This window comes from Sorex fumeus, unplaced genomic scaffold (assembly GCF_029834395.1).
Source record: "Sorex fumeus unplaced genomic scaffold, SorFum_2.1 ptg000072l, whole genome shotgun sequence".
NCBI lineage: Eukaryota > Metazoa > Chordata > Mammalia > Eulipotyphla > Soricidae > Sorex > Sorex fumeus.
In genome coordinates, this window is record NW_026606129.1 from 20,343,661 (window position 1) to 20,487,839 (window position 144,179).

At 38.7% G+C, this 144,179-nt stretch overlaps 1 protein-coding gene and 1 non-coding gene across 4 annotated transcripts; both read right to left on the minus strand.

The window, feature by feature from the left end:
• Positions 1–943: 943 nt before the first annotated feature.
• LOC130037961 (small nucleolar RNA SNORA70) lies at positions 944–1,081 on the minus strand. The gene has a single exon (XR_008794540.1). It is a non-coding gene; the product is annotated as a small nucleolar RNA SNORA70 (small nucleolar RNA).
• Positions 1,082–5,179: 4,098 nt separating this feature from the next.
• SATB1 (SATB homeobox 1) lies at positions 5,180–110,231 on the minus strand. Of its 3 annotated transcripts, none has more exons than XM_056129391.1 (11): positions 109,949–110,231; positions 84,728–84,962; positions 80,849–81,025; positions 79,965–80,091; positions 79,068–79,191; positions 59,971–60,082; positions 56,278–56,732; positions 47,759–47,971; positions 39,802–39,957; positions 9,645–9,848; positions 5,180–6,929 (listed from the first exon to the last, which is right to left on the minus strand). In XM_056129391.1, exons 2-11 carry the CDS (start codon positions 84,936–84,938, stop codon positions 6,429–6,431), a joined length of 2,280 nt encoding a protein of 759 aa, XP_055985366.1. In that variant the 5' UTR covers positions 84,939–84,962; positions 109,949–110,231; the 3' UTR covers positions 5,180–6,428. The 3 variants fall into 3 exon arrangements, with proteins under 3 accessions (XP_055985366.1, XP_055985367.1, XP_055985365.1); XM_056129392.1 differs by lacking the exon at positions 109,949–110,231 and adding an exon at positions 87,627–87,881 and having other exon boundaries at positions 5,180–6,926; XM_056129390.1 differs by lacking the exon at positions 109,949–110,231 and adding an exon at positions 87,627–87,880.
• Positions 110,232–144,179: the final 33,948 nt, after the last annotated feature.

The following is a 144,179-nucleotide window of genomic DNA, read 5'->3' on the forward strand; positions in this document are numbered from 1 at the left end:
AATGAGTGACAAAGTATTTATTAGCTGGAAAATAGTACATTGTTGGATCAGGTGATACATACATTCTTTGTTAGTTCTTTATACTACTTTCTACTTTTTCATGTATTAGAAACCTCCACTATTAAGGGCTGGAAAGCTAGTACAGAGAACAAAACACCTCTCTTGCATGCTGCTGGCTGAAGTTCAATTCCTAGCACCATATATAGTCCCCTGAGCACTTACTTCTAGGAGTGAGCCCCTAGCACAAAGTAAGGAATAATCCCTGAGTACTGCTATATGTCTCCTCTCCCCTTCCAAAAAAAGAAAATCCCTATGTCAAAATATTCTTTTGATCAGGCCACATACCCAATGAATAGTGCTTGGAAGCTTTTACTGGGGCTGTGCTTGGGGGTTGCTTTCAGTCATACTCCAGGAACTATGAGGTGCTGGAAATAGAGCCCAGAGCTCCAGAGTACAGAGCAAGGGTTCCAGACCTCTGAGCCATGTCCCCAATCCTCAGGTGCACTTAAAAAAATATTGGTGAAGAAGCAGGATTTATTGTGGTGGGTTGGAATGGGGTTGAATGCTGGGGTGGTGAGCAGGAGCTTGGGGTTGTGGACAGTTCCTAGACTCTCAGTTGAACCATTCCCACTATTTGTCCAGAGGCCCATGACTAGGAATCCGACTCCATAGCCATCTAGTTTGAGTTGCTTTTCAGTCACTATGACTTTAGATTCTTACACATTAAATTTGGTAAAGCCCCACTTCTTGGAGATGTGGCTCTACTGGTGTTCAGGGAACTTGAACTTGGCCCTACGCAGAGTCTCAATGACATGCTCCTTGTTCGACGCTTGGGTAGAGAGACATGATGAATTGGCTGATGTGGAGAACGGCCACTGAGCCCTGGGGCTTTCTAAAGGGTCCCCAATATAGCTGCTTGAAGCCTGAGACTGGGGAAAGCAAGGGCTGTCTCCAAGGTCCCTTCAAACAGCCCATAGAAGCTACAGGTTGGGGACACTACCAAAGAGGCTGCTTGCTGGTTGCAGCCATTGCACACCAAGACCCATCGAGGAGAGACGGTGGTCAGTTTAATTGACTACAGGTTCTTAAAAGAACAAATTTTTTTATTTCATGGATAGTATAGCAGAAGTTTAGGGTAATTACCTCGTACACTTTGTTTACTTAATGATGGCATTTTTTTCAAATTAACAATGATATGTTACATGATATTTTTGAAAATTCTGAATTCTTCCCCTCCCCTACATTTGAGTCTTATGTGTTGGTGGTGTTTGATTGTCACTGTTGTGTGGTGCTAGGAATCATATTCAGACTCACACACTAAGGTGGTATTTTACCCAGTCTTATCACTGGTCCTTGAAAAGGCTTTAAATTAAGCCTTAAAATGCTGGGACAAAAAGGTGGAAGAAACTTGTAGACAACTTGAGTTTGAGAACAAGAGGGTCACAAAACAATTGAACCTATCATTACCATAGTTGTTTTTCCTTCCCTTGTTGGTGAGGTGGGAATTTCAAGGCTGGTCCTGGGTTTCTCCATTGAGCGGAGAGTTTTGAACCATTGTGGTGCATGGCAGTGTTTTAGGAAATGAAGTATCTATGAATGTGGTTGGTATCTTTGTACCAACGAGTTTGGTTAACATATAGTTGGATGTTAAAATTGGAGACAGGAATAGTGAAACTTGTCCCCACATTAAGATGCTGTCAGAAAGGTGTGTGCTCTGGAAAATGCTCATTTTACACATTATCAGACTTTGATGAATGGATGCACCCATTTAAATGTTTGACCCACCTCACACTGCCTATTTAGCAGGCTCTACTGGTTGAGTGGAAAATCACTGCAGCATGTGGGGGGGGGGGGGGAGTGTTTGGGTGGGGAAAGTGACTATATATATTAAAGAGTACTAAATGGTCTTTAGAATTTACAGAAATCAATTTGAATACCACAGAAAGCAGATATTTAATTAATACTATATAATGTTGGACATTAACATTGTGAAAATGCTTCATTTGGGAGTTTGTTTTTTTTTTTTTGTATTTCCTTTGCAAGGCAAGAAAAGTAATACACCACAACTACTGCAATTCCTATTAATCGCTATCAGAGAAGTGACCAACTCAGGGCTTTTAATCATATCATTAGCAGTTGAAATACAGTTGCCAGGTCTTTAAGCACAACTTTGGTATAAGGCAAGGCGCCAAGAAGGAAATTTTGTGTAATCATTTTTATAAAATTAATTTTAGAAATGTGTATGATGCACATAAACAGTATTGCAAGAAAGGCTTAAAAATGTTGCTCATGTTTTAAACATTAATTTCAAACTATCTTTTATTTCAACATTTGATAATACTAAACAGGTATAAAATACTGGACATACACCTTCCACATTTCTTTAATAAGTGTAATTTATATTTTATCAAAACTGTGCAGGTTAATAGATTAAGGTGTCTCCTTTGCCAAACATGCAAATATCTACTATTTATTTACATTGAAAGGATTGTTTCAGAACACGGAATCCACACCCCTTAAAAAATAAAAATATTATTTTGTAAGGTAGACTAATATTGGTATCTCCTGATATGTTAGATTAGTATTTTGGATGTTAATTTCCACACTATCATGCAAATTTCTGGTTTGCTTTAAATTACAAGTATTAATTCCATTAGGTACCTAATAGGGTATATACAGTTTAATTGTTCTTTATTTTTTTTAAATATCACCAGGCAGTTCAGAATACCTCATTTATTGATAATACTGTGACAGTCAAGGACCTTAATATCAGCCAATAACAATAGGGAATATTGTGAATTTAATAATGGAATGTATTGGATTGTCACTTTTACTCAATCTTGAATTATCTGAAAGGATTTTCTAGGCAAGCTATGTTTTAGATAAGCACAGTTAAGTATAGATATTACTACTTGGGGAAAAACACTTTCTAATCTCAGAACTCCTTAGGACTAAATATTGATACACATTTTATACATATTATGTACAGTTTGTAACCAAGTGCCACACAACTAGGGCACATAAAATAGTTACCTTGGATTTCAAAGGTTGTGTCAACTCTGCATATTATGTGCCAAGGAGATACGATCAACATTGTTTTTTGCATAATGTGCAAGTATTATATGGCCACAGAGTATATTACAAATTAGTGGCAAAGTGCTGAGGGAAGAAACCTATGACAGATTCAGATGTGCAGGATTGAATATTACCTGTAAACTGCCTGACTCTGCTAAGGTCTTAACAGCACAAAGTGCTCTGTCATGCACAGCTTTTAAAAGTCTCTGAAATACTTGGGACACAATGAAGCTTGTTCAGAGAATTTTACCAGTCATTGGCAACAACATCGAAGCAGGAGTAAGAAAGGAAATGGTGGTCACACGGGAGTGAATAGTGAAATGCTCAGAGAAATCCTTTCCAAATGTGCCATCTTCCCTGAAAACAACTTTGCTTGCTCAGTCATGGCCATCACTTACCACTGACCAGAGCTTTTGTTTAAAAATATCAAATTAGCTAAATTATACTAACAGATCTACTAATTTTATGTTAATTTCTTACACACCAAGTCCTTGAGAATGTTACTTTGAAAGAAGTTACAAGGCTAGCCCCAACTCCCCCCCCACACACACACACAAACAGGGAAATTAAACCAGCAGACCAATTTCTTCCAGAGAATTACTAAATTTCATACCTGACATTGTGTATTAAGCATTGGACTGATTCAAAAAGGTCTCTGCTCTCTCTTCTAGTCTTTCCCCACCAAATTCAGAGAAAATAAAGAGGAAAGTTGTTTAAATTTCGTGACATATTAACTTTTACTTTATACTTTCTATTATTAAATAGAATCTATTATTAAAATTTCTTTTGCTCAAATGATTATCTGAATTCTAATAAGCAAGCTTAAAAGATTGCCAAATAATTACTGAAAAACATTTTCAAGGGGCTAGAGCGATAGTACAGAGGGTAGGGCGTTTGCCTTGCAGGCGGCTGACCTGGGTTCAATTCCCAGCATCCCATAATGTCCCCCCAAGCACTTCCAGGAGTAATTCCTGAGTGCAAAGCCAGGAGTAACCCTTGTGCATTGCTGAGTGTGACCCAAAAAGAAAAAAAAAAATTTTCAATACTGCGGCTGGGATGGGATTGATCTGTGGCAACCTATATGGTCTTCCAAGCCAAGTTAGGTGTGATCCCTGAGCACAGTGCCATAAGTTAAGCACTGGGCACCTCTGGATGTGGCCCCAACCACCCCCTCCCAAAGTTTCAATACATTTTTCAGTATGCAGCAAACCAGTTGCCTTCAGTGGTACTTCAAAAGTACAAGCAGATCTTACAATGATCTCAATCCAGTTTCTTATGGAAAATTTCAACAAGGAAGCATCCTCTTTGTTGACTGCTGCTGAATGGCCCGAGGAAATGACCGGAAGAAAGAGAATGGGTGATTTCAGTCCCATGTATCAAGGATCCCAGCTACCCCTCTTACCTAGAAAACCTTAAAAGGGGAAGCAAAAGAAAAAAATATAAAATATAATATCCAAAGACTCCAACATTGTTCTCAAGCCTTCCTATGACCAGTTAGCACACCGCCTTTTGTATGTTGAAGTTTATTGCATTTTACGTTGCAAGAATTTCGAAGATTGTGTTTGAATTCCAGGATTAGTCTTATTTCCTTCCATGCAGTTCTTAAGAATTATGACATACATGAACAACCAAATGAGCTCAGAAATACTAACTTCTGCTCCATTCATAACTTAAAAAATACACTGCTTAATAAGTTTTTATACAGAGGATTCATTTCCCCTTGTTTTGTGTTACTAATGGCCATTAAAACTACACATCAGCTTAAAGAAAGGTGTGACCTTTATCGAAGTTATGGTGAAATAAATGTGGATGATTCCAGCCCAAGCACGTAACTACTAAAGATTGGGCTTAGACTTTTGTTCACAAATGTTAGGGAACCATCAGCAAAATTGTTAATCAAAACAGGCTATCACTTTCACTATTAAACTTAAAAAAAAATAAGCATGTGTCTGAGATTCAAATATACAGTGTTTCAAGTGACTTTTCAATTGCTCTTTTAAAAAATCAGTAAATTATCAAGAAAGCATGAATGAGCATGTACCTGAGGGCCATCCTTTGAGTCTTCTTTAAGGTTACTTCACATAAGCAGACAAACCCTACCATGTCATACCATACAAACAATTTTAATTGTGTAGTTACAGTCAATAACCACTCCTAATCAGAACATTTCGGCATAAAGAAAATTGTGATACACTTATAAAAACAGCCAGCTGTAACAAAATAGCTGGTGTTTTCATAGCCATGAACTCATTAAAAAAAAAAAGAAATACACCTTTATACAGAAATTTTATACAGATGTAGCTTTAAAATTGATTGTAAACCAAAGGAAGACACATTGCAAACATCAATTATTTTCACATTAATTGCATAATTTTCTAAGGTGATCTATTAGTTTTATTTACCTAAGCTTATTTGCATGATAGTAAAAATTGCATACAACAATAAGAGTGAAGCTTATAGTATGAATTGCTTGGATAACATAGAGCACTTTTTATAGGCAACTGTGTAAAGCACATTTTCTCTATTTAAAACTTTTAAGACACTTTGTTTTACTGCCCATCAAAATACATTTATAAATAGAAAAAGAATCAGTATGGTAACAAGAGAAGCAATATTACATTTAACGGAAACTTCCAAAAAATTAATTACAACATGATACTGCAGGATCTACAAATAAATAATGAAGACTAAATTGTGTTTCACATTTTCTTTTCATTTTTTTAAAAAATCATGTAACAATGAGAATGAAAAAAATTACAGTGAACTTTTATTTCCAAAATAAAAAGAAATTTGAATTACGGCAGTGCCATATAATACAAGGCATTTGTTGGCATATGTCATCTTTAAACTGCATTCCACAGTCTATAGTTCTTCTGTAACATACAATAGAGTAACAAACTCTTTTTTTTTTCTTTTTTAAAATAAGGGGCGAGTTTCCAAAGATCAGTGTGGAGTGTTACAGAAATAATTAAAGGAAGGAAATAATAATCACAGAAGTTGTAATGCTTGTTTGAGGCTCCAGAATAATAATTAAAAAAAAAAATCACTGGTATCATGCTTCCGGGTGACAGACCTCTGCTGTCCCGTGAACACAAATTTGAATTTTGAATACCAAACAATCCTTGATGCTTCACCTGGGGCTGCCACGCAGTTTGTAAAAGAGTAAATAAAACATTTAGTGCAGTCTGGACGATCCTTTCCCAACTTTCCTGTTTGTGCAAGTTTCTGAAGACTTCGTTGGCCAAACAATGAACAACAAAGGTTTTGCTGAGCAAAGACTAGGTGGACCTTTCCTTGTGTTCGTAAATATACCAGTGGCACTGTTGAGTGACAAGAATGAATGGACTTCCATCTCAGTCTTTCAAGTCCGCGTTAATGTCTGTGTTTCCCTCCACCGCGAGCTCCTCCTCCAGTTTCACCGAGAAGAGGGTGTTCACGCTCTTCTCCTGGACACTCTCTTCCAGATCCTTCAGCAGCTCCTCCTCCTTGTACTCGGCCACGTCCACCTCCAGGCCGGAGTTGTCCTTCAGCTTGCCGTGGTGCTTGAGATAATACCGCTGGTTCTGGAAGAACTTGATGATGGTGTACTTGGGTAGGTCCAGCTGGGCCGACAGAGTCTGGATCGCCTCTTCGTCGGGATACAGGCCCACGTCCTGGATGAAGCTCTGCAGGATGCCCAGCGCTTCCACCGAGATCTTGGTGCGCGGCCGGCTCTTCTGCCGGTTCTCGTCCTCCGCCTCGGCGGGCGAGGCCACAGGGGGCTGCCGCGGGGGGAGCCGGGGCACGGCGGGCTGCGGTGTGGGTGGCTGGGTGGGTGGCGGCACGGGCTGCGGCTGCGGCTGTGGCGGGGGCTGCTGCGGTGGGGGGAGGAAGAGCAGAGGGTCAGAGCCGAGGACATACTTGCTAAGGGACCCTGGCCACAGGGGGATGCTCGGGGCGGTGGATGGGGCAGGCCTGGAGGGCAGGACTGCACACCGGGCTGGGTGGGACTCCAAAGGCTTTGCAAAGTGGGGAGTGGGCTGCGAGGTTCCCCTAATCTCACCTCCCCCAATTTTTAGTGGGGCTCAAGGAAGTGCAAACGCTCCCAAAAGCGCAAGCCATAAACTTTCCCACCAGGATAAGCATCAAAGGTGGAGAAGACCGCAGAACAAATGAGGATGTAAATAATTAACAAAGATTTTAAACGAAGATTGCGGAAGTTAGGATTTCAAAGGCATTTTACGGAGGTGAGCTGCAGGTCTCAAGGAGAAAAAGGAAATGGACTTTTTTTTTTTCTTTTTCCCTGGTTCCATGAAATGGTGAAAACACGGAGGAGCAAGAATAGTCAAGTCTCATTTACATTCCAAGTGAAAGGGGCCATGAGCCTGTTCTTCATCATTACCCCTTAGGAGACCGGGATATTTCTGAGAGTCTGGCGTTTGTGAATTCCTACCAGACAGTTCCAATTAAATATACACATAATTTCTTACCAAACTGCACTAGGCTGACATTGCAGGTTTTTTTCTTACTGAAAAAAGGAGGTTCAATCCACCGCACATCGGCTAGCGAATTGTTTTGTCTATAATAAACTCCGATATGATTAGGATTTAAATTCAGTGTATACAGACACTTTTTCATAATTAGTATCTGTATATGTACTATAATTTCCATACACAATTATACATAATAAATGTATGACACATGCACACGGTATCTGCTATATCTATAATTCTTATCCACGGAGCAAATCAACCTGAGTATGCAGCAAAATATTAGATCGTTTATACTGTGTCTGAGTTTTTTTCTTTTATCCCCCTAAGAAGCAATTTTATTAAAAACAATTTACATTTTCAAACAAGTACTATTTTTATTATTAACATATATCTTTCTCTTTTTTTGTTTTTGCTAAACAGTTAAGTTTTTCAGGCTTCACGATTATTTTAGTGCTTGATATCCTAAGGGATTCTGTTTTTCAATTTGTTTTCTCTTTAATACACACTCAAGGATTTTTTTTCCTAGTGGATGGATAACCCTATTATTGTTTTCAGCTGTATTTATATGGATAAAAGTTGGTTTTTTTTTTCCCCCACAGCAGTACCAAAGAAATAATGCAGCTGATTCAATGGAGAATATTTCAGGAGTCTGGAAGACAATGAATGACATTTTCCCTTAAGGGAAAAAACTGAAACATCCCCTAGATTTAACAGAAATAGGTTACGCAGCTTGAGTTCAATTACAACACAATTCCTATGTAACTGAGGCCATAAGAGCATCAGTGAATGACTTGATCTCTGAACCTTCCCATCTAAATTCACAGGGGTAAAGCAACCCAGTGGGCAGATCAAGAAAAAACCCAAGAAGTGACAAGCTAAGTAGACTGTGCTGGCCGAGTGGTCTTGGACCAGCATATGGCTATCAGGTCCTCGACATTTCTGAAAGTCCTGACTGAGATAGCAGCCTTCAGCCACCCTGTCTGCCTCCTTCTCTTGCTGGCATAGAGGATATGGCCCATTCATCTAAGGAGCAGCACCAAGGCAGGCCTGGTAACAAAAGTCTGGTGGGGCTAGAGAGACAGTAGGGCTCTTGCCTTGCATGCAGCTGACCTGGGGTCCCCCGCACTGCCAAAAGTAAGTCCTCAGTGTAGTCTGAAATACCCCCAAGCACTGCCAGCTGTGGCCCAAAAACAAACCAAAAAAAAAAAAGAGAGAGAGAGAGAGAGAGAGAAGAAAGAAGGAGGAGAAGAAGGAGGATGAGGAGGAAGGAGAGGAGGAAGAGGAGAAAGAAGAAGAGAGGAGGAAGGAGGAGGAAGAGAAGGAATAAGAGGAGAAAGAGGAGGAGGAGAAAGGAGGAGGAGGAGGAAGAGAAGGAGGAGGGTGAGAATGAGAGGAAGGAAGAGGAGGAACAAGAGGAGAATGGGCAGGAGAAGAGGAAGATGAAGAGGAAGTGGAGGAGGTGGTGATGGAGGAGGAGAATTAGCAGAAGAGAAAATGCCTAGAAACTCTCCTTCCTCAAAGGTGGTGGGAGAGGGGCACTAAAGGAAACCTCCTCTGCTCTATGCGGGTGTGGGGGAGACAGCTGCCAGGGGCTGGGGAGTCAGACTGAGATTCCATTAGGTCCCTCCCCTCTTCACTTTGGACAGAATCCAAAGTACAAAACTGTGATTCCACAAACTTCTTCAACAAAGAAACAGTAATCATTCCTTGGGGGGTAGTACAGTATTCTGTATTTTTTTTTAATAGGTGTAAAAATTCTGATTACAAAAAAAAAAAAAAAAGAAAGAAAGAAATCCAAACCCTCAAATTCTCACATACTAAAACAACCCAACTCTAAAAAACCTTGCCAAACAAGAAGTGTGAAAGGGGGTTCCTGCCACTCTAGGGGATGAGAAGAGGAAAGGAAACAATACACATGTTGGGGGAAAGTGTGTTAATTTCCCTTTTATTTCCCTTAGCAAGATGGCAGTGTATTGTTATCTCTTGCTAAAAAGCCTATGTTTAGACTGGCTGGAAGAAGAGAAACGCTAATTTCCCTGCTAAGTTTAAAGCCCTTGTTTACTCTGTGTTACACTGAACCGGCCAAGGTACACGAACCTGAATCTGATCCGCTGGAACATGGATGATGTGGGGCGGCCTGTCGCCATGGTGATGCACCGCATTGCTTTCTTGCTCATAAATGGCATCGCGTTCTGGCTGGGGAAGACTGAGGAACCTTCTGATCATGGAGAGGTTCTCCCACAGGGTTCTGTTCTCAGGTGAAGGATCTTCTTTCCAGCGTAGCAACTCACACAACCATCCCTTTGAGATAAGGGCAAAATTGGTCAGTCAGTGCAGGCCTCTGCAGGACTGAGCTCCTCAAAAGGGAAGATGTTGTAAAGTGAACTTTATTTTTTTAATCTGTCACTATCACAGTCCTCCCATTGTTCATCTATTTGCTTGAGTGGGCCCAGTAACGTCTCCACTGTAAGACTTGTTGTTACTGTGTTTGGCATATCGAATATGTCACGGGTAGCTTGCCAGGCTTTGTTGTGTGGACAAGATACTCTCGGTAGCTTGCCGGGCTCTCCGAGAGGGGTGGAGGAATTGAACCCAGGTTGGTCGGGTTGGCCGCATGCAAGGCAAATGCCCTACCATGGTGCTATCTCAAAAATGCTTCTAGCTGCTTTAAGACTTTTAAAACCTGCTGAGAGAGTAGCCGTGGCTCTGGAGGAAGCACATTCCATTCCTAATAAATGTCCAGATTTGCTATTAGTTTTCAGACCCCAAGGGCAGGCCCCATTTTCCATGGACTTTGCAACAGGAGAAAAAAACCAAAGCTGTTTTGCTTCAAGTCTAGGCCCGCCCTGTCTGTCTGGTGAGCCACCTTCTGAGCATTCTATAGCAGATTGCTAGAATATTTTTTCCTAAAGGAATCCCCTATTTATAAAGGAAATGCAAGAATATTTATATGTGTGTGTGTGGTTCTGTTTATGAAAGAGAGAGAAAGAATAAGTGAAATATGAGCAGGTGGTTTTTAAGAAAGAACACTGTCCATTAGGTTAGGCACGATGATTAGAATTCTCCCAGAAAAGAATCTCTGGACCTTGGTGTCCTGTTTTTCTACCTGCAGTACTATACATGATTTGTTAGCAAGAATTTAACAGAAGAGCAGAAAAGAGCCAATGACTGTCAAAGCCTGAACCCCGTTGATACTGGGTAAGGCCCAGTTTGTGAGTCTCAGCCTATCTGTCAAGTGCACTGTCTGGCATGTTCCAGCATCACGTTGGCTCTGACTACCAAGTCGGTTACACTAAGAATGGGATAGAGAGGAAGAGGAAGGATGTCCCATCTGACCTCTACCAGCCAAGATGACCAGCTACTGTGCTCCCCATCAACAACTCATGGTCAGATTCTTGTTTGATTAATTGACTAGGAGTTATCTCATCTGGAGATAGGTGAAGGATCTTCTTTTCAGGCCTTCGCTGACCCGCTGCCCTGGGATAGCCAAGGATAAGCTAATTCAGTGCTACAAAGCATCTGCCCTCTTACCCTAAAGTGACAGCTCACTGGAACCCTTTAATTCACTAAGGACAGTCTTCCATCCTTTTTGCTTCCTTTCCTCTACCGATACTTTATATGGCACCACGTTCTGACTGGGCTCCCTACTCTTCCCTCCTTCCCTATCCCTTCCAGGTCTCCAACTAAATCATTCTCCATCTCAGATTAGGTTCCTTAAAAATAGAGATTAACGGGGCTGGAGCAATAGCACAGTGGGTAGGGCATTTGCCTTGCACGCGGCCAACCCAGGTTCGATTCCCAGCATCCCATATGGTCCCCTGAGCACCACCAGGGTTGATACTTGAGTGCAGAGCCAGGAGTAAACCCTGTGCATCGCCAGGTGTGACCCAAAAAGCAAAAAAAAAAAAAAAAAAAAAAGAGATTAACAAGAAGGGTTCTCTGAGAAATTCTATTAAATTGATTGAGTGGGAAACAATATCATTTCTTCATCTAAATTTTACAACTAGCCCAGATCAGTGTTTTGATTTGTTTTTCAAATGAAACCTTTGAGGTGAAAACAGAATGGTATGGCTTTCCTTCTCTTCAGAAACATCAGAAAGAACATTATCTTTCCATCTACAATATAAACTGGGTAACAAAGTCCAAAATGGCTTGTTTGAGAGATTTTACAAGGAAAGATGGAGAACTGATACATTCACTCCCCAAGTCCCACCTGCCAAGCAGCCAACAATTACTGCTCCTAAACCTTATGAGATCTACTAATTTTTCTGAGAGAGCTTTGATTTTCTACTCAACAGGCTTTTTAATTACACAAATATGTACTTAGGGATAGTCAAGCACTCACACTCAATGCCACTGAGTGCATAATTCATGACTAAGAGAGCATGCACCAGACTGAAGATTCACCTGAAAGATTATTAGCTAAGTTTATAAAACCTAATTGTGGTGACAACGTCATCAACTATGCTTCTTGTCTTATTGCGACAATTTCCAGAATATGATCATATTCACATTTTAACTCTATTTGTTATGACCTGTATTATTAAGCACAAGTTATATTTGAGTATTAGAAAGATGTGATACGTACTTACACATGGTACCCTGAAGACATCCAGTTCCTACCTTAATCCAGGTAGCAAATAAGTATTTATCTGCTATCTGGATTAAGTCACAGAAATCTTTGTTATTTTCCAACATAAAAGTTACTTCTTGATACTTCACCTTGAGTTTTTGATGCTGTGCAGATTTTAGATACATATCTTTTGTAGACTTGCATATTAACTATGGTTAAGAACATTTCTGTCCCTACCCCACTTATCCACATCTTTAGCTGTGGCAAATGATGGTCCTCAATGACTGAACACAGTAAATGAGTACAATTTTATTTTCCTTTCAAGACCTACTAGAAGGTTCACAAAAATTCTAATAGAAATGCTTAAAAAATATTTTGGAGGGTTTTTGAGCCATACCCAGCTGTGCCCAAGGGCATGACTGCTTAAGATCAAACCCAGAACTGTGCATATAAAACAAGAATCCAGTCATCTCCCTGGCCCCCAACTTAATATTTTTTAACACAGCTAGTATTTCAATAAGTGTTATTAACATTCAGCACCAAGGATTTTTTTTTAGAAATAAATTCTTGTAACTAAAAATTGCTAAAAGTTAAATTAAGAATGATTCATGTAAGCAAAGCTTCCTCAAGAGATAAAAAACTCCAGTAATTTTTCAAATCCTTTAAAAACTTTTAAAAGTAATTTAGAGATCAGTTAGCACTTGGATATATGTGAAAAAAACATGTGGATCACAGATGTTCTTTGGAAAAGAAAATCATTAGTTCTTTTAAAATGGTTAATAATGATAGCTAATTCCTAAACAATCACATTCATGCTGGTTGAACAAATATTTCAGAAAAAGAGCCTTGACTCATTCAACAAATATTTTGCTCATATTGTCACTTCTGTGTCTCTATACTTATGAGATGGATCTTTATTTTTATTAATTGCCCATGACTAACATAACATTTCCAGTAGTCTGCTATTAACCTCTGCCCTTAAATAATACTTCTAATTCCTTATCTAAAAATAATTTGATGAATTATAACTTCGAAGCATGTTTCTGATAGCCTTTTAAGAGACATGATGGTTTTAAAGACTGAAATCAGATGCTTCTTAGGAAAATATTTAACGGTGCAGCTGGGAACTGTTAGTTCTACAAGGATATTCCAAAAAAACAAGAAGGCGGGAAGTGCTTTCCTTGATGTATATATCTCTTAAAAAAAAAATAATGGGAAACAGACATTTTGACACGCTACTTCTTTTGTCATCAGAGAAATAAACTGTGCTGGTAAATATAAGATTAATTCTATTACTATTTTAAAATCTTGGAAAATTCTGCCTACCTCAAATTCTATTCGTTGTACTGAGACTGCCAATGATGACAACAATCTGATGTTTTCTTCAGAAAGTGACTAAAGAAGCCAAATACATCTAATTCCCCAATACCTTTTCAGAGGTCATTTTTCCATAAGTGATGGTGACAGAGCAAGTATGTCAGAATATTTGTAATACTTGACAAATAAAAATGATTCCCGAGTACCGCAGTTTTTAAAATTAACAGTAAATGTATATAGATTTACTTGAAAAAGAAAAGGAAATGACATGCTGCATTTGGTCTCAAAATATGAACAAGACTACCTTTTAAGAGCACTCTTTCGGACTTAAAGCCCTGTAAGGCTATCGGTGGAAACAGGGGGGCTACTCTCTAAATTAGATCACAAATATTCTGAACACTAAGAAGTATAGGAGGAAAATAGTCTCAAAATAATGAGACCGATCCATTCTCAAAAAACTAAAATGGCACAAGAACAACCTAAACTTTAAATGTAGTAAATTTGCCAAGCAACATTACACTGCATATAAAGAGGGCAAAATATAAACAGTAGCCACATGTAAATAAATTAGTAAAACTTTCAGGATGTTACTACTTTTCAAACTGACAAAGTTTAATTTGACACCTTCTGTTCTAAACCCTTTGTTTCTATTCAAAATCACGCCTTGAGCTGTTGCTATCAATCACAGCGCTCCCCCTATTACTTAAAAAAACTGGCATGGACCCTGAATAAGCTGAAAATGCCATGCAGATGAATTCTGAGATAATATGTTCAAACCTGTTATATACAACACAAATCCTGTAAAGTTATGTATTGTAAACCTACATTTATTGAGAACTAAAAGTCTTAAATCCATCTGCCACAAAGGAAATACTGTTATGTACTTTATAGTAACCAAGAACCATCTGCAAATGTCTTGCTAACGTAAGCAAGAAAATGGTGCAAAAGATGCTAAACCTAAGACTGCATGAAATAAATGATATTCTTTTGACTGGTTCCGGTTAGGGATCTATAAAAGAAACATTAAGATTGGGGGAGAAAAGGAAAGGAGAAAATGTGGAATGACTGCCAAACCAGTACTGGAAAAAAACAACAACAACCAAAACAAACTCAGTGACAACACAATAGCAATTTATTATGGTCCATGAAACACATGACTGTATGCTCATTTTAAAGGAAAAATTAGCAGTTCTAAACTCAATATTCTAATGATGTGCTTTACTGACAGAATCTTGTTGTACCACATTTAAATAAAAATCCTGGCACCTTCATCTCTCAGCTGCTAATTTCCAACCAAACTCAATCTCTGATTTCCACTCCACTCTTTTTAGAACAGCAAATTCGAGTCAGCTCACTTCTAACACTTTTATGGATGTGGGGTACACAATGATTTTAATTGAGTCAGAAAAGTAAACTTCTTTCATGAATGAATTTATTGTACCTATAAATTCATATAAATACCTATACATAAAGAGAGAAACTTCCTAGGACTGGTCTCTGACAAAGTATGAGAACAGAACACACACAGTTTTATAGGAGAAAAGAGAAGTTGGCATTCTCTGCAAGAAAAAGTCATTTACTACAATATAAGAGATGCACGTATATATACATATATACACACACATTTTAAAACCAAGAGCTATAAAAAAGAGAGAAAATGACATATAATTCATGCTGCAACTAAGAAGGAAAATACATTTTAAAAAATATAATGGTAATTTGAGTTCTAAAAAGCAAAACATTTTATAGTATGTATTTATTCCCCCTCACCCTCTTCTTTTATGTGTTATTTGCAGGAGTATTTTGTTCCAATCTCTGGGGCATATAGTATAATAATATATGATATTAAAAGAAATAAATCTAAATAGGGAGGTATTTGATACAAACATTTTAGTGGAAAGCATGAATTACATTTTAGCAAGGAGTAAGAATAAGGATTAAGTACATAATCCATTAAATAGTACTTCTAACAAAAAATTCAGCACTGTAGACTAAACTACACCAGGCATTTTGAATGAGTACATTTTCAACAACAACGAACTATAAAGCTAGCAATTTATCATTCAGCAAATAATTTTCTACTTTTAAAAGAATCTGTAAGTGTTACTTATGCTAATGAAGACAGTTTTTAATCTGCCCACAAACATGCTAATAGAGGGCAATTTTTTTTTTATTTACAAAGCTGTCTGCACTCAAGGGTAATTTCATATCAATGTTCTATAAGCTGGGGGGAGGGGGTTTCAATGTCAGAGCTACTGAAATCTCCACCTTTACCATTAACGTTTAAAGATAACACAAAAGCTGCGAAATGACTAATGATTTTTAAGTCATTCAGGGGTGAAGGTTCCCTTTTCTACTTTTTATTAAAAGCTTTATATATACACTACTTAAACGTATTACTTCCTTGGGGTTCCAAAGCACAGGCACATCTGGGGGTGGCAGGGGATGGAGCGGGGGAGACAACTCCTGGGCTGGGTAAGAGGCCTGAATGTTTCACACAACTTCTAGCATATTTTAGAGAACAACCATGACACTTTGAACAGTGAGAAAACAAAGCAGTGGCAAAGCAATACTGAAAGCATTTTAAATTATTTACTAGGTTAAAAGGGTGAAATGATACTTTAAACACATCAAATTTCATTGTCTAGGCCATTTTTTGGTGGCAAAGTAGTATTGATCTTTCCAAATGCTTAAAATTAACTATTTTCCAGAAGGTCATTATTTGATTAAAGGCATTCAAGTTGAAGGCAAGAAGTGATGTACTTTTTCTTCTTCCCATTCAAATCATCATGTAATTTAATAAAAGCCATCCTATCATGTCCTGTAATAAAAAAGCTTATCTTACGATACTGTTCTCCACCTAACATATTAACCTTTAAATTTATGAAGTTCTTTAGAAGAAAAACCTTTGCTGAAGTAGATTATTCTATAACATAATGAGAGGCCCCCACTATTAACATAAAGATACATGTTCTCCGTGGAATTAGTAGGAAATACATTAATCTTTCTCCTCAGTTTAATAACACCCACTACGTGAAAAGTGACAAGAATCTCAGTAGGGGCTCTAACTTTTCCTGCTAAGTTAACATTGATTTTATTTTAGAAAACATGGGAAATAAAATTGTGCAGAAACACCAGCAGTATACACATTTTCTATTCTAAAAGTAGTCCTATTGTATTAAAAAATGGGTTTCAAAAAAGATAAGGGTGTGACTGTGTGTGCACGCACATATGCTTATGTACCTGAATACATTTACTTTTTAATTAATTAATTTATTTATTTTGCTTTTTGGGTCGGTCACACTCGGCGATGCACAGGGGTTATTCCTGGCTCTGCACTCAGGAGTTACTCTCGGCAGTGCTCAGGGGACCATATGGGATGCTGGGAATCGAACCTGGGTCGGCTGCGTGCAAGGCAAACGCCCTACCCGCTGTGCTATCTTTCCAGTCCCTGAATACATTTACTTTTAAGATGGTTTCAAATCTCATATTTTCTAAAAAGATCATGATATTTTAATTATTACCATTAAAATTTTTCCAACCTGTTTTTAAATGCTCTCTAGACATTGTTTATTTTCTGAAAAATTAAAATAGTTTCGAGCGGGCCCAGTAACGTCTCCATTGGAGACTTTGTTGTTACTGTGTCTGGCATATCAAATACTCTCGGTAGCTTGCCGGGCTCTCCGAGAGGGGCGGAGGAATCGAACTCGGGTCGGCCATGTTGGCCGCTTGTAAGGCGAACGCCCTACCCGCTGTGCTATCGCTCCAGCCCTTTTTTACTTTTTTTTAAAATAGTTTCAAGTTAAATTCAGATTGACTATGCCTACCACACTTCTACTATAACTCTTTATCATACTTTCTTGAAAATAAAACAGATTATTATAACCTCATCTCCTCTACAATGTACTTCTAAAATCTGTTAAGAAAGCCTGGGTTTTGATTTGAATTATAATTTCACTAGCTCTAGAACTTTGGTTATGTTACTAAAATTTTTTAGACCTCAATATTTTTCTCTACAAAATGGGGGTAATTTATCACCACTTATAAGATTGTAGGAATAAAGTCAGAACTATGATGTATGTCATCAAATACTGTTTTTATTATTGTGATTATTACAAAGACGGTCAACCCAAAGGGATCTGAATATATAAAGAGTTAATGAGAAATAATTCAGCTGCCACAACCTAATCTGAACCTAATCACAAACCAGGTTCTCCTCACATGCAATTAAATTTACTGAATAGCATCATAACCTACTCAGTCACCAAAGCTAAAAAACTGAACATTTTAATGGACTACACAGAAAGAACTGTTGAAAGTAGAAATGTTTAGCAACACTTTTATAACATAAATACCTTTTTTGTTTGTTTGTTTTAGAGTCACACTCAGTGGTGCTCAGAGTTTATTCCTGCTCTGCACTCAGGAATCACCCCTGACAGGCTTGGGAGACCCATATGGGGTGCCAGAGATTAAACCTGGGTCAGCTATGTGAAGGCAAATGCCTTACCTACTTATCCTTTTCTTCTGGCCCCAACATAAATATCTTTTTAAATCTTTTATTTCTGAGAATTTACCTGAGGAAATGACAGAGGAACATGCAAATATTTTACTATAGTAATTTAACTACATTACTGTAGTTAAATATTTATGATTTTTATAATAAAAGGATAATTATTTTATAATAAAAGTTCAACATAACTTAAACATACCTCATAATATTATTAAAAGATACGTATAACACATGAATAAATGTATTAACATCTATGCCGATAAACATATTTACATATTAGTATAGCTATATACTGTATATAAATAAGGCTCTTTTGGGGTAATTAGGATTATGGATATTTTTATGATCTCTATGCTTGAATTTTTTGTTTTTTTTTTTAATGGCAGCTATGTATTTTTTTTTTTTTTATGCCTCAGAGACCTGGACCCTACGAAAACAGGATGAGAACGCTATTCGGGTCTCTCAAAGAGGAATCGAAAGAACTATGCTTGGAATATCACGATTCACTCAAATGAGAGATAGAATCCGGAGTTCTGATCTTCGTCAACGCTCAAGAATCAGGGACGGTGTCTCATTTGCCAAGACATCAAAAATCAGATGGGCTGGACACGTAATGAGCTTTACAGACAACCGCTGGACCAGAGCCATTACTGATTGGATTCCACGGGACATCAAAAGATCACGTGGACGTCCACCTACAAGATGGTCAGACTTCTTCGTCAAGACCCTGAATGATCGGTTTGAGGCTCTGCATGTTCCTAGAACGAACAGATACCATTGGGCTACGCTAGCACGCAACCGGGATGAATGGAGACGTTACCGGCACCTGCTCGAGTAAATCGATGAATAACGGGGATTAAGTGATTAAGTGTTAAGTGAAAGCTATGTATTGCTTTTTTATGAAAAAAAAATTGGGGGGCTGGAGAGATAGTATAGTAGGTATGGTGCTTGTCTTGCACATGGCTGACTCAGGTTTGATTCTGAGACCACGCGTGGTCTCCTAAGCCTGCCAGAAGAGACTCCCGAGTTCAGAGCCAGGAGTAAGCCCTGAGCACTGCTCGGTGAGCCCTCAAAAAAACCAAAACCAAAAATAATAAGAGCTTCAATTAAAAACTTGATTCTTTCTAGTCCTTCAAAAAGTAAGCAATCATGAAATCCTGCCATGTCTATCCTCTTAAAAGGCCTCTTAAATTTGATCCTTCTCATCCTACTGTTCAAGTTTAGACTCAGTATTTCTTTCATGAACTAATGCTGATAGTTTCTTTATTTCACTCCATTCCCTCTGCTGAGTTTCACTGATCATAGATATATGTGTACACAAATAGCCCTTTGGATAGCACTCTCCTCACTTTCCCTCACCCAAAGGGACTAGAGATGCCCCAAGGCTCATTTCAATGTGTGAGTGGACAAATACATGGAACAAAATATTCTCTGCAACACACTGAATTGGTAGTTAAGTTGGTGAAACAGAAATAAAAATGGCTCAATTTTGGGTCACTTAGAGGCAAGTGGCCATACACGCCTCTGTAATTTCTATAAGCATCATGCCTTATCAGAAAATTCCACAAATTACATTCAGAGTGATGCACCATTTCAAAGAAGTAAGGTTAAAATTGAGGTCAGCTCTAGCAATAGTACATACAGGAGATAGGTACTTTCCTTGCATATGGTTTGATCTTAGCATAGGATGTGGTTCCGGAGCACTACCAGGAATGATCCCTGAGCACAGAGTCAAGAGTAATCCATGAACACAGCTGATGTGGGTAAACGCCCCCCCTCCAATTTTGAGGTCAGTTTACTATGCTTTCTTTAGGAGACAGAAAGTATCACAAGAGGCTTCTGTCAGAGGCAAATACATTTTTCCATTTAGAGAACCAAAATGGGAAACTTCACTCTCCCCAAACCTTTCAACTAAACACATTTCTTATACTGTAATTTTATAAAGCAAACTTAAGTTGCCTTCTAAGGTCATATTTACAGCACACTTTTCAACTAAAAAATTATGACAACTGCTTAAAAAAAAAGTCGAATACCAATGTTACATGTACAAAAAGGCCCGAAACATAGAAATACAAATTTTCAAAACAAATTTTTAGGTAGCAATTTACCTGATAGAGTGACTTGTTTGTTTACAGAAAAAAACATGTTATTTTACACTTTTTTGCCACTGCATTTTCTACTGATTTATATAAAACTTTTAAACAGTGCTGATAGCTCCAAAAAATGAGCTATATTCCCCATTATGCATATTTAGGGCTGAGAATTAAAAATTTAAATCTTCCCTCTGTGATATCCTAGGAGAGATAACAAAGAATGTTTAAAACCAGGGAAAGGCAATTCAGGATTGTGAAAATTATGGGAATCATATCCTAAGAGGAACAATCAAGCGGGCAGGGTCATTATGAGTTCCCAAGTTGCTTATGATTTCACTGATAAAGTAACACCCATTTTGTGGCCAAAACCCACATCATTTTATCCATTATGCAAACCTACTAATCAGAAGTTGACTTAATTGAGAGACTCCACTCTTGCAATTCGCAAGTAGGCATTAAAAAGAGAAAGCACATATATTTCTAAAAGACTCATGCAGGTTGCAGTGACCATGGTCAAGCTGGGAGCACTATTTGCTTCCTGGGAAAGCAGGCTCAGGAAGGGCACCTGGAGGGAGAAGGCAGAGATTGTGGGGTGAAGGGAGAATGAGGGGGCAGGAGGAAGGGAAAGACAGAGAATGAATTTGAGGACCTACTTTTATTTTTCCAAGCACAGGATTCCCAAGCCTCCTGCCTAAACTCCCTGAAGAATCTGCTGAGTTTTAGGAGAAAAGAATATAAGCAAACTAAATTTGCTTCTAAATTATTCCATCATTCCTTAAATAATCCGTAAGTGCCAGTTATGCATAGATTAAAAGAAGATGAAGGTGCAGATAATAAGGTGGTTCTTCTGTCCAAAAAAAAAAGCTTCTGGTGTTAGCTTTGGTTTGTTTTGGGGGGCCACAACTGGTGATGCTGCACTCAGGAAGAACTGCTGGCAGTTCTTAGGGGATTTTATGGAATGCCAGGGATTGAACTTGGGTCCATCACATAAAGGCAAAATGCCTTACTAGCCCTACTAGCCATACTATCACTCCACCTCCACCCCTTTGTTTTTATTTATTTTAAGATTCTGATACAGAAGACTAACACCCAAGAATGGCCGAGATTAGTACCAGGAATTTTGCTCCATGGCTTGGAGACCAGCTACACATGCTAGGGGAAAAGGGAGCTCAGATAGAGAAGGGAGCACCAAATAAAGGGTGTTGGGAGGATCCTCCCAGGATGGAAGAAGCATGCTGAAAGTAGACTACAAACCAAACATGATTGCCACTCATTGCCTCTTTTGCAAACCACAACACCCAAAAGGAGAGAGAGAACAGAGGGGAATGCCCTGCCACAGAGGCAGGTTGGGATGGGAGGGATGAGAGGTGGGAGGGATACTGGGATCTGTGGTGGTGGAGAATGGGCACTGGTGGAGGGATGGGTATTCGATTATTGTATAACTGAAACCCAAGCACAAAAATTTGTAAGTCTAAAACTGTACCTCATGGTGTCTCACTAATAAAAATTTTTAAAAAATTCTGATACAAACTGACAATAGAGGTGTTAGTTCAAGGGGTCAGAAAAACAGCACAAATGGTATTAGACTGTTCAAATGGTGCATGTTTAGCATGTTTCAGGTATTGAGTCTGATTTCAGTACCACTGGAGGTGATTTTTTTTAATGTAGTTTAACTAGCAAAAGTTTCTAGTCTAGAACAAAGATGCTCCTAACAAAATCCTGCATTTATGTGGCATCAAAATGCTGGAGAAAAGGTTGCCTTTAATACAAGTTTTTGTTGTTACTTTAAATGTTACTGTAATGATCATAAACCTTGCTGAAAAAGGCTAGGGTAAATGTTACTTGAAAAATAAGCATACTAAAATATAATAATCAGAAAACAAGGAATGTTCTCAAAAAATTTAGAAATTCTTGAGCTCATATGTTAATATTTGTATTCTTATTAAAGTTTTCTCTATACACAACATTAGTCTAATTATTCATCTCAGTTCATTTGAGCCATGAATCCTTCTGGCAGTCTGGCGAAGGTCATGGCTGATGCCCTTTGAGAAAACTGTTTTGGTATGCCTAAAATAATGTATGTAAGATTATGAAGAAAACCAATTATAATGAAAGGCAGTTTCCCCCAAATTTGTGACACAGTAGTGTGTTCTTTGTGAACACACTAAATAAGATCTAGCAAGAGATCTAGTAACTAGTGTTTAGTGATGAGCAAAAACAGAATTATGAAAGAGTTGCAATAACTTAATGTGATATACATTCAAGTATACTGAAAACTCAATAAAACGTCCAGTTTAATTAAGATATTAGTGAAAATCAAATTTATTTTTATTTTTTGCTTTTTGAGTTGCACCCAGCAATGCTCAGGGGTTACTCCTGGCTCTGTACTCAGGAATTACTACTGGCAGTGCTTGGTGGGATCATATGGGGTGTCGGGGATGGAACCCAGTTCAGCAGTGTGCAAGGCAAACACCCTACCCACTGCACTGTCGCTCTGGCCCTGAAAATCAAAATTCTTTTCCCATCTAGGTCCAAGGACCACTAGGGGAATGTGGGGTATAGATATAATAGATATGAGTGTGTCTGTATGAAAACATTTCCAATGTTCTTCTAGGATGTATATAAACTTCTAGTAGAACAGAAAGAGCGTGTTATTCATGGCTTCATGAAACAAATTTCTTGATCATGCTTTTTATCATAAAAGCAGCAAGTCTCCAAGAGATGGGTTGGACAGAGTTACTCACAAGTGTAATGGTTCCTGAGAAGACCCGAGTTTCACACAGAGGTGATTCAGCAGAGTCCAGTTCGTATAGATGTAAGGTAGAGAGTTGATGATAAGCACCACCCCCATCCAATTCTCAAGTCAATCAAAATAGGCAAGACATGGAACTGGCATATATTTCAGTTCTGGATGGTTTTCCCCCCATAAATAGTAATTCTACAGCTATATTTTTTTGATGGCAATAAAACCTGTATATGCACCTTACTGTTTTATCCTGGTCCTGTTACAAACACAAAAAAATGATTTATAAGCTCCGAATAAAGCATTCACATTAACTTAGTTAACTGCAAACCATCCAAGTAACTATAAAGGTAAATAAGATTAGCACAATATCCTTTGAGATATGGACCAAGAGAGAAATATGAAGCACATTTTTAAAGAGACACAAAATTTCCCCACTAGAAGGAGGCGAGGCAGCAGAGTAGATGCAGGATGGAAGTAGGAACAAGGATGGAATCAAGATGTGGGGATGTCATCTGGATAGGGGTAATGTAGTGGCAAGGAAGAAGGAGAAAATAGCAGAATCAAGCAAATGTTCTTATTCTCAAAATACTTTCCTAAGAGCAAATGGTTACAAAACATTTGTGTGTGTGTGTGTGTGTGTGTGTATAGATAGATAGATAGATATATTTAAATGCAACACTGAAGAAAGTTGTTCAAAGATTTTTAAAAAGAAAAAAGCTATGGTGATAGTACACTGTGTAAGGTATTTGTCTTGCACATGGCTGACCAGGGTTTGATCCCTGGCACCATGTATGGTCCCTGAGTCCCACAATAAGTGATCCCTGAGCACAGACTGGGAAAAAAAATTAAAAAGAAAATGAATAGAAAAGATGGCAAAGCAAGAGGGGAGGCAGAAAATTGCTGAGCATATATCATACCATCACTGTATTTCAATTCTTTCTTTTCGGGGGGAGAGGGAGTTAGAGGACTCCCAAGCAGGGATAGGGATAGTCAGTTCCAGTGATACTCAGCCAAACAGGCTAGATGGTTCAACTGTAGCTCAACTCTAAATTTATCCAAAAATATAAAAGTGATTTTCTCTGTAGGAATTAAACTCAATGTATAAGGCTTTAGTACTTATGGTTATCCAAGGTCTAAGTTATTTAGTCTTTTTTAATCAAAGTACTAAAGTGAAATCATTACCCACTAAGCCATTACCCTTCCCCCAGTCTCTAAACATACAAGCAAAAATTAACTGCTAGCCAGGAAGAAAGAAGGCAATTTAGACAGTAACAGCTTGGCATGGACTGAGCTAGATTTTCTAATAGCATTTGTCTGTTTGTGAATGTATATTTTACTTACAGTCTTCACTCCCTTGACCTTACTGAAAGTAATTTATTTTTACCTTATCTGCATTTCATTTAAACCACGAACACTCCATCAATGGACAAGCCAAATGGCACCCCTGACAAGCATGACTCTCATATTGGTATGGTTTGTAAGATGGATAAACATTTAAAGGGGACATCTGGGGAAGGACATGCCTGAGTAGCTATTAATGCTACAGGTACTGATTTATGAACTTGCAAACATGAGCTTCAAGATAGTCCCTCAAATCGAGATGTCATTTCTGCCACCTTCTTCTTGTTAACTCTCTAATTCACTAACCACACATCCTGTAATTGTTGTATAGACTCCATCTATTTGTACCTTTTCACATGAGTCATTTTTTCCAGAACATAATATCAATCCCCAATCACCATCATCTGTCAATGGACATTTTCAAACAGAATACCAAGAAAGAAGGAAAGTCTTTAGTAACCTAAAGTCAACCACACTAGCAACCACCAACTCTCACGCCAAATCTACTCTACCGACTGCCAGTCTGGAAGGAGAGAGGTCATACAACTTAGCTAATAACGACTCACAGATTGATTATCTGAATCACAATATAATGGAGTTCACATACTGGATTTCAAATAGTCATCTCTGACTATGAGCCATTCATAAATAATCAGGTTGGCTACAGAAACCCCCTCCCCCAAAGCACATTGTCCCCTAAACTAAGTTCTCCCATCACTCAGAACTGCATGTCTGTGCTTCCTTCCCTAACACACCTGTATGCAAGCACCTTTAATCAAAGTGCCATCTTATTTTTCCTATTATGCACCTGTTTCAACAATAAGCTCACAGATCCTAGATCTTCAAGGGGCGTAACCTAACCCAAGCTACTTTACCCGCTAAAGGGGAAGTTAAAAGTCTCCAAGGAGACTTAACATTGTCAAAATGGCAATACTACCGAAAGCATTGTATAAATTCAATGCAATCCCTATAAGGATACCCATGACATTCTTCAAAGAAATGGAGCAAACACTCCTGAAATTTATATGGAACAATAAGCCCCCACGAATAGCTAAAGCAATTCTTGGGAAAAAGAAAATGGGAGGAATCAACCTCCCGAACTTCAAACTCTACTACAAAGCAGTAATAATTAAAACAGCATGGTACTGGAACAAAGGCAGAACTGCAGACCAATGGAACAGGGTTGAATACACTGACATCTCCCCTCAATCATATGCTCATCTAATCTTTGATAAAGGTGCAAGTAATGTGAAGTGGAGTAAGGAAAGCCTCTTTAATAAATTGTGTTGGCATCACTGGATGGCTACATGCAAAAAAATAGGCTCAGAACTCTGCCTAACACCATGTACAAAAGTAAGATCAAAATGGATTAAAGACCTCAACATCAGACCAGAAACCATAAGGTACATTGAAGATAAAGTTGGCAAAACCCTCCATGACATTGAAGCTAATGGTATCTTCAAAGATGCCACGCCACTGTCTGAGCAAGTGAAAACAGAGATAGATAAATGGGACTATCTTAAACTAAGAAGCTTCTGCACCTCCAAAGAAACAGTGACCAAAATACAAAGACAGTCTACAGAATGGGAAAGGATATTCACCAAATACACATCTGACAAGGGGTTGATATCCAGGATATACAAAATACTGGTTAAACTCCACAAGAAGAAAACATCCAACCCCATCCAAAAATGGGGCAATGAAATGAACAGAAACTTTCTCAAAGAAGAAATCCGAATGGCAAAAAAGCACATGAGAAAATGCTCTACATCATTAATCATCAGGGAGATGCAGATCAAAACCACAATGAGATACCATCTCACACCTCAGAGACTGGCCCACATTCAAAACAACAAAAGCAACCGATGCTGGCGCGGATGTGGCGAGAAAGGGACACTCCTTCACTGTTGGTGGGAATGTCGACTGGTTCAGCCCTTCTGGAAAACAGTATGGACGATTCTCAAAAAATTAGAAATTGAGCTCCCATTTGACCCAGCAATACCACTCCTGGGAATATATCCCAGAGAGGCAAAAATGTATAGTCGAAGTGACATTTGCACTTGTTTGTTCATTGCAGCACTCTTTACAATAGCCAGAAACTGGAAGAAACCTGAATGCCCACGAACAGATGACAGGTTAAAGAAACTTTGGTACATCTACACAATGGAGTACTATGTAGCTGTTAGAAAAGATGAAGTTATGAAATTTACATACAAGTGGTACAATATGGAAAGTATCATGCTAAGCGAAATGAGTCAGAAAGAGAGGGATAGACATAGAAAGATTGCATTCATCTGGGGGATATAAAGTAACAAAGTATGAGATTAATACCCAAGAATAGCTGAGATCAGCACCAGGAGGATTACTCCATAACTTAGAGGTCAGCCGGGTATCCTAGAGGAAAGGGCAGTTCAGAGAAGGGAGCACCAAATAAAGGATGTTTGGAGGATCCTCCCAGGAGGGAAGATGCATGTCGAAAGTAGACTATGGACTGAACATGTTTGCCACTCAATGCCTCTTTTGCAGACCACAACACCCAAAAGGAGAGAGAGAACACAGGGGATTGCCCTGCCACAGAGACAGGGGGGATGGGGGGATGGGGGTGGGAGGGATATTATCCATGGTGGTGGAAAATGGGCACTGGTGGAGGGATGGGTGTCTGATCATTGTATAATTGAAACCCAAGCACAAAAAATTGTAAATCTACAACTGTAAAAAAAATAAAATAAAATAAAGGGAAAAAAAATTCAAAAAAAAAAAAGTCTCCAAGGAAAACACCTTTTAAGGAGCTAGGCAATCCAGTAGTATTGAAATGAGAACCACTACTCTTCACAATTCTGGATGCTTTCTCTGAAAGATGAAGTTTATGGACAAGTTGTTATGTAAACCATCTGTGAGTTTGCAAATTAGCTGCCATTACCCTATTTCTATGGGACGCAGATAATCACAGATAATCAGGAGTCATATCTCCCTCCTATTCCTTTTAGTTCCAAATAAAGAACTGAAAGGAATAGTGAAAATGGTGACTTCAATAATGAAAAATGCAGATGTCCAGAAGAATATTAAGAGTATTAAAAAGGAATCATTTTTCTTTCCCATACATTTTTGGAAGGACCAGAGAACACTGGACATGAACAACTGTAAAGTGGCTGGAAAAAAAAATCACTGGACCCAAAAGACATAAAAAAGTTTGCAAACTACTTTTCTACTAAAATCTTCACCTGCGACTTGTTTGTTAATAGAGGAAACACTGCTTTTTATTAGAAAGGAACCTGACAGGATACATCAAGAAAATTATGAACAATTTCTTTGAACAAAAATTGTGTGGTCTAATTAAATTTAATGGAAAAATATGCTCTTTCCTCATACTCAAACTAAGAATAATCTAAAATGCCTTTCAGACCACAGTACTTCTAAATGGCAAACTTCTTTGCCTTTTCTTATTTTCTTTTATGTGAACACACATAAAGGCACAGAGAATCTTCCCACGTGCAATTCCAGTTTGCAAACAGGCAAAAGTAGGGATTGAGTTTTTAGGTTGGAAATGAAATCTTTCATTTTCCCAAGAATTATCAAAATTCCTCCACACTGTGAGATCTCAACGGCATGCTGGCTTAGCAACAGACTCCGAAGTAGTTGTGCTTTAAGCAAGTCTGAATTATTAAAGCAATGGTCGTAACAACAAACACACAAGCTGTAAGAGTTTACCCTCATTTTTATTATTTCTTAGATTGAAATTAGGTAACGACACTGCTAATCAAACTTTAATACCACAAACACAGGTGATTGCAGCAATGGTGGACTGATACCGATTAAAGGTTCTGCCACTGTGTTAAGAACTCTGTGGTGATAACTGGACTCAACAGGGAAACAGTGGTTGTGACAGATCAGTGACGTGGAGGGTCAAATCTACCTTGCTAAATATATCTTGCAAGATGACTACAAAGGTAAGGTAGATAAGACTGAGGAAAAAAAATGACCTAGTGATTTGGCATTATTCATGTCACTTGTTAGTAGCAGAGATAGAAGAAAGGTTCTAACACAAAGGCAAATGCTTATTTTTCCTTGAAAATAATATTCAGGTTAGAAGAAAGCATAAATAGGCAAAAAAAATGATCTGGTTTTAGGTTGGCGATACCATGAAGCAAATATGGAAGACTACATAAAGAAGCAAACGAGAAGAAAGTTCCGATGAAAAGGTGAGAAATGAAAAAAGAATTTAAAAAGAGGAAAAATGAAGTAAGAAACATGGGAGGGAAAACCATGATTCTAGGGAAAAAGATCCCTCCTACCAGTCTGGTACCGGAAATCATTACAGAATTCTAGGAAGCATCTCAATAAGGCACATAACTCAAGTAGTTTTTTTTTTTTAAAAAAAAAGATGTATATTTTATTTGACATTAAGATACAGTGAGCTAGGGTAGGTTACACTGAGGTTTTGATCTGTCTCTGAAGCAGGTGGTCTGAGACTTCTCTAGAGGTACAAGTCTAAATAAACGTTAATCTTATTTTTCCCTCGTTTCTTAATTTTATTTTCCAATAGTTTCTTTTCCTTCTTCTGGCATTATTATTTTTTTTAATGGCTGAAATATTTGGAGACCACTGAAAACCTGGATCTTCTGTGTGTGTACTTATGCCAGGTTATCACCAGTATCTCTATCGAGGTCTGGGAGACCGCTTAGAGGTCTGGCGCACCTGCTTTGGGTGTTGGCATCCCAGGTTCGATCCCCAGCATCACCTGACTCCCAATAGCACTTCCAGAAGTGATTTCCCCAAGCTCTAGATTGGGAACAGTCTGAGCACTGCCACGTGTGGCCCCCAAAGAAACAAAACCAAAATCATACAGAAGCTCTATAGAAATAGAATTCACCAGTTTTTACCTCTACCTTTTATAATGATTCTTGTCTGCTCCCAAGTCTGTGTTCTGTCTTGAACAAGTATCTCTCTCTCTTTGCTGCTTTTTCTACTCTGGAGAAAACCTGTTTCTCCAGAGAAAACCTCTGTTTCTCCAGAGTAGACATAGATGTCTTTTCAACTCCCCTCACATTTCCCTAAATCTCTTTCAGTAAAACTGCTTTGCTTCACAAGAATAAAATAAAACTATTTTCGAAGACAGCAAACATCACTACCATACCTCCTCCATACACATTTTCTGACTCGGTCCATTTGTGTTTAGATTATCTCAGATTATCTCAGACAGTCTAAAGTAATGAGTGAAGAGGGACATTTTTAACAAATGACCTAAGCCTGGCTATAGAATTTTTCACATTTATATTCAGATAAAAAAACTAATATTTGGGCCTCAGAGATAGCACAGCAGGTAAGGTCCTTGGGGCCAACCTGGCTCAATTTCTGCATCATATATGGTCCCCTAAGCATAGCCAGGAGTAAGCTGGGCATGGCCCACCACCACCACCACTACCTTTCCATCACCCAAAAAAGATTTACTCTGAAAAAAACAAAAGACAAAGTGTAGACTGAAGGGATAGCTAGTATACTTCCCGAATAATCATCTTATAGAAAAAGGATTAGAAGCCCAATTGAAATGCAATCTTTTATCCATCTGAGTTTTGGTGAAAAATAGAGAGAATGGGATTTGATGAAGGAGAATGGGATTTGATGAAGATAAAACAATCTAGAAAAAAAAACTAGGAAAAAAACCAAGCAAGTTTTCAACTTTTCTAGACATATCACTTCTTTTGATTTCACTTTATTTTTATTTACACACATCTCCATCATGCACACATATACCCCCAACTTTAAAAAAAATGGGGGGGGGATGAAATTTTAGTTACACCGCATGTGGTTTTCATTTGTGAAAAATGAACAAGCTGTTTGTGGTTAAACTGTCTAATCGCCTGTTATCAATCTAGCGCTGCATTCAAGATTTACAGGATACATCAGCTTCTGTGCCACATTAGCTGTAGAGGAGGGGGGTGGGTGGGAGGAAAAAGGAGGAGGAGAGAGTTTATCCTGAGGAATAATATTTCCAATGCAGCCACACTCGCACTACATCTGGTTGTGCTGGTAGCGGCAGTTAAATTGAAATATTTCACAGCGTGTGTCAGAAACATGCAGAATGGTAATTATGACAGATCTGATTAAGCCCGAGTGCCACAAGCTCCCTGGCCAGCGCCGGTTGTGCAGGTGTGACCTTGTGCGTGCCTGCGTGTGTAAATAAAATTAATTACAAGCGAGAGGGTGAAGGCTTCAGTGACATCACAAAGCGGAGAAACTCCCAAGGGGGAGACCTAATGGAATATTTTCCCTCAGTCTAATAATACAGTTCATATTGACTTGAGGTAATTAGTGGGATCATTAAAGCAGTTTTCCCGGCGTATTTGGCTGCCTGATCAGATTAGTGAAAATGTTCTTCAGAACAAGCCCTGTGTGGTCTGCCAGAGAGGAGGAAATAGAAAGCAACAAAGCATATTTTGGAATGATAAGCAGTGCTGGACTTTTACTCCAGCACAAAAATCTCGACTTCTCTCTGGAGCTTACAGATCTAGCTACACTGTCCATTTTAATTCTCAGGATCTGCTTGCATGTTCCTATACACATTCCCAACTCTTTCTTTCCCTTCTCCTTTCTCTCTGTTAAACTGCTTTATCACCACGATCTCACCCAACTCTCCAACAAATCTCTTTCAAACAAGGCAATTTTAAAACCGGGGGGGGGGGGGGGGGGGGGAAGGAGGTATTTCAATGACTGCATGACTGTTAGATGACGATATGGGATGATTGGAAGAGGCAAAAAAATATAGAAGAAAGAAAAAATTAAAGAAAAAAGAAAAGGGGAGAAGAAATGCCACTTAAAATTCACCTGCTAAACAAAAGATTTATCTCTTATGTGACACGTATCAGAGATTTAAATATTTCTTCAGATTTAGATCTCAAAATGGATTTTGCAGTGGGCAAAGTTGGGGCCAACATTCTTCCAGTTGAGCAGAACACAGAGAAAAGGGCCATTTGTTTGAAAATACTCTATTGAGCATGCTCTACCTTGCCACCGGAATATGCCAAGCGCTGTCACAGATGGCAAACTCTGACAGTTCCCATCCGTAGCGTCGATACTCGACAGTTCAGCACAAGATCAGTGACATTCTGTCTCATTAGAACCACGCTAATTATCACAGCTAGTTTCAGGGGAAACCATGTGTTGCAATGGTCAATTTGAAGGAGTCTGTGCATCAACAAACTGGTAATAAGGATCAGACACCTTATTATATGACAGCATGCTGCCTATGATCTGATTTACGGAATCAGAGGCACTGAGGCGGCCGAGGAGGCTGGTGGTTTATGAAACAGTGTGTTTAAACCCAATTCTTGAAGCATATTGTTGGAAAGGGAATTGTCACACACACACACGCACGCGCGCGCGCACGCACACACACACACACACACACAGAGGCAACTGGAATTGTTGAATCAAGAACCAAAAGGAGAATAGATTTTCTAGGAACATACAATGGAGGTGGATTAAGACAGAAAAAAAAGACAACTTTGTTCATTTAACAATCGAATGGGCATTCTATAGCAGTTTGGAGCTTATATTTATTAAAAGTATTTAATGTAAAGAATAGAATGGCTGTATTTCTATTCATCTCTCAAGCATACATTGATTTTTAAAAGGATAATCTATGAGTTAATTGCATCATTTTGTTAGGGAAATGCATTACATGTGGAAAGTATAAAAATTTACTTCCAACCATGAATATCTCAAAGGTTACTTTTTAAGACATGGAAGGTATTCTTTTGGCAAGGTAGAAAGAAATTGACATCAGACTCCTATTAAGTTCCTCCATCTCTCTCTTAGCACCTTTCATTTGATGTGAAATTTTAATGGTGCAGTTTCTTCCAGACCTATTTTTCTATTGTCATTTTGCATAAATGCATTTTCATAGCTCATTCATTTCACAGGGCCTTTATTTTCATTTCTCATATGAGGAAAAAAGATTAAACTAAAATAAAACCCACCTTTACTACCAAAAACATAAAAGACAACTGTTGAAACCTGATAAAATACTTTATCTTTTAACTTGGTGGTTTGTTAAAAGATCAATCAGTGTTAATGGTTCGGTGCTAAATTCACTGGAATGACATCCACTTTTAAGATGAATTCCTCTTAAGAGTTAAGCTTACTGGTTTGCTCTCTTCCCTATCCCACTTTCTGATCCTATCTCAAACACTCAACTTTCAAAGGTGACTGACTATAAAAGAGCTTCTCCAAAGAGGAACTGTCACAGAATATTCTTAGTCCACACTTTTCAACTCATACTAATATTTCAGGACAATAGGAGCTTTGGGTTAAAGTTCATTTTGCAAATACATAATTACTACTATTCATGTTTTAGAATACATGAACAGGTGCCAGAGAGCATGTGCTTACCACAGGATCCGCTATACCACAGGGCCTCTGAACATCTGGAGGATGAGGCCCTGAGGCACCCTCAGATTAGCCCTGGGGCCCTGGGCACTGCAAGCCCTGAGGGACACTTGGGTCTGATGTTCAACTCTCTGGCCTGGTTGGCCAAAAATCTCAGGTAGTGGCCCTGGTTGAGAATCATTTCTCCTCCCCCGACCCTAAATTAAATACATACCAACTGCTTGAAAGTGTCTACTTTTGGTGGTGACCTCTCAATTCCCTCCTATAAGATTCTTAAAAAGTTGGCCCAATATTTACAAGTTGATTCTTTTTCAAATCTTGTTTAAAATTTTCTCAAGATGCAGAAATTTCATTTAATGAGCTCTAACCATTATTTGTATCAGTTAACTAAGTGGGTTAATATAAGAAATGTATTTACATACTTTAGTTAATTAAAGGTTAGGGGAAAAGATAGGAACTTTAAAATTATTTGGAAGTAGCAACAAGATGACTGAAAAAGTGTGGTCATTTTGTTCTGTCAGTTATGTTTTGGGAGAGGGAAGATTGGGAGATATTCTTTTACATGCCCCTTTAACAAAAAATAAAATCAGGTCAGAGAGAAAGAACACGGGTCAAAGTACCTGCCTTGTATGCAGTTGACACTGATTCCATTTCTGGAAAGACATATGGTCTCCTGAGCATTGCCGGGAGTGATGCTGGAGTACAGTCACATATGGCCCCCGATTCCAAAATAAATTTAAAAAACTCATGAATAATTATTCTACTAAAAACAAAAACTATGAATTAAACCCTGAAACCCAAGTTTCATTAGAACGTTTGTCTATGTATTTTGGACATGTAGAAAATGCTCAGATCTACAAATTTAACTATTGCTTAATAGCAACATATAGTACACAATAATTTGATTTACCTTTAAACTGCTATTGTTAAACAACAATATTTATGTGTTCAAGGCCTTTAATTTCAATAACCTTATTTGTTATAGCGACCTACCACAAATATAAAGATGGGTTTATATTTTGGAAAAACAAAATCCATCTGAATTACCAATATTTAGAAAAAAGATTATTATTATTTTTTTATACATCTTAGGCACAGTGATTTACAACATGGTTAATGGTAAGGCTTCATGCATAAAAAATTCTAGTAACATACACTCCCCTAGAGTGTCCACTTCCCTTTACCATTGTCCCAATATTCCCACAAAAGAGATTTTTAAAGGTGGCTATGAGCAGAGTGTACCTTAAAAACGGGAGACCCAAAGAATTCCACACCCTTCTTGCTTACAAGCACAGGGGACTCCCAGGGTGTATTTCAAAGTAGACATGAACAGGTTGCTGAAATGGTTACACATTGGATTATCAAACTTTTCTCCTCACTCTCTTCTCTAATGTTCCTCTTCTTCACTTCTTCTTTCAGGAAAACAAAACCAGGAAAACCTTAGCTATATATGCCCCAGGGTCTCATCTAGCCACTCTTTAAAAAAAGAAAACAAGTAAAATGAAATAAAGAGCCAAATGGAGAAAGAGGAGGAAAAAGGAGATCTCTTTCTTTAGACTCTAGCTGAAGAAAACTACCTGCCTGAGAGAATGGACTTTGAGGATACAAAGGGTCTTCCCACATCAGGTAGAAAAGAATGTGGCACCAGAAATAACAGAAACTGCAATTTTCAAGTCTACAGAGTCTTCCTATGTCTCTCACATAGATGGCAACATAGGTGAAACTGTGCTGCAGCTAAGTCTGTTAGATGAACATTCCAAAAGAATGAATCAGCACAGAGCTTCAACACGTAGTTTCCGTGAAGTGTAATTCTTTATTCTAACAAAATAAAGATGCCTTCACAAATGGACTAGAAGACAGAATGCAATCATTGCCCTGTGATTCTTCCCTTGGATTTCATCACTATAGGCTCCTATTCCGAGCACTTAAAATAACATTTTCACCTGACAACTGGTCTATAGAACTAAGCTGACTGTGTGTGTGTGTGTGTGTGTGTGTGTGTTGGGGAAGGAGGGAGGTGTCCCCTGTAGGGCAAGATGAGTTTACGGGGAACAGGTTGGTAGAGAGTGTGGTTTTGGAATGTAGTATGCATGAATCCTTATCATTTACAGTACTGTAAATCAGTATCATAAATTGCAACTAAAATGAAAACTTTTAACTTTATTTGCTTCTATTACTAGTTCCACATCATGTCTTGCTTCTGTTAGGCATTCCCAACAATACTCTCGTATTTCCCAACCTTTGGGAAACCTCAAAACGATGCTTATAAACAACCAACAACTTATGAACTCAAAATGCACGAATGTGTTCTTTTCTTTCTTCTGTCCTCTTTTTTGTCTTAGAGGTCTATAATCTCAGTGACTAAAGTGACAGATGCCAGAAAGCGAAGGGCTTTAAATTATTTGACTTTCACTATTTGTGATATCTTCACAGAGGCAGAAATCCTCTCTTTTAAGGATTAAAACTGTGTACCTGTAAACCATTCGAGGTGTAGTAGCCATAACTCCACAGGTTTGGGTTGGAGGGTTGGGGCAAAGACTGTGAAAAGATTATACTGGAAGCATGTTCAGTCAAACAAAATTTTCACCTTCTAGCTACTTTACCTGCAAGAAATACCCTTTTCAATAAAGCACTAGAGAGAAATCATTTTCTAAACACAAGTGGCAATACAATGCTACTCTGGAAAAGCCCTTAACTTCTGCTGCATTATTATACCTGGAAGCTCCACCTCTGCAAACATGAAAATCGATGTAACAATCTGATGTTCAAGGCAAGGCCTACAGTGCTGCTAATGTCCCCTTGCTGGACATACACCTTAAGTCTCAGAGCTCTCAAGAGGTTTGCCGTGGAATAAAATTAGACTCCAACATCTGCCACCATTAAGGAAAAAATTCCATTTTCATCTCCCATATGAAAACACTATAACCAATGAACAGTAACTGAACCTTGATACCGTAATGGTTATTACCGAAATCAACTATTTTTTTTTAAAACAGTAAAATTAGCAAATTCTGTTCTCATAATTATTTAAATGTTATCAGTCTAAATGTCTGATAAAATTCCAGTATGATTCACTTGGAAAAACTGCTGCTTATGTGACTATTCAGAACATAAAATGTATCCGTTTGTAGCTATTCACATTATGTTTAAAGCATATCATCTTTTGAAAGTTTGCATTAGCCTGCTTTCCTAGCGAAGCACAAAAAGTAACCTACCTTTACTTTTCACTTGCATATTTTATTCAGACATTTCTATTAGAGTTAAAAACATTTTCATTTCTATTACTCATCTAAGAGATGAGATAATATAATACATGTGAATTGGTGGAATCTACAGAGTTGGTTTCTTTTACTGAAAATGCTTTGTGCATTAGTCACTACACAGCACAAATATCATGTGTCTGGTTCCATAACATTCTGGGACTATGGGAACTTTAAAATAATTATGTGCCTGCCATTCAGAGTATCTGCCTAAAGCTTTACCTTTTAAAATGAAAGGTATTTTGAGATATACACGCAGATAAGTAAATGACACTCTATGGCCATCTGAGTCCTATGCTTAGCACATTATAAGACGTGATCCATTTGTACTGTATAATTTTCAGCTCTTCTGCAAACATTAGAGCATTTGACCTCCTCCCATGCTAAAGGAATCTTGGGCTCAAACAGGTTAATTTTCCATATTTGAGCTCCAGTGATATCACTGATTCATAGCTTCCTTTGAGCCTACGCTCTTGTATTCGAAATCCCCACAGCCTGCCCTTCATCAGATACACAAAATCAAAAAGCAAAACAAACAAACATCCAAACAAAAAGACCCTAACGGATCCCAAAGACAGGTAGGCAAGAATCTGTAGTCAATGAACATATTAATAAAGAGAAGCCTGCACTTTGTTCACTGTTATTCTAGTATTCCTAGTAAATTTCTCCTAGAGTGTATTATATACATAATATCAATGCATCTTAGAACCTAGAGAGATATTAAAATAAATGAAGTAGGGACTGGAGAGGGAGGAGGGCAGATAGGGCTCAATCCCTGGTCTCCTACATACCACTGATGTGGCCCCCAAAGTATAAAATAAACAAATAAAAGGAGTAATACAAGATTGGGGGTTGACACTACTCTTTATTAAGTGACACTAGCAACCCTCTTATTAGGATGAGGCATTCTCAAACTCACAGGACTACACAGACATATCTACGCATAGTTAGTAAAATACAATGGGTTTCAACACAAAAACGATGAATGCCAAGTCAACGCAGACAATGAAGCCAAACGGATACAAGCAGAGAAAAAAGTGACTCCAATGCTGCCCTCTTAACACATGCTTCATTGCAAGGGCTCCTGCCTCAATCGGACAAGCCCTGGCATGTAAATAATTCTTTTCAAAGCTAAGAAATTAGACCATTAAGAAAACATCAGTTTGTTTCGAAGAAGTTAGGTTTTTTTTTTCCCCTTAACCCCAATTTCCTGGCTCTTTTTCTAGTTTCTTTCATAAAAATCATGTCAATGGAGTACAACTTAAGTAAATGACTATCTGCCTTCTTAAGTCAGATTTCCTTACAATGATAAGGAAAAGCTGCACCTTAAAATTTTTTAATCATAGGGGCTGGAGCAATAGCACAGCAGGTAGGGCGTTTGCCTTGCATGCGGCCGACCCGGGTTCGATTCCCAGAATCCCATATGGTCCCCCGAGCACCGCCAGGAGTGATTCCTGAGTGCAAAGCCAGGAGTAACCCCTGAGCATCACCAGGTATGACCCAAAAAGCAAAAAAAAAAAAAAAAAAAAAAAAAAAAAAAATTTTTTTTTTAATCATATAACATTGTCATAAGGAGGTGAGGCTTCGATCTAAGACAACATCTAAGAGAAAAACACACAAAAAAATGCTGTTAGGAACTTGTAGTAAATTCGACAAGCTGAAGGAACGAAAGTCAGAGGCTCGTGTGACACCATAATTGAGAGGTTGGCCCCTTGGACTCTCCTTCCACCCTACCTTAAAAACCAACGAACCACTCCGAGGGAGTAAACCCAGTGCTTCAATGCATGCAGAGCAAGTTCTTTACCACTGAGTCATATCCCCAGTTCTCCTGAGATTTTCTCCAAACTAGGAGTGAGGGGATGAAGTAACATCTTTGACAGTTCTAGGAAACACACACATAGATGTGCCTGATCAACATAGTTAAAGGGAATCAATGGGGACCTTGACAGAATAGCAGATCAAAGAACAAGAGGTTTAAGCCCTCCAGAATATCACTACTATATTATCAGTCAATTCTTGCTATCATCCGAATAGTTCCAAAATCAATAACTCAGAGTGGGGAAAGAATAAAGGAAAGAAAGAGTGGCTAAAAACCACGAGAAGCTCATCCAGCTAGAGAATGGAAGGAACTGGGGACACCAGACCTGGAGTTCATCTCTTAAATGAGAGATGACAAATAAGTAATAGCGAAAAAGTTTTAACAAGTTATTATTTGGTTGGTTAGTTTAAGGCTAACCCTTATCACAAAAATACATGTCTAGCTTCTGTTTATCTTCTTGGAGATGTGGGGAAAGTTTCTGGTCCTTTTGTAGTCTGCTATAATGTAACTAGACAGGTCAGAAAAGATGTAGGATCATAAAGAAAGACTAGATAATATGTGTTTAAATATGAGATCTTCATCATAATTGGACTAAGTAGTCCAAACAAGAATGTGTGGGGTGGGTGGGTGAGGGGTAAAGTGAGAACAGGACATTTCTCCTTAATGCATAGTCTTGGCATGTAAATGAAGGCATCTGAAGAAGCACACAGGTTTGAAGCGGCTCTAACATTCTATCATAATTAGAAACATTTCAAGAGCCCTGTAATTTCCAATCAAAATTACAGTAATTTCCGATATACAAGCCATGATTCATGACAGAATTTTACATTCCATGAGAGATTACGGTGGCCTGATGTATGACACGCTGAGTACAGCACTAACATAAACAATTCAGTTTAATGTTTAAACAGCACTTGATGTTTAGAATCTCACAATAAAAGAAACATATTATTGTAGAAATTATCACTTTGACAGTGATTGAAGAGTAGGCAGGCATGTGGCCTATAAAGCTATAATTTTTACAGTCCACAGCTTGAGTTTAATCTTTTTTATATAACATTTCCAAGATATCCCCCTTAAGTATTTCATCTAGTCTATAACTTAAACAAGAACAATCTTTCTAAAGCAAAACTCCCATTCACTTCCACTCTTATTGTGTTTAAAGAAAAATTTTAAGAAAGTCTAATTAAAAAGTACCAAACTGAAAATATTCTCAGAACTGCATTATTATTTTTTACCAAAAGTTTTCAGGAATCTTTTATAAAAGATTTATAAAGAAAGGTTCATCAATGATAATGAAAAATTACTTGTATTAAATGTCCTTTAAAAGTTATATGAGCCTTCGCCGCCTATTTATCTCACTTTGATAGTGATATCAAATCTTTTGTAAGAGAAACAGTTTAGTATTCTGAACTATTAGTTCTTTACAAAGCATTCCTGGTTTTAAGCAGGGTTTAAAATTTATTGTGAGGTTTTACATGTGGATGAGCCTACTACTGATGAACATAAATTATCTCTATATGACAATTATATTGAAAACAACTATAGCTTATATACTAAGGATTTGTAACTTTTCCAACTCTATTCATTTATAATTTATTGGACCTGGTGACTTTTCTAACTTAATGTAACTGTTTAACTATAGCTCTGCACCTTTCCATACATAATATATATATGTATACATAAGTACAAGTTCATAAGATAATTATATACAAATTAAATTACACTTAAAATATATATTACATCATACCTACACATCCCTCTATACTAAAATCATTAACATGCAAAACATATGTGGGCAAGTCCGTCTGTTTATGAACACACTGGATATGTTTATAGTAGTTTAAGATGAAAAGCAAGGTCATCTAAAGTAATAATGAAACAATAGCAATTCACCTGATTCGTTCCACCACAATACACCAGACTGAAAAACTTCTGATCTGTTATGACAGTCTTCTGAAAACAACTATTAACTGACTCAGGTATTTAGGAAGGAATTCATGGCCTGGAGAGTGGGCGCTTCAGGAAATAAAACCCAGTGCCTTTTACCTGAACCGGAACATTTCATTTCACCCTGGGGCTCTGTGGATCATCCTAGAGAGGGAGGGTTCTCAAGAGATGTGACTGCATGTTGGAAATAGGCATCCCTTTAATGAAATCTTCCCCAGCATCGCAGAGAAACAGCCTCATGGCCTCACAGAAGCCCTTACCTGGCTTTTGGTTGCCGCAACCTTCGCAAACAGTGCTTGGGACACTTTAGCACGCTTCATTTCCTGCTGAATCTCATCATAAATGGAAGCATTAATGTTCATGGTATTGTTCTCTGGTTTCCCATTCCTCTCAGTGGCAATAGTAGCTGTTTTCACCTACAAAACGTTGTGAACATGACTGTCATTTTTCATTGGCCAAATTGTTTTGAAATGTCTCAGGCTCAGCATCCAAACTGGACAATGTTGTTCCTTTTATGATCAAGGTGATCAACAGTGCAGTCATTCAACATTAGTTATTACCCTGAGATCAGATTGCTTAAGTTAAGTAAGTCACATTGACACAGGTGATTGCTTCTGTAATATGACAGCGACTGCCAGCTGACAACCAGGAATTATAATGTCATCAAGTAAGTTTTCTGGAAAACGGAATAGTTTCAAAGACTTGAAAACCCTAAACTAATTGTTTCCCAATTATCTTTCACTGCAATTCTAACAAAGGAAATTCACAATTAAAATCATAATGCAGAGTGCTGTATCTTCACTGGGTGCCCGGTGCCTAATAGACAATTGCATCACTAATAGCTATTACATACTATGGCCTTTTTAATTTTAGTCTCTTTTTTATGCCTTTTCCTTTTCTGTTTCATTTAAAACATCTTCCATAACAAAGCCATTTGCAGAGCTGCATATTTAAATCTTCTATCCATCCATGAAACAGGTACAGTACCCTGCGTAATTATCATAAAGGCTGGTTGCATTTTACACGTGCATGTCCAAGCTGTTCTGTATAATTATTTCATCTTTTTCTGGCACCCCTGTATAATAATAACTATCTCTTTTTGACTTGTGGAACCAGACCATAGAAGATGCTTCATCATATCTTTACTGTAAGTTATCCAAAGCAGACTGCCAGGAACTTCAAAAATATATTAAAAATATGTAATTTTGAGTGAAAAATTCCTTTCAATACCTTCAGAAGTAAGCAGATACTGGTCAAAAAATGTTATATTTTGGGAGAATTAAATTTTAACTTTGAAATTTTGCAATTATACTCATCTTTGAAACTACAAATTATGATAGTTATAAACCTACGATTACTATGAACTTTAGATTATTTTTTAACACTGGGAAATTTAAAAAAATGAATATAAATAATCACAAATGAAGGACCATGTTTTGCTTAGCAAAATTATTCATTGAGGAGCATTTTTCTCAGAGGACTTTGTAGAATCTAGATTTCTGTTCCTTAAATATTTACCATCTTAAATTATTTGTGTTGACAATGAATAGAAAATAAAGCACATTTTAGGATAAATCAATGTTGTTTCTTATTAAATTATATACACCTTCCTGATCGTACTCTTAAAAGTCATCTCATCCAGTTTTATTTTACCATGACACAAATTTTTTGCTATCAAAAGAGGGCAGAGGTTATCCTAAGTGATTCAATTCTCTGCACTTGAGAGTAAAGCAGCTTCTGTTAAAACCTGCTTACTAAATCCTCGAAACATCTAGCAAAATAACTTCTTGTCTACCTTAAGAGGCAGGTAGATCTACCTCGATATAACACTTTCTAAGTACCTGAGGATGATGCTGTGGAATGGTGGCACAACAAGTTGGAAGTGAGGCTTCAGAAGGAGCCAAAGAGTCAACTGGGTCCCACTTGCCACTCCTGAATTATTGATCAAAATAGGTGGAGAGGTAGCAAGAGGGAGGAGGTAGGTTAGCTTTCCGGAGTGGAGTTCCCCTTCCATTTCCATGACTCGAGTTAGCAAGGGCATTCTTGGAGGCATATTAACGACTGGAGGCCATGAAGAATGTGCACAGGGCTTTGAAGCAATAATCTGCTAAACACCACTTTAGGAGCCAGAAGAGTTAACGCATTACCATAAATTGCCTACAAAGTTGCTTTGGTGAGATTCACAACTTTGCTCTGGGGTGGTCTTGCTTTGAGGCAGAAGGGTAGATTTGATCACCCCATGGGGTCTGCTTTAATGCCTATTTTTCCCACTGCTTAAATGAAAGAGAAAAGAAAAGCCATTTCAATCGCCTTGAAAATTGAATGTTATGGAAATGGGGGCATGAAGTCCACTGCATTGGAAGAAATAGTTCCTTGGTAGCAATCTGCTTAGCAGTGAAAAGAACAGGCTTTGGAAACTTGATATTTCAGCGTGTTTACAAAAATAATTTTCATTATTTTGTAAAAATTATGCTAAGAATTTATCTTTGAGGCAGGCTCTAATCATTTATTTCAACCCTCTGATTTTGTTTCTAAACCTTTTTTTGGCTTAACTGTTTTAAACAATTAAAGCTATTACAACTTGAAGGAAAAAAAATTTAAATCATTAAAATTATTTAAATAACTGCTCCCTAAGCAGCACACATACAGCAAGGTAGAATATGGATATTTAAAAAGAAAGAGCGACAACTTTTAAAAAACATAAAGAAACTATTACTCATTTAAAAAGTATTTAGAAAAGCTCCTCTTTATCATCCTGTTGGCTCAGATATACATCTTACCACAGATAAGCTACCAGAATTCTGGAATCACATTTTTTCCTAAACACAAGCTATCGCTTAAGGGGAACTGACTTGGACAGCTTTTCAAAAATATGAAAGCTGAATTTTTCCCCAGGTAAAAATGGAAACAAAAATCTTTTATACCTCACTCTACTAAGTACTATTTTAGCTTAGTACAAAAAAAATCTTCTTTAATCCTGGTTTAGCTTTTAATATTATATCATACATTAAAATTCATAAAGTAGTTCATTCCAGGCAAAACAAACTACTCTTCAGCTCTTCTCCGCAAATAGCACAGGAGGTAAAATAAATGCAGTTGCTTTCTGAATAGCTTTTATCAAGGTAGGGCGTACTACTCCATCATTACCGTGGCGCCGGGGAAGTAGTTAAGAATTGGAGCTTCTACTATTTACCCTCCAATGTGGGTATAGGGTGAAACCTTGAACGTCTTTTATTTCACTAAAGCTGTGCAGGATAACACAAAACATTCTAGAAGAATTCTACATTACTTCCTCATGGATTGCCATCCTGCTTTTGGTAGCAAACCATCCTACCAAATGCTCTCCATCTTACAGATTCTCATTTACAGAGATTAAATCAGATCGACACTGCTCTGGTCCGGATCGGCAGGGATGCAATTTCTTACTATTGGAGCCACTGAGGGCAAGCACATCCTGCATCCACACACACTATTAGAGTCTGATGTAGTTTTATTAAAATTATGAGAATAAAGGCTGGCATTTATTAGGTGTTTATTATGTGCTGGGCATCATCTTAACATGTATTAACTTTAACATGCACAGAAGTCCTGAAGTGGGTATTATTATCACCCCATTTCAAAATTGAGAAAACGCTCTTAAAATCCAGAGGTTAAGAATTTTGTCCATGGGGCATGACTGAGATCTAAACTTACATCCCTGTGATACTAACAGTCATTTAAAAAAAAATCAGCAATATTCAAAGAGCGTCATGTTAAATGGAATGTCTTCATTTTGGAAAAATTTGGGTTTTTTTTTTTGAAAGATATGCTGGACCTGCTTTTGGGGGACCCTTTAGTAGGGAACAGTTTTATCATGAATTTTAAAAAGCCAGTTGAATTTATTTCTCAAACACATCAACTACAAATTGTTAGTGAAATTATGGCTGAAATGTGATGCTCCGAGGTAACCAATAACCATCCTCAATCTCAAATTTTTATATTCTAATACTATATTACAATAGAATCCTTTTATGATTTTCCTTTTGAAGTATTTTTTCCAAAGCGTTTTTATAAAGTCCTCAATCTAAAACATTATTATTAATGGGAAACATTTTGTATGCACATAAAATGTAAAAATAATGCTGGTCAAAGGATTCAGAGCATAGAAAACTTATCAAGCGTTAATACCTTGTCCATCTATTTTTCATTGCCTTATAGAAGAATCTGTTGCAAGTGACCAGAGGGTGTGGCCGCCAGATTAATTACATAAACTTTATACATTTTTAAAAAATGTAAAGCTTATGTAGTTTTCTAAAACTTTATACATTTTTCTATAACACTGCTAAAAAAATGATACTCCGTACTTTGAAACTAAAGAATTACATAAAGATAAATATATATAAAAGAAATAATCATAAAATTCAAATAAAGGTTAGAACTTGATAATTATAGGCTTTCAAACAATTCTTATGAAATCAGAAATTGCTAATTTAACTCCCAAAAGTCACACATTTTTAAATGCACAAATAAAATCAGAACAAGCATACACTTAAAGTAGAAATCAACTTAAACTCGATCTGTTCCCTGGAACAGAGAATTCCCAGAAAATAATCATTAATTGATCTTAGTAAAATTCCTCTTCCATTGCATCTAGAAAGTCTGGCAAGCAGTTGGAAATGAAAACCTTAATTTTGGTGGGGAGAGGGAAGGGTCGGACCACTGTTGGCAATGCTCAGAAGACTGTTTGTGGTGCTTGGGATTAAATTAGGTTGGCCACTTATAAGGCAAGTGCCCACCTGCTGTCCTATCTTCTCTCCAGTCCAGAAAAAAAAATCTTTAAGAGCAGGAAGCTTTAAAGTAATTGGATCTCCCAGATACTTTAATATAGTCAAAGACAAGCTTATTTTCTCTACAATCTCAGAAATGTTCAAATTCCTCCAAAGTGGATGCTTTGTCAAACATTTAGTGTATTCTTCTAGGACTGTGTTCCTCTTCCTAACTTGGTAATAAAACTCCCAGACTCTTATGACCAATAGAAAAAGTTCCTACTCCTCATTTTTCTCCTTTCTTAAGTACTTGCTGATGCTCTGAGGTGGTCTGGAGAAAGATAAAGAGCATCAAACTGAAAAGCTTTTTCTTTTTTTTTGCTTTTTGGGTCATTCCCGGCGATGCTCAGGGGTTACTCCTGGCTCATGCACTCAGGAATTGCTCCTGGCGGTGCTCGGGGGACCATATGGGATGCTGGGAATCGAACCTGTGTCGGCCATGTTGGCTGCGTGCAAGACAAACGCCCTACCCACTGTGCTATAGCTCCAGCCCCGGGCCTGAAAGTTTTGATTACATCTTAGAGCTAGTTTCCTCAATTTTTCCCCTCTTATGAAAAGGTTGGCATAAGGAATTAATGAATTAATGCACATGAGGTGCTTAGAAAACTGTGAACCATTATCAAGTCATTCTTATTTCTTAAATCAGAGTGTGAAAATACACTTTCAGCAAACAGGTACAGGCCAGAGCTTACTGTCCCAACTGGAAGACAAAGTTTGTGGCAAGGTATTTCCTCTGGAAACATTTGGGAAGGGATTCCCTATATGGGTAGCCAAGAGGACTGGTGATGTCTGAGGCTTGCCCAAGTCTCCCAAGGAAGGCTACAAATCAGCCTTGTCCAAGATATGACTCAAAAAAAAAAAAAACAAGAAATTTCAAATCTTTTCATTTGAGGAAAAATGAATGAAATGTGGTTACTTCACACAGCTTCATCCCTTTCATCCCTGTCAAAATATAATATTAAAAAAGACAAAGTTTTTGCAGACTGTTTCTGTTTCCGTGGCTTTATCTTTTTTCTTCATTCTATTCCAGTGATTTGTAATAAGCATATTAAAACCTTACATATGATGTACTGGATCTAGCTTAAACATCTGATTTCAACTGCTTCAAAAAGTTCAATTTAACTGCTATGTAACATGTTTTTTTCAAATCCGAAGTTCTCATTTAACACTAATAATAGTTTTCATAAATAAAAAGTCCTAAAACTTAACTCACTGATCATAATAAGCAACATAAAAAGTGAACAAATGCAAAAGGGATTCTTAGAGAAGCAATTAAGATAACTTAAATAGTTCTATTGCTGAAGTAAAATCTTACACACATACCAGATAGTCAGTTTTTACTAGGTGGTCATTATTGTTAAATAAAAACTTTTTTACCTGAAGAATTTTACTTAGAATCTATAGTATCTTCAGCTCAGAAAATTACTATGCCAAAGTAGATAATTTTTTCTACAATTTACATATAGTCTATATATGTATATAAAAACTACCAAAAAAAAAAAGAAAGAAAACTACCAAGACTGTCTTAATATTATAAGAATTATTTAAGAATTAAAGTAACTGTGGCCAGAGTGATAGTACAGCGGGTAGGGCGTTTGCCTTGCACATGGCCAACCTGTGTTCGATCTCTGACATCCCACATAGTCCCCCCAGCCCCCAAAGCACTACCAGGAGTAACCCCTGAGCATTGCTGGGTGTGACCCAAAAAGCAAAAAAAAAAAAAGAATTAAAATAACTGGCTTAAGAAAAAACTTGAACAGTAGAATCTTAACCGAATAATAAATATATGTATTAGAAGGAAAAATTAAGAGAACTGCAAGGGGTGAGAGGAAGGAGGATATGCCATATTAAGAAACCACTAACTGAGCATTTGAATAGATTTTTAAAAGTAGAAGCTCATATACTTGTTTTAAGTAAGACATTCTTTTTTGTTAGTTTTGCAGATGAAGTGATTAGTGAAGTAATTCTCTGTCCAACCGTTTTTAGGTGATAAACTACAGTGGCAAAGTTAATTCATGAGGTGTGTATATTAACCCTAAACATTATAAAATAAGTGTTAAACCTAGATCAAAGTACAACATTTTTTAATTACTCCTACAAAAATTTTACATGTAGTACATGTGTTCTTCATTCTTTTCTTTAAATGTTATTTAGAAGACCTGACAGATCAAATTTGGAAACTATGTTTACAATAGTATAGATAAGTATTATGTAGATATCATCTTTTTTTTCTGTTAAGAAACATAACTTATTACAGAGTAAGGATTCCCTTTGAGTCTGCTCCCACACAAAATTGATTTTCACTAGGTAAATGGTGAAACTGAATTCCTAGATGTTTTTAAAAATAATAACTTTACAACATAATAATGCACAATTTAAGATCTTCAACACATGTCTGAGTATCCTATCTATTCCTTAATTATAGAATATCCAGCACTTTCATTTTAGTGTTGTTTTCTCTACTTCTACACTTGCAGAGGAATGATTACTCTTTTACTATTGATAAATAATATTAAGAAAAAATTTCATCATAACAAATCCACTTTACATAAAAACTTTAAATATATATTTAATTTTTGTTTATTTTTGGCTGACCTTATTTTTAAGAGATGCCCACACCACAAATGAGTTGTGTAAGAAAATATATATTTGCTTATGGAGTTTGAACCTAACCCATGTTCAAGTTTTTATGTAATAATTTTACAGAAAATTAACTTACTGATATAATATACCAGACTATTTAACTTGGTTTTTAAAAAATTGCAAATGAACAGACACAAAGTTATCGAATGATAACTTACTTCCTAAAGACAGTAAAAACATGGGAAATATAAAATGTGCCCATTTCTGGGAATATAGATGGAATTCCTTATCAGTTCCATTCAAAGCTGCCTTCAAGGATTGTATTAAACTTAATTATGAAAGATTACAAACGAGATGAAGTGTAATTGGTACCAGCTGCAGTTTGTATTGGAAAGCATAAATACAAATAGAATTATTTATTTATTTTATTTACTATTCAAATGATAGCTCTAAAACTCATTGGGATAAAGATGTGCATCATTTTCCTTTTCCTGTTGCATTTAAAATACTTCTTTACTTCGTGGCAGTACTGAAATGTACATCCCGCTTACAGATTACTTTTTAACCCCCAAGAATTCCATGAAATGGAGTAATGCAAGGCTATTTTCTCTCTTCTACTTAGTAGTAGCGTATTGTTTTTTCATATCAGAATAAGTGCTTTGGGACCAAATTCTTAAGCAACGCTAAAAATGAAGTATTATTGAAAAAAAACCTATATCCATCTGACTATATCCATTTTGATTCTCATTTACTTATTTTAATCTTAAGATTCTTCCTCAACACTTAAAAAATAGAACCCGAGTCAGAATCAGGAGGAAAGAAGCCTCACCTGCGGGGAGCGGCTGGGTGGTGTGCTTATCAGGGGGGCAGGACCCATAGCTGAGGCAGCATTCAAGCTCCTTTCCCTTTCATCCTGGTAAATGCGATCTCTTTCAGCTTCAGGTAACTGCAAGAAATTCTGCATAGCCCGAAGGTTTACCAGCAAAGACTGGGATGCAGTCTTGGGGTCCTCTTCCTTTCGGAGAATTTCTGAAAGCAAGCCCTGCAGAGAAGAAAAGGCATCAGGTTGAGTGACTTGGCTCCAAGGCTCTCTGCCCAGTTACAGGTGGTCCTTCCCTTTACTCTGCCACTTGGTTCAGAAAATGATCAGTCAGAAGCATTAAATCTATACAGGAATATATTAGTTACAACTGAAGTGGTAAAGAAGAGAGCCTCAATTGTCTTCTTAATTTTATTAAGCACCTGCTTTACATGTAACATAAACTGAAACTGCCTAATTGGTCTCTTTCCTTTGAGTGGCTTAACTTGCCATGAAATCTTTCACAGAGAGATGATGGAGGGAAGTTTAGGATAAATGAAATGCTCTTAATACAACAGCACTGAACTGTATAGTTCTCAAACTGCTTAGACAAAAGCAGTAGGATGCCAACAGCCCAATATGTAAATATATAAAGCCATCTCAAGAAGTAGAACTTTCAAGAAAATACTAGGAAAGGAACTGTATTAGAAAAAAGCTTATTAAACGGGGGCTGGAGTGATAGCACAGCAGGTAGGGTGTTTGCCTTGCACGCGGCCCAACCCAGGTTTGATTCCCAGCATCCCATATGGTCCCCCGAGCACAGCCAGGAGTAACCTCTGAGTGCAAGAACCAGGAGTAACCCCTGTGCATCGCTGGGTGTGACCCAAAAAGAAAAAAAAAAGCATATTACTAACACATCGTCTAGACTTAACACTAATTTCACAACCAGTATTATTCTTTAATTTCTAAATAATTGGAATCAATGACGCCAAGCAAGCGACCTTTTCCTTTTACCATCCCAGATAATTATAAATATCATCTTGTTAGACTATAGCTCTGGGTAACAGGTTCAAATTTTGAATCTCAGAACTGTCATTTAATGTGAAATATGAAATTTTTCCATATTGCAAAAATCCATAAGATGCCACAGAGAAGAAGAGTATTTTCCAAAATTACAATTAAATTACAATTATCAAATTTCTTAAGAAATACAGAATCTTCCTCCCCTCAAAAGTGAACACTGAAAATCACTTCTAATTTTAAACTTTTTATTTTTTTTTATTATTTTTCTTTTTTGCTTTTTGGGTCACACCCAGCGATGCTCAGAGGTTACTCCTGGCTCATGCACTCAGGAATTGCTCCTGGCGGTGCTCGGGGTACCATATGGGATGCTGGGAATCGAACCTGTGTCGGCCATGTTGGCTGTGTGCAAGGCAAATGCCTTACCTGCTGTGCTATTGCTCCAGCCCCTAATTTTAAACTTTTTAAAGGAACACTTTGAAAATGGTTGTTTTCCCCCCAGGCTTGTCTGAATGACAGTATGAAGTAGAAGTATTACAAATATTTTCAATTCATTTGATAAGGGCTAAACAGCCCTTGTCTCTTCAGTTATGTACATAAAATGCTTACAATATCAAAATATTTGTTTTTGGACTGGAAAGATAGTATAGTAGGTAAGGCACTTGCCTTGAACACAGCTGACCCAGTTTGATCATATGGTATGCCCTGAACAGCACCAGGAGTGATTCCTGAGCACAGAGCCTGGAGAAAGCCCTGAACACAGCTGGGGGTGGCCCAAAACCACAAAAAAAAAAAAAAAAGATTTGTTTTCAACATTTGGCTAAAATATCAATTTATCATGATATAGGCTTGAATAAAAATTTATCAAGATCATAAAATTTGCAGATTCAGTTTTCAATAACCCAGAAGAAACAGCTAAAGAGAACATTTGGGGAGAGGTAGATAGTGTCCTATAAAAATAGCCAAACCTCAGAATTATAGTTATAATATTTGGACTTTATTCAGTTTCCTGGTAGTGCAAATCAGGTTTTCAGATTCCTTAGAGATAATGTAATGCCTTGCTGAAACATACAGGTGCAAATGATAGAAAAGGAACTATCCATTTAAAAATTATCTAAAGCCTTTAAAAGAACCTCCAACAGGCTCAGGAGGTATAAGAGTAAATTTCAGAGTTTCTCACAACCAAAATCTTCAAAACAGGACCTAACTTTTGGCTTTACCAAAAGTGACTAAGGGATTAAATGCTTGTGTCCTTTCATTCATAATACTGACAAGTAATGTCACAAGCGGTGTTTATGCCAGAGCAGAACATCCAGTCAATTTAACTAAAATTCACTCAAACAGGCAGTCAATCATCCAGCTATTTAATTTGCACAAGGCCAACAATTAAATTGACTGTTTTTGATGGGTCACATTGAAAACAAAAAATACTGGTCTCAAAAATGTGTTTCAAAATAGTTTTAAAAAATAGATCTTGCTCTCTACTTCTCCCCATCAAATGTTACAATTAAAAGGTACACTTAGCAACATATATTAATTAGATAAAAATATAGAGAAAAAAATTTACAAAAATCAACGTCATACATATTCCTGGGGTAGCTAATATTCATTCCTATCATCCTAGCAACAATGCTTATCATAAAGATAAGTAATAAATGTTACAGATTGTTTGCATATACAAATAAATGTACATATACACACATATACACAGATAACAAAAAGAATAATTGCAAATAAGCAATATAAACTTAAGAATAAGATATATTATCCACATGTAAATTCTAATGGCCATTATTTTTTTTTCTAATAGCCGTTATTAATACTCAGGTTGAGTCTTCAAACAGTTATGTGGAACTCTGTAGGACATTTATCTATGCTAACTAATCAATCATTAAAAAAAATAGGTGTGGGTCAAAAAGCACCTACAAATATTCAAGATATCATATTTGGGATATCTGAAATTAGACATCTAGGAATGTTAAATAATAAAATATCATCTTTCTACTAAAAATATTTCCTGAGACAGCAGAACTAATGTGAGAAAAGCAATTACTTGAACCAATCCATAAAAATATTCTCATCAAGTCTTGCTAATAATCAGACTGTCATGCCTGCAGAGCATTATGTATAAAATAGACGGTCAACTGGGAGAGAATTTAGGAATTTCTCTGTCCATATTTTGATGGTGGCATGACTTGCCTTTTGAGTATACAAAATATTTTAGGGGCAAAGCATTTTATTCCCATTTAATCATTCTATTGAATCTAGTGAAATTTTCCACATAGAATTATGCTAACAGTCTAAAGCAGTTATTTCGAATCTTGGCACACCCAAAGAACCCTAAAGCAGCCAGTGTAGACAGTCTCAGGTGTTTAAGAAGTCTTCAGGGTTATTTATTATTATTTTTTTTTCTTGGCCCAGCCTTTCAATGAGGGGAGTGCCCCCTGGTGGAAATGCTTGAAAATATTGTTAGAAAATGTTTTGATTAGAATGTGTTAACAAGAGAAAAAAAAAAATCATGAGAATAATTCTGGATGCAAAATGACTGCTATTAGAATCCAGATATGGGAATGCATGATTTGGCCCTTTTCAGATTGTTGATGCTTGAGTCGCTGCATTTATAGATTCAAGATATATATGGCCCCTGATTCCCACTTCCTGTAGTTGAAAATATAGTTTGGACTTAAGTTAGGACAAGGGCATGTGTATTAATACCCTGTGATGGATAAGAGATGAAGCTCTTTCCAAAAAGTCGCCTTCATGCTAAAAAGTAGTATGTTAAGATCCACAAGGATCCTTTCTTGCTACCTCTGGGAATATATTTAAGCAGTGGGACCGAAACAGAGCAGTATGTTTCAGGTAGCATGGATGCTCATTAAATTTGTTACAGAAAAGGAGTCATTTGTATTTAGAAAATAAATTGTGACTTTATATAATATGTAGTAAGTTACCAGTCCCTCATGAATTTTAATTACACTGGAAATAAGAAGTTGCTTTTCCATTGAATTTCACATCTTAAAATAATTTTATATAAGCTAAGTGAAAACATAAAATTATTCTGGATTGGATTTAGTGGTTAAGTGAGAATTCTCATTTTTTTCAATTATAGAATGAACTACTGATGAATTCTTAAACTTTTTTTCTTTACATCCCAAAGAGTTTATTAGTCAGTACAAGTAAAATTCATTAGTAATTGTGTTAAAGGGAAAAAAATCTTCAAAAATATTATCAGCATTTCCAAAAGCTAATTATGAATTCTTTAAAACAGCAGATAAGTGAAAGAGATTGCCAATCGGAACAAAAAGCCTGTCTGGCCTCCTGTTTGTCTCCTCTTTGAACATAATCACTGATTCAAATAGATATTATCAGCTTTGTAAAACTTCAAAGCCCTCAGAAAGAAAATATAATTTGATGAAACCCCTCCTAAAAAGAAAATAAGTAGAATATTATTCAAGGTTACCTGCCTCTATTGTGTGGTGAATTTTTAATCATATATCCAGGTGAAAGACTATTTTCAAACTCCACCTACTACTACCTTGGACTCATGCCAAATAACTTATAAGAAGACACATTTATCTCTGTCCTTTGGGAGCTTAGAAGAGGGCTGTCATGGTGGGGTAATAGCACCTTTTTACCTTTTATTCAATAGAGATATGGATAGTGGACTTTTCTTAAATTGCACTGTGAAGAATTATAGGACCACACTAGCAATTTCTGTTATCCTTAAGCAGGCAAATTTCTCTCCACCACATAATTTACAGAACTCAAATTCAATAAAACATTACATGATGGTCCATTACTGTTATCAGTTTTGAATAATCCATCTTCATTCTTTATTTTACTGGAAAATGAAGTATGCTGAAGACAAGAGTGGGGGGATAAAAAAATGAAAAGAGCCACAGAATGGGATCAGAGTTAAAAATCTAGGACTTATTTTTTTTTTGAAAGGCACTAAAGTTATTTTTTCTTCTAACCAAACCTTTAAGTAGCAATCACAAAGAGAAGAATATAAATCTAGATGCTTCAGCAATTATTTTTAGCCATAGGTTTTCCATTAAAAAGACATCAAGTAGGCATAACTGAATGAATGACATATGCTAAAAGCTGGTATCTTCAGTATCAATTAAAGAACATATGTCCATCAATTCAGAAGGGGGATAAGTCCCTAAAACGAGTAATTATATCAATTCCATCATTAATTTTTGGAAAAGGTAGACGATTTTTTCAGTTGTCATGTATGAAAGTCTTATGAGAAGGTATGTTTTAATTTAAGAGACCCAATTAAGATGAGAAAAAAATTCTCCAATTGAGAGTTAAAACATGAAATCTAAAGATTTTTAACTTAACAGAGCTGACAATGACTAATATTCTCAACTCATAATAGCATTATCTATTATATTAATTTTAACATGCTGCTACAGGGTTCCAAGCCTTAATCTGATCATAGAATTTTGCATTTATACGTATATATTTTACATTGATTTTTTTAACCTAGAGTTGGAATTGCACATCGTAATAAGTGCACACCAATGTGTGATGTGCGATTTAACTCTGCAGAGCTCCTTGTCTATACATATGCATTAGCATGTGTATTTTCGTACTCCACACTCACACCATACACTCTCACTCTGCACCTGCTTTTATTGAAATGCATACACTTTGAAATAAACACACTACATGCATTCATATGAATGTATAATCATTAGAATAAATGCAGCTGTGTGTGTACGCGTGCGTGTATGTGGTTTCAAAGTATGACCACCAAAAATACATGCATGCTTGCATGTTCAAACGCTAGTTCCCCCAAAATACATCGAAAATGACTCTTCTTTAAATCACACAGTTCCATATATGGTCCAACATCCACTTTGACTAAAATACCAATTACCAACACAAATGTATAAAACCAAATCCTTCTATTAGCCAAGGCTTAAAAAAATTTTTTGGCAATGACTTTTTTTCATTGGGAATTATTTATACCAGTAACAAGTTGTATGAACAAATGTTTTCATTCTCCTTTCACTCTCAGAAGAAATTAGTCAAATATTAACTCAACAGATGACATTAAAAATATACATATATACATAAGTGTATATATACATAAGTGTATATATACATAAGTGTATATATGTGTTTATACATATATGTGTATAATGTCATCTGTTTTTTAAATTTTTTTTATGTCATATATATACTGGGTGGGAATTCTGCGCTTTCCCTCCCAGTAACAAATCCTATAGAAATTCATGGAATTTGCCAGAGACGTAATTAAGACAAATGGTTCACCTCTTCAGCCGATGGCTGACATCATAATCCAAGAGAATAAACTCTGTGATACCAGTGAGTCTACCTGTTATCTACTTCAGCAGGACTGCATCATTCTTCACCATGTAAACATACTTGCTTACGCTTAAAAAAAGCAACTTGCTCTATTTTTAAAACTTAACAGTAAATCTGTATGTCATTTGAGTCTATGTCAATGTGTCTTCATAAGCTTTTAATTCCATTTAAGAAGCATTATACTGAATATTTATGTAGAATTCCTTCCCAGTACTGTGAACTATTATAAGTAGTTTACACTATACATATATAACATACTAATGCCTACTTTCAAAAAAAATAGCAGTAACTACTTCCAGAAACAAGCGACTATAAAAGGTGGACTTTTGACTCATTCATTTTATTTTTAAAATTAATTACCATTGTTTAAATAAAAAGGTAAAGGTAAAGGCCCTCCCGTTGATCGTCGATTTGCTGGAGCGGGCCCAGTAACGTCTCCATTGGAGACTTTGTTGTTACTGTGTCTGGCATATCGAATACTCTCGGTAGCTTGCCGGGCTCTCCGAATTGTTTAAATATAGGTGCCATATTAAAATGACCAGTTGACACATTTTTTAAGTTGTAAAATATAGTACCACATAAAGCCATACAACTTTAAACTGTGACTTAACCATTTCCAACTGTCCTTTTAAAAAATAAGTAAATGATGTACAAAAAAAAGCAGATAAAGAAACTGAAAATAAACACTGAGTTAAAGGCTTTGTCAGACCTTCTAACTTTCAATCCAGTTAAGGCAAGCCAAAAATAAGTCACAGCTGGGATTCTCCTAGGTATGGAAATTCTGCCAACAAGGAATTAATACTAGATTATTTTTGTACCAGAAGTTTATTCTTCTAATCACGTAATAAACAAAATAACTTAAACATGAAAGGAAAGTATGAGTCAAGCCAAAAAAATATTTGACCAAAAAAAAAAAAAAAGAAGAAGAAACAAAGAAAAAACCCAAGGTGGAAAAAAGTTGAAAGGACATAATATCCTTACTCAAATCGGCTACATTTTTTTTTAAATGTGCCTGAGCCAAAAATAAACAACTTATATATACTAGTTTCCAAAAAAGAAAGGGAAAAAAAGGGCTCTGTAATCATTTCTAGAATTAATTTATTTAGAATTTTTCTTTTTTTTTTTCCTGGTTACACCTGGCTACTGGCTCAGGGCTTGGGGTGGGGGTCACTCCTGGAAAATGAACAGGCCAACTGCAAGCAAAGCATATGCCCAGCCTGTGGGCTGTCTAAGCTATCTCTTAGGCCCATTATTAAGATTTTTCAAATATCTTTATCTTGGGCCATTTCATATCATATATCACCCTTTCTCCTATTCCTTCTAAATATCTCCCAAGCTGATAGTATCTTCACAGGAATTTGCCCAGGAGGACAAAGGTGTGAACACAGAGGTAGAGTAGATTTCAGTGACAAGTCTGCAAACTAAGACCTGCAGGCCAAACCCACCCCCAGTACCTGTTTTATAAATAGTTAAATCTCAACACCACCACCTCAACACACCAGTATCTATTCAGTATTGTCTGACAGCTTAAGCCTCTATACTATAACAAAGGCATTAAGTATCTAAGATCTGGCCTATTACAGGAAGGGTTTCCTGATCCCTGGCTAGAGAATGAGGCTGGAGAACTTTAACAATACTCTTGGGGGGGGGGGGGGGGGGTGGAAAGAAGAGGGGCAGAGAACAAAGCCAAGGGAAAGTCTGTTAAGTCATATTTTGTAATGGCTTCTCAGAATTAATTGCTACTGAATCCTTTAAGTTGTGGACTGACTTAAATAGGTCACATCTGATCGAGGCAGGGCATGGAAAGGCGAGAAGACTGCCTGATGTCCCACCAATGTTTCTAGACCATACCATGAAATGCTTCACAACCTGCGATCACTGACCATCCTATGGTTTCATTATTTAAAAGCACAAGTAATGGCAGTTGGAAATATTTTTCTGTATTTGGTGGTGTACTCCGTCATGGCCCCTGAATCAAGATCAAAGCAGACATGGATTTCTCGCTGTGTATCGTAGAGAAAGAAGTGATCAAATTTAATCACCACTAGGAATAGACAATTTGATCACATCAACATTAGCAAGGAATAAAAGAATTAACGCTGAGTATAGATGGGATTAAAGAAAGAGGGAAAGAAGAATCATTTAAAAGGAAAAAAGGAAAAAAAAAAAGAAAGAAAAACAAAACTGACCTGAGTTCTGTTAAAAGCCACACGTGCAAAAACTGCCTGGGAGATTCCTGCTCGTTTCAGTTCATCACGTACCCACTGGTAGATTTCGGAAGACACCTCTGTGTTCGTTGAAACCTGTTGCTCCAAAGGCTTATTCATAGATCTACTCACAGGGGGAGGATGGTTCAAGTATTGTTGGTTTAAGGACTGCTGGGCTAAAAGTCTGTTCACGGCATACTGTTGGTTGAGCAACTGAGCCATCACCAGTTGCTGGTTGACCAACTGAGGACTGATGGGCGTTGACACAAGCCCGGGGTGCAGGTTCGGAAGAGGGGTCCGGACAGACGGCTGGCTGCCATGTGAGAGCTGCGCGGGGGACGGAGGCTGCTCAGCTGTGTTCCCTGGGACCGGCTGCTGGCCGAAGTTGACATGGTTGGCACCTTGCTGGGATAGCTCCGAGAGACTATCCATCTCAACTACAGCAGGCACAAAGTAAAAGCGTGTTAAGTCGACAATTATCAGCAGTGCAAAAAAAATTTTTTTCATTGTTTTCTAAATAGAGACAATAGGCACAGGCTCCATCAAAGATTCAATTCAATGAAGAAAACTTCAAGATAGAATTCAATGAGCTGTTCTCACATTCCTCTTCTGTATAATCTCAAAGTGGGGTGGAAACTTTGAAAGTGGGGCAACACTTCTCATCTATTTTGTTTGTTTGGGGGCCACCCCTGGCTGTGCTCAGGGCTTATTCCTGGCTCTACACTCAAGGACCATTCCTGGCAGAGCTCAGGGGACCATATGAGATGCGGGAGATCAAAGCCAGGTCAGTTGCATGCAAGGTAAATGTCCTACTCATTGTGCAATCTTTCTAGCCCCATCATTTAATAACATGATTTAGATTTAAGGCATAAATGCAATTATTTTTCAAATTCTATATCATTAGTTTGGGGATAAAATGATTATTTACTCTCAGTATTATCACCCTTAGAAGGTTCATAAGTAGTATTTACTTTTTAAAAAATGGCTTTTTAGGACAGGAGAGATAATACAATGGGTATGGCACAAGCCTTCAATCCCGGTTTCCATCCCTGGCATCCCATATGCCCAATCCTGCCCCACCCAAACCCCTACCCCCTGCCCTCTAAATGCAGCATTTTGGGCCAGGGGCCTATCTCAAAGGACTGAAATGCAAGAGTTACATGAGAAGCTGAGGTTCAATCCTGGGCACTCCATGAATTAGCAGGAGTGACCCTTATCATTAAGCCCAAGCCAGGAGAAGTTCCCTGAGCTAGGGAATGTGGCCCCCAACCAAAAAATAAATAAAACTTTCAGAACAATGCCACTTGCATAATGGTACCCAGAAAGAGTTGCACTGAGACATAATATTTAATGAAAAGTTTATACAAGTATTTTTCTCATTATATAACATCCTAGACAAGAGGTTTTAAAGAAAAAAAAAGTTATTACCTAGCTCTGAATCTAAAGTAAATTAATATAATGAATATTGAAAGTGATGATAATAACTGGGTACATATTGAACAATGTGCTAAGTGTCTCATACAGTCTATTTTAGTTCACTCTAGTCATCAGAAGCAGCAGGTATGGCTGAAAACACTTCTAAGAATGAAATAAAATGATTTACTGTATCAAAGACAGCATCCCCAGCATTACTAAGATCCAAGTATGTCTTGAAGAAGCCAATGGTTGTGACCAGAGGCTAACAGTATTTTAAGGAAGACACAGAAAGTTTTTCCTATATAATGGTGATACTGTCATGACTTTATAGTTTGTCACTCTTTCCTAAGATGAATGCTGCTTGTCCCTTGGTTAGATCCTTCATGTGAATTGGCTAAAGGTACACTATAACTATGTCATGTGCTTTACTGTGGCAAAAGACTAGCTCTGTGCTCCTTTCCATATGCTCACAGGTGAGTCTTTCTAAACAGCACACCATACTTGCCAGGTATAGACATGGGCTCCTATATCACCACCATCTCTCTTTTCATTAAATATATTTAGAGGAACTTGCATGACTATAATCATTGATAAATGCAAAATACAACTAAGAATTGAGGGGGGGAAAGCCTTCCATTTCTACAAGTGATGTCAGCCCAAGTGGGCCATTCATAGAGAATAGTAATTCAAGCAATTATTCCAAACATGATGCATTGTCTTCATTACAGCTCTAAGCTATAAAAGGCAAAGAATCTGTTTAGTAGATGGATAGTTTTTCTTGAAATATTAAAAACTAAAACATGCTCAAAATTCAGGTTCTGTTGCCTCTTAAAATCTTTAGGAAAAGTTATTGTTGTTACTATGAGTGTAATGGAAGTAAATAGAAATAGATTTATTGGGGGAGGGAGAGGGGTAATAATCAGGAGACCCAGAAGACTCTCCTGGCAAGCTTTAGCCAAACAGACCTTCAGTTCAGTGCTCAAGGGCCTAAGAATGTATTGCAATTTCTGTCCTGCAGTGATAGGAATTGCTCAAGGGACCACAAGGGTCACAACTAGTGGTGCTGACAGTGGAGGATGGGGTAATGATTTCTTGACTACAACCTAGGTTGCATAGTGATGTCAGGGATCCATGTGATGTCAGGGATCACACTGTGGTTGGATACTTGAAAGTTAGCACCTTAACCCCTTTTCTATTACTTTAGCCTTTAGAAATGAATTTAAAATGGAACCTCAGAGCAAGAGCAATAATACAGTGGAAAGGGTGTTTGCCTTGCAAGTGGCCAACCTGGAACTGATTCCCAGCATCCCATGTGGTCCCCCCCCTGAGCACCACCCGGAGTGATACCTGAGTACAGAGCTAAGAGTAACCCTTGAACTTTACCAAGTTGACATAAAAAATAAAAAATTAGAATTAAAATGGGACATAATGCTTTGCATATTAAATATCACATTCCTATTTAAGAAAATATGATTTGACATATTATATATATATATATATATATACATGGAAAAATAGATAAGAGGTTAAAACATTAAAACATTAACCTTAATCAAAGTGTTTGCTTTCGGTACAGTAACAAACTCAGAGAGAAAGTATCATAACCTAAGTACTTGGGTACAATAAACAACTGCTATCTGCTCTTTTATACTGTTGACAATTTTAATGTGTTTCATGCATAATAATTATTGGTGTAAAGTTACATGTTCAGACAGAATGCTATATAAGAATTAAAAATTTAGAAAGGATACACCAGTTTTTCTAATATTGGTAATAAATTTGGTCATCCCTGAGCCTATCTAGGAAGCTTAGGATTCAAGTTATAAAATTCATACTTGATCTCAGTTGTGAAAACTATAATATCCTTAAAAACTTGGGGTACAAATACATACTTTTTTCTCTTGAACAAAAACCCAAACCATAAAAGCATGATTTATCTCTGGGAATAATCACAGCTAATATTAGTTATTCAAGGCCTGGTTAGGTCTTCACTGAGATGTTAAAAAAATGACAGCTCCCCTCCTCACGCCTCGATTTCCTGCATGTCTGACAACCAAGTCAGTTTGGCTGATTTAAACACAAACATTTATTGAATTTAATTATCTCATTATACTCATACCCACTCCCCACCCTCAAAGAAACAGTCTAAATTGATCTCTAATTGGGCAATCAAAAGACCTGGCTTTAGATGTGACTTTGATAAACCCCCAAATGACATGTAATGGTATGTAGCCACTGCTGCAATGATTTTTTGCTTACCCATCATGTCTTTTGTCTTCTTGAAATGTTTGTACCACCTTCCAAATTCTTGACATTTTGCTGCTGAGACATTTGCATAGTAAGTGCTGTTCACAATGGAAGAAATCATACTCTGCATGAAGAGGCGGGGGAGGGGGGATATTTGTAATACATCGTGGCACAAGATGGAACACAGACATGATTTCAATTGTGGAAACTTGTTTTTTTTTTAAATTTTAATCAACTATCAATACATTTTTGTTTCATACTTTAGCCTAAAGTCTTGACTTCCTGAAAGTCATTAGTTATCAAATGCCTATTGAAGTAGAAACAACAATGGCTCACTGAGACCAGTATGAAGCTATCAAACCCACACTTTGTTCTAGTATCTGTGGAATCTCCACCAATGACAACTATTCTTAGGCTGACAAATCTTCACTGATGCTAAAAAATTCAAACACAAGAAGATGACATTATGATTGGGATTCATAATAAATGCTACTTTGAGGTTGAGCAACCACTCTACATTCTGGCTGTTCAGAATAGGGACTAGAAATATTGTCACCTCCTGGAAGTTTATTAGACATGGACACCCTTGGGCCCTCCCCCAGATCTAATTAATCAACACCTGCCTATCACCAAATTCACCAAAGATATTGAGTGCACCTTTAAGTTTGGAAAATTCCACTTGCCTTTTCCATTCATATACTGAGGTTTCAAATGGAGATGTATCAACCCTGCTCAAATGTTCACTGACAACATTTAAAGAGATGAACTATATCAGAGATCTTCAAACATAATAAAAACATCTTACAGTATTACTGCTAACTTTAGAATAAAGCTTGAGTTCATTTCAAACCAACCGAACAATTTGAAGCATCTATCTTTAATGCTCAGTAATTTCTTAAGGATACCGCAAAGAAGAAAAGGACCTGCCTCATCATGTAGCTTCATCTGGACTATAGTCAATAATTTCGTATATAAAAATAAAGACCTTCATTTTTAAGCTCTACTACCACTAGACCTTTGGTTGTATGACTCGGAGTCTCAAGTTTTATTTTGTTTGGGGGCCACACCTGGCGGTGCTCTGAGCCTATTCCTGGATCTGTGCTCAGGGCACTTCTGATGGTGCCTGGGGATCACATGTAGTGCTAGGGAGAGCCAGGGTCAGCTGCAGGCAAGGCAAAAACTTTAACACCTGCATTGTCTTTCCAGCTTAGACTTCAACAACAACAACAACAACAAAACAACAACAACAACAAAACACTAACTTCAACAATTGCTTTAAGAAAATTTTGGCCATGTTAGTTTCAGTAACTTAATTTGTAGTTACTTTTAGTCATCCATATTCTCTAGTAATGGCTAAAATTAATTTCTTATTGAGTCAGGAATAATTAAACTCTGTAGTACCAATCCTCCCCCACTCCTATGTGTAGAAATATGAGAACTTACATTTCAGACTTCAGTTAATGCACGGTCAAATAGTTTACAGAAGGCAGCATTGTCTGGGAGGCAGTGAGCAACCAGAAAAGCCAGTTTGGGGACCAAAGTATTTTTATATCATTATCTTCTTTAGGCTACTTCTAAGTGAAAGCTCTTTGGGTTACGACTGATTCTCCTGACATCTATTATCTACGTTAACTTGGTAACATGCAGACATTCCAGGAATATGCAAATTGTGGAAATCTTTGAAGCACTTCCTATGAAGGAATAGCCAGATCTGTATTATTGATGTAAAACATGGCTATCTTTCCTGAGAGGCACTGATATCTTTTTTTTCCTTTGACACTTTCTACTTATAGTCATTTTCACATTTTATTTCTCTAGAAAGACATGCTTAATGTGCTCATGCTACTCTGCCATTAATCCAGTAACTCTCAATTTTACTAAGAGCCTCCCTCAGTTCAGAGTACAAAAAGATACTTAGCGCAGTTGCCAAAACCAGAGCCAGAAGATTACCTGATCCAGTTAACCATCAGCTTCAATCACACTCACTCTATTGTAATAATGGATCAATAAATTCAGACACTAATAAAACTATTAAGACCACTGATGGATAATGGTGATTCTGCAAATGGATGACAGCTGATGATCTTTCGCTTCGGCCCAATTTTTTAAAAATTATTACTTTTATACCAAGACATTCCAGCAGTATCTTAAATATTAATTGAGCAGCACATATATATTTTGTGTAGTTTTCTGAAAAGCTCAACTTTCAGAAATGAATGGAATCTCAATGTTCATTACAGTTTCAAAACACGTCTGGATGACTCTGATTTACCAGGAAGTTTTCTGTATAAAATTTGCTGTTGTTGTATATCTACTATGTACCTAGTCGGGAGAAAGGATACAAAAGGCAAACAAACCAGACTCTCCCTTCAAGAAGTTTACTATTAAGAAGGTAGATGCTTAAACAGATTATTTTTCAATTGAAAATAATTCAGTATCCTCAAAGTGAAAAATACATATATGGGGAAAGGAAAGAATACATAGCGTGTGAAAAAAAAAGTCTGAAATATTTTTATAAAACTAGAGCCCATATGTAATAGTGCTATGTAGTTCATTATTATCCATATGTGGGAAATAATATCCATATGTGCATGATCATCAAAGCTTTCCCCTGCCCCTGTTTAACCCTAAACTGATAGGCTCTGTCCCGAAGTGACTTTCTGGATAGATTCTACTCTGTCAACTGGTCTGTAGGTAGGGATCTCAATTAAAGTAAATATTAGCTTAAGCAAAACAAAACAAAAGTCTAATAATCTATAGGTTATAATCAAAGCAACTGTTTTTCTGTGTAGATTTTGTTTTAATTTGGGAGACATTTCATACTTCAGGAAAAATGGGGTCACCTCTATTTTTATTAGAATGTGCAATAATTTATAAACTTGAATTGTTCATGTGCCTGATGCATGAGGTGTTTTTTTTCTTTTTTCTTTTTGATGGCTGGGGGAGCCTCCCAAAATCTACTCAGGAAGTCCGGGGTGCCACTGGCTATTCTTGGCCAAACAGGCCATCGGTTTAGCGTAAGAGTATGCTGCTTAGACTATGCAGTGCTGGGAATCTCTGGGCCACACTGAGACTGCTGGGAGATTTCAGGGCTGCACCAGTGATACTCAGGGGGCCACGTGGTGTCAGAAACTGAACCTGTGTCCAAGAGCTTGCCAGGCATATGCTCTAACCTTTGTACTATAGCCTGGCTTTGCAGGAAGATTTAATCTTATGGTGAAATTCCTATCAAAAGTTTAGGCACGATGTTTGACTGACTAGTGAATTTCAAGGGCAGGGAAGAGCACAGTTCAGAATCCTGTGAGACACATAGCATTTGGAAGGTCATATTCAGAACCACGAGCCTAGAGTTTGGAAACAGAGAAATAGCTTTTGTTTTGACACTACAAATAACAAGGAGTCAAGATTGCTCATATTTTCCTAAAGGAGTAGGGATAGTCAGGGGTAGGTAGATCAAGATGTACAGTTCCTGTCGACCCAAACAAGGCTAAGTTGTGAGTGCACGCAGATCTGCAAGTGTGGGGTTATGCATTATTTCCACCCCCAAAGCCTGGCATATATACACAAAAGTTCATTTGATGAGCTAACTAAACTGCATTCAAGGCTAAGTTATGTTCCACAATTATAGTGTGTTCTTGGTCAAATATGTTCACCACCTGTCATGATTCCCCACACTGACTGGGAATGAGAGCCGAAATCACCTCATAGAGATCTGAGTATTGGCCAGTTTTATTTATCTGGCACATATTTAGTGAACACCCATAATATGCCAAGCGCCAGGGACACCACCTTAAGCAATATTGATTTGAAGAGATAATAAATAAATAATACAATGTGATGCAATTGCATAGAGCTGAATAATACACACAAAGCATGGGCATAAAGAGATGTTAAGGGGATGGAGTGGCAGTACAGGAGGCAGGTCATTTGCCTTCCATGAGGCCAGCTGGGTTCAATCCAGCACCCCTTATGGTCCCCGGAACCCCACTAGGAATGATCTCTGAGACGAGAGTAAGCTCTGAACACTACTGGGTTTGGCCCCAAACCAAAACCAAAACCAAAACCAAAGCCAAATTAAGAGAGAGAGAGAGACAGAGAGACGGGAGAAAGAGAGAGAGCGAGAGATGTTAATACTATAAAACCCTCTACTGTCTTCTTACTTGGCTTTTATTATATGATCACGTTTCAGATCAGTCAAAAGACTTAATTTTGAATGACAGGAGAGAGTATCAGGTAAGACTTTCAAATTATCACTTTTTAAAAGTTAAATAAATATTCTGATAAAGACTGAAGAGTATTAATCAAGCTATGAGGTTCAAGTCAGGTCAATGGATAACAACCGCCGAAAAAGTAAAAGTACTTGTCTTCACTCAGGTGGTATCTCCTGCATCAGGCCTGCATCTGGTGGCTCTCATCCAGAAGATGCACAGGGCTCCTGATGTGAAGTTCCACTCCACCACCCTTTCCAATCTCCAGCTACAGCAGCTCCTCTTTCCATATACATTCCAGATATCTCTGTGAGCCTCATCCTAACTTCCCATGCCTCCAGCACACGGCACCATTAAAGTACTATCCTGCAGTTTCTTTTCTATGGCAATATGAGCCTTGGGTCTTACCTTGACAGGACCTGGATTCATCAAAGTGCTAAGCAAGATTAGGTGATCAGTAAATAAGGTCACTGAAATAAACCACGGCTGCAAACTACAAAACAAAATCAACCCTTCCTTCTACCCCTTTAAAGGGCAAAGGTAGTGGCAGCTTGTCACGTGACGCTCTCCAATGCATCACTTTTAGCTGTGATCCCTGAACTTATAGTCTAAAGAACCTTTGTTCTTCAATTTGCAAGAAATCCCTTCCCAGGTTTTTCAAATACATCCACACAGATGTCTCGGAAGTTGCAGAGCTCAGTGGTTATGTTATTCCAATTCTCTCTCCGTGTCTATTTATATGAGCTCTCCCAAGCACTTTGAAAAAAGCATAACTCATATCACAAGTTGTTTGATTCAGTGGCCGGTGTGTGTAAAACATTAATGCTCAAGGAATAAAATAATCAGACTGACAACACATTTTTTTTAGATCCCAAATTCAAATGCTATGCTGTACACACACCAATGAACAGGCCACAGCTTCCAGTGTTGGAAAATACAATTTGAAAGGCGGCAGAAATTGGCTGTGGGTCTTATAACCTCGGTATGACACAATATTCTCATCCTAGGAGCCAAGTTGTAAGCTTTTCTAAGATCCATAAAGCACATGTCTACTCCCTATGAAGAGCTTCGGTTCTTTCTGAGAGTCTGCTGAAGTTCCGATCTGAAAGAATGCCATCTTCACAGAAACCCCAGCACTCTAGAATGATACCATCTGCCACAGGCTGAGCTTCCTTTTCAGCCAAATACATTATTTATAACCTTTCTAATTGTGAAAAGGTAAGGGTGGAATTTTTCTAAAGGCTGACATAGATATAGTTAGAACATGCTGAACCTTTGCTCTAAAATACCGCAGGTCTCTAAATTTGAAAATCAAAACTAAACAAATGAAATCCACATGGAATTGGTTGAGGTTACATAATTTTTCAAAATATTATATTCTTTCAAACTCCTCCTAGAAAATGACACACATGATAGGAAACGCGACACATTCAGGAACTGAAGGGAGAATTTTATTTTTCTCCTTGGTCAACTTAGTAGCCAAGAAAGAGATTTTGAGAGAAAGGCCTTTTGGGGAAAAAAAAGGTTTATCCAACTGGGGAAAGGCAGTGATCTGATTTACCCTTAAAATTGCTTTGTTGTGCCTTTAACAACAACAAAAAACCCACCCCCAAACAATGCTAATCAGGTTATTCAATCATTTAAACCAAAACTGTTCATGCTTTTCTGCCAAATCAACCAACCACAGCAAAATCTGTTATCTCTGATTGCTCAGCTTCCAGTCAAAAAAAACCAGTTAACCCCCACTATACCAAAAGTTTTCTAAAATACCCTCAAAGCTTTGCAAGTGCAAGGAGAATAAAGAGAAAGCCATGTCATTTTTAGAGGGTAATTGGAGTGCCGTACTGCATTTGCATATTACAATATACTCTAATAAACTAAACAGCCTGTACTGGAAGCCAGAACTCCCTAACATTTCATATAATCTCCATACTGGTTTTTTTTTAATGCATTTTTTTTTAAAGCAGGACTATGATACCAGGATCAAAACTTAGTAAAGACTTGCTGATGATTTAACTAAGGTGGGAAGAGGTAACCAGAACATGTACAAAATGGTGGTTCACCCATATTTAAAGCTTTCAGGCTGCATCAGCAGAGAGGGCAAAGGCTACAACATCTTATTTACACAATTATCTAAATACGATTAAACAGCTGATGGACAAATATTAAACTGGAAAATGTATAGTCATTTCAGCTTAATGTAATCCTCTTTCTGTAAACACCCAAGATGATTTTTTTCAACCAGAACAGTCCTGACATCTCATAAGCCTAAGGGTGAATAGCAAGAGATTGTTTTTGATAGTTATAAATATTCAAAAGACATGCAGACCATCTGCTTTCATAATACAGGTAAAGCAAGACTGAAATGGTGACTGCTGTATAAAAATGATTCTTTTAACAAAGTCTTCCTCTCCTCGAAAACTATAAAGACAGATGTCAAAAACTGTTTACACAGAGCAATCAGGAGCGTGCAAAATGTAATATTCCTTTTACACACAGTGCTTGCTAAAGAGATTTTTTTTTCTTTTTCTTCCCATCTGTGTGTTGCAACACATTTCTACAAGTTAAAAACATTTTTTTCAAACAGAGATCTCATGAATACCCAAAAACATGCTATCTGGTTTCTGAATGCTAATTAATTTCAACTAAAGAATCTGAATATCTTTTTCTGTAGGAAGAAATGTATGTTTTGAATTGGAATACTCTGGAGAGACTCTAAGGGAAATAGTCTCACACAGGTTTAATTCTATATCTAAGACGATTTTCATGGTTCTACCTTGCCTGTAATATGTATCAGCTACTGCCATGTTTTAAAAGAAAGCACATCACTGCTAATGTTTTAGGTAGAAAGTTTGTAATAACTGTTTTCTGAAATAAAGGTATGCACATGTAAAATGTATATAAAGAAACTCTTGACTTCTCAGTCAATACAGAGTGATGCATAAAGCCCTACAAGTTAATTTTCAGGACCACAATACTAATCTTGACAATAACCTTTTTATGCATTGTATTAATGGCACAGAGGCATCAAGTACCTTTTCATAATTTTTAATAAAATGAGCATTTACTGAGCAATCTGTCAAACTGCTGGCTCTCTATTCTGCATTTTTTATATTTGAGAACGCAACTTTGTCCACTCTGAGGTCCTGCATTTTCACAGCAGCCCCTCACATGTGTGCAGAGAGGTCAAAGGCCAAACTTTAACTGCAGATCAGATGGAATCAACTCTACACTCAAATATAATTTTAATAGGGGTTCTGAGTAAACGGGGTCTTTGTTTCATTCCCAAAGCATATCAATTAAACTCACAGGTATTACAGGAGATGGTGATACAGAATAAATTTGTTCAAAACTAACAGGTAGTTCCCATCTGGTATTTGGATGTAGGAAGGAAGGGAAATGGGCATCAATTTATGAGAAGCAAATGGCAAAATTTCTAAATGTGCTATTCTGTTTGTGTATGTTATTCCCCAAATCTTTTCCTTCAGATTCTCTATTGCTTTCTAAGCTATTCTCTTGGGAAATACAACTGGGGCATATTATGAATCTCAATATGTTGTGGAGACGAATCACTTCTAAATTTTACTTAAACTTTAGTTGTCATAGTTATGACTCCTGCCATCCTGATCACTCCCAATCCCTGACTATGGCATTTTCACACAGAGTAACCTTGTACTGCATTAAAAAGAGAGACTCAGGACAAAGTTCCAAAGGAATACAAAAGAAAACATAAAGAGAACACATACCAATTATTTTTTTTAAGAAAATTGTACTAGATTTCCTAAGGATGAAAGTATGATCCTTTCAAAAGAAATTTTTTGTGTTTAATACTCAAGGAAAATGTTGGTTCAGTTTAAATAGCATTTTCATAAAACATAATTTTATGTTAAGTCCCACAAAACATTTTTTGAACAGATTCTCTATTTTGTCCTTTCACATAATAATGCAGCTAGATCTTTCTTACTATACTGAAGTCTTCTTGGTTAAATGCATTGGATTTAGTAAAGACCTTAAAATAGAAAACATTTGTTTAAAAAAGGTATATTACTAAATACTTTAAATTAATTGTATATAGAATCTTATGCTTGTTCATCTGCAACATGAAGAGAACAAAACTAGATCATTTCCAAGTCCCTTCGAGCAACTTTAAGATTCTATTGAATTTATGATTCTTCTTAAACAGAGGTACCACAGGGTCTTCTTGTGACTAAAGAAGATTCAATAGTAACACGCATTATCTACTCACAGGCACTCATAGTGAAAATGTCCCTAACTATGGTTTTATTTTGAGAAAGAGACCCCTAGTACCTTGCTTTCATATGATAATTTAAATATACTCATCATTATTAAGTTAAAAACAGTTAATCCAAATAGCATTTTCACATGTTTTTAGAGAACTCTAAATCCAATGAGTTTTATGGAAAAAATATTTTCTACAATTCTTACTCTCAGGTACATCTACCAACTTATATACTTGAGAATGATAGACTATTCTTTCTCCGATGACCCTTGCGTGGTTCAATCTCCCATGCTCATTAGAGCTTAAATTTTCTAGTATCTGTGCTTAGAAGCAGCAGCATAATAGATGCCGAATTTATGTTATGTTCCAGAGATCCTAAATAGAACGTTCTGAACAAAATGAAACCTCACAGTGAAAAGAACTAAAATAGTTTCAACAATCCATTTTAACAAATGTAAATACCAGAATTAAGCTTTGTGACTCTTCAGAGATTTTATTTTCTCTCAAGAGCATTCCTTCTTTATATGAACATTTAGGTTGGTGACACTGTTTAAGAACTATGGGGGAAAGACAATGCAGTTTTTAAATTTTTACAGGGTTACAAAACTACCTGAGAATCTCTTGAAGCTTACCTGATTACTCCCAGAAGTCGCTTATAACTTCAGGGTGTAAACAAAACCTTGGAAGTCCATTGAGGAGTACAAATACCTTGCTCAAATCTGATGCAAGATTTCACAGGACACATGGGCTAAATCACGTATCGATCTCTGGATTTTATAGGGCATTTTGAACTGCTAGCCAAGACTTCCCACGTCTACCTGATATAAGCCCGGTTGTCACCTCTGGATTACGTCAGAGAGAAAAATTACAGGAATCTTGTTTATCTCTACCAAGACTATAAAACTGCTCCATAGTTTAGGAGAATGACATGATCACCCTTAAGAGTTACGTTGAATGTTAAAAATGTGCCAGATGGGTTGTTTATTTTATCATGAAATGATAAGCCCCATCCATCAGGAAGATAGATGTATATTCCAGGCTGAGCTGGTACTCATGCAAAGGGTGGACAAATCAAGTCCCTAAGGGCCATTTTGGAAGGGATAAGCAGTTATCTACACTTGCAGCTCTCCTCTAAATTTGGGTGATTCTAGACCTTTACAGAGCTGACTTATATACATTATATGCTGATAGCTCTAAATGGTATCCCCAATGCCAAATGTGAACTTCATAACATCGACTGAGGAATTGACACTGGGAGTTAGCATGGGGTGCTGCTGGCTGCTAGCATTTCTGTGTTGGCAGCATCAGCATCTTTGTCCATACATCATTTGATTCTGCTATTGAGTTTTCCCCTCTTTATTCTCAAATATGCAAAAAAAGGTAAATGAAATTAACATTAAGAAAAAAGGTATTTCAAATATACCTTAGATGAGACAAAATAAAAAGTACTAGCCAAGCTAGAATGTATGATCAATTGTGGAAGAAAAGTATATGCATAAAAATTATTTTTTGAGTGTCCTCTGTTAAATCCTCCCACACACAGGCATCCATCCTCTCCTCACAGGCACCAGCTCAGGACATTGAGGTCTCTCTCCCACTACTCTTAGACAAGCAGTCCAGAATTCCTATGTATCTGCCAGAACCATGATGGTGTTCCTCTTCAAGTCAATTATGGCTGTACACAGACTAGTTAGTCCACAGACCATTTCAGAGCACTTTAGAAAGTGCTATCATGAGTCCAGAGAACGCATGGATGCCTGAGTGTGGGAGGAGTTAACACAGGACACTAGAAAAAACTCAAAACTTGAGGATGCCTCATCTTTGATCACTCCGACATTACCTAAGGCATAAATTGTCTTCAATTGCAAATGGGCTTATTCAAAGTGTAAGTTTTGAGTCTTCCCCATTTCTAATTTTAAAATACATCAGAACTTTAGAACGCTTGAAAGGGCACCGTTTTCAGTGACCTTGAAAGCTGTAGATCGGGAGGCTGAAGATAGTACAGGGGGGTAAGGTGCCCACTTGCAAGTGGTTGACCCATGTTTCAGGCTGAGTGAGAGCGAGGGGAGTAACCCTTAAGTACGGCTGTGTGTAGCCCAAAAACCAGAAAGAAAAATAGAGAAAAGAAAAGAGAAAGCAAACAAGCTGTAGATGAATTAAACCTTAGTCCTTTAATTTTTTTCATAAATTAGTACTCTGTTTTTAGTTATTCCAAAAAAGTAAAGTTTGCATCAAAATCTTCTTCAAGAAAATTCAAAGTTTCTTAGATGATAAAGGGCCCACAAATAAGAGTTCAAACTTTGAATTCCTATTGCAAAGGCAAAAAAAATTTTAAAAATGAGCTACTATACACTGTAGAATTAAGTGCCCTTCTAAACGCTTTTTGTGGGCTGGGCTGGGGGTAGAGGGGGCACACCCAGTTGTGCTCAGGCCTTACTCCTGGCTCTGTGCTCATATTCCACTGCTGGCGGAGATCCGGGATACTATGGGATTCCAGAAATAAATCTGGGTTGGGAGCTTACAGGAGCGAACTGTATTATCTCTCTGGCTCTATTTTAAATGTTAAAATATTACCTCATGTAATTCTCACAACAATCCAGAAAAATTCTCTTACTTTATACAAGACAGAACTGAAACAGGATCACTGACCCGAGCGCAAGGGCGTGCTAAAGCCAGAACTCATATTCGTATCTCCTACACTGAGTGATAGTACTAATTAAAGAGATAGCGAAGAGCAGCAACACAAAGATTTATATAAAAGTGAGAGTGAAAATACTAAAGAAACATACGTGAAGAGGGGGATAGGGAGTCAGAAAGAAACAACATTAAAATATTTAAAATTGGACAGTGGGTAGAGTACTTGTCAGAGGGGGTTTGATCCCAGGCACACAGAGCCAGGAGTAAGACCAGAGAACCACTGGGTGTGGCCCAAAAACTAACAAATTAAAATAAATACTTCAAGAAAAAAAAAATGAAATCAAACTGCCCAATGTTAAAATAACACAGGAACTAAGACACTATGTGGTGTCTTAAAGAATACCTATCATGGTGTTTGATAAAGTTAATGTTTCTTTTGGTTAAAGCCACATTTTTTTAATCATCTTGAAAAAAAAAATGCTGATTAACAGTAAAACAGGGAAGCCTGGGACAGTCACCAGTACCAAAACCAAGTGCCCCTGGGTTGTTATTGAGATAAGAATGAAATCTCAAATGCTGCTAACAAAATTTTAATTTTTTTAACTTTGTATCTTTTCTGGATATACTTATATATGTTTTATATCTTTAACCCCTTTGAGTAAACTAAGTTAGATTAACATTTTTATGAGGAAGTTTTGTGATTCAGAATAATCGGTATTTTCTTACTAAGAAGAAAATAAGGAAAAAGATAATGATTAAAGAGGACTAAGTTTTATCATAAGAACAAGAGAAAGGAAAAAAATGACAAAAGAAGTCCGTAACCTCGACAATGAAGAACTCTGCAACCTTATAAATTGCCCATGATGAAACTCTGGCACCCATAATAATGCCGCATATTAGAACAAAATACAATCTCACATTTCTGTAGCGCCCTTCATACAAGCATCCCAGGGTGCTTTACAATCATTATGAGTTAAAATTAAAACTGAAGCACATACAATTCCTAATAGAATCATTTTAAAAATGCTAAACAGAACAAATAACTTTTAAGTCTAGATTTAAAAGTCCCCACAGTCAGAGCGTTCCTTCCTTCAATTGGCAATGAGCTGCAGAGCCCGGCTGAGGCGCTCTCCAGTTATGTTAAAGGCTCTCTAATGTTTTTTATCCTCAGAGCATGTTATGATCAAGTAGTTTCCAATGAAAGGGAGGGGGGTGTAGCTGCTTGTTTAGATTTTCCAAACTTGAGGGTCTGTTTGTTTCTGAATCTGTCTGAGACCTGAATCTGACATTAAATAAAGCAGGTTTTAAAAGCAATTCCATATAGAGCCCAACTTGAAATTTAAGTAGGAATACTGGTTGGTTGTTGGAGTAAAAAGATACTCAACAAACACTCTAGAACTAACTCTGTTTTAGTAAGAATATCAGATTGGTTAGCCCAATTTGGTTAACTTCAAAAACCAATAGCATCTAATGGGCGCTCAAAAGCCACGTCTACTCATACACCTTTGGTAGTACTTACTATTGTACAACTGCCTCTTTCCCTCCCCAAAATGTGGAAGTGCTCTCATAATATGGTAATCTTCCTTGCATTAGAGATTCTGCAATCAAAGGAAACCTATTCAGATCTAGAACAAAGAACGGTTTAGATCTAGAACAAAGCACACTTAAAAAAAACTATTAAGTGAAACTGAAGTACTTCCACATTGTTAAGCACTATGTAAATTGGCATGGCTTAAATTCTTTTACTTAATGTTTTATTAAATTGGACTTTTTTTTGAGTGATATACCTGAAAGATTACAAAGAGCTAGCATCAAACTACAGTTAAATTCTTAGGGGACTAAACTGGCTGAAAATGTTCTAGGTGGGGCTGGAGAGATAGTACAGCAGATAGGGCATTTGCCTTACACACAGCCAACCCATGCTTGTTCCCCAGCATCCCATATAATCTCTTCAGAGTCACTCCTATCGAGGAGTAATTCCCTAGTGCAGAGCCAGGAGTAATCCCTGAGCATTGCCACGTGTGGCTCAAAAAGTAAACAACAAAAAATATTCCAGGTATGAGACTCAAAAAGGAAACCTTGCATTTTGGGGAACACTTCTATTATCTATTCCATATTATATTAACTGGAATGATCGATCAGCAGGAAGGGGGTTTGCCTTGCACGCGGCCGAGCCGGGTGCAATTCCTCCGTCCCTCTCAGAGAGCCTGGCAAGCTACTGAGAGTATCCCGCCCGCTATCCTGCCCACACGGCAGAGCCTGGCAAGCTCCCCATGACATATTCAATATGCCAAAAACAGTAACAACAAGTCTCACAATGTTACTGGTGCCCACTCAAGCAAATCGATGAACAACGGGAAGACAGTGCTACAGTGCATGTTATATTAATGAAGAGCAGATATTGCACTGTCCATGCAAAAGAGGAACCAGAATGGAGTAAGATTCTGTTCAAAAAGGAGACAGAAAAACTTATTTGGTGTAAATGTAATCTATTCGACAATCACCGTTTAAGGCTATATGTAAGGTTACTTTATCATTTCCTTTATGTATTGGTGCTAATATAACTCCTGGAAGTGATAAAAATATCCAATTAGTATCAAGTACTTTAGTACCCAGCAGAGCAGATATTTATAACATCAGGTTCCCACGGTCAGTAGGGCAGGGCAAACTGGGGAAAGGTCTTGTTTTGTTTCCTTTTTTATTAAAGGAAAGGCAAGCTCCTATATGGAGCTCTTCTTTAACATACATGGTATTTTAAAACAAGATTGATACTTTCTACTTGGAAAAAGAAAAGTACAAAATCCTACAAGTACATTTCAACATTTCAAACAGGAAACTTTCTATTTTTAAACAGAGCTGCCAGTTACACCCTCATCCATCATATCAGGCCGGAGGATGACTAAGGTCTATACTTTCAAATAGAGGAATTGAACTGCCCACTGTTTTCAGTAAAAATGCCAGACACTGTGTTGAGGTTCAAAACAAAGGACTTTTAGCTCAATTACACCTAATAATCCAGATGAATCTGGAAAAAACAGAAAGGGGGAGGTGGAGAAGGAGGGAGAAAAAGATACTGCTACCAGGCAGTTTTCAAGCATTCAGGAACCCCCCAATACCAGATTATCCAAGAAGTCAGATTCAGAGGCCTAAAATCACCCTCTGTAAATCTCTAAATTACAGGACATGAAATAGTGTTACTTTTACATCAAGTCCATAAACAACAAAACCAAATATTTTGTCAGAACTAAAGCCCCAACACATTACAGAGAGAAAAAAAAAAGGCAATTGGAAAAGGTATTTACTGTCAAAACATTCTTCAGAGAAATCTTATGAAAAACAAACAAAACAAACCCCATCAAATTAAATTTAGAAAGGTGACCAGAAGGCTGGATGGTGCAGCACAAGGGCCTGTGGCGCTGAAATGCCAGGTCTCTCTACCTCACCTGCTACAAAATCCAGCGCATCAATACCCTATGCCTCCCTCAGCTTCCAAAATTGAAAAACAAACTAGAAACTACCTCACAGAGTGACAGAAGCCATTGTGATGATTCAAAAGCATTAAACTGAAAATAAACTAGTATTATTTCAACTATTAAGATGTGTCACCCTTCTTGCTACATAGCAAAGAGGATGCTTGTCATTCTGCAGACTGTCAATACATATTTTTGAATGAATAAATATATGACTGTTTCAGAGATAAGATTCTCGTATGAAATACAACATAGCAAAGCTGATGGTGGTATTAAAAAGTCTTTCAAAAATATCATCTTAGGAAAATAAAAAAGAAAGGAAAAAAAACCCAAGGTGTCATTTAAAGAAATAGATCTGTAACATAATCAATCCACTGATGCCCCAGTGTTTTGTTTATTTCAGACTGAAAATCAACTGTACACAGGTTGTATGAATTGTCTGTGGACATGATTTTCAAGTTAGAGAGAGTCATCATGGTTAAACTTCAGAGGGCAGGGCTGAAGTTTCTTTTCATCTCTTCTGCCACTACCTAATAAAAGTCATATATCATATTATGGATCCTCATATGCTACCAGGAAAAGAACACCCTCCCCCAATTTTTTTTCTTAGTATTTCTTTCATGGAATACTGAAATTTAAATTTGTGTATTTTTTGCTATTTGAAAATAAAAACAACAATTGTAGTTTTATACAGGACTATATTGAGTCTACTTCTCCTCAGGTGAGACAATGAAATTAAAAAAAAAACAATGATTTAAAAAGTGAAAATTGTGTGTAGTTGTGGTAGAGATAAATGCATATCAAACTGAAATCTTTCAGAAAAATTTACCTAAATATTCTTGGAAGTAAGGTTTTAGGCTAGTAGAATAACTGAATTTTACTTATGGTAGTTTTAACACAATGAATCTATTCTTGTGTCAAAATATATTTTTTTACCCGGTGTTTTGGTTTAATTTTTAAAACCTGAGAGAAAACTAGAATCAAATTAAAATATTTACTGTAAATCAAAATGTTTCCTTTTGAAAATTCCTAATATACCTCCCAAATCCCTACTCCCAAAGTTCTCAGAACCAGGGGCTTTCCTGTCACAAAGCTAGATTTTAATGTTCCTCACTTATTTACCAAACCACAGCCACCAAGAAGAAATAAAAGTGATCACAAAATACACAACAACTCAGATCTATGATGAACTAAATTTCTTAAGTCTTAGAACATTTAACAAAAATACACAGGCTCGAAAACACTTAATAAGGGGCTGGAGAGACAGTACAACAATCTTTAATAAGGCAATATGGGTTTGAACCCCGGCATCCCTAAGCACTGCCAAAAGTCATTCCTGAGTGCAGAGCCAGAAGTAATCCCTGAGCATCACCAGGTATGGCCCAAAAATAGAAACAAAAAAGTAGAAAAAAGAAACAATAAATAAATGATGAATGTCAATCTAGTGGAACAGGTTTATGATAGGAAAGCAGTAACAGAAATAAAGGTGAATTATAAACCAAATCATCTGCACACACATGGAATTTCTGCAGCTACAGCAAGCTCTACAAATGCTATCAAAGAAAACACTCTTGCACCAAAAAATAAGTATTCATTTTTAAATCAACATTTATTTAAAAATATATCATGGGGAAAGGCTTTTGGGTCAATAGTCCATCTCTGACCTCTGAAGACTTACTGGTTCTTCCTCTTTCAAATTCTGAGACAACGCCTTGGAAGAAAATACCTTCTAGTTCCAAGTTCCAACTAGGCATCCACTTAGCAAGAATGGGAGATTCCTCCTCAAGACAGTCAGACACCTCAGGCAAATTCTTAGGGACTGTGTTCCTCATCCCTCTTGGCTTCTAAAGGGAATCTACCTATTAAGAGCATCTAGAGCCATACTCACTTCTGGGGTATTTATAATATTAGGGAAAATGAAACAGAGCAAAATATGTAGACCAAATTATATACTAAGAAGATCCTGTGGGACAAAATCAAAACACAATGGGGTAGGAGGAAAGTCTTAGTTAGCATTTCTTTGTGTTAGGTCCCATTTTGTATACAACTAAGGCAGTATTTATCTGCTAAACACTTTTCTCATGCTAGACTCTTCAACACCAAATCTCAATCATAGGGAAAAAGGAGTAGTTTTCTCTAACTCAGCATAGATTTAGGGCCTAGGCCTTCGAGGGCCTGCGATTCCTTTAATAGCTTCAGACAAAAAAGAAACAAATGAAAAATAATTCATGATTAAAACATTCTTAATTATTAGATTCATAGATTCATTCTAAAGAATGAAGCAGAAGATGATGCAGAATATAAAAGACCTCCTTCAACTTGGCAAACAAGCTGCATTTTCCTCAGAATATTAAATATTAAATTATTTCAAGTATTTGCTGCTACTTATAAACGAGGCACAATTTTTGCAAAAGCTCATGACTGGAAAGAACAGGAGACTGGGATTACATCTAAGGTTTGGGTTAAAGCCTATACCCTGCTGAGATTACTGCAGGGTGTTCAGCAACAGCAGGCCAGCAGACCTTCCAAGGGATTCTACAAAAATCCACTAGGGTCATACATTACAAAACCAAACCCCGGATTTCACTGTGTCATGTGTTTTAATGTTGTTACAGCCAGTATTCATTTCATTTCCCGTGATAACATCAAATAAATTCACAATTATAAGATACAGAGGAGTCAAAATTTATTGGCTAAATGTTGATGCTACCTAACAATTAGTTTTTACTATGAAATATTCCTCAGATCTTCTTTTTCAACTCAAAGTAAAAGTCCTATAATACTGTCTTAAATTACTTCCAAAACTTAATGGGACGTTTAGTAATAGGAATACACATGAGATTTCATATTTGGTGTTAAAATATATTTTAAGCACGCCTTAAAAACGTGTGTTTCTAGGGCATATCAAATTTCTAAATGCTAATAAACAAGACACATAATACCAGAGTTGTCTCCCAAACAAAATTCCAAAGAGTTAGGAGTTACCTGTTTTGTCCTATTACCCTACTGATTTAACTGTGCTTCATTAATTGACTTTCATTCACTGGTTACCAAATCAGATCCTCTCCATGACCAGGGTAAAAGAAGGACAGGAGAGAAGCTAAAATGATGGGGGAAAAAAAATCTTGCTCTGAATTCCAACTGACCACTTAATACAGAGATTATTTTACCTGTGGATTACTGTAAAGGGCTATAGAAAGATACATCGTTTTCTATATGCATATACACGTTTGGGGAGTGGTACTAGGGAAAAAATCCAGTACCTCATACTTTGTCCTAAGAGATATGCTCTAACACTGAATCAGATTCCCAACTCTGAGAAACCATCATTAATTATAAATTTATTTCATTCCTATAACAACTAATAAGTATCAAAGTAAAGCCGATAGACCACGAAGCTGCAGGCCTAAAAAATGCATGGAGTTTCCATGAAATCACAGCACAAAACTTCCTTTCTGAAGTAGCTGGTATCTTAGCCAGCATCACAATAGAAATACATATTGAGAATGATTCAACTGCAGAAATATTTACAGCGGGGGCATATGGTTCATCAGGTTCAAGTAACAGGCAGATTAACCTTCATAATAAAATTTAAAACGTGAATTTAAACTTGAATTAAAAGAAAAAACAGCAAAAATCTACTTAGGCCCATATGTCATTGATACTTACTTCGTCATGAAATGACCTCACAATGTCTTTGGACAGGCACATTAATACATTTATGTGAGTGAACACAAGAGCAGCCAATTAAGAGTTGATTCGTAGACCCTCTTTTTAAAAATGAAATCAGCTAAGTATTGTAAAATATGTGTGGCTGTAAATTTAAGAAAAGGGCCGATCTTTATCAAGTTTTAATTCATTATAAAAAAAAAATCATGTGCCACCATAATAAAGGTCTGTGTCATTTCAAAATTCCCCGATGACAGTAGGGGAATCTCAGAGGGGAAAAGCATTCAACTTTTATTTAAAGAGAAAAAATTAAGTATGCCAAAAACACAAAACATGACAGCGCCATAACCAACAATAGATATTTAACCTTCAGGTAGAAGCAGATGTCCATTCCTATTTTGAAAATCATTTTTACTAAATGTTGATTTTTTTATTTTTGTTTTTGTAATGAACAAATATTCGAAAGCTGTACTTTTATTTTATTCCGGTTGCATGGCCAAGTTTTGCTTGTGAACATTTACACTGCCATTACCATCCACCAAAGGATCATGGAAATTATTCTACCTTCTCTCTACAATAAGAGGAACTCGGGGGAATAAGAGGAACTCAGGAGTGCTTCCCAGGCGGAAAGTACTCAGAAGAGGAATCTAAATACAAACCAGTGTGGAGTTCTGCTGAGCTGTCTTTCTCTTTTACCCGAGGGAGAAGATGTGTGAAGAAAGATCTTTCAGAATGAATCCAGCAGTTTTAAAAGTCACCAGTGGTCATGTCACTGTGCCCTTTTGGCAGATTCTGACTTCAGATACCAGTTGCTTCATACATATTATGGAGCCCCATCAAACCTCCCATCAGGTCTGTCCAAGATTCTTTTTGCATGCTAAGTACCTGTGAAAGAGGGCACTCCTTGGCCAGCGAACTCTGATTCATATCTTTCAGTAAGTCCTTCAGAGCATTCCTTACTGTGGTGTGCGACCACTGTTCAGGAGGCAAGTCTTCTAGTTTGGGGCAACTATTTGAAACATAGATTAGAAAGGGGATTATTACAAGATTGCATCCCGCTGCAGAACATTCCTTTAAGACAGACAGATTTCATTTTGCGCATCAAACAGATGCATCTGGAGATTGCTCTCGGTCTCCTGATTGTTCCGATTAGTTAATTACTTTATACAACACATCTGCTGTATCGATGCATGAATTATACATCAGCTGCCTGTGGTGGCTATTTTTTCATGTTACTTCTACCTTCCTGCTCTGATGCGCTTGGGAAGACAATTTAAGGTGTACTGCTTTCTCATGAGCCATCGTGAAAAGCATTAACGTATTAACCGTTTTCCTTTCCTGTCTCTCTTCATACGAATTAAAATGATTAAAATATATATAAATAAATAAGATCACGGCAATAGTGTATAAGGCATTCTTTCACAAAATGTACACAGATGGCACTGTTCATGATATGCAAAAATATTTTTCTCTTAAGTAAACTTTATGTAAAATGCCTTCTTGTAATGCATCATTTAATTGACTAAATATAAAAGCCTTGTCTTTTGATAACCAGCACAATCTAGAAACGGGGACGTGGGAGTGGGGGCTGGGTAGGGGTCGCCTTCAAAATTATACACTGAAGTTAGGAAAATAAGGCAGAAAGGGTAAGGCAACCAAATCAAACTGGATTAACCTTTCTGAAATACACAGCAATAAAAACTGAATGTTTGCCAGAGATGCTTTATTTCACAAGACCAGGTGAGTGGAATGTTTTGCCCTAAAACTGCTGTCCTGACTCACCTGTGTAACTGAATTTTCAATGTGACCACATGATAAACGTCTTGAAGCATATCTGCTACCGTAGCATCCGGGGCATCTGTCACGTACGAGAGTGGAACTGGATTCCACTTTCCAACTTGGATGAGCCCTATTCCAGGGGAAAAAAAAAAAAAGAATATGTCACATAATCTATCTCATAGAAGGTTTTGGGGTGGTTTTTTTTTTTTCTTCTCATTGTTCCCACCACAAGCAATATTGTTATTTCTGTTTGAATGAGTCCCTTCCCACTAAGAGGCAGGTCAATGAAAATATTCACAGCTTAGCTTTCCAAATTGTGAAATTATGTAAATGACTATTGGGCTGTTTATTATTTTGGAAATAAAACCCCATCAATAAAACCTATGCAGAGGCCACATTTTCCTAACTTACAGGAAGTTCTAATAAGACATAGCTGAACCAGTTCTAAATGGCTTTACGATTTAGATAAGATTCTCTATAGCAATGGGAATCAGCATTGAAAAATACTTTACAGCCCATAAAACCATCAGAAACAGAATAAAAGAAACAGAACTAGATATTCAGTCATAAATGCAAATTGACTCTCAACAGTCCATCTGCTCAAATACGCTCCTCACTTCCTTGTGGGTCCTCAGTGGAGCAGATTATTAAGGTCAATAAGCATACTAATGATTCAGCTGAAGTAATTTTAAAAAAAATCTACCTCGACATTCCACATGAGCAAAATGTGTGTTAACTAAACCAACCTAAATTAAGCCAATTTTTTAAAGCCACAGTCTATAAGGAACCAGGCGACAGTTCTTTGAATCAAATTATTCAGAGCTTTCTCTGCAAGGTAAACAAAGGACGTCAAGCAATTTTTCCAACCTCACATATGCATTATTTACCTTTGGCCTGGGCAGCAGAGCTATGAGAATATCCCAGAGATAGTAATGCCATTTCTATCAGCTGGTTGAAAAGCATATCCTTCCTCACCAACACAAACTCCGCATGCTCCTCCTTGCAATCATATTCAATGGCATTTTCATAATGTTCCACCACACAGAAAACTGGTAACATGGTTCCTATCAGAAACACAGAGAAAAAGAGACACAAACTAACAATCTTCAGGAATACAAACTGGTGGTTGGGGGGAGCAAAATTAAGCCAGGAAAAGAAATCTTCACCACAGTAACAAAAGGGAGATGGTTTCCAAGGCAGACAAGGTATAGAAAGACAGGCAGGCACACACCAATATATACATTGAAAAAAAATTTTTTTTAAGTTTGAAATAGATACTTGAATAGGAGGTGAACTTAATCCTAAGGTTAAAATAGAGGCTGTTTTCATTTTATTAATGCACTTTCCAGAATCAATTAATGCAAAATTACCTTCTTGATCAAATAATAATGTTGACGATAGAGAAGTGTCTTGTCTGATTTGCTGAGTGGCATGCAGTGTGCAGAAGGAGCTGCTACAGTTGTCTTCAGACCAACTAACGTTCATGCTTCCTACACACTCTTGTTAATATTAAACTTTTCCCATTTGTACTCAAACAAATTATCCTGGGCTCTAAAATTATTAGCATTTTCTTCTTTCCTTAAATATATTTACTTTAAAGGGTGCATGAAAGAAACATAAAACTTCATCAAATTCATGCCCAAAATATATTTCAGTACGTGCATAATGTAGATAAATAAGATTTATTTTTACGACTACTCATTTAATCTACCTGCCTAAAGAATTACACAGTAAACATATGTCCTCCAAATGAGCAATCTTTGTTGCAGTAAAGAAAATAAAAAAGAGAAAGGAAAAAGAGAAACTCAGGACACATTAGGATAAAGGAATATGCCTAGATTTCATGCGTTCTTTATTTACTTCAATCCAATGTAATAACTCAGTAGCCAGATGATTAACAAGCCCAGCTCACACCACTGTTAGAAAAAAAGGCTTCTAGAAACTGAAATCACGCTGTAGTAGTCAAGGTGTTTGTTCAGGGCACTGTTACACTTTCAGGGAAAGTGGAAAAGGGTTAAAAGCAGATGCATCTGAACTGTACTGTGGCACGCTGCCAGGAGGGTATCATCTTTAGCATAACTGATGACAAGGGTTACTTTAACAGGGCACCCAGGATCCCCAATTAGTCCTAGAACATGAATGCCTCTCTAAGCTCTGCCCTCTAGACTCGAATCCTAACAACTTCGGAAAACGTCGAGTGTATACCAACCACTGCTAAAAACCAGGATTTCCTACGCGACACCAGAGATGCCCTTTAAAAATGCTTTATTCACTTGGTTTTTGCTAAACAAAAGCCAGCAGTGAAACAGTGACATTTTCAATAGATGCATCTTCACCAAAGCTTTAGTGGACTATTCACAAGAGATGCTACCTCTGACAAAAACCCCTCTAGGTTTACTTAGAAAAGCTCACTAACTCATTCGGAGGTACCCAACAGGCTAGGCATGAAAAACAAGCCGCAGAGCTTGCCAATATATTTTTGTCATTCACTCAGCTGTTTTATACCAGAGAGAGAACGAGTCAGGGATCAGACGATAACTTTGGGAGACCACAAGAAAAACAGCATGTGCAAAGGGGTGATTTCTTCCTTGGCTTGAACGTACTTTGGCAAAATCTCCTAAGCAAATAAACAAAAGCATCCAACTCCTTCTACTTCCCTGCTTCCTCATCTCAAGTCAGTTTTTACCCAGCACCTGTCAAGCAGAAACCATGCACATGAAATATATAGATAAAAACATCACAACGAAGTCTTTGGTAATTTTGTTCTTTGAAGTAATCAGAGAACATTCTACAATTAAACTACATTTTAAAAATGTCAATGTGAATGCAATGTTCTTTTATTTAAAAAAAAAAAAAGCATGTGAACAGGAAGTGAAGTTACTGTAGTTTGGTTTCTCCTCCCACTATTTTGAGGTCTTCAAGAGGTGAGTTAGTTATAACAAAACATACACATCTATTTCCACCCCCCCCCCACTCATGTATAGGATACAAACATGTTGTATATGCTGCTTCTTAAACTGAGAAAACTACTGTGTAGGCTTTTCAAAGAATTGAAATACAATTGGGGATTTATTTTAGACTTTTAAATTTGATTAAAGATACCCTGTAGATAAAGTTGGGTATTGAGAAGGTGACAGAATAATGCTTTAGTTACATATCTTGCTATAAATCTTCTGGAAAACTTGAAGCAGCCTCCTGACCCGAGAGTAATGCAGAACAGGAACCTTCTCTGAACTCTGATTGTGATAATGTTTGGTGAGACTTCTAACTACAGCAACTTCATAACCTTTCAACATTAAAAGGGGACTGCACTGGTCACTGCTGAATGCTAAAAATACCACATGATTTAAACCTGGAGGCAGTCTTAGAAGCTTTTGCTGAAGGTTTATGAGCCTGTGTAAACAGCACGTCTGCCATAAGGAGCAGAGAAGTCTGTAGAATCCTTGTCTAAAACTGTCCTGGCATTAAAGTTTGCTGTGCAAATATCACATAATACCAGAGACAGCTGAAATCTCCTATTTAGGAATTTATGGAACTTATATGTTTGCAGGCGTCAGAAAGTCTTTTTTATAGAGCCCCAGCGCTTCACAGTACAATATTAATGCACTCTGTTTGAAAAGCCGTAATAAATTATATTTTTAATGCTCTTATCCTGGCTTTCTTAAGATGCATACATTCTTGGCAAACAATCAATAAATAGGGTAATCATGAGTAGAGGCCAAAGAATTTGCTGAAGTGCTGTTTTTCCATTTTTAATAGATAAAGATCTAACAATACGGTCTGCTGTGTCTGTTCATTTCAGGATCAATATATTCTTTGTTTTCGCCAAACCAAGGAAAAAATAAATGATTGTATGATAAATGTTATGCATCAAACACAATGAAATTCCTCTCCCTTCTAACTTTATCTACTTAATATTCTTGGTGGCTAAAAAAAATGGCATTTTTATCCTTTCTTAGCAAATGTTAAGGGGAATGTGTAGCTATACACAGTTATTTGGAGACAAAATAAAAACTGCTTTGAGGCATACACATTTTACACAATATAGTCATGGCTTTATACATACACACAAATACACACACACACAATATCACTAAACACAAAGTTGTTCAACTTCATCAATTTAATATAAAATTGGCAAGGAGTTATGATTCTTTTCTTAAACCTGCCTAAATCTATTCTTCCTTGATCAATGATATTCAATTACAGCAAAAATCAGGTTTTCCACTCTAAATAATGAACATACTTTTAATAAACCACAAAAAATTATATCACAAACTTTTCCCATATACCACCTAAGACTTCCATTTCTTTCACACTGCTTTAGAATCAGTAACCCTCTGAAAAAGAAAGAACTATTCTTGAATTGTCAACCAGTCTTATTCCTAATCAGGGTTAGTGCCAGCAACAGCAATCCACACATTCTCCACTACAGTAACACCTTATCAGTGGAAGCCTGTGTAATATTTAATTCAGTGCTTATTATCTAAACATCTAATGATTTCAGTTGTAGAGTCCAATGCTCTACTCAAGCATGGTATCTGCACTTTCAAATCGGTATATCCATCAATCTATATACAGGTATATATAGATATATAGACAGACACTGTACTAAACCCAGGAATATATCAAATACTACATTAGAAGGAGAATCAAGGGAAAGGAAACACAAAGACAAGTTTCTGCCTCTCCACCCCCAAAGTGGTACAGGGCAGACACCAGGGCTCACAGCTTTCCAGGATTTCGGTCAAAAGTATTGTATTTACCTTTCCTAAGGTTGGTTTTCATCAGATGGCCCGAATGTTTTAAAGGCACTCCCTGCATTTTTGCACCTGTACTCCCAAGCCTTCCTCTTCCTAGCGGGCTCCCGTTCTGCTCCAGGCGGGCAATCTTGGCGGGTGGACCCTTCGGATCGCTCACATTGTTAGACATTTCTGAATGTTCTTTCCCCTGAGTTGCCTCGTTCAAATGATCCATACTCAGTTACCCTCTAAAGATCACCTGCCAGAATTAAAAAAGAAAAGACATGTTATAATTGGTGGGTCGGTCTGTCTGTCTCTGTCTCTGTCTCTCTCTCAACACACACACACACACACACACACACACACACACACACGCACACGAGTTTTACACCTTAGATATGTATCCCTGCAAAAATAAAACATATTTGTAAGTTCGCTTGAACTAGACATCTAACAAAATGCAGATGTTGCTAGTTACTCTAGTTCCAAACAACAAGCTCACATTTCCATTCAAACACACACAAAAATTTGTGCAAACTGTATCTATACACATGAATTTGAAAGGACAGTTGTCACCTACCAACAAATCTAAGTGGTAGAAAACAAAAATACTATCAGAAGAACTACAATACAGGTAAAGACAGAGTAAATTAAATCTATGTATGGAGTGCCATATTTTTAAAATGTTGGAAACTCATTACAGCAAACAATGAAAATGCTTTTACGATAGTAAGATGATCAATGTCAAAAATATTAGCTAAGTCCAGTGTATAGATTCACATTTTTACAGGTTTGGATCTTTATGAAGGGGATAAATAAGCACCAGCTCTAAAGAAGGCAGTAAACCTCAGTCTTTTAAACGCCATGCTGACGTTACAAATTAATTGGTAGGAAAAAAAAGTTTTCTACAATCAAAGTTTCAAGATCTGACCTGTTAAAGATCTAGTACAGTCTTGGTTCAAACAAGTGATTGGGTCATTTCATCCCTAAGTAGACAGAACAGGTATTCCTCAAATAACCCAGGTTCTGAAGATATTTGGCTGAATCATGTGGCTGAGTTTTTATTATAACAGGCCCATTACTAATATAATGCTGTTAACAAATAGCATACAACTTAAAAACATTTCATAGTTTGTGACACACACATTTGACAGAAGTACCAAGTTTGCTTTAACGAAAAAAAAGAACTTGATTTTTCCTGATCATCAATATGCAAAATTACCTAAGTATGCAATAGTCAAGATCTTCAGAAAAAAATGTTTTTAATTATAAACCAAACATCAGTTTTTAATTTCTAATAGAGCAATTGATACAATACTAACATAACTTCAGAAATAGTTTTAGCTAGGATTGGTAAGAGCAGGTGAATAAAATTATTTCGTGAACTTTCACAGCACTTAAAATATTGAACTTCTCAATATTAAGAGGAATGGAATGATACTGATGAAAAGCAAAGAGAATACAGTTACAACTTTCTTCTAGTTGCTCTGGTAATTCAACATTATCTTGTACTTAAAATTTTACCAAAAAAGCTAGATAGGTCTGAGTCAGCTTGTATTACTAGGATGGATTTTCTGTAAAACAGTTTTTTCCTTAAACCATAGATTACCTTGTCCCACATAATCAAGAAGAGGTGATTGGGAAGGGGGGAGCAAAGCGAATGCATAGGTTTAAAGGCAACCTTAGGAATGCCACGGAAGAACTATAAACTTTGAGAAATAATGGCTATTTATCCTTGTACTTGAGGATGGCACGCTGAGAACTAAAGGTTTACCATTGATTCGAGGTCCCATCTGTTTTTGGTTATGAGGTTCATTAACAATAAATGTGCCTCTTTTAACCACTTTTTATCAAGATCACTCTTTTCCATTATATTAAACTGCAGTCTAAAGCCAAAATTAGAGAGTGATGATTATTAACTTATTCAAAACACTCTTTATAATGTTTCATGTGGATGACAATATAGAGCTGCTTTTTCTAAAATTGGGTTGCCTTACCCTAGAGCAGAAGATGAATTTGAAAACATGATTTGAAAAGAAAATAGTTAACCCGTGGGGCAAAGTGGGGGGGGAGGGGGAGGAGACTACAGCATCAAAGTTAATGCTACAAAACATATTAAGTAGTCATAAGGCTTAATGGCACTATAAACTGTACAGTTAATGAAAGTGATAGATTACAATTTAATGTATTGACAAGCAAAACATCATATAGGTCATGCAAAATCGTATTTAGAATAGCCACCTATAAGCATGAATTAAACATTCAATCATGCAGTAGAAAGCTTTATATTATAAAGCAAAATCACATGCACATAAAACACCCAATTTACTCATTTAAACTCTGTGCTCAGGGCTAAAGTTCATCTAACCTCCGTTTGAAATTGCAAGGCATAGGCTCCACGAGGCCTTCTGGACTGACAGCCTGGGAACTAACTATGGTCTCAACAGATGCCAAGCTGAAGAGTTTCTTTTGAGTTACACATTTAAAAACCCATTTTGGTGGAACGTCTGGTTGGTACACGGAAAGCAGAATAGGTTGTCAAAATCCCATTCCCCAGCCCATAAACGAGGTCCATCTATGATGATGACTGAATAAAACAGTAAACTCAGATGCAATTCTTTCCTTCAGAAAGAAAAAAAAGAAAAAGAAAAAGCAAAGCCCGAAATTCCGGTTTCCAGAAGCTAGTTTTTGCAGTGTGGGAGCTTTTTCAATGAGTTGCTCGCTGGCTGCCCTCCCTCGCCCCCACAGAACCCCATAATCACATTTTAAGAGATTGTGCCCTTATCCATTCCATATGGCCGGCACGATCCAGGCCAAGCTTTCATTGTGACCTTTTAAAGAGACAAAGAAGCAAAGTACTATCTAGAAACAGAAACACTGCAGTTTTACTGAGTGAAATTAGCAAAACCGACCTGAAACTCACCACTTCAAAACTTGACAGCATATAAATAACAAAAACAAAGGAGATTTCCTTTGCAGCCCGGGTTCTTGAAGAGAAGTTCAAGACTGATGTTTTCTATGTCTCTTTTTTTTTTGTTGTAATTAAAAAAAAAAAAAAAGCAGCAGACCTGAAGGCGACTTCCCCTGAAATTGTATTATTTTCTCTTCCCCTACCCCCGCCCCCCTAAGCGGGGGAAGGGCAGAAATAAACGTCTAGAAGAGGAGCCATGGATGGAAGAGGGGGTTATTGAAAAAAAATTCTTTTTTTAAAAATCACAAATCGAAAAGCAACATAGATGGTTTGTAAAACGTCTAACCTCAGAGAACGGGGTTTAAGATGGGGAGGAGGGGAGAGTGGGAGTAGGGAGGAGGGAGAAGATAAAATTGATCTGACAAGTGATTCGTGGGGGGGGGGGGGAATCGTAAAAACAAAGCAAAAACCCGTTATGAGCTGTGCACTGTGGGGGTGCTGGGGAGGCGAGGTGGTGACTGAGGATTCTCTCCAAAAGGGAAAAAAAAAAACCAAAAAACAGCAGATCACAGCAGACCCAGGTCTCCAGAAAAAAAAGAAAAGAAGAAAAAGCAAAGCAAAGAGAAAAAAAGAAAGAAAGAGGTGCCCTGGCTGCCCTCCCGCCCGCTCGCCCGGGTGCTCGGGCGCGGGGACCGAAAGTCTACTTCTGCCTGTCACTTGCGATCTTCTTCTCCTCCGGGAAGCCGGGAGGAGGCGGCACGGGCCAGGCCCCCCTCGCCGCCCTGCGGTCGCCTCCCGCGCCCCCCTCCCAGCCCCCCGCGTCCCCGACGCCGGCGACAGCGAGGAAACCAACCTTCAAAAACTTTCTTCCCACCACCACTGCCTCGCGCCCCCACCGCGGGGGGCATCGACCGGGGGGCCGGCGCGGGTGGGGGGGCGCGAGGGGGCGGAAAGCGCGCCGCCCGGGCGCTGCCAGGCCACTTTGGAGGGGGCCCTCGCTGACGACAGCCCGCAGGACCCTCTCCCAGCCCATGGACGCGAGGCTGGGAGCGCCGGGGGAGAGCCGCCCGCCGGAGTGCAAAGGGGGGGTGGGTGGGGGCGGGGAGGGGGGAGGGGAGGGAATCAGCAGGCACCCCCCGCCACCTCCGCCGCCGCCGAGACCAACTCCCCGCCCCCTCCCCCCCAAAAAAAGTCGCCCGGCTTCTCACTCAGCCCGAGTCCGAGGTAAACAAGGAGCGCCACAATGGCACTACTAGGACTTGGGGAGCAGGGCGCGCGGGGGTGGGGGCGGGAGGGGGGAGCGCCCCAGGAACCCGCGCCAACTGCTGCCAGGAGTTTCCCCGAAGGCGGCGAGCGGGGTGGGGGCGGGGGGCGCCGCGGCGTCCTCCTCCTCCTCCGGAGTGGCCCCGGCGGGCGAGGAGGACGGCTGTAGTGGCGGTGGTGGCGGTGACGAGGCCGGGGGTGGCGGGGTGGCACGGGGAGAGGTGTGCGTGTGCGCGCGTGTCGGGGTGTGTGTGCGTGCGTGTGAGCGCGAGTCCCCGGACGGGGCTGCTGCTGCTGCTGCTCCTGCTGCTGTTCCTGTTCCTGCTGCTGCTGCTGCTGCTGCTGACTCGCTCGCTTGCCCTCGCTCGCTCTGCCCCTCGCTCCCGTCTCTGCCCCCATTAAATTATGAGTTGACTCATCCCGGCCGCTGTCGCCGCCGCCGCCGCCGCCGTGCCCGGCTGGGCTCCGCGCGTCCGCCCGGGCTGCAGCCTTCGCTGCTGCTGCCGCCGCCGCCGCCGCTCCTGTCGCTGCCGCTGCCGCTGCTGCTGCTGCCGCTGCCGCTGTTGCTGCTGCCGCTGCCGCTGCTGCTGCTGCCGCCGCTGTGGCTGCCTCTTCTTCCTCCTCCTCATTTTAATACAGAATCACCCCGCTCCCGGGCCCCAGCCCCGAGCACGCAGCCTCCTCCCGGCCGCCCGCCGCCGCCGCCGCCGCCGCCGCCGCCGCGAGCCCTTCCCCAGCGGGGCCGGGAGCGGGAGCGAGCGAGAAAGTGGCGGCGGCGGCGGCGGCGGCGGCGGCGGGGAGGAGGGGGAGGGGGAGGAGGAGGAGGAGGAGGAAGGGGGTGCGCCGCGGAGGAGGAAGGCGGCGGGGTGTGTATGTGAGTGTGTGTGTGTGTGTCTGTGAGCGTGCGGGGGGGGGGGGGCAGGGTGCCTGGGGAAGGCGGAAAAGGGATGGGGATTAAAACCCGGGCTGGAGGGCCGGGATTGGGGGAGGGGGCGGGGGCGGCGAGTGGGGAAAGAAAAAAAAAGCCGAAAGACAAGTAACTAGTGAATGAGTGCGGGGGGGGTGCGGGCGGCGTGGTGAGAGTGCGGGGTGTGGGGGGGGCGGGGGGAGAGCGCACGATTTCCGGCCCCGGGCGCGCAAGAATTTGTAATGAGCTTGATTAGAGTGAGGCGGCCCGACATTTATTACACACAATACCCAGAATAACAGGGCGCAGCGCGAGGGCCAGCCCCGGCCGCCCGCCGCCAGGCGCGCCGGGGAGGGCGCGGGGGGCGGAGGCGCGGGGGCTGCCCTGGCGCGCGGCGCGCGGGCGGGCGGCAGGGGCAGGTGTGCGAGCGGCGGCGGTGGCGGCTGGAGGGGGCGAGGGACGGGCGCGGGGCGGCCGGGGGAGGGCGGGGAGGGGCGAAGAAGTGGCTGCAAGGGACGGCGCGGACGGGGCAGGAGGCCAGGGCTGGTGCAGACGCTCCCGAGAATATGCGCTCCCCCCCACCCCTGCCTCCAGCCCCCCGGGGGGGAGGGGCTGGCATCCCAAACTAGTGCCGGGGGGCTGGCATCCCAAACTAGTGGGAGCCAACGTGGAAAAACCGGAGTCCGAGAAGAGCTCTCGCCCCCCGCCCCCCCCGGTAGAGGAAGGGAGTCCCCTTCTTTGGACCCCCACACCGCTCAGCCCTGGGACACGCAGGAGCCAAAGCGGCGTGGCCCAGAGTGGCCGAGTTAGCACAGAATTTGGGTCACTTGAAAGAAACCTGACTTGTCGCTACAAAGCTAAGGATGCCACCAACCTGGCACGGACTGACAACCGAGCCAGAGGCAAGAAAGTTTGGGTGGGTGAGCTACCTCCGCTGTGGCTCTTAAATGCTTCAGCTGTGATGTCTAAGGTTAAGCCACCCACTTAGATAAATGGTCATTAGCACATAAATGCGGTCTTATTTAGATAATCTATTAAGTATAGTTTATATAGAAATGAAAAACATTACAATCTCCCCGAAATAAAGATGCAGCATTTTATCGCTTCGGTTTTCGTGCTCACATCTTGCCACCCTGAAGGCAGTTAATCATTAAACAAAAACAAAAGTGTTTATAGGAATTATTTTTCAGAATACACGAGTAGTGCAAAGAGAAAAATCCATCAGATAAACATTTTGTTACACATGGAAAAAAAAAAGCAACAAGTTCGCACACGTACTGAGATAAGAGGGAATATGCAAATGAGGTTCTTTAACGCTACCAATACTCTCTTGGAGACACTGTTTACATTAGAAATCTAAGAAAAGCAGAAGGGAAAGCAAAAGATAAAGTGTAGGAAATAATGGCCTCCTGTGGAGAACAAGTTTAGGAGAAGCACAATGAAAACATATCATCCTAATGGCACCCAAGTTTCACCCACAAACCGGAAAGGTTAGTCAAAATCAAGGAAGGCAACCGTGAATCTTGGCACACAGAAACCCAAGCCTTGAGCCAAAGAAAGAACATATGCTAATAAAACAGAACCCAGACTCAAAAAACAAGAAAATAAATATCAGGCAATCTTCGCTGAAAAGCTCAAAGGATACTACATTTTAAAAGCACAAGAATGAAAAGAAATAAGGATATTTTAAGTGTAAGGAGATATTTTAAGTGTTAGGAGACAGACGAGGCAAAAACCTAACATGGGTGTCAACTGGTGGAAATATTAAGACTTTTAAAAGAAAAAAATAATTTTACATTGACAATTAAACATTGTAAGCGAGAGGCTAAATTAGAAGTTTCCAGATGGGCTATTTTAGAGTTGCTCTAAAGCTTTTTGAGTTTAAACAGCCAATGCCTGACATGATTTCCAGAAAACCTGCCTGCCTTTCAGTAGGGGTAATGTATTCCAGCATCACACTGTACAGATTTACAAATAATAGCAAAGCTTAAAAAATAAAAATGACAGTAAACTACCCCCAAAAAAGTCATGTATCTCAAGTCAAACGCCAAAGCCCAAATTTAAAAAATTTAAAATTGTTGACAAACACAAAACTTGAGCAGAGAGAAAAGACTGCAAAATGGCTACTGAGAATACAAAAATTAAGACACATGGGAATAAAATAATGTAAATGTACTTATCCCATCATTTACACAAGTATACAAGACAAAAAGCTTCCAAGTTCTTAGACAACTCTTGTGATGTGGGAGTTAAAGAAGTAATCTTTAGATTTGAATTAACACCTTTTATTCAGGAAATATAAACCAATTCATAAACATAAACTCTAAGTATATATATATAACAAGGGTGGGCATGGCCTTAGAAAATGATAAACAGAATAAATGAGAATAGAGATCTAATAATGACTTTATTATAAAGATGATATAGTGCAATTATGACTATTAATCACAGTCATACTAATTTTCCCTCAAGCACAATTCTTTATTTCAGAACTATATGATTATAAGAAATGACATAAATACAACAGCACACAGAGGGAGAGGTGGGGGAAAAAAATGGCACAGAGAGGTTTATGCTCTCTCTCCAAGTAATACAGTGCATCGGTGAACATAATTACTACATGGTACTGACCCCTTCCATTTAGAATATTCTTTGTAGTCACTGAGCATTGGCCAATGTAAACCCAGATTAAAATAAAGGGGGGGGGGGGCGGAAGATGACTGGGAAAGTGCCACCTTCCTACAGCATATGTGAGGATAAAAAAATCAAAGTCAAGGCGGGGGGAGATATTTATTTTACACAAGCACCCTATATTTTGGAAATAAAGATGCAAGCAAGTGTTCAAAGAAGTGAGAACAAAATAAACTTTCTCAATCTTGCTATCAAAATAGAAAACCTCAGGAACATGGAATACTGCAAGTCAAAGCATGAACTATTTAATATGTGGATACACAGTTAAAAAGAGTGCATCAGTTTTTTATCACATGAGAAGGCATTCAAACTGGCTACCTACAAGTAGCAGGAGAAAATATTCTAAGAGATATACAAGATTTCTTTGACTTTATAACGAAAGGACAACTGCGTATTTCAGATGGCACCGTATTAAGATAAATATGCAGGCAGATATCCGAAAGCATTAAAGCACATTCAGAGTTCTGAATAGCACATACATTTGTAATAAACATAGAAAGCATTTAGAATTTGAACGCTTTTAAGATATGGCAACTACACCAGTGACTGTGTTAGCAAAGCAAAGCTTACCACCATAGCACTTTCTAAGGACATGTTTTTATTTCCCTTTCATCTTTTTAAATTCAAATACAGTTGGCTATCTCTCTCTACTCTTAAAGCAGCACAATTGCATAGCATATTGCTCTTTTTATTGTGTGAACTCTTTGTTTTTTGGCTTTAGTTGCAGGTGGTGTTTTCCATACAAGAATTTCTGGGAATATGGTCTCCCTTGGCCATATAAGGGTATCTCATTGAGCCATATGTTTTGTTGTCAAGTGTCTCATTTTGTCTGTCTGGGATGTCAGGCCTGATTTCCACATCATTTCTTGAATGGACCAAAGACACATTTGTAGAAGCAGGGAGGAAAACGCTGGGGCTGGAGCCCACACAACTCTGTCAAAACATATATTTGAAAGGAAATGCAATATCCTGTAAACATTTGCACTCTTCTTTTCACATCTTATCTGTGACTGACATCATCACCCTGCTTACAATTGAGGAGAATCAACTTGAACAGTTCTGAAATTTGCTCTGTGTGTGTGTGTTGTGTGTGTGTGTATGTGTGTGTGTCTGCATACAGCTTAATCAGCCAGACCCCAATTTTTAGAGGTCATGGTTTGGCACACCAGACTCCTGCAACCAGCCCTACCAAGTCTTGAACTTGGGGAAAGGAAGCCGCCTCATCCTTTCCTTAATTAGTAAATAAAGGGAATCTGTCTAAGCTCTCTGGCTGATGTAACAAGATGCTATGCTTCTTCAACCTTTTTTTTCTGTTTGGATTGGCTTGGAGGCCATACCCGGCAGTGATGAGGGTGGGGACCACTTCTGGCAGTGCTCAGGGGACCTGGTGATGCTAGGGATTCAGTTGGGCTGCAAGCAAGGCAAACACTATGGGCCCTATTTTGTACTCTCATAGCTTCTTGCGTTTCTCTGTTGTAACAATCATCATAGTCTTTATCAACGAACACTTTTGCTAGTTATTGGCCTAACATTTGGCTCCTATAGAAAACATCACCCTATAAGAGCACAGACTCCGCAGGGTTCCCTGCCATATTCACGAGGATGGCATCCTTGCAGTATTTACAATACAAATGACTCAATGGGAGCATCTAGTGAACAGTGTCACATGCAACCAACTTCCACTGCTAACTGCAACTAAAATCAGTGTTCTGAGACTGCAGAAGTGAAAAGGAGTGAATAGGCTGTATGTGGTGTTATTGTTTAAGTTTAAATGAAATGAAATGAAACAAAACTTACAATCTAGCTCCTCAGTCACATTTCAGGTACACAACAGCAACTACTGGCTAGTGACTATCACCGGTTGGCGGTGGAGAACCATTCCCACCATTGCAGGAAGTTCTATGGGACGACACTAACTTAGAGTAAGGTCTGCAAAAGATGGCTACAGAAATCTAGGATCTAACCAGGAGTCATCTCGAGTTGCTGAGTGGTTTTCAGCCATTCTAATGATACTGAAATTGAAACCACTTTCCATTTTAGAATCAGCCTATGGGGTCTGAAAAGCTGTGCAGAGTAAGACTCCTATGTCACTGAACACAAATTCGAGTCAACTTTCTAGACATGTCTGTACTTGAAATGGTCCTCTAGTACATTTGGAGTAATATGCATTTAACCCCAAATGCTGCTCTCCACGGGCATTTAAAGAGTTCATGGGTGAAGTTAAAAATCACAGTGTGATTCCCCACCCTTACTCGTACTCTTACATTAAATGAGCAGAGTTGCCATTATGAATGGCTCTTTTGGATGCTTTCATGTAGATACCTACTTAAACTGGGAGGGCATCCAGATACCAAACAAACACTGGTTCCCTGCAAAACACAGCAAAAGGCTTGAATTGTTTTAGGAGAGATAAAGGAGAAATGATAATGAAGTCTAAACATAGGGCTTATGGGTTTTGCTTTTATTTTTTTTTTCCCTAATAAGTGGGGTTTCAGTTATAGACAGACTGATAGTGATCAGGAGTTGTTTCCTAATTAGTTTGGGTTGGATGTAAGTACACACTGCTAATTTGTGATATGGTTTTAATAGGCAAAAGTCATTATTAAACTTGAGCAAAGAAAGGCTCATGTTTATGCTACACTGGCAGATTGGATAAGGAAAATGAAGGTTCTACTGTAGTTGTTTTCTAGAACCTGAGAGAATAGCTAGGCCTTTTACTCAAAAAACAAAAAAACTAGCCTTTTAAAGCAAATATTCAGCACAAATTTTAAAAGCTCCCTTTTGTACCTTGTGTACCTTTGTGTACCTTGACAAGACACAATGGTGATAATTTCATCAAAATTGTCATCTCTATCTCCAGACCGCTATCCAAAACTGAATAGGGGAAGGATTTCTCCGATTGGTGTTGAATCCTCCAGTATAGACATCAACACCAAATACTCAGTTTCAGGTTGTTTCTCTTTTTCCACCCTGACTCCCAGAGTCCCCTTTCGGTCCCCTTCTTCTCTGGGACTTTCCATCTCCTTTTCTTTGTGCTTAATGGCATCTCTTCTAGCCAAAGGAGTCATTTCTTTTGTTATCCAAGCTTTTCTTTTTTTTCTTTCAATTTGGAGAGAGGCTTTGGGACACACCCAGCGGTGCTCAGGTGTCACTCTGGGCAGTGCTCAAGGAATCAAATGTGGTGCCAGAGATTAGGACTGGGACCAGCCGTGTGGAAGGCAAATGACTTTACTCCTTTACTATCTCTCTGACCTATTCTTTACACAATCCATCAGCCCACCACAATTTTCTATTTGGCATTGCATATTTACATACCTACCTCTCCCAATTGCAAATCTGTAAGCGTGTTGAGATTATGCTTATGTCTCGGGGCCAGAGCGATAGCACAGTGGGTAGGGCGTTTGCCTTGCACACGGCCGACCTGGGTTCGATCCCCGGCATCCCATATGGCCCCCCAAGCACCACCAGGAGTAATTCCTGAGTACAGAGCCAGGAATAACCCCTGAGCATCGCTGGGTGTGATCCAAAAGGCAAAAAAATAAAATAAAAATAAAAAAAAAGAGATTATGCTTATGTCTGTATTCCTGGATTTTCTCACAGTAGTTCACACATACACACACACACACACACACACACACACACACAGGAATATAAGAACTAACCTGCTAAGTGAGTTCTTGGAAGAACACTAATTGACAATCTTTGAAAGTAAAGCCAGGTGCTCAGTAGCTCCCCAATTTGCTGCACCTAAGAGCTCTTTCAACAATCCAGACCTGGGCCAGAGTGACAGTACACAGGCAAGTTGCTTGCCTTGCCAACCTGGGTGTGCAGCACAACTGGTTGGATCCCCAGCACAATTGGTCTCCCCCAAGCCCACCAGAAGAGATCTCTGACTGCAGACCTCAGACAACTGCTGGGTGTGCATCCCCCCCCCGAAAAAAAAAAAAAGGAAAACGAAACAATTTAGAGATTCATGATAAACACTCACCCCTTGGGCTGGAGCGATAGCACAGCAGGTAAGGCCTTGCATGTGGCGGACCCGGGTTTGATTCCCAGTATCCCCTATGGTCCCCCAAGCACCACCAGGAGTAATTCCTGAGTGCATGAGCCAGGAGTAACTCCTGTGCATTGCCGGATGTGACCAAAAAAAAAAAAAAAAGACACCACTCACCCTTACGTCAATTAAATCACAGTGGTCCAGAGTGGGAGCCAGGCATTTGAATTTTCAGAGCTCTGACAGTGATTCAAAAGTACGGACAGCTTTGACATCTACTGGGTTAGGTAATGTTTTGGAGATACAGAATCAAATACCTCAGAGGATAGCCAAGGGCAAAGCTTTTAACCCAATCCTGGATCTCTTGGAAAAGCAAAGACTGTTCTTGCAAACAGTAGCAGGCCAAAATTTCAGGAATGTGTGCTCAGGCAAACCACTTGTTTCAAACAAACAAAGAGAGATGAGGAAGAAGCTATTAGATCATTGATTTGGTGACTAAAGGTATGCTATTTGAGGAACCATGATAAATTAGCATTTGGGCCCTAGCTTGAGATTTACTGGGGTGCCAGAAATCCTGTGCAGGTATATGATTTATCATCACAGACATAAGCAACTAACCACAAAATTACACATGGAAGTACAGTTCTAAAGCCAGTCTATTATTTACTGGAGCCAGAACCATCCGGGTTTCCTCTAATTTTTCTCAACATAGTTAAGCATGATTTTATTCCCAGAAAACTTCAACTTTGAGTGGGGTTCTAATGGTTCAAGTTATTTCCAGACTAAATCACTGCACTGAAGTACGCATGTTCATCTACGTCTGAGCCAGCGGCAGGACAGAGTTCTCTCTCTGCTCTGCAATCCCTTAGGAAATTCAGGAAAGTTCATTTTCTTTTTTAAATTTGATTCTGCAGTGCTGGGTATTGAACCCAGAGCTCCACACATTCAAGTGCTTCACCACTAGCTACATTCAGAGCCACTCAGGGGTTCTTTAATTCCATTGAAATCAAATAGTGTGTTCCGAATCAACCTGTAGCCAAGACGGGTCAACCAAACTGTCTTAGAAATACCAATCTTATTGCTCATTTCTCTGGCCTTAACTCAAACGGGTTAAAGTTACAAAGGACCTGAATCTTAGTCCAGATCCTTGGGCGGGGGGGGAGAATATCAGTTAAAGTCAGTATCTGATAAAGCATCACTGTGCCCAATGCTTGTCACAAGGCCTAGACAAAGACTGCCCATCAAGAGGGAAAACGACCACCAGAAACATCTGCATCACATCTGGACAGTGATTAAATAATACAGCTATAATGCTTGAAATTTGTTGAAGCAAAGAAGTTTAATTCAAGACTGAAGCACATTCTATTTGGGATGATGGAAAGATTTGGAAGCTGATTATGGTGACGCTTGTACAACAGTGTGAATGTAATTAATGCCTCTGAATTGGACACTAAAAACTGTCCAAATGGCATATTTTTTTGTTCTGTAAGGAAAACCAGAGAAAAAAAATATCTTTCACCTATTGCTCAGATCGGCACATACATATTGTCATGAAAATACCATGTCAAGCAGAAAAACAATGACATAAATACAACAGATAATCCTAGCCTCACCACCAGGCTTCTACTCTTTGTTGTGAGCTACCAGTAGTCACAGTCCACTCTATGTTAGATAATTAATTCATATGATGAATACCTGACCCAAGGATAATTAACATGGACTGGTAATTAGAGACTGAGATCCCACCCAAAGTAGGTAATTTGAAGACCTCTGATGCAAGAAAATGGTTCTTTTTTTTTTTAACTTTGTTCATATGGACAAAAAACAAAGTACAAGACGTCAAATACGTAATTTTTGAATATTTTTCAAATGAGTAAAAATTAACTTCACTCATCAGATAGTAAACTTTCCCAATTAACTAGTACCTAGAAGGTAGCGCACAGGCAAGCAGTACAATAATAAATAGATAATCATAGACTGGATAAATGTAATCCATGTAATGATTTAGAAACTGTTTCAGTATAAAACTTTAGATTCTATTTCTTAATAAAAAGAATGTAAGTTTTATAGAAGTCTAAAAAGCTTGAAATTGTTATCACTGAAGAGGAATTAAAATTATTTACTTCTGCATACATACCGAAATGTATAAGCCCCTTTTCTATAACATGTTTTCCTATAGTCTGTCTCTTGTCATCTATTTCTCCTCCTATTACCTATTCTATGCATCCTATATTAGGAATGTTTTTAAGTTACTATGGAATTTAAATGAATTGGAAATTCCAGTATAAATTAAATCATACTGAACTTCATACTATATATTTGTGGCTTTCTAAAGCATAATTAAGGAATATGAATAAAAAGGCAAATTGAAATCATATCATTTGTCATAGGTAAAAGCATCCATACAAATACTAAAGCCTAGTTTCACAATATATCTGTAGCTGGAGTAGATCCTTGCGCCGGTGCCTTTTTCTGTATTAGTACTTATTGTAGAATGTAATTCATCAGAAAACTAACATGAACTATAAATATACATGCAAATTTCCAGCTGATACGAAGCAAAAAGTTGATAAATATTGCTGCACTATAACTTTAACTTTAAAAACAGAACTAGTGAGCCTTGAGGCTATTTTTTAATCATTTATTTTTATTTATCCTGCAAAGACTATTTTCACTCATATTGTTTTTTATATATATAAATATACTTAGGAAAGAAACAAACAGCATGTTTATTTAAAAAAAATGTGATGGGGACCAGCTTATAACTGTTTTAAGACAGCACCGCTTTACAGATGGACAATGCTTGTTATAGTACTTGTACAACTGTAAATAAAACATTACAAATTGACATTCTAGTTAATAAAAATTAAATTTCTTATCTCTCCTTGAGCTAACACACCTCTTAATAAATAAGGGTTTAATTGGGAGGGGGAGGTCTTTCTTTTAAGTTCACTTTTCACAAAGGGGTCTGTTGCCCAGGATTACAACACTACAAGCAAGTGCAAAGGTATTTTTGCAGCTGGCGTATGCTGCTGTTTAGGATAAAAACCAAATCTGGGGGATTCACAACAGATTTGGGAAATCCAATTTTTTGGCTAATATCCAAGTATGAATGCACTTTATATGAGACATAACTTGGTGCATGCCTACAGATAGTATATGCATGCCACCCAAGAGTTTTATACAATTTGAAATTACTATAGGTCTCATTAGAATTCTTTCAAACCCAGAGTTGGTATACCATCTCTATTACTATGCATTTTTCAAAAAAAGAGAAGAATAAGTAACATGATGAGGAAATTAGTGGATAAGGGATAGGGAAATGATATTTGGGTCTTCTTTATTTACTATTGAGCTGACATTTCTAAGTGAAGCAAGATCAGGTTCCGTATCTATAAAAGAATGAAAGAGAATCTGATCATTTAGAAGACCACATAAAAAGTTCACTGCCCTTAAATTTTATTTATAAAACCAAGTTCACTTGATAAAGAGAACATATAGATATGAGAAAATTTTGTACTTGCTGGATTAAATGTTTATCTATATCTAAGAGACAGGTGTCAAACAAACAAATGAAAAGGAAAAAAAAAATCCACCACAGCAAAGAGAAACTTTAACTCACCAGATTCCATCTGTTACATTTGAATTCATGCATAATTGATTATCCATGACTGGTAAGTTCTTTTTTCACTAGCCGGCCACAGTTTTCTAAACATTATGTATGTATTAAATCACTACTAAAGTAGACTACATTTCAGAAACAGCAAGGGCAGAATAGGAATATTTTAAATGAAAAATTACATGCCAGTTAATAATAATACAGCTGACCTATGTTTAAAGGAGGGAAATTTTAATCATGTGCATATTAAATATTAATAACCTATTCTGTTATTGTTATAATAAGGTTAAGTAGGCTTCTCCATGCTTAAGGAAGAGGGGGAAGTAGGAATGCATAATGGTGCAAAAAGATACAGAGATGGGAGACAGACATAAGGAAAATGTGTCAACAATAAACAAGAGGAAATGAGAAAGAAGAAAAAGATGAAGGTGGAAACTAATCTCTATGTGTCATTATGACTGCCAGAGTACTGGCAAAGAAGCAGCATCCTTTTATTTCAATTTTAATCATTTCTGAATTTTAATACCCAGCTCCTTTTGTAATTCTCCTGGCATTCCCCATATGCCTCCATCCCAGCCAAAACACCAGTGTAAATTAAATGGCAGGCAACCACACCACTGATGTAGCCTCCCCAAAGAACCTACCAGGTGACCAAAAGCAAAATAAGGTATGTCTACCTTACATCCCTGTGGGCCTCTAGCCAATTAACTGGCTGAATGTTCTCTACTTTCTTTAATTTTGAAAAGAAGGATAGTGGTAGGTAATCTACAGATAGAGAATCATTAAAAAAAATAAAACAAGCCAGTAGTAATACAATAATCAGTGACCATCAGGGCCTGGATAAATGAGTTTGCTCTCACTGGCACTAAGGAGCATCACATGATTATTTAATTACAGCTCTAATTTTTGTCTCGTGGATGGCAACATATCAACAATTAATAGGGCAAATAGAGGAGACTGTTTTTAAAGAGACAGAGTATTCACAATAATGCAATAGGTCACACAGCAGTGTACCACTTGGAGTACTTTTCTTTGTGAAACTAAATAGGCCTGCTTTGCAAATGGCCCTTTGCATGCTTTTGAAAGAAAATAAAAACTTTAAAGGAAATGTTTATTTTGAGGTAACTTTCATAGAATGCCCTAGAACCTTTCTGAAGGTTTTAGATGCAGCTTAACAACACTATTGAAACCTGAGTTTCTCATTTTAAGGATTCTTCATGAATACAAGTATGCTAAATCTGCAACCATTTTTTATAAAGCTACCAAGCCCCCCTATATATACATATACATATACATATACATATAACAATAATTTTGACTGGTATTTCTTCAATGGGATCCCCAAATAAAAGACATGTAGGAAAGGACAGGTGAAGGTCAATCAGTCTCGGACCCCAAGTCCACAGTATTTTGGTAATCAGACTATCAGATAGATCATTATTATGTCATAGCCTAACTGCAAGGGACTCAGGAGGGCAGTCAATGTTGATTCCATTTTCACAGCCAAATGCCAAAGGACCAAGACCCTCAATTGAGATGCTTCACCTAATCCTGGAGGTCAGACAGTGAGGGGAGAACAGAACCCAGGCTACTATCAAAAAATTAGAGCGCATACAGTTAGAAAAGAAAAACATTCAATTATCCAGAAAACATAACTGGGGCCTGTATAGATTAAGTGTTCAGATAACCCCAGTAAAAATGGAAAATTAGAAAGAAGACTCTCTTTTCCCATTAAATCATGATCAGCTCAAGCTAAACTCTGTTTTATGATTAATTTAGCAAATCTTTAACTAACGGTCCCGATGCACAGCACAGAATGCTGAGAAGTTGCTCCCATTTTATACAACACAGATGTATACCTTACAGAAGTTTTTTGTGTGTGGTTTAAGATCTGATTGAAAACAGCTCCATCTACGAACTCCTACAGTGGGAATACGAACAAATTTATTTTACAAACTATTATTGCACCCTTATACACAGTCTACATATTGAAGTCAACGAAGGGAATTCAAATAGTTAAATTGTCTAGGTAAGACCTAGTCTGGCTTTCAACCCCTCTACAGTCCCCCAGTGTTCTGTCATGGAACAAGTCAAAGTGAAAACACAAGTCTGAGATTTGGAAAAATGACAGAATCTTAGAACAACACTCTGATGAACTGCTGAGATGTGTCTTAAATGATCAGATTATGGAGGATTGTAAGAAAACAACTTGGCTAGAGAAACAGTGACTACAATGATTCCATAAAAAGAAGTATAAGAGGTGCTAAATCAACTCAATAAGCTTTTAATGACTTATCTTGGCCAAAAGAAAATGAGAAAATATAGGCATCTCAAAATATTATATGGGAAAGTGAAAACTGCTGAGGGGCAATAATTTCAAATGGCACTGGCAAAAGTGATAAAAGCCAATACTAATTACAAAGAAAGGAAAATTACAGGAAGAAATTTCATATTCTAGTGAAAAGTCTTCAAATTAACTTTTTTCCAGCACAAAACATTTTTTTGATGATTCTGGCCCAAAAGTCTGACCCTGCACATGCTAAGCAAGTAATTTTAACAGAGTCTAGCAAGCAGCAGCTTGTATGTAACCGTCTACATCATTCTTTTTTAACATGACTGTTAATATACAGTTAACATGTCTCAGAAAAGGCTGTAATTAACTGTCTACTGCTCTAATAACACTAATAAGGATACAGTATTATTAAGATACAATGACTCCATACAAACTAAGGCTGTCATTTTTTAACTTTTAAGATAATGTTCTAAATTGGTTTTGAGTCCCCTTAAACCACCTAAAAGGAAGCCCACCTCTAAGAAATTATTTAAAGCGTAGTTATTAAAATATTGTTCTTTCCTTCCAGAGCCTGGAGAAGTCTGTCGAGGACTACCCATAACATCTGAACACCATGTCAACTGGTAAAAATACAATGAAAAATACCACTTGGATTCTTTCATCAATTCCATAAATTCTTCTAAGATTCAAAACTACAAGCATCTGAATTTAGTTCCTCAGTCAGTGACAAAATAGTTTCTAAGGGAAAGAAAGATTTGCTATATCAAGAATCACACAGCCTGTTGTTAATCCCCAATGATTTCCATTGTCTGGTTCACTGGAACAGGAAAACTTAATTGCATTCAACATCAAACAGCTAATTATGGATAGGCTATATTCAAGACTATCTCCATTTCAAAAGATATCTGCATACGCTGGGTCCTATTTTATTTATAATTATTATTACAATAAAATATTTATAACATAAAACCTCTTTTACCATAAAGTCCTTAACATTGTAAACATCAAAAGGCCAAATTGTCATTTATGTGCTTTTAATGGCATTTGAGAAACCCTTGAGTCCGACTAGAAAGGAATCTCTAGCAATCAACTCAACTATACGCCTCGCTTCTGGAAAACTGCAAAACTGCATCTACAGATTTTCTCCTTCACACGTGAATTACTACCTTTTCTTTCTTTAAGATTCTCAAGAAAGGAGGGTTTAATCATTTCTCCTGGGATCTTCTGACCATATTTCATGCCCCAAAGAAGAATGCCCGCGTAAGAATTTTTTGTTGGTTCTGGTCCCAAATCACCGATAGCTGGAAAAGAAAAGCAACACCGACATCTCACCAGGTCACTCAATGCCAGTGTGTCCATGTGTTTGCAGCCCTGGTTCCCCATAAAAAACAAAACAAAAAAAACAAAACAAAACAAAAAAAAAACCACCTACTAAGAACTTTTCTAGCACTTACCCTCCAAATAGCCGAGGCTGTCCTCTAAATCTAGTCTAGAGGAGAGCGCTCCCAAAGTAGTCCTTGATGAGGTTACAATGATGAAGTCTTCCCTGGCTCTGCTAGCAAAGCAGGAGCATCCCCAAATGAGGTGGTTACCAGTTGCCTGAAGCAGCTGGACCATTACTGCAGTTCTGAGGGTGCGTCACAAATCAGGTCAGAGCTCTGGGTAGAGTCCACCCACTTCACCCAGTGCAACGCCCTCTGCTTCCTGCACACCTGGGGGGCGGGGTGGTGGGGAGGGAGGATGCTGGAGAGGTAGGTGCATCGTACAGGTCCACGGACATCCTAGGAAGGCTCAACCAGGTGCACTGGTATGGGCTTCCTTTGCAAGTAATTCAGCTTGGTTTGGGTGAACCTACACCCCAAGGTACTAAAAATTTGTGCAGCTCGACTCTAAAATGAGCGATGACTATAATCAAAGTTTGCCCAGTTAATTTTTTTTTCAGTCAGCAACATTTTTCCTCTGCTGGACATCAAACCAACTTTCCTGTTATTTTTAAATTGCAAGACATTTCACTACCAAATGTCAACTTTCAGTCGTAACTAAGAAATAAATGTTGGGGTATATGTTAACTAATTTTTAATCTCTGATCGCTAAAACTAGACCACTGCATTAACTGAATTATATCCTTGAACGTCCATTGAAAGAAGTGATTAGAATTTCTCTTACAAATCTTCAGACAGCAGCAATTGTGGAAGTGATGGAGAATAACTTGAAAGAATAAAAATAGGCCAATATGCTGGAGAAAATGCTACACTACTAAATCTACCCTGCATATATATACACACAATCTGTATCTATTTACTCTGAAATGGAATATCTGATCTTAAAAAAGACTTAAAAAAATAAACAGCAAAAGGTACTGTTGGCATAAGTTCAAAAGTACTAAATAATGTGTGCTAATGTGTTGATCACACTCTTTGAAGACGCAAAGTTTAAATAGACTTACCATTGAGAATAGCACTTAGGAACGATATATAAATTACCCCAGTAGACACTTTCTTTAGTATAGTGAAGAAGAGCCTGTGTAACAGATTTGATTTATATGCTGTATTAAGACCACATTCTGCCCTAATGTCAATGGAATATGTGATTAGTGCTTGACAACTGTGTAGAAGGTAAATGTAAGAACTACAGAACATAACTGAAGATAAACATTTTCTGAAGTTAATCATAAGTTTTGAAATTCAACTTGAACAGTATTCTGATGTTTCCAGAGGTCTTTAAGACTAAAAGCAGGGGCTTTTAATCTTAAAGGAAAACAAATGCACCTGTAATTATAAAACCTTGAAATCTGCCTTATATTTAGGCGGGCAGATTAACAAGAAGACGAATAAAGGTCTTCAAGACAAATAAAGGGGAGAATATTTTCAGAGGAAAGCCCAACAGTAGCAATCAATCAATGAGCCCTCACTTTGTGCTCATATTTGCAGATCTTCACTAAAACCTGAAGCATTCCATCTACGACTTGGAAGGAAAGCTACTCAATCGAAGTTATTATCTAAGTAATCAAGTAGCCTAAGTAATCTATTTAGAACTCTGTAGAAAGTTAATTTAGCGAACACACACTTGACTGCATTTGAACGCATTTGTCCCGAGGTTGTGCTAAGATGACTATTTTAAGTGGTATGCATGTTCTTTGGGAGTTTTGATGTTAAGAGTTGAGGTATTTAAAAGTGCATAACATACCTTTCAACTCGTTCTCACATGACAGAAATGGGAAGATGATAATCTTCTTCAAAGTTTTGCCACTGGGAAATGATAAGGAAAAACTCTCGACCCCTAGCCCCAAACCAGGAAGAGGCAGAAGCCCCGGATTATGTACAGGTAGATATTAAAATGGAGACAGAGCCGTTATTTTGTGGTGACAGGAATATAAATACGTGCACTAACCTATAAACTGGTATTTACTTCAGGAAGGTAAGTAATATTTTTCCTCTGATTGCTGAGCTGTCAGTTTAATGCAGCGTAAATAAACAGTAGGTGCCTGCTAGCTCAAAGTAGGAAGTGTTCATTCCACACGAGGAACAGATTACTGAAGCCTGATGCTCATCACACTGAAACATAACTTTCATTTTACCAGAAAATACACCCTGCTGTGGATGATTTTTCGTGCCTGATCTATTAATTAACTTAACTCCGTTCTGTCAAAATGTAAACTAATTTGTTAAAATCATCCCCGAGTTTCTGAGTTTGAAACCAAATCAATTTGAAAAGCAAGAGTAATGACTGTTCTGTAATCTGATCATAAATGCTAAAAATGAATACCTAATATAATAAGCATAAACTCTCCAAAACTCAAAAAAAGACAAAATAAGGTATTTAAATATAGAAATTTAATAATCTTACTTGTCACATGTGCTCCAAACCCTCCTCCTTTGCTAATTAAAAGCAACTGGCACCTTTACTAATATTCTTCAACCTTTGTGGTGCTAAGGTCCATTCGGTATATATGCATATTCTGCTCTATAAAATATCTAAAGGTAAGCCACTCATAAAACTCTAATTATACTCCTTATTTCTGCCAGAAACGTCACTAAAATCCCCTGAGCAAAGTGGCAAGTTTGCGGATCAAATGATACTCTTCAGAACAGCATTCAGGTAAAATGTGGCTTTATTCCCTTTTAAGATGTACCACAAAACTATGATGGTATGAAGCAACTGATTTTCCCCTCATAGACAAGCACCGAGCAAAATACTTCATGGCATCATTTAAAACACGAACGCATCTAAAAAGTATAAAAGGCAAGTTGAGGAGGTTTCTATTTAAATCACAAACAAATTCTGATAATCAATGCCTTCCAAAAGAAAATAGGAGTTAAAACAGTATTCTTGCATTTAGCTGTATGTCTAGACATAGTCTGAAGACTGATTCAGTCATGCTCATTCATTTTATATACTCCACCAATTCCATGCACTAACATAAGAATCAACCAAGGCAACACTGAAGAAGTGATGTATCTGAATAAAAGGCATATCTACGTATGGCCCTTTTGGAAATGTACACAGCAGATGAAAACCCACTACAGTGCTTTATAGGGTCCCTGCTGTATATCCATGTTGTGTTTAGCTTAATAGTGTTTATAACCAAGATTTTTACAATAATGAGGAACAGGTGCCTGTCACCTGACCTTTTAGGCCTAATTTACAATCCACAACCTGTCACAGGAAAAAAGTAATTGAAAATCTCCTCTAGATATTTGTCTTTGCTAATTTAATGTAGTCTTTCTCAGGCATCAGTCAGATTAACACATCTCATTCCACTGTAGGTTCATATAGCTGGCAACAGACTTCTTTGCAAAAATAAACCAATATTCGTTTTGTTGCTGCTCTTGTTTAAGATGCTGGGAGACAAAAGAACTACTTTTGTAGATTATCAACCAAAGAATATATTAATTTTATTATAATAACTAGACAAAAGGCATTCCTTTTGAATACTTTTATATACAAAGAACTATTATTTATTACATATTTCAGCTTGTGGGAAAATGAGGAATGCATTGATTCTGGAAATAACTATTCAGACTTTTGGAAGTTCTTTAAGTCTTCATTCTCGATCCCCCCCACCCTCTTCCTCCCCCTCCAAATCCTCAATCCCCATAGACATTTTAAGCCATGAGTACTTTAGGAGGGAAATCCCTATTTTTCTTAATCTATCATTTGTATTCATTATTCAGAAAGAAACAAAATTGAGTTGTGATTTTTATTCCTCTAGTATAATCTTGTTATCATGTAGCCATACTCAAATTTAACAATGCTCCGTACTTTATAGCTACTGTTTACATATTATGTATTACATATGACTAAACAACTCTACATTTAAAATATTGTTTCCATTAGAAAAATATGAAGTAATAAGTGTCAAATGGAGATGAAGAATAAACATGCTTGGTATATTTATAAAATGCATAGTCATTTAAAATGTGCACAAATAGGATACATATTTTGCTGCTGTTACATTTTACATAGACTACACATTGTCTAAAGTGTATTTAATACTGTGCCTAACCAAGTTAATTAAAGTATTTATGGTGGTGTTTGTGTTAAACACTTGGAGAGGTAGTGAAAGATTCAGCCAGTTACTTCTGCTAAGTAAAGTTGAAATTATGCACTTATTATAACCTTTTCTAACAATGTGAGAAAAACAGAGTAAATATATTAAATTTGTTTCACAACAGATGCTTAGGTTGTTAATATTTAAGATGCCTATTCATGCTATTCCTGTCTGCACATTTGTCAAAAATGTAAGCTTGAATGCTAATGTTTGCCAGCAGACTGGAGCAGCCAGTATATGAATGTACTACTGTTCTACTAACATAATATGCAATAGAAATAAAAGGAAAGCTGCTAAATCATAGCACTAGTAACATACAGCAGATTAAAGGATTTTTAGAGCAAACACCTCAACCTTGCTTTCTCTACTTTTTTTTTGGTGGCCACCTCTATGGAATAAATCTCACATTCCTGACACTTTAGGGGGGGAAAATCCACTTTAGGTAGGGTGTACCTTTCAATAAAGTTTCAAGGAGATGAGTTATTCCATCAGCAGCACAAATGCTAGATTTCACAGACGCCTCTGGGACAAAACCTGACACAAGCGTTTTTTTTTTTAATTTTTTTTTTTTACTCTTCCCCCCACCCCCACTCTGTCCTCTAGGGAGAGTCAGGTCTCCTGGCCTCCAAGGATGCAAGCAAGGAATCCCAGCCACCGGGGCAGAAAGCTGCTCCGTGGAGGGCAGTATGTCTTGCTGTTTCCCCTGTCTGTTCTACCACAGTGTGGAATCCAAGTCAGAATACTTGCCTGGAAATCCGGACTGCCGCTGAGAAAGTTGGCCAAGGAAGGGCGCAGAGGTCAAAGTTGCCAAACAAGGCACTTTGAGAGGCGATCCTGTGGTTGACACTTGTAAGTGAAATCTGCAACGCCCTCCTGGAGGTCCGGGCCAAAACCTCCAGCAAAAACCCCTAAGCCTCACCCCGTCTTCTGAGGTCACCCCTGGCGTCCTGCTCAGTACATTTTCCCCGGCACGCGCATGTCACTGCCTCGAGCCTGCTCACCTGCCTGCTTCGTGTCCCCTTGCGTGATCGCCAAAACCCAGGCTCCCAAACCCACGGGAGCCTTGGCGGCGGGGCGCTCGGGAGGAAAGGCCGCCACGCTCGGGTCCGGGAGCGCAGGAGCGAGACCCGGTGCAGACCCGCAGGCGGCACCTGTGCCGAGAGAGCGGCGCCTCTCCGGGATTCTCGTCCCACTCCAAGCCCTCTACCCCCACCACGGTGGCTCTCAGGAGCCCCTCCGGGACGCACCGCACCGACAGCCGGCGAAGGATCGAAACGCGCAGCGCCGCGGCTTGCAAACTCCCGGTTCCAACTTGAGCGCCCAGGCGCCCGAGTGGCTCCCTGGATGGAGAAGTTGCCGCAAACTTCCCAGGCCCGTCACCGCCACCGCTCGCGAGCCGCCGCGCCGGCGGGGCAGACGGGGATGGACCGGGGAGGGATGCTGACCTCCGGGATGATCCGCCGGGGGAAACTCCCCGCTCCCCCTGCCTCCGCCGCCCGGCACCCCTTCTGGCCAGCCGGGCTCCCGGGCGCACGGAGGGGGGGGGCGCTCTGCCTGACTCGGGTCGCTTCTTTCGGTCCCTCCGACTCCCCCTTTCCTGTGCCCAAAGGGGCCATGCCGATGAAATAACTCGAGAGGGGTTGATTCAGCCAAGGGGCTGCCAGGCAGGTGTGGGAGCCTGTGCACACCCCGAGAGAGAACGAATGGCATCCTCGGGTCCCCCCATCCCGGGCGCTGTCCCTCACTCCGCCGGCCCACACCCCCCACCCCCTGCCTCGCGGGGATCCTGCAGCGCGCGAGAGAAGGGGCTCGGGGAGACCCCTGCCGCCGGGCGCCCACTAGAGAAAAGACTAGCCGCCCCGGCCAGGGGTGTCGGGGTGGGTGCGACAGAGAAGTTTGAGTGCATTCCGGGAGGAGAAAAAAGAAAAAAGAAAAGAGGAAAGGAAGGGTGGGGGGAAAAAGACAGATAATGACAGCCAAAGAGGGGAGGGGACGAGGCCATGGAGCAAAACTCACTCAGGCATGGGCGCAGGGGGCGGCGGTGGCTGTCGGGTGCGGGCCGGAGAGCTGCAAAGACTCCCCAGGCGGGCGCGCCGGCGTCGGACTTCGGAGGCGGCGGATCGAGCCTCTGCTCCAGCCGCCGCCGGAGCTGCGGCTGCCGCGGAAGTTAATTGCAACTTGACTTCAAGTTGTCTTCTTTCCCCATCCGAAGTGGGCGTTTAAAGGGGAGAGCGAGGCAAGGAGCGAGCGAGCGAGCGCGCGGGGCCAAGGGAAGGAAGAGAGGTGGGGGGGGGGGGAGGGAGGAGATGTTAACGGGGGGAGGGGAGGGGGAGGGGGCGGCGGCGGCGGGCGGGGGAAGGGGCCGCCGGGAGCTGCTCTCGGCTCAGCGGTCGCCGCGCCCGCAGTCGCGAGGCGCGCGGGAGCGGCCGGGGCGCCCCCCGCGGGAGCCCGCAGCCACCCGGGGCGCGCATCCAGCCGCGGCGCCTGGGGCCGGGCGCGCAGCGCCCGCGGGGGGCTCGGCTTGACTCCGCGTCGCCGCCGCTCGCGGAGCCCGGTGCGGCGCGGGCTGGTCCGAGGGGCGGCGAGGGCCCGGCCCGCCTCCCCAGCGCCCGCCCCGGCTTCTCCCCCTGGCGGCGGAGCGTCGGCGGCCGCGGGCGACTCCAGGCGCGCTGCAGCCCGAGCCGAGCCGAGCCCGAGCCGCCGCCGCCGCCGCCGCCGCCGCCGCGCGCCGCCGCCGCCGCCGCGGCTCCCAGGCTCCCTCCCCGAGCGCCGGCCGGGGCGTGGGGGGCGGCGGGCCGCGGGCGGCCGGGGGGCGCGCACTGATTGGCGCCCGACACCGGACCCTCAGCCTCCGGGGGGTAAGTGTGGGCGCCGGGGAACGGACTTCGGGGTCACGGCGCGCTGCTCGGAGCCCGCCAACCCTGCCCCCTCACCTCTCCGAGGGACCCCCACCTCGCGCACCCCTCCTCTTGCTGCCTGCGGCTTCCTCTTGTTGTTGGTTGTTTGGCCGGGCTGGGGGGTGGGGGGTGTAGCGGATGGGGGGGAGTGATTGTTGTGTTTATGTGCCAGCGGAGGAGGAAGTCAGGTGAGAGGCCCCGATGCACCACCCCCAAACCCTGCGTGCGTGGGGTGTATTGATCCCCACTAGGGGCATGTGGGCCAATTTTTTTTCCCCCTCATCAATGTTCGGTGGAGACGGTCTTTCCTAGAGGGCCTCCTTCGCCTTCGCTTCCAGCCTTGCCGTGCATCAGCCTTCACCCCACCTTCGGCCCTCTCCACGTCCCATCCTGGACCGCTGCGCCCCCAACGGGGCCGCACGTGGCAGGAGGAGGCAGGGTCCAACGTGCAGACCCCCCACGCCGAGCCTCTGCCGCGTTCGTTCCTTGTGTGGCCAGCCGTCAACGTCAACGGCTTGTACTTCTGTTCAACCTGCTGGGGTGGGAAGCCTCATGAGGTCCGCGTTTCTCCAAAAGGCTGGAAGCAAAGTGAACAGAAGAAGGTTTCAGGACTGATGGGGAGGATGGGGGAGGATGCGAAGAGAAGGGTCGAGAAAGTGTTCACCAGGGGACTCTGAAACTCCTAAAACCTCTGCAAGATCGGGCTAACTGGAGGTTCAGGAATCCAGGCTAAGGAGAAATTGGACCCCATTACCCCCCCCCCCCCCCCGTCCCTCGCTTCTTTTACACAAATCTCCCCTCTATCCCCCCAGTTGGGAGGACGCTAACAGGTCTTTTGTTTTGTATTGTGTCGTGTCTCTGGGAAATTTGCATGGAGTGTATCATCAGAAAATTACTACTGTGTTTACTCAAAGTTAGGTGGATTGCAGAAAGGGGAAAATGCAACCGTGTGTGTGTGTGTGTGTGTGTGTGTGTAGTTAGGTTCACAACAGGAATTGCAAATGTCAGTTCGCCACAATAAGGACTATAGAACCGCTTCTGTATTTTTAGAAGCTGCACTTTCTTGAGCTCCTTTCAAACGAGGCTTGCTCTCTCATTAAGTCCCCATAAATAATTGTATTTAGAGAGAAGGAAACTATGGAAGCCGGAGGGAGAATTGCTAAGCTCTCCATCCCGCCAGCGCTGAGCACTGTTTGGAGTGAAGTTCCTGGAAAGTGACTGTGGGCTGAGAATTCAGTTTTTCCTAAAAGCCCTGTTAGGTCGTCCTGTTCTGTCAGATGTCTATGAATAAAGCACGCTGGGAAAATCCTGATATCCGTGCAGTCTTATTTTATCTTTTCCACAGTGGTTGATTCTACTTTTGTGCCCTGGTAATAAACACATGGACTGTGCTGTATTTTTGTGTGGTTCTTCTAAATAAAGGAGAGTAGCGTGTGTATTCATGCTGCTCTCTCGTATGCCAGTTCTTTTCTGTCAATGGATATTGAATTCACTGGAATTTATCTGTCTTTTTTCAGTTGATTGTCATTTTATACAGAGGCATTTTTCCAAACGTAGGAAAATATAAAACTTTATGAATTAATATTCTTTTGTGGAACTTGGTGTTTAACATATCCATGCCTCCTGCCCCCCTCAACTCTGGCTCTGTAAGGGAAAAACAAAAAGATTTGTGATGGCAATGGGCAACACGAATTCAAACCCAAGTTTTTCTTCCTAAATCACTTTGTACCTCAGCAGAACCTGGCAGACACCAAATCCTCCTGCCTTAATTTACCAAAATGCAAAATCACCTAACCAGTACCAGTGTCTCCATCTGGGAATGACATCAGGTTTGGAATGGAAAGAATAAATTCTCAGTCTTTAATTACTGCTTATTAGCAATTTCTTGTAGCAGGCAGCTGATTCTCTCTCCAGTTCTAGAAGCCTGAAATGAAGCTTAACAGAAATTGAAATACAAAATACAAAAAAAAAAAAAACCTAAAACCTGTTTTTCTCCCCTGTGCACGCTTGCATATTTATATACTCCCCAATTTATCACCCTAGTCCCCAGAATTTGAGGTGAGAAATGCTTTCTTGCATTAAATCAAGGGAACATTTTGCCTTAACCTTTTGAATGTGCTTTCCCCTACCCCTACCCCTCATAGTCTTGTACAGAGAGCTCATAGGCTGTCTTATAGTGCAGAATTATGTAATGTTTGGTATAATGCATTAAGTAACATATCTTGATAAGCCCTTATGTAAGCCTTACCCCCGGCACATAGAACAAATACATTAAATACTTACTGAATTAACATGTTAATGAAACAGTGTAATTGATTACAAATTCAATAGTACAGGCCTCTCTCTTTTCATTTTTTTTTTTTAAGAAAAAGACATTTTGCCTGAAAGTTACAAGAGCAGACATTTGGGCATCTAGATCTTTTTCAACAAAGTTCAAATCTAGCTTACGTGGTTGAAAGACAAATCTAAAATATATCAAGTGGTTAATAATAGCTAGTGTCAAAAGCTGATTATTTTCATAGATTGGATTATAAAATATTCCCTTCTGGGGATGCCAAAGAGATGATACAGTGAGTAAACAGGGTGCTTGCCTTATATGCAACAGACCCAGGTTTGATCCTCAACACCCCATCTGGTCCCTCTGAGCACCTGCAGGAATGATCCCTGAGCACATAGCTAGAAGTAAGCCCTGAGCACCATTGGGTGTGCAGGGGAGAAATAAGACAGTATTGACCTTCAAGGAACTTATTTACTAGGGGAAATGGCATTAAAATGTGAAAAATAAACTGGAGTGCCTGCTTTGCATGCTAGGGCCTAGGTTTAGCCCCTGTTACTGCAAAGTCCCTAGAGCTTATGCCACCTGTCAGCCAATCCTACCCCTCACCCTGTCCAAATGTGAGAAAAATGACTTTAGTGAATCAGTGGATGGTTTGAATAGAAAAAATAGTTGAGAAAAATAGGGGTTTTTTTTTTCCTTTTTTTAGACCAGAGGAAATTCACAGTTACTCTGGGTTTAGAAGGGTTAGAAGATAGTTTTAAAGTTAATTTGTCCAGTGAAATCTTTAGGGGCCACCTAATGCAAATGTCTTAAAGGAAGGAGAATTCATCACCATGTTCATAATGGTAGTGATTTTTATCTGTAAAATAGCACAGAGTAAAGTTCAGTATATGTTATGTGAATGAATGCATAATGATCTGAGTGGTTCATTTCACCTTCCTACAGTTAATTAGATTTTATTCTTTAGTCACACGGAATTGGACTTCCTCAAACTTCCAGGCAACCATCTTAGTTCTGTTATTTGCAGCAAAGCAAATTTGTTCTGTTAGTATGAACTACATTATCCCATCATACCAAACAACTCCCACGTTCAGTGGACTCTGGTAATCAGATCTTTCTGTGACTAGGTTACATCAAGGGTCCACTGCAGGCCAGCTGAGCTGTCCCCTGTCTTTATTCCCTTTTGCTTGCAGTTGGGATATGTTGAATGTTTCGTGTTGCTCTGGAGAAGTAAAACAGCTGCTTCTTCTTGAGCTGGCAATTAAATTCTGTATCTGCAAGTGACAAATATCTTTTGGTTCAAAAAAAATTTTTTTTAATTTATTGAATCACTGTGAGGTAGACCGTTATAAAGCTGTTCATGATTGAGTTTCAGTCATACAGTGTTCCAACACCCATCCTTCTACCAGTGTAAATATCCCACCACCAGTGTTCCCAGTTTCTCTCCCAACACCATCCCACCACCACTCCCAGCCTGCCTCTGTTTCAGGCTCTGTTGCAGGTCTATTTGCCTCTTTTTTTTTCTCTCTCTCTCTCCTTGTGAGCATTACGGCTTGCAATACCGATACCGAGAAGTCATGGTGTTTGTTCCGTCGTATACTTTTAATCTTTTCCAGAGTGATCATTTCTAACCACATTGACTGAACAAGTTGCACAGCTGTACACTACCCTCATCATGGGACCAGTACAATAGAGACTTGATGTGCCAAAGCAGGCATCTAAAATGTACAGGTACACTTACTACCTTGGTGACCCTAGTCACATGTTAGCCTCTAGGTAAATGATCCCTCCCTGTCAGTTGGTGGGTCAGCTGTTCCCTTAGGGTAACCCCGCATAGGGAGACATTAGTTTTTTCACCACCTATTCTCTTTGTTTGCAACCCAGCACTATAATTCCACTCCTGCCTCCCAGACTGGTGCCCTGCCAATCTATAAACAACTTTATATACATTTTATGTTCTCAAGAGTTATTTTTCTGGAAAGGGAACTGTCAAGGAGAATTATTATCAGGCAATGTCATGATCATTATCAAAATTTGAAATTTGCTCTTGTAGTTACTTCCCTTATTTTAAAAGTAGCAATCCTTTTTTGGTAAAACAAAATTTAAAAATAATCTCGGAAGGATTCATTCATGTGTTTTGTCCAGCTTTTTTGTTGGATACCTACTAGATGCCATGCACTAGGGACTGGGGATGCAAAACTGATGAAGAGTTTCTCCTTGTCAAGAAATGCATTTTGTGATTGTGAAAATGGAGAAGGGGGTTGTTAAAATACTCATAGAGGCACAACATATGGAAACACTTAAGAAAAGACAACGATCTGGTGGTACTTATAAACACTCCATAAAGGAATTATTTTTATTTTTTGGTTTTTGGGTCACCCCCAGTGGTGCTCAGGGCTTACTCCTGGCTCTCTCCTCTTGGATCACTGCTGCTGGGTTCCAGGGACCATATGTGGTGCCAGGAATAGAATCCGGTTTGGCTGCATGCAAGGCAGATGCCTTACCTGCTGCACTATATCACCCCAGGATCAGACAATCCATAGAGAAATTCAACTAGGTTTTGAGAATAAAAGATTCTACCAGGCTGAGAAGGAAGGTGGGGGAGAGAATCTTTTAAGCAGAGAGACCGGCAGGAGTGACTGCATTTAGAATGAATGAGCTTGTTGAGAAAGACAAGGAATTTTTTTGATGTGGTTGAAACCTCGAGTAGTCACCGTGAAGGATGAAACCAAAGGGCTCCAAATTGTGAAGGACCAAACAGACATCCCAATGAGCGTAGTTATGATCCCTTCCGCTAGAGCTTGCAAACTGAAATCAGTCTGCTTGGACCTCTGATGGGGGTAAATGAACTCAGGAAGCCAAGTTATAAGCATGAGGTGTCATGGGATGGTCACTGTCGATGATGCTGGATGTTATTTTCTTCCCCCCTCCCACCCCGACACACTTTTTGTTATTGTGATAACAATTATAGTCCTTGTCAGGGATCACACATTTCAGTTGCCAGTGCCTACCTACTCCTTTTAGTTGTTGTCCTGCATATTGCAGTGTCCCCTGGGAATTGCTTTGGTGTTCACACATGCACACACACACACAGAGAGAGAAACACATGTGCGCGCACGCTTTGGGGAATGGGGGGCTGTACTCCTTGCTGAAGTGCTCACAGTTTTGCAGCTCACCAGGGGTCATACACACTACCATGCTACACAGAGGATTGAATTTAGGGCTTCATAGGCACTCTGACCCATTCTAGAACCCCCTGATCTCTTCCAGGTTTTAAAGAAATCTGCTAATATAAATTGATATGAAAAACAGAAATACGATAGCACAGCAGGTAGGGCGTTTGCCTTACAAGCGGCCAACATGGCCGACCCGAGTTCGATTCCTCCGCCCCTCTCGGAGAGCCCGGCAAGCTACCGAGAGTATTCGATATGCCAGACACAGTAACAACAAAGTCTCCAATGGAGACGTTACTGGGCCCGCTCGAGCAAATCGACGATCAACGGGAGGGCCTTTACCTTTACCTTTATCCACATTTTAAAGTTCCCATATAGGGTGATGGTGGGGAACATGTTCGCATGCCAAAATTGACTTAAGGGCCTAAAGAAACTAAAGAAAGTGTCTAAAGAAACTAAAGAAACATCAGTTTCTTTCTGTATGAGAGTGTTATTATGGGTTGTCCAATGGGTGTAACACTATAGCATCTCTTTGAAACAATCACTGTGGTGACAGGATGGGGAAGAAAAGTCAGCAGAGATGGCACTTCGTTATGATTTGGAGGATAATATAAAGCCCTTTATCATACTGCCCATTTTATAGCACACAGCTTTTCACATGTTTAAGAGGTATCCAGTGAATATTTGCTGAGTTAGTGAATGCAAAAGAGAATGCTATCCCATTTTTTAAGTGCCACGAATAACCCCTTCTCTAGACTTTATCAGGACCACAATTTTCTATTGATCACACACATTTTTCTTTATCTACAGATAAATGTTATTTTTTTTAAAAAAATGCATAAATCATTCCATGTAATACACAAAGATAGCCCAACATCCGAATACCTATTGCCTAGGACTCTGCTTCCTTATCCTCCCACATTATAAAGGAATGCTGTCTAAACAGATGGATCTTGTACCAGACCCTAAAACTGTACTCTCAGGCTCTGTAAAACTACATTAGACCCATTTGTCCGTCTCTTGTATATTTCTAATAAAGGCAAAACTGTGACTATCCATCAGAGTATACTGTAGCCGAATCTTCCCCATAGGCATGTACCCAAGACTGCCCTGATTATGTTCAGTTATTCACTTTTCAAAAAATTGAAACCAGTCAATACTTATTCTTCGTAGCTCCTCTTTGGCTTGTCACCCCACACATTCAGCAGTCTGCAAAAATACCTCCCACTTCCCCCAAACTCCCGTACTGATGCTGATGATTTCTTATAGGTTCTGTTCCTAGGGACATATTCATAATATCCTCAATTCAAAGGAAAATCAAGTGGATATAGAGTACAGCAGGTAAGGCCAACCCAGATGCAATTCCCCGACATCGTATGTGGTCCCCCAAGTACCACCACGAGTGACCTCTGAGCAAAGCCATGCAGGCCAATTGTGCCACCCTGCTTCTCCAAAACAAACGTTTTTTAAAAAAAAAATCTGCTCTACGAATTTTAAATTTTATTTTAACATTCTTGTGGTATAATTTATACACAATAAAACTCAGTTTTATGCATTCCATGAATCATAAATACAAAGAGGCAGCATGAGTAAATTACAGTATTTTACCTGAACTTAAAATAAATAACTAGTGGGGGCTGGAGCGGGTAGGCAGGCAGCCAACCTGGGTACAAGTTCAATTAATCGCTAAATGCATAACCTGGGGCAAGTCTCCTATTTTTTTTTTTTTTTTGCCTCAACATCCTCATCCTTGTGATGGGGCTAACAATTTACCACTTCCTGCCTTTTATTGGAAGCTTGGTTCTTCTTCCTCACAGGCTCAATAAAGGCTAAAGGTTTTGTTTCTTTTGTTAATGTTATTGCACCTTCTTTTTCTCATTGCAAAGAAAATTGGGATCTAAAGAAGAATACAGAATGAACTGGCTGGGATGTAAGTGGGGTAGGTAACCCTTGAGTAACTTGCAGCTATGCCAGAGGTATAGAGAAAGGAAATAGTAATGATCTCTATTTCTGGAATATCTCGTTTTCTTGTTCTTTAATGATTTTGGAAGAAAAAAAATTTAATTGAAAACAGTTACACATGAACTGTTATAATATAGTGAAATAGAAAGGATAGTTTTACTTAAAAATTTTTTTGGGGGGGGGCTATACCCAGAAGTGCTCAGGAGCTAGTCCTGACTCACAGGGTCACTGTTGTATTATTTGGGACCTTCAGGTACTGGGCATCAAACAAGGATAGCCCTCTGGCACGCAAAGCATATGCTCCAGCCCATTCCAACTCATGTCTGGTCCCTTCCATGAGTTTTTATAAAAAAAACTAAGGCTTCAAAGACATTTTGATGGACAGACTTTGAGGAAAAAAGTTAGGCACTTGCTTTCTTCTGTTGCCTTATATTCTTTATCACTTTGGTGATAAAGAATTTGCAAAAGAAACATTTGAAAATTCTACTTCATGTATATATATATATATATATATATATATATATAAAACTATTCTTCAATCACCTGTCCTCAGGTGAAAAAAGGTTTAAAACAACTGGCCTGCCCTCTTGGTTATAACCCTCTGGCTATGGGCAGGTTATGCAGGACAAGTGCTGGTGCATAGGTATAAAAAGATTGAAAGACTATGAAGATACTAGTAACATTTATCTTAAAATTATTGAAGCCCTCATATTATAAAAATGTTCTGTGAATGCTGATGAAATGTGAACTCTTAATTAACAGTTTATGTTCACATTTCAAACTAATGTGTTGAAGTAGGGAAGGAAAAGTATTAGAGCATGACCTTGGGCAAATCAGTCCCCACAAAGGAAAGAATAGAAGTAAATTCTATTTCTTATTTTATAAACTACTGACTTGGTTGATAACCAAAGGACAAGGATCTTGATTCCTTTCATTCATAGTTCTCATATACCTAGAGTGAATTTATGGAGTTAAATGATCTTGGGAAATCATATTAATGTGTCTCTGTTTTCCCCGGGAGTTGGATCAGTAGATTCCAAACTTGAGTGTATATAGGAACAAATGCAATGTATAAAACACAGAATCCTTGGCCCCATATCAATTCAGATTTGGTAGAAATGAGCTGCAATCCAACCATTTCACAAGGGAGACTCCAATTTACATGGGAAAATAAACTTCAGTCAGTTAAAAAAAACTGAAAGTGGACTAGAGATTACTGTAGGGATAAAGGCCCTTGCCTTGAATCTGACTGTCCAAGGTCCAATGCCCATCACCAACTTGGGTCCCCCAGCATTGCCAGGAGCAATCTGTGAGCAGAGAGCAAAGAGTAAACCCCACAGGGTGTGTCTCCAGAAAAACAAAAGCAAACATTATCAGGCAACAAAAACAACTGAAAGTTTTGCTTTCTGTTTTTGTTTCACTTTTTAATCTCTGCTTCCCCCAAACACACAATCTGCAAAGTACAGAGCAAGGGCTGCTTTAGGCATAATAATATCTAAGTATTCACTTTGCTAAAGTTCTTGGTTCTGCTTTCCTCTTTTGTATTCAATTTTGTTTTAACTTCTTTCTCAGTCAGTCCCTCTGGGCTCCTATTCTTCTGACAAATCCCAGTACTAATCACTTCTCTTTCTCAAGGTTCCCAGCAGAAGAATTAACATAACTGTGACTAGGTCCACTCTTACTCTGCCCACTGCTCATTCATTTGCCCAGTATTCTTCTAGAAAACATGTGCCTCTGACTGATTTGCAGATAGGTCTCCTTTTGTACTGGAATCAGTAGATTCTGAGAATCATTCACACCTTGAGGTCTTTGCAAAAATAATCTAATATTGCTCCACTCTCTTTAGGAACTTTTTGTTTGTGTGTGTGTGTGTGTGTGTGTGTTTTAATGTGTGTGTGTGTTTTAATGTGTGTGTGTGTGTGTTTTAATGTGTGTGTGTGTGTGTGTGTGTGTGTGTGTGTGTGTGTGTTTTAAGCCACACCTGACTATGCTCAGGGCTTGGGGACTCGATGTAGTACCAGAAATCAAGCCTGGGTTAGCCATGTGCAAGACAAGTGCCTTGCCTACTGACCCCCTACTAGCTTCATTAATTTAAACTCTTGAAGGATAATGAAAACTTCAGTATGGTACAAACAAAAGGAACAGACTTGGAACAGAATCAGCATTTGAGTTCTCCTCTGTCTTAGTTACCGGGTTTTATTTATTTACATGGGTTTTTTTGTTGAGGAGTCAAATCCTGCAGTGTTGGGGACAATTCCTGGCATGGTACTTGTGGGTCACTCCCACTGGGGACATCAAATCCTGGGCTTCCACACTTAAAGCATGTGCTCCAAACCTTTGAACCATCTCTTCAACCCCAAGTATGTTTTATTTAACACTTTAAAGTAAATATCTGTCTCATTTCATAGATACTACCATAGCTCGGATGTCTGTCTGAATCTTTTTAATATTTTGAGCATAAATGTATGTACATAATTCAGACAACGAAAAAGGGTAAGTTGACAGTGGCATGGAACAGAAAATTAAGTTGGTTATTAGTCTTCGTGTATGTTTTTAGAGTGTTACATGAACTTCCATGGAAGAGATAAATTAGGATGAATAGTCAACCCAGTCTTTTGTTAAGTGAAGAAGTCAATACTATTTTCTTAATGGTATTAATAAAATTAATACACCAAAATGTCTGCCTCTTTATCTTTGTATTTCATCATTAGTTTTAAATAGCTTCTTCACGTCCTTTTATCCAACTTTCAATTCCACCAAAGCAATGGAATTACAAAAGAAAGTATTTCTGGAGCAGGAGAGATAGTACAGCAGGTCGGATATATATGCCTTGCATGCATGCAGTGATCCTGGTTTGATCTCCAGCATAGCATAAGGCCCCCAGTGACCTGCCAGGTGTTATCCCTGAGTGGCCCAGAAACAAACAAAATTTTAAAAAAAGAATTTTCACCAAATGATGATCAAAGAACTAGAATCTGTATACCAAAAAACCAACTTGATCTTTGTCTTACGCCAGACACAAAAATTCACTGGTAATGGATTATAGTTCTAAATGAAGAAGCTAAAACTGTTGGAGAGAAAAAGGATGCAACTTGGAGAAAGATAAAGACTTCTTGGATAAGGCAAAAAGCACTGACCATAAAAGAAACATTGAACAAATTTTATGTTAAAATAATAAAACTTCTTCTTATCTCAAGGATAAGATAGAAAGAAATAAACATGGAAGATCCTGATTGAATAATTGTTTCCTTTCTTGTGTGTAAAATAAAATTATTTTGACTTGTAGGTGATAGAAATGAGTGAGCTTAAGCAAAAAGTGTCACTCAGGCCTGGAGAGATAGTGCAGCTTGGAGGGCATTTGTCTTGCATCTGGCTAACCTGGAGTTCAATCCACCCCATATGGCCTTTGAGTCCTGCCAGGAGTGATTCCTGTGAATGGAGAGCAAGGAATAAGACCTGAGCACTGCTGGGTGTGGCCCAAACACCTCCCCACTTCCAAAAAATTTAAAAATGGCTGGCTGGGGAGAAGCAAACTGAGGTTTAATGATTTAATCCTAAATCTGTGGGGTGGAGCCTTGACTAAATATTGATGGGAAACTTAATCTCTTCTCTTTCTCCCTAACTCATCTTTGTCTTTGTCTGTCCTCATCATGGAAGCATGATGTCTTTGTCTTTGTCTGTCCTCATCATGGGCTGGAGCGATAGCACAGCAGGTAGGGCGTTTGCCTTGCAAGCGGCCAACATGGCCAACCCAAGTTCGATTCCTCCACCCCTCTCGGAGAGCCCGGCAAGCTACTGAGAGTATCTCGCCCGTTCGGCAAAGCCTGGCAAGCTACCCATGACGTATTCGATATGCCAAACATAATAACAACAGGTCTCACGATGGAGATGTTACTGGGCTCGCTCGAGTAAATCGATGAACAATGGGAGGACAGTGACAGTGATTAACAGCCTAAAATTAACATAATTTGAACAATAGCTTAATGACCATCATGGAAGCACAGCTCTCTCTTCTGGATTACAAAGCAGATTTAGTAGTTGCCAGTTGTTGTACCACGAATGTTTAGGTCAAGATGCATCAAGAGAAAAGTTCAACTTTCTGTCTCACAATTTTCAGGGAAGAATCCTATTGGCCCACCATGGGCCTGGTGATGACCTTCGCTCCAAAATTGTGACCAGAGGCAAAATAATATTTAAATACAATTACTCTTAATTCATGGAATTGCAGAGTGGGAAGAATTAGCTTTTCAGCTAATAGTCTCTGTGTTTCATTTTTATTAGACAAGACATAGAGTTTTATTCTTGGTTTTAGTTTTAAGGGCTACAAGTTTTGGTCTTGCCATGTTATCCCATGAGTCTAATGTCAGCATCTCTTCATGTCTACAAGTTGACAGATCTATGTTAAAGACTATGAAAAATATCAGTTCATGTAAAACTGGTCACATTTATTTGTAAATTATTAGTCAAGATCTATCCAAATGCAGATGCTCTTTGTTCTAGTCTAGATATACAATAAAATTAATTTAAATAACTTTAATCAGCTTCAAAACCAGCAAATTCTAAGACAATTAGGTTAACTTTAAGAACTCATATTTATTGAGTTAACAGATGGTAAATTAAAAAACAATGAAGCTAATTTTTAAAATCATTCATTGAATTAAAAAAACAGACATTTAACAAAACTGTTTTTGTGCTGTTTTTTTTTTTCATCCCAGTATGCATATTTTAAGATTCCAATTTGGGGACTTTTCTCAGAAGACACTGAATGAGTTACTGTATATGAACACTTAATTCCTTTTCAAAAGCTGTAGAATCATCTGGGAAAATTATGTATTAATAAAAATATAAGAAATAAGCATACTTCAGCTATTGGTAGGAATAAAGGGTCGGCTTCATCTTCTCTTTACCCTAACTTGAACCCATGTCCTTCTATGTTGATGGCCTTGCCATACCCTGAGAATTCCCTGTGCAAGAAGAGTGAAAGTTACCTCTGGCCAGAATTGCATTTCTGCATTTTAATGGTCGAACATAAAAGACTTCCCTTTGATAGCTTCTTGGCGCTTATGTACCAGTGACTTGAAATTTATGATCATCACAAAAATGTTCTTTGTTCTTTTTTGTTTTCTCCTTTGTACTCATAAGTGCTAAAAACTTTGACTGCAAGCTTTTTGGGAGAAAAAAAAATTGTAGAAGCACCTTAAACTCCTGGAAGCTAACTCAGAGAGCCCCTTTATTGAGTGCTTAGTGTTTGGAGATGGGAACAGTGAACTTATTCCAGTAGATGGAATATACTAGAAATTGATATAACATATTTCGCACTGGTTTCTCGTGTTAACAAAATGGCATATTTACAACTATAGTTTTAAAAACAACTATTCCATTCAAATATTCGAAATAAATGGATAGCTGGTTGCTAAATGTATTGGATAGCTGGTTGCTCAGTGGGTGTTCTAGATCTTTATTTAAAAAAAAAACCACCTTGGATGGTTGTAAATCATAATACCATTTATTTTATAATCCTGAAAACTCATCATTTAAGATATGGTCTTTACATTGTGAGTCTCATGGGTTCCCCCCCACCCCCGGGGGTGGGAGTTGGGGATTGGTCCACACCCAGTATTACTAAGGAATTATTCTTAATTGTGCTTAGGGGTCACTTTTGATCAGGGACCCCTATGCAGTGCTGGGGATCAAACACAGGCCAGCCAGGCACAAGGCAAGCTCCTCTACTAGCTCTCCAGTCCAGTCTTAATTCTTGATCAGTAAGGTTAGGAATTGTATTTTCTAGTTATGATAGGCCAATTTATTAGATGTAATTTGAGTTAAAACACTTAGAGATATACAAACATTTATTACTGAAATTACTGTAGCAAAAATTATCTTATTATTGTACATTTGAAACTGTTTAGCCCCTAGCCCCTTTTCTTCTTGAAATAATTGTTTTTATAATAACCTTTTGATAATAGGAGGCTTCTTAGAAATGCAATTATGACAGTATAGCAGGACAGACTATATTGTTTTTAATTAAACAACAGGTAAAAATAAGAATAGATTGTGGGCTGAAAGATAGTACAGCGGGGTAGGGCACTTGCCTTGCATGTTACCAACCCCGGCTTCCATCTCTAACACCCCATATGGTCCCCCTGAGTGCCGAGCCAGGCGTAAACCCTGAGCACTGTTGGGTGTGGCCCAAAAACTAAAAACAGAAGAAGACTGTGACTAAATGAAAATTTCATTTGATAAAATTTCTCTTTTCAGAAATAGGTATCAGGGATATGAAAGAGAAACTTCATCACGAGTCTAAATATTCAAAGGAAATGAATAAAGTTTAAAAGGAAAAGAGAAAGTTAGGTATCTTAGAGAGCTTTTAGTATAAATATATATTAGCAGCAGCAAACATCTTCCAGTAATGCTACTCCCTAGCAGAGGGTTTAATCCACAACAAATAAGTATTAAATAAGCACTGCTTTTGAATTTCACTGAGAAGTGAGACAATATAAAAACAGAAGAAAAAGAAACTTCAGGAAAAGAAAGTGCTAAGCATTCAATATAAAGACAATGAATAAAGTAGAGTGAAAATTAAAATGAATTAAGAATCAATGCTGATGGCTACATGCTTTTTTGTTTTTCCTAAGGGCTTTCAATAAAGTAATCCTGAATGGGAAGTTTTTCAAATTTTAAATAAACAGTTCATAAGTAATCACAACGTAGAAAGAGGAAACTAGAGAAAACAAAAGGAGCGAAGTTGTTGCTTTATTGTTAAATCATTAGATAAGAATGCATAGATAGGGTAGTTGTGAACAATTAAATGTAGGCTCTAGTTGAATTGAAAACAATATCTATTTTATAAATAATTGTAGAAGATAAAAGTAAACAAAACATGATTCATGCGAGGGAAAATGGAAAGGAAACAATAAAGAACTATTGAAAGAAGAAAGTATAAAATAAGTGCAATCAAGCTTAAAAATTATGACAAGTATAAATGGCTTAAATTTCCCTATTCAAATGGAAAGATCTTCACATTAAATTAAAATGAAAGTCTTGTGATTTGGTGGTGTTTGCAGATATTGTACTTAAAGAAAAATGACATAAAAATATATTTCTGAATGGCAAAGATCTTCCAGCATAACATGCACATATCAAAATCAGATATAGGAACATATATGTTAAAGCAGGATTTGGGTAAAAAAATGAATGACTTTTATAATCATTAAATGATAATAAAGGAATATGACACTTGAAAAATTTATACATTAAATTACCAAAAGAAATAAATTTATACTTTTCATTCACAGAAAAGTTGTGAAATTAATGTGTATCCAAATACTGTGAAAAATTTAGTTAGTAAACAATACTAATACTATCCGTTGGTTAAGAAAAAGTAGTTTGTTATTTTCATAGAATACTAAAGAAGGCATTGAATAAAATTTTAGTGCCTGATTCTGATAAATAGGTAAAAAAGAAAAATATTTGTTCAACATAAAAATAGATATTTTCAATGTAAAAATAATAGAAATGCGTGTCAAGAAATTGGTGAGCTCAAAGTTTTGTCATAATTTTGGTCTTGAAAATTTTCACATCAGTGTAATGTGATACTGAAAAAATGAAAGATATAAGGAGTGGAAAGAGATAGAATATCATAAGTACTAGAAAAGTTTTTATGACTTGAAAGTCCAAAGGAATAAATTAAAATATGTATGACTTAATAAATTAATAAAAGATTAGATGATATGTATATAAATACAGATCAGTATATATCTAAATATCAGCAACTGTTATCGAAAGCATAAACATTTGCTTGTTTGTTTTTCACTTTGGGTCCATACATGGCAGAGCTAAAGTTTATTTCTGGTTCTGCCCTCAGAGATCACTCCTAGGGGACCATATGGGTCAACCACATGCAAGGCAGGCACCCTTCCTACCCCATCACTCTAGGCGCAAGCATAAATTCAAATAAAAGCTTAATTTGCAGCCAGAGAGATAATATAGAAGGGGTGGCATTTTTCTTGCATGTGACTGACGTCCTATTTTATCCCTGGCATCTCAGATGGTCTCTCAAGGCTTGCCAGGATGATCCCTGAGTACAGAGCCGAAAGCAAGCATCTAGCACAGCCAGGTGTGGGCCAAAAACCAAAAAGGAAGAAAAAGAAGGAGGTGGAGGAGAGATTCAGTTTGCAAAAACAAAACTTACAGAGCTCTGGTCAGTTTTTGTTTGAATTATTGAAGTATACCCACCATCATACCGACATCCCTCCCTCCCCCACACCCCTTGGAAGACACAATTTCTTTATTCACTCCTCTGTTCTTGGGCACATGGGTTGTTTCAGGCTCTTGGCTATTATAAATAGGACTGCCAGGACCATAGTTGTGCAAGTATCTTTTTGTGTTAATGGAGTTTTTTGTTTGTTTGTTCTTGAGAAACAGTGGAATCATAAGATTTTTCTATTTTTAATCTTGGTGGGGGAAGTCTCCATACTGTTTTCCATTGATACTAAACCAGGTATTCCCACCACAATGAATAAGGATTCCTGTTTCACCACATCCCTACCAGCACTGGTTGTTTCTGTACTTGCTGAAGAGGGTCATTCTCATTCTGTGAAGTCATTTCTCATTGTTCTTGATTTGCATTTCCATAACAAAAAGTGATGATGAACATTTTAAAATGCCTGTTCCTACTTCTATCTGTTCAACAACAACTTTCTTCATTTTTCACTGGGGTGAATTTTTTGTGGTTTTTGTTGAATTTTGTAAGTCTGGGACGTTAGCCCTTTATAAATTGTATAATGTACAAATATTTTTATTTTAGCTTTCATTTCTTTTGTGGTGCATAAGCTTTTTAATTTGGTGTAGTCCCATTTGTTTCTTTATGCTTCTGTTTACCATTGCAGTAAAACCCTTGAAGCAGTTTCTGAAATCAGTATGATGGAGAATTCTGCCCGAGTTTTTTTTTTTAATGCATATAATAGATTCATGCCTAGTGTAAAGGTATTTGATCCACACAGAAGTGTGGTATAATATAGAAATCAATATTCATTTTTTTTTGCATGTGGCTAATCAGTGTACCAAATGCTCTGCAACAGATTGTAATCGAAATATGTGACCTATTTTGGGGGGGAATTAACAAATATTAAATTAATCAAAAACTAGTTTCTAATTTAAAAGGTAATATTCAAAATTTTTTTCTAAAATACATATTTTAAGAAAATTTAATCTCTTTTTTAAACATATTGAGGTAATGTTGAGAGAAATTTTGGTTTTGACATAATCTAGAGAAGAAAGGAAACGGGGACAGAAAGATAGTACAAGTTGCTTAACTTGGATTCGGCCAACCCAGTTTGATCCCTGGCACTGCATGGTTCCCTGAAGCACCACAACGTGTGACCCTGAGCACTGGAATAACCCTCAAGCACCAGTAGGTGTGTTCCTACCTCTTTCCCCTCTAGTCTCCTCTCTCCCAAAGTAGGCTTCCAAAATCAGTTATTTGTTTGGGTTTTGGAACCACACCCAGTGGTGCTTAGGGATTACTCCTAGTTTTGTGCTCAGGGATCAATCTGGAAGATGCTCAGGGGACCATATGCTGTGCCAGGGATTGAACCAAGGACAATCATATGCATATGTATTATCTCTCCAGCCCACCAAAACCAGTTTGAGAAAGAAGAGTAATGAAAGTCCAGTATTATAAAATATTAAAATGTATTGTAAAGTTATCATAATTAAAACATATGATATTGGCACCAACATACATTAATGAGGAAAAATATGTGGTAAGAATAAATTTTTTACTGGGTAGATGTGACTCAATGATAGAGCACATACTTTGGATGTGTGAGGCCCTGGGTTTGATCCCTACCTAGCACTGCAAAAAAATTTTAAAATAATAAGTGAATGAGTATCAAAAGTATATTTTTATGTAAGATTAAATATTGATAGTGGCAGACATAAATCAGTGGAGAGAGAAGACGGTTTTACAATTCATGGACTGATTAACATTTAGAAAAATCAATATATACACTCATCACATAAATATAATAAATTACAAAAACTCCAGCCATAGAAAATCTAAAGGGACTTGTTATTACCAGCTTATATTATTGTGACTAATTTCAAAGTGAAGAAAAGAAAGATTTGGTTATGTTAAAGCAACAATGAAGCCAGAAAATAGTAGCTCTATATAACTATTTGAACATAATAACAGAAAGAGTTAATATTGTTACACAAAAGTTTAGACAGACTTGGGGCTGGAGCAATAACATAGAGAATAGGGCACTGGCCTTGCACACGGCCAGCTGAGGTTTTTTTCCCAATGCTTCATATGGTCCCTGACCCCCACCAGGTGTGATCTCTAAGCAGAGTCCAGAGTCAGCTCTGAGCACCCCCCAGTGTAGCAAAGAAAAAAAATTATAAAATAACAATATGACCTAGTACTAGTACATGATTAGTGTTACATTTCACTAAAATATGCAACTAAAATTATATTTTTAAAAGACAAAATGCAAGCCATTTGCAAATATGCAAGCATTTAGCTTCAATAACAATCAATGAACATATGCGAAAGCAGAAAAAGTTAAGTCAATTAATGTCAAAGATTTATATTCCCAAATGTTACAGATTGTTGTCATTCAGATCAGTCCATGTCTAAGAGAAAATAGAAAAGGTCCTTAAAGAATAGACAGAAAAGCTGGATAAAACCTAGCAAAATGTGTTTAAAGGCATTGAAACCTTTAAGATAGGGAGGACTTGAGAAACCAAAACCCACTGAGCAAGGAATCCAGAAGAGGTTTCATTGACCTGACTAACTGCTTGTCAAAAGCTAAATAAAAGGTCCCTTGATTAAAGCATGGGAGTTAGGGGTGAGAATATGGCTCAGTAGTAGAGTACCTGCCTTGCATGTGTAACTCCTTGGATTCAATCCTCCAGGACCAAAGGAAGATTAAGAATAAAGACTTATGATAAAAGTATGATCAACCAGGGACTCAAACTGTCTCTACTGACTTGCACTAAATGCAATGAGATTATTAATCATTCCATCAGGCAAGTTTAGATGATCAAAAGCACACTTACAGGAGGTCCAGGTCTGAGACCGAAAATCTGTGATTAATAAATTGAAATTAGATGAGGCGATAAATGACCTTAGCAGATCACTGGCAATTGTGATCAAAATAAAATGCAAGCTCCCGAACTCAGGAACAAAGTGGCAGAAATTAATAGTTTGTGTATGGGTGCAAATGTAGATTGGAAGTAGAATTGAAGAACCGAGAAGTCAACTGGAAAAGAAAGCAATCAAAAATTTAAGGTTAACTTTCAAAGCTAAGAATATGTTGAAAAAAATAGTGTTTTACTTAATGGTAGCATATAAATCTATGTAACAGTTTTTGCAAGTAATTTGGCAGCATAAATTCATATTAGAACTAAAAATATATTTGATCCAATAACTGGGAGTATTGCATAAGGAATTATTTAAAATATGAATTGCAAGAGGCTGCAGATAGTGCAGGAGGTAAGGCACTTGCCTTGCTCACAGCCCACCCCAGTTTTTTTTTCTTTTTTCTTTTTCTTTTTTCTTTTTCTTTTTACTGAGTGGGGTTACTCCTGGCTCTTGCACTCAGTAATTACTCCTGGCGGTGCTCAGGGGACCATATGGGATGCTGGGAATCGAACTCGGGTCGGCCACGTGCAAAGCAGACGCCCTACCCGCTGTGCTATCTCTCCAGCCCCAGCCCACCCCAGTTTGATTCCCAGCACAGCTTCTGGACTCCTAAGCCTGATGAGGAGTCACTCCTGAGCACAGAGCCAGGAATAGGTCCTCAGAACTCCTCCCCCGCTATATGTGAATTGCCATGTGTCTGGAGATGTTCACTACTGACTTATTTATGCATTTAAAATCTGCATAAGATGTTTTTAAGTGCATTGCTTCAGTTAATGCAGTTAATCATCACAAAAATCGAATGAGATATCAATATCTTGCTTTTACAGATAAGAAAATGGAAACAGTGGGAGGTGACTTATTCTAGAGTCTTTAACTAGTGAAGCCCTGGGATATAGTTCAGAAGGTTAGGGCACATGCTTTGCCTTCTGGAGACCCAAGTTTATGGGCTCCATACTGTATGGTCCCTCCCCAAATGGCTGGGAGCAGTACTAAACTGGGAGTTGCCCTGTGCATCTCAGGGTGTGATTGAAAAACAAACAGATTATGTAACCATTCAGTAGAGGAACAAGCTTGTATATCAAAGCTGTCTAGATTTGCAGCCTTTCCCCAAACCTGAGCTAAAGCTGCCTAAATATTTTGCTAACAACAGGACACTTACAAATTCTGGATTTTCAATTGATATATTACATTTGGTATTAAAAATAAGCATAACAAGCACCTGTTCCAACATGGGAAATTCTTAGGATATAATATCAAGAGAGAAAAATATCAAGATCATAGAAGTACAATGAATTGAAACTTATCTATATACATATATATATAATTGTAAGATATTCTCAAAGTCGGTTATATGAGATGAGCAACATAGTTTATATTCTTCCTTTTCTCATTTTATCAAAATGTTTAAATGTGCTTTGTGGGCTTTTTGCATGGGGGAATGGGAAGTGTTCGAGCCACACCCAGCAATGTTCAGAACCTACTCCTGGCAATGCCCAGAGTAAACATATGCAGTGACTGGGATCAAACTAGGGTTGCAAGGCAAGTACTTTAGCACCCTCTCCACCCACCTATTATTGTTCTGGTCCCAAAATGTGTGTCTTGTGTGGAAGAAAACATCATAATCTGTATACAGCACCTGGGAGACAGTGCCCATGCTTTGCTATAGGAAACCCTGAGTTTAATTGCTTTCATCTTGTGGTCCCCCAGCTTTGCTGGGAGTGTCCCCCCCCACATATATTTTAAGCAGTAGAAATTATATTGAGAAGAGCATGTCCTCAACATGTCCTCAGGAGTCAGATGGTCTAAGTCACCACATATTAGGTTATGACAAAGTGTTTGACTTTCGAGTTTACAGTTTTCATTTTGTCTCTACATTTGTCAGTAAAACAGTCAGGGCCCAGGAGATTGTGTAAAGGGCTAGTGCACATGCTTTTTTGTGTGCAAAATCTGGGTTTAGACCCAACATGGCCATGGTCCTCCAGGCACCACCAAGAGCGACTTCTGAGCTCAGAGAGAGGAGTTACCCTCTCACTCCCAGCACTACCAGGTAAGTCCCAAAACAACAAGGAAACCAATAGCCCAAAAATAATCCTAGTATCTACTATAATTGTGAAGTTAAACTATGAAAATCTCCTTGTGTCAATCAGACGGAGACCAAAAATGATGAGTTTCCTCCAGCCATTCTTGGAGAGGCAACACAACAGTCATTAAAAACAAGTTTGTTTCTATGTATGGATCTACCCTCTTCTTACTGTAAATTACCCGGTGCTATGATTTCTAGAAACTTACTATTGGTTAAGGGGAACCTTTTTGAACTTCTTCTGAGAAGCAGTGACAAAAACTTAGTACATGCTGTGTTCATTTTCAAGAAGCCCAGGCTGCCTGTCTATATCACATCTCAAGATGTGGGTACAAGTGATTGAAACCAATATTCCGTTAGCACTGAGGTGGGGAAAATACTAATTTTTCACCTTTCTCGAAATGGTTGACAATAATAGCTGTTTAAAGAAATAGAACCTTTAAGCTCTTTGAGATAGTGCAGTAGGTAGGGCGCTTGCCTTGCACACAGCAAATCTGGACCCCCGGTACCAGAAATGGTCTCCCTCAACACCACCATATAAGTGGTGTTGAATAAGTGCTGAGTACTTCCAGGTGTGGTCCCCAAACCAAAAAGAGCTAGAATCTTTGTTGTGATGATTTTTCTGATTTCAACACTCCAGGGAACTGAAAATATGCTTTGAAAAATTTTTTCACCTAGAAGATTTTATTTGAAACAATTACATTGAAATTAAGAAAAAAAAAGTCTTTTAAGATGCCAAGTTGTATTGATAGCTGTCTTCATGGCTAATGAAATTGTAAGACCTTGTTGGTTTGGGATATGGTGCCAATTAAATTGTTAAGCTGACAGGCATATACCTGTCAGGTAGGATACAGTACCAGTCAGTGGAAAGGATGCAAATTGGTATTATATACATTTGTGAGGTTGTTTACCTTTCATGCATGTCTCTTTGGTTTTCAGGATCTTACCAGAATTCCACTCTTTCATGACTTCAGCTTCAGAGCCTGGAAAACCCTCCAGGTGAGTAAAGCTAATATTGCTTTAGTGCTCTCTCTCTCTCTCTCTCTCTCTCTCTCTCTCTCTCATCTGCCTCTGTCAAGTCCATCTGCCATTCCTTGTCAAAGTGCTTTGTTTAAATTACTGAATAATTTTGAGCGCTCTAATATAGTAAGTGTCTAACAAATTGCTTTAATGTCTGGGTTTTCCTTTTTTCTTAAAGTTATTCTTCAGATGTTATCCATGAAGGCATTTCTGGGTTTATCCACTTTGTTCCAGGATTTAACCAAACCCTTTCACACTTTTTTTTTTCTAACAGGGATATTCTATTATAATAGAATACCACCTGTTAAGACAGATTTACTAAGTTGCAGGCCCTGTGTTTTGCTTTAGTGGTGACTGGTCACAGAAAGGACTAGAAAAGATTATAGTAATGGTAAAATAAAATAATAATATTTTTTAAAAGAATATAGTAATGGGACTGGAGCGATAGCACAGCGGGTAGGGCATTTGCCTTGCACGTGGCCGACCCACGTTTGATTCCCAGTGTCCCATATGGTCCCCTGAGCACTTCCAGGAGTAATTCCTGAGTGCAGAGCCAGGAGTAACGCCTATACATCACAAGGTGTGACCCAAAAAGCAAAAAAAAAAAATAAATAAATAAAGAATATAATAATGATAAAAATTCTGTCCCCATTGGAAAAGTGAATCAAATGATTTAGTCAGCAAATGATGGTGACTAATAATTCAGTAATCATAAAATTATTTAAAAAAGGAACATAATAAGATGAGAGGCTATGTTACTAAAATATTTTGAGATTATTATTATAGTGTACCTGTACTATACTCTTATTATGTGAAACCGATTCTTACATTGTTAGATATTGGTCTTACTATAGTATAGTTCAGGATTAATTCATGTTTTGGGGATTCTGCATGAGGGTAAATGGAATAGGATTTGTCCTTTTCTCTAACACATCTCCAGTATCTGAACCTGGACAAGATTTGGGAGTTGGGGGTATAGGGTAGACACAACCTGGCACAGCGCTGAGGCTATTCCTGGCTCTGTGCTAATGAGTCATTCCTGGCAGTGCTTAGGGAACCGCATGAGATCCAGAAATCAAACTGGGGTCTTCTACATGCAAAGTAAGCACTTAATCCCTGTGCTATCCCTTTAGCCTCTCTGGGCAAGTTTCAGACTGTCTTAGACCCAATACCTTCTCCATTGGCAAACAGGAATATAGAACTTATTTATTTATTATTTATTTATTTATGAAGGCACAGTATCATGATATAAATAACTGACATCTTGCAACTCTTAATTAATGCTACTCCTCAGTTACACACCCTTTTTATTTAATGAAGATAATAAGTGAAGAGATAGCATACTCTTTTTCTGTCTTTAAATATATTTCAATTAATTATCTTATGAATATAAACATTGACTCAGAAAACAGGTGAATTCAGATAATGCCCTTAAAATTTTCTTAATTCTCCTTGCCCTACTAAATTTCATATTTGTTGGTTTTATCTATTTCATGTAAATTTTTACATGTATTAATGCAGAATTATTTCTAGTATTTTTTCAAATTTATAGACCAGTAAAAAGGAAGGTACAATTTTTGAAAAAAATATTCTATCAACTTATTGATTTGCAGTTTTGTGGAATTTCAGGCATTTTGCCCTATTTATATGTCATTTAGCTTCACAATAAATTCATAAAATAGTATCTCATGTAGGACAAGAAAGAATCTTAGTATGGGAACAACCAATGCTCAGAGTCATTGGATTAGAGATTTTATCTATAGAACTGAGCTTACCTGGGAGAGGTCCTTGGGACACTGGCAAAGGGAAGCTGGCTCTCTGGTAATGGGTGTGATGTTGGAATGATTTAAGCATAAAAAGTGTAATTAACAGTATTGTAAATCCCAATAGCTCAATTTTAAAAAAGTTAAAAATACAAATAATATGAGGTTAGGGATTTTTTAAAAAGGAGGAAGAAGAGGAGGAAGAGGAGGAGGAGGAGGGAGGAGGAGGAGGGGAGGAGGAGAAGGAGAGGAGGAGAGGAGGAGGAGGAGAAGAAGAAGAAAGAAAAATAAAGGCCAAATTTCCTGATTTTCTCCTCCTTCATTTCCCAAATACTATTAATTGAGTAGCAACTATAAACTTGCATATGGAGCTTTGGGGAAACCAAGTAGTACTGTGTACATGAGAAGAATAATGGATTGTGATGTTCTTCTTCTTTTCCAGGGTGACAGTTACTGCTTGGAATGTCCTGCAAGTTTCATGAGCCAGGCAGTCACATACCACCGGGGACAGCAGGAATCACCATCAGCTTTTTCTTCTTTGAGGGTGTAAGGATCCCTTCGAGTAATCCTAGAAGGCTGGGCTCTCTTGGTCTTCTGGGGCAACATGCCTGGCACAGAGAGCCAAACGATGCTCTGGGCTGGGAACTAAAAACCTCCATTTCTCCTGGGTTTGTGTTCATTATCAACTTTAGCATTCAGGCCTCCCTCAAACACTCAGGTGTGCAAAGGTTTAGTTTTCTTCTTTGCCTAATCTAATCTTCATGGGTTACTGCATTCTAACTGGGATTTGCACTCAATGTGTCATTCTCCTCCAGAATGAGTGTAGTTATTTTATTTTAAACAGTCTACTCAGGGTTAGAGAGGTAGTACAGGGGTTAAGGCTCTTCCCTTGTCTGAGATTAACCCCAAAATCGGATAAGCCCTCCCCCCTCTAAAGCACAAAGCTGGGGTGTTGCCCAAAGACCAAATCGAAATATAAAAGCTTTCTAACCAGTGGTTCTTAATTTCAAACCTGACTGGGGAGCACCTGGATGACATTTAAACATATTGGTTGCAAGGCCCACATCCCTGGTTTCCCATTTAGAATCCTTTGGGTGGAATCTTAGAACTTTCTAGGGCCAGTTAGTACCCCAAGTAGGTCCCTTACCTTTCACGGGGCCTGTCTACCAAGTAAGGTTCAATCCCTGGAACCACATACCATGCCCTAAGCACAGCGCCAGGAGCCCCATCAGATATTCCCTAAAAACAACCAAAATTTGCATTTCTAAGGAGTTGTTGTTACTAATACTGATGGCCCAGGAATGAAACTTTGAAAACTTCTGATTCCAACTCTCCAGCATACAATTGCAATCCAAAGGTAACAATGCCAGAAGTCTTTTAGATGTGCAATTCTAAAATTGATGGTTCTTTCTAATTAGTGAAGTAACACATGGTCTTCTGGCATATAATTTGTAAGCAACTTGTGCTACAAGCAACTTGCTGCGCCAGTTCAACACACCTGACCTGGTCTATATCCTGTCCAGCAAGGCAAATCTAGTGCTGGCATATTAGGATCACATGGTAACATAAACTTGTATGATACAAATTTCTAAGCACAAACTCTCACTTAGTTTCATCTCGCAGCAGTAGCAGTGAGTGGCCAGTACACACACTGGTATTTGGAATAACGTTTATTTAACATTTCCAAACTGATGTTTGGAATAATTCATATATTAAATGACTTAGTCTTTCTCAGATTCACTGTTTCCCTGTTTCTTCTCTCTCTAGTTGGTTTGAGGGGGCTCTTATCATATCTGGTTCACCTTAGACCATGCCCAATTCTCTGGATATCAATGGTCTCTTTTGTAGAGGGCTTAGACTCATCCTCTGCCTGATTTGGGGGCCACTGGAATGTGACCAGGTCTCATCTCTTCTATTGGAGTGACATGTGCTGGCCCACAGTACTGTTGTCATGGCCTGGAACATTTCCCCCCTGTCAGAATTCCACCAACCATTGCTTCTCTCCCCCCGCCAGCACCTGCTAATTCACCAACCTTCTCTCTTTTTTGAATTAATTTATTTTTAACGAATCACTGTGAGATACAGTTAACAGTCTTACAAACTTTCGTGATTACGTTTCAATCATACAACGATCGAATACCCATCCCTCCACCAGTACCCATTCTCTACCACCGATGTTCCCAGTATTCCTCCCACCACCCCTATCCCTTCCCACCCCCTGCCTCTGTGGCAGTCATATCCCTTCTTACTCTCTCTCTCTCTCTCTCTCTCCCTTTGGGTGTTATGGTTTGCAATATACAACCATCTCTCTTGAGGGAGTGAAAAACCACAGACTTGGACTCCCAACCCAGAAGTTGTAAGGTGACACAGTTCTTCTTCAGATCTGTTTCCTCAGCTTCCTGAATCAGCTGCTGCTGTACTGTTGCCTCTTGGCCTGGTGGTATGTGACACTAAGCCAGTGTCACGGTCACCTGGCAGCAGTGGAGTGCTGGAGAAAGCTTGCATCCTAAGTGCCAGCGCTATAGTACAGTAAGTAGGGCACTTGCCTTGCATGTGGCTGACCCTGATTCAATCCCTGGCATCTTATGTGGTCTTCCAAACCTGACAGGAGTGATTCCTGAGTGCAGAGCCAGGAATAACCCCTGAGCATTGCTGGATTTGGTCCCCCCAAAACAAAACAGAACAAAGAAAACTTACATTCTCATCAATTCTCTAATATTTCAGGATTATTGCACTCTATTTCTTAAGCAGCCACTATTAAAAATTAAATGATAGGACTGGAGAGATAGTTGAGAGGCCAAGGTAAAGTTTGCTTGGCACACTGCTAGCTCAGGTTGAGTTCTGGAATCTCATATGGTAAAAAGACTGGAATATATCCTGGGGGAGGACACTCTGAGATCAGTGTTCATGGGTCAAACCCAGGATTTTCCTGCATGCAGAGCAGGTACATCAGCCTGTTGAACTTTTCTCTCCAGCTCTGTATTCAAATTCTTCTCTCAAACCTCTGTTTAGTCTAATCATGAGAGAACACTGGATGAACTCAAATTGAGGGCCAGACCTAATTCTCTTAAAAGCTATCAAGATCATGAACAATGAGGAAAACTCAAGAAACTGCTTAGTTTGAAGGTGACTAATAGACTGGATTCAGTGTGGTATCATGGATTGGACCTTGGGAAAGAAAGGGAATTTTTGTTAAGAAAAAAGGAAATTCAACTAAAGTCTGACTATTGTACCAATGTTAATATCTTCATTTCAATCATTGTATTATGGTTATATGAAATGTTAACATTTATATGAAGCAGGGTGAAAGGTATAGGAGAACTCTACAACTTTCACAGTTCTTCTCTAAATGTACAATTATTTTAAAATAAAACTAATGAAGGAAAAAATTCATGATCTAGGTAATAGGTGGAATAGATATCTTTTCTATTCTACCGCAAAAAACTTATGATCTGCATCCACCTGCTCTGTGATATGATGGAAGGGGAAATGATAGGAATGGTGGAACATTTCTTTCTCTTAATAAAGCCTGACTTTCAATTCCTTTCTCTCGCTGAATGAAAAAAAATTTTGGACATTGCAAACATTAACTGTTTCTTTTCCTTTTTCTTAGAGCCTTGCGGTATTAAAAATGATCACTATACCCTATAGTGGTGGACTTCAGTCAATGAAGAGCATGCCAACATTGAAATGAAGAATTAATCTACATAGAAATTAGAGTTGGGAGTGTAGCTCATGCCTCATATATAAGGAGACCCTGAGTTTGATCCCCGTCACGCAAAAAAGTAGATGAATATACATTTTAAATCTTACCTTTTGGGCCAGGGAGAAGGATGGTTAATATAAGTGTTTTATATGGGGGAAACCTGAGTTTGATCCCTGGTACCACACAGTTCCCTCAGTACTCCTGAGATTGATGCCAATCACCAGTAGCCCCCTGAGTACTGCTCACTGTACTTTGGGTGTGACCCAAAATATAAGCAAATTGATGGATAATAGATAGATTGATCCTTGATTTCATGTTTATTTAAAAAGCCAGGATGAAGAAAATCCCTCGACTGGGAAGAATAAGTGTACTTTTGGGTAGTGCTTTTCAGACTTCAGTTCCCAGTCATATCACTTTGGAGATGTTACTAAAATGCAGGTCCTATTCTGTGAATTTGAGGTTCGGACAAATGTTTAGGCTTTTGAATAAATTTTCAGATGATGCTAGGTTGCTGGCTGCTTTAAGCACAGTGTGCAGAAGGAATGTGCCTATTGGCCAAAGTGTAAAAAACATAGGGATGCTTGCCTAGTGCCTCTCTAAGAGTACAAATAAGTTAAACAAAGGAGAAGCATGAATCAAACAAGACACAGTTGTACACATTTAGATGGAATCACACATGGACTACGCAGGCATTCACTGAATACGAAGAAAGATATTTTTGAAGTTTCCTATGAAGTGTCAAAAAAAAAGTCACTGTATCTTGTATCTTTCACTGGAGAGGAAAAGTGCAGCATTATCTATTAAGAGGAAACCAAAGGCTCTCAGATGCTGAATTGTATGGTGCCAGTTTGCACCAATCTCTACCTCTCTACCTTCCTTCAAAAGTGTCTAATGATATGTCCTGGAAAATAATATGTCTTTTTCCAAAGTATACTCTTAATTTTACAATAAAAACTCTTCAAAAACATTCAAACAAAAGAAAAAGGTAATTTTATTGTACTTTTGAGACATCGGTTAGAAAACACCCGCTTTAGAATTTGGGACATATTAGGAGAATTACAGACTTACAATGCATATCTATGCATTTTTAGCTTGCGCATTATCAGAAATTTCTAAGGACTTATAAGCATTTACAGAATGACTCTAGGCTTTCAACTGTGGGTCATTTTTCTAGATCATTTGCTTAGCGCTCCTGTAGGCACCCAGCAATCTAACAGATGATTTTTCAATATTGTCATGTACTTGACCCAAAAAGACCTGACTTTGTGAATTGTATCTGTTCTTTTACAATCATGTGTGTGTATGTATGTGTGTGTGTGTGTGTAAGAAGAAGTGCTGCTTGCCTTACACTATACAATGTGCAGAAGATACACAGCACTGCCAATAGCTGAGAGAGATCACGTGTTTCGAAGCCTTGCAGCCTGGTGAGCACTGTCCTAGTTAGGTTAGTAACTGATTTCCTTTGAGTTGTTGCCGCTGCCCTCCAGGCTGCTGTTGCCATCTTTGACTTTCTTAATGTTTTACTTGGGGTGTCAGTGATGTGTTTCTTTATTCCTACATGCCAACTTCTCCTTGATATTTTAAGAAGACTTCAAGAATACAGCATCCGTTTACAAGACTGTTTGAAACAACCTTGTACTGGTTTAGTGCTTGATTTGGGGTGCGTATGTTGGTTGATTTTCATCCTCAACTTTTCAGATCTTTGAAGGGAAATAAGGACTCCTTTGAAAAAGTGTTCATTGTTTGAACATAATCTTAGCCTACATCACTCTTCTGATCATTATCAATAGAAACGGTAAAACATATGTGTAGCAGCTCCTTTTCTTTTGGAGGGGTGGGGGCGGGGGTGGTCTGTAGGCCCAGCCTTCCCGGGGCCAATACCTGCCGAGTGTGCTGGGATCATTTGTGGAGGATCATATGAAGCCAAAGGAACTCGCCTAGCAGCGACTTCTCTAAGTGCTTGTGCTCCTTTTTCCTCTCAAAGTAAGTATTCATAATTGGAAAACATTTATTCTTTGCCATAATATTTCACATGAGATAAATCTGAGATAGAGATCTGCAGCAAAGACGTAAACAGGGCAGAGCAGTTCCTACAACCAAATGTGAAGTTAAAACAGAGATGTGGTGTTAACTTATGTATGTAATCTCCCCCAAACAAAGATGGCAACAGTACTTATGTTTAACTTAATCTGGGATCTCTTAGTCTGTTTTTAACTTTCACTTTTTTGTCATTAAAATACGAATATAATGTCTCAGATTCTATTGTGTAAACATGAGCATATGAGTCACTGTCACTGTCCTCCCATTGTTCATCAATTTTCTGAGCGGCCCCAGTAACATCTCCATTGTGAGGCTTTGTTGTTACTGTGTTTGGCATATTGAATACGTCATGGGGAGCTTGCCAGGCTTTGCCGTGCGGGCGAGATACTCTCGGTAGCTTGCCGGGATCTCCGAGGGGCAGAGGAATCGAACTCAGCTCAGCCAGGCTGGCTGCATGCAAGGCAAACGCCCTACCGCTGTGCTATCACTCCAGCATATGAGTAAGTCATATAAATAATCACTTGGAAATTTCTTTTTTTAATTTTTTTATTGTATTGAATCACTGTGAGATATTGTTACAAACTTTCACGTTTGAGTTACAATCACACAATGATCAAACACCAATCCCTCACCAGTGCACGTTCTTCACCACCAATATCCCCAGTACACACCCCCTTTCCCACCCTCCCACTGCCTCCATGGCAGACAGTATTCCCCATACTCTCTCTCTACTTTCGGGCATTAGGGTTGGCAATACTGATACTGAGAGGTTATCATGTTTGGTCCTTTATCTACTTTCTGCACACATCTCACATCCCAACCAATTCTCCAACCATCATTTTCTTAGTGATCCCTCTATTTTCAGCTGCCTTCTCCACCCACTCATGAGACAGGCTTCCAACTTGTATCTACTGCCCTTGGATGTTAGTGTCATGTTATAATGACTGCTCCTTCGTTGTTTGTTCACAAAGATGTTGACTATGATTTATTCTTTTTGTTTTGTTTTTTTAACAAGACTCAAGCATGCATAGCATACAGCCAGCTCTGTGCTCCAAGGTTGGAAGGTCATTCCTGGCAGTGCTCACGGAGACCAGACATTGCTGGCAATTGAACCAGTCACCCATGTGCAAGGCGTGCACTTAGCCAGCTAAGCGACCCTCTAGCCTTGACTGATAATTTTCTATAAGTCAAATTTGCGCAAGTGTAAAATACTAATATTACTCAAGAAAACGTACTTAAAAATTGTTCTTGACAAGAGGTTTATAAATAGAAATCTAATTAATGCATGTCATTATTGTTCTCCATAGCTGTAGCTGTGCTCCCTTGGACTTTTTTTTTTATTTCAAATGACCTTGTACTTTCTTTGCAACTCATACTAAATAATGTGTGTTGTTTTGCATTTTTTATATCAGGAAAGCAAAATATTAAAAAATTAATCAAAATTGCTGGAAAGGGCCCTCCCACAATAGAATGACAAGAAAATGTAGCTTTTTTAAAATCTCTTTAGAGATTCTCTAGAGAGAAGTATGTTTCCTTTGGAAATGGTGAAATGAGGGGCCAGTGAAACGGTCCAGAGGCCTAGAGTACAGGCTTTTGTGCACTGAAGCTCTGGTTCATTCCCCTGAGCATCCCCCACAATTTGTAGGTACAGCTCCTGAGCACCTCCAGGTGTGGCCCCCAAAACAAAAATAAAAGTATGAAATTATATATTAAGAAGTTGCTTTACAACCGGTGCCGGCGCAGATGTGGTGAGAAAGGGACCCTCCTTCACTGTCGGTGGGAAAGCCAACTGGTTCAGCCCTTTTGGAAAACAGTATGGACGATTCTCAAAAAATTAGAAATTGAGCTCCCATTTGACCCAGCAATACCACTCCTGGGAATATATCCCAGAGAGGCAAAAAAGTATAGCCGAAGTGACATCTGCAATTGTCTGTTTATTGCAGCACTCTTTACAATAGCCAGAATCTGGAAAAAAACCTGAGTGCCCGAGAACAGATGACTGGTTGAAGAAACTCTGGCACATTTACACAATGGAGTACTATGTAGCTGTTAGAAAAGACGAAGTCATGAAGTTTACATACAAGTGGTACTACATGGAAAGTATCATGTTAAGTGAAATGACTCAGAAAGAAAGGGATAGACATAGACTGCATTCATCTGGGGAACATAAAGAAACAGAATGGGAGACTAACACCCAAGAATGGCTGAGATTAGTACCAGGAATTTTACTCCATGGCTTGGAGGCCAACCACACATGCTAGGGGAAAAGGGAGCTCAGATAGAGAAGGGAACACCAAATAAAGGTGTTGGGAACATCCTCCCAGGATGGGAGATGCATGCTGAAAGTAGACTATAGACCAAACATGATTGTCACCCATTGCCTCTTTTGCAAACCACAACACCCAATAAGAGAGAGAGAACAAAAGGGAATGCCCTGCCACAGAGGCAGGGGGGGATGGGGGGATGGGGGGTGGGAGGGATACTGGGATCCATGGTGGTGGGAAATGGGCACTGGTGGAGGGATGGGTATTTAATCATTGTATAATTGAAACCCAAGCACAAAAATTTGTAAGTCTACAACTGTACCTCATGATGTCTCACTAATAAAAAAAAAGAAGTTGCTTTAGTTACCATAGATTGGCATGGTAAATTGGCTACACAGTTGGACAATTCAAAATAACCCTGGAGGGCTGGAGCAATAGAACAGCTGGTAAGACTCTTTCTTTGAATGCAGCCTACATAGTTCCCCCAAGTGCCACCAAAAACGATCCCTGAATGCAGAGCCAGGAGTAAGCATTGAGCACCACCAGGTATGGTCCCCCCAAACAATAATCATAACAACTGTGTGTTCCATTCATAGAGTCACTTTTAGAAACTTAAGGAAATAAAGCCTTTAAGCAAAAGTATGTTCACTGTGGCATGGCATATATTTGGGGCAAATCAAACATTTGCTGATAACAAATGATGATTTGTTATCAGCAAATGTTTGATTTGCCCCAAATATATGCCATGCCACAGTGGCATGGCATATATTTGGGGCAATATATTGATTTGGGGCAAATATATTGATTTGCCCCAAATATATGCCATGTTGGCATGGCATATATTTGGGGCAAATCAACATTTGCTGATAACAAATCATGTGGGTGTTTGCTGATAACAAACACCCACATCCAAACATAGAAACTAATCAATTATAGCCAAGTTTATAAAAGTTTATTTTGTAACACAAATGATGTAGAAAATGTTAAAAGATAGGAGAAATGAAACACATTAAGTGAAATATGTAAGCCTTAAAATAATTTGTTTAGAGTGATCACATGCATCTATATTCTTATGATATACAATAAAATATTAATGAATTATGTGTTAATAAAACTAGAAAAATGCTAATGATACCTCTTTTGAGTATTGGGATTATTGGGATTGTTTCCCTTTTTTGGTTATCTTTCTTTTCAACAAATAGGTATTGGTTTTAGTAAAATACAGTATCTTTTTTACAACTCCATGAACTTCATCAATTGAGGGGTGCTTTCTGTCTGCTAAAAGCCTTTCATCTAAACTGTGGGTCTCTACCTTATCTGGAGGTCACATAACTGAAGGTGGTTGCTGAGAAAATTCTTTAAAATGTATTTTAAAATAATTGTGTTGATGATTTGTTATCAGCAAATGTTTGATTTGTATACCAATTTTATATCCCAGGGTGATGAAAAATTTTGTGTGGCACAAAATAGGTTGCAAGTGGATAAGGTTTAAGAAACATTTCCTATTTTAAAGAAGATAGATTTCTGAGGAGCTGCTGAGTCATTTTTTCTTTTCTTAAAATGGGACTATAGGTCAAATAAGTCTGGGAACTTCTGTTACAATTGCTGTTAAAATAAAATACAGTGACTTGTTTTATTAATACATTGTAAATATCCTGATGAATTATTTCCTGGTGAGAACTAAGAATTGCCCTGGCTCAGGAATACTTTTTCTTGGAATACCATCAAAGCCCTAAACCATTTGCATAGCAAGTCTAACTTTGTGTCTTAAGAAGTAGTTTTTAACATTCCTGCATAGATAAGATAGCTTTTGGAAACTTCCCAGTGCACAACTATTTCTTTGATGACTCATTATAGTGGTTGATTTGTTGTTATGCATGTTAAACTGGCATATTTATTCAATGTCTATTCTGTATTT

Excerpts from the sequence above, each read along its gene's own strand:
- SATB1 (XM_056129391.1), bottom strand. The coding sequence starts at position 84,938 with ATGGATCATTTGAACGAGGCAACTCAGGGGAAAGAACATTCAGAAATG. Across the intron at positions 81,026-84,727 it reads GAAAACCAACCTTAGGAAAG|GAACCATGTTACCAGTTTTC; the intron begins GTAAATACAATA and ends TGTTTCTGATAG. Across the intron at positions 39,958-47,758 it reads CACCCAGCCGCTCCCCGCAG|GTGAAAACAGCTACTATTGC; the intron begins GTGAGGCTTCTT and ends AACGTTTTGTAG.